This window comes from Amblyomma mixtum, chromosome 8 (genome assembly GCF_055824585.1).
Source record: "Amblyomma mixtum isolate Tamu chromosome 8, ASM5582458v1, whole genome shotgun sequence".
NCBI classification, from domain to species: domain Eukaryota; kingdom Metazoa; phylum Arthropoda; class Arachnida; order Ixodida; family Ixodidae; genus Amblyomma; species Amblyomma mixtum.
The window spans coordinates 104,420,902-104,565,080 of NC_143019.1; the positions used below are offsets into that span (position 1 = coordinate 104,420,902).

At 46.1% G+C, this 144,179-nt stretch overlaps 2 protein-coding genes across 4 annotated transcripts; both read left to right on the forward strand.

The window, feature by feature from the left end:
• Positions 1 to 571: 571 nt before the first annotated feature.
• LOC149333756 (BPTI/Kunitz domain-containing protein-like) lies at positions 572 to 18,465 on the forward strand. The gene is made up of 4 exons (XM_089557796.1): positions 572 to 611; positions 7,242 to 7,415; positions 9,632 to 9,805; positions 18,338 to 18,465. The coding sequence occupies exons 1-4, from the start codon at positions 572 to 574 to the stop codon at positions 18,463 to 18,465; spliced, it is 516 nt and encodes a 171-aa protein (XP_089413922.1).
• Positions 18,466 to 21,973: 3,508 nt separating this feature from the next.
• Positions 21,974 to 60,281, forward strand: LOC149333757 (actinia tenebrosa protease inhibitors-like). 3 transcript variants are annotated; one of them, XM_089558753.1, is made up of 6 exons: positions 21,974 to 22,116; positions 23,667 to 23,705; positions 35,464 to 35,637; positions 38,984 to 39,157; positions 58,565 to 58,616; positions 60,133 to 60,281. In XM_089558753.1, the coding sequence occupies exons 1-5, from the start codon at positions 22,077 to 22,079 to the stop codon at positions 58,582 to 58,584; spliced, it is 447 nt and encodes a 148-aa protein (XP_089414879.1). In that variant the 5' UTR covers positions 21,974 to 22,076; the 3' UTR covers positions 58,585 to 58,616; positions 60,133 to 60,281. The 3 variants fall into 3 exon arrangements, with proteins under 3 accessions (XP_089414879.1, XP_089414881.1, XP_089414880.1); XM_089558755.1 differs by lacking the exon at positions 58,565 to 58,616 and having other exon boundaries at positions 60,133 to 60,280; XM_089558754.1 differs by lacking the exons at positions 58,565 to 58,616; positions 60,133 to 60,281 and adding an exon at positions 40,288 to 40,536 and having other exon boundaries at positions 21,978 to 22,116.
• Positions 60,282 to 144,179: the final 83,898 nt, after the last annotated feature.

The window sequence follows — 144,179 nt, forward strand, 5'->3', positions numbered from 1 at the left end:
AGCGCATGTACCGCTTGTGGGAGCAACCATGGCGCGCATTTCACGTGTAGTGAACCTAGCTTTAAATTTCTCGATTCAGAGCTCGCGAATTCACCGCACAACGGCTTCAAGCTCCCTACGCGAGGAAGAAACGGAGATTCATTCATCAATGGTAGAATGCGTCTTCTGAGGGTAGGCACCTATGGTAAGGGGCCTTGATACAAGGAAGCTATAAGGGCAGGAAATAAAAAATTGTAGTTGCGCACAAATAGTGGTTTGGGATGTAGGTTAGGAGACCTATGTACGCTGGGAGAAAATTTTCCGTCATCAGCGGAGCCATCGTGGGCTCTTTAGAAGGTTTCATTGAGAGATGTCCTGCCAAGTGAGGCAAACTTCAGAGCTAAATATTGCCTAAATAGGCATCCTTGCCGCTTCATAGAGACTTCGAAAGCTTCATTTAAGTCCAATACGTATTGAAACGGTGAGCAGTTGCAGGTCTTTTGGTCTCTAATGTTGTAGGTCTAATGGTCTTTTTTTCGGTGTTACATTTACCGTATTTCCCTGGCTAAAAGACGCAGCTCGAAGGAGCATCATGAAGGCGCTCGTGCTCCTGATGGTAGGAACCGCATTCGGTAAGTCGGAGAAAATTACATACAGCCTGTAATTGTACGGCATGTACGGTTTAACATCCCATCGCTCTTCATCCGCTATGAGAGACGCCGCAGGGGATGGCTCAGAACTAAATTTGGCTACCTGGGGTTCTTTAACCTTGGGACATAGAGCTGTTTTGAAAGCGTGCCACTTATTAAGCATGACATAGTCATGCCTACTAATTTTTTTATTATTATTTTTTTATTTATTTACAAAATACTGTAGCCCGAAGTCCAAGCAGAGTGGGCAATATTACAAGAACAGCAAAGGAAATAACAATTGCCACCACGTCAAAATTCAACGAATAACACTCTCCAGAAGAATCTGACATGCGCGCGAAGAACATATAGGTGATGAGGGTTAAGAGGGATCGTTCGAAAAACAGCATTGTGCAAGAATAAAAGGCAAAAAAGTGAAAAGAAAAAACACCAGGCGCAAGCAGCCAAGCGCCAAGAAAAACGTTTTCGTGAACCAGCCGACTTTGAGAAGCACCAAAATGTGAAAAATGAATCGCCAAGAAATATGCGTGCCAGGAAAAAAATGCAAGAACAGGAGAACATTACTACATTTGACAGAAAACGCGCAACCTTAAAAATCGGCAAGGTTACGTGCAGAAAAAAAATGAGCTGCAATATATTCCACTGAGCGATAGTCCAGGCAAAGAAAGAGTTTCTAAAGAGGTTCGTGCAGGCGAAGTATGACGTATGACTGTGGTCGTGAATGTCCCGGTATGCAGGGTTAAGTGTGGGCGCTTGTCAAATGTAGGAAATTTGAGCTATGTAGTGTTAACGGTTCGCGAGAAAAAAAAAGTAGGACATATGAGTCCCACTGCCCTGTGAAAAGGATCTGAAGTTGGACATGTGTGTCTCACTGACCACTGAAAAACAACCACTTGACAGAAAAACGCATTTTTATCATTTGATTTGAACTTAGTGTAAGCCTACAAGCTACATATGAGATAAGATACGAAATCTATTTTCTGGGACAAAAAATTCAATAAAAAGCTCATAGTACAACAAATCGCTGCTAACTTTCCGACAACAAATGTGGCATGCCTCTAGCAGATGACTTTGCGTTTGAAAAATGAGAAAGCTGAGCAATTGCATAGACTTTTCATGGGAATCTTATTCTGACTTCTCTTGTTTCCGTCGATTACTACCTACTTATAAAAACAGCAAGAAAACAAAGAATACATCATCGAACGGTTGGGAATAACACGCTGTACAAATATTTGAGGAGCTAGTACGGGCAGGCCTATATAAAATTACTCAAAGAGGACATTTACGAACTCGTGAGTAAGAAATAAACTTGACACTTATCACTCATAGTCTACCAACTGTAGAGAGCTCAAAATTTTTTTTAAACAGTGCGTAGCGCGCAAAAGAGAAACGATTCCAGATACGGGCTTGTACTGCCAACAGGTGGAAACCTTTAAAACGCAAGGAAAAAAGCTTCTTCAAATATGCTCAAGCTGACACTGGAAATTTGAGAGCAATAGAACAGGTTTTAGGCTTACAACCCATATGATAGATATGAAAAAAGTGGGGGTATGCATCCCACTTTTCCACAAAGGGTGAAGGTGCACTCGCATCACACACAATACTGGGGCGTTTTAGGACTTCACGTCGATCGAAATGCCGCCAGCGCGAGCGGTTTACGGTTTAGTAGTTCAAAGTCCAAAGAGTCTCAGGCTATGGGAGATGTCGCGTCGGAGGACTGCGCATAATGTCGACCACCTGGGATTATTTAACATGCATTCATCACATAGCACACGGGTCTCAGCCATTTAGCCTTCATCAATATATGACCGCCGTGCCCGGGATCGGACCCGCATCTTTCAGGTCAGGAGCCCAGTACTCTATTCAAAAAGCCACTGCGGTGGCTAACAATGACGAGAATCGATACCGCGAAATTGGATGCAGTAGCCAAAAGCAATAACCACTAAGCCATCGCGGCTGATAAATACAGGCTGTGATCTCCAGAACCGGCGCTCTTATTATGCAAAATCATCAATATACGTAGACAAGAAAGAAAATGTGGGGATGCGGCTTATGATTGGATAAAAGAGAATGCAGTCAAACTTAACACTGTTTGCCTCAAGCAATAAACCCAGTTAGGATTGTAGACCTCGGCAGGCACTGAAAATATCATCGGCCTCAGAAGATCCGATTTAGGTCTTGGAAGAAGACAGTTTTCGTTATGTGTGAAAGAAAGTTTTGTGTCACATGAATCCTAAACTGAGGACTACCTGGGCAGGATGGACCGCGAACTTTAAAGCCAAACAGCATGCACTACAAGAACACTAGCAATAGTTCCGCAAACACTTTGCCAATCAGCTGAAACATACACTTTGTTAAAGGTAATTTTTATAAATATCAGCAAATCTTGGAAGAAAAGTTCCTCGGTCACGCTCTATGTGACGGATGCAGGCATCGTACAATGCGCAGATGCAGTAACCAAAGTAATATTCGCCTAATTTGACATAGAAACTGCAGGAACGCATCCTGTGTTAATCCGAGGCTTATAACGACAAATAATTGCTACCTCCTTTCTTCGAAACCTAGGCAACGCTACTGGCGTTGCAGCTTTCGCCACAGATGGTACCACTTAAGGCAGTGTGCCCCTTAAGCGTAAGCCAGTGGTATAGCTTACACTTGATTACATGCTACATGCATGTAATCAATCTACGTTATCAGTATCACGTCATCATTAATACATTCTTTTATTATAATTAATTGATCATGTAATCTACTACTTCCCATTCTATGTTGACAAAGGGTTTGGGATGTAAGGGAAGGGAGTGGGTTAGAGCAGGTTTATCGTTCATTTTGTTGCTTATACTACCTGCAGTCGAGTGAACAGAATATGGAGCAGAGGAGAATGATGACAGAAAGCGGGAAAGGCTACCTCACTTTAGTTGTAGAGCCTGGCTGCAGTTGAGGAAAGGGTACCAGGAACTGTTGAATACAAGACATGAAGAAAGAACAAAAATATATGGAAATTGAATTTGAGTGAATGCACGTCAAGGAGGTTTTAAATTCAGTGAAGAATTCCAAGAAGGTGGGCAGTAAAAAAATCGGGTGCACAGCGAATGCTCATAAGTAGACACGAAAGAAAGGTTTCAAGCTTCTCAATTAATCACGTACCATGAAGATAGTTGTAAAAACTTTAGTGCACAGCTTTGCTGCAAAGTGCCGGCCAAGAAACATAACAAATAGTTCATTGTCTGAGCAACCTGTGTGAGAGTAGGTATCTTGGAATAGTTGAAGACAGCTCTCGCAAGTCGTTATTTACCCTGATTTATGGTGTTTTCTCTTCTTTGTTCAGGTGTCTTGAGCGTCAGTGCAGTTGTGAATCCAACGCTATGTACGTACACAGTGAATGACAGCACAGTGTTCCGCTTGTCATATTTGTACAGGAGCTTTTGATTGCGCGGGTGTGGAGCCCGTTCTCTTAATAGGTATTACTGCCGCGTAATGGAAATGCGTTTGTGTCCGAGTGTTGCAGTTAAGACTGGAAGATTTTTAGAGCTTTATACAGGACCTTTTTTATGGATAATGCTTACACAACCCATGTAATCTGTGCAAGCGTTTCCCCCGTTAGAAGCAGAAGAATTATGCGAGTTCCTCAAGAGTCGCATGAAGGAGCTGCATCTTTTAGCGAAGGGCGTTGCGATGGGCGTCTTTAGCTACGTCAATGCGATGTACATTTTGTGCATTACGCACCTTTAAACTCTAGTGCTTTTCGGGACATGCTAGCATTAGGTTATTTCAGCTTCCATTACTCTCTCCTAGATAATTCTAGACAAAGCTGTCAACTATAATGGCCCTGTAATCCCTGTTGCGCTCTTAGCATATTCGACAACTGCACCCAGCAGAACCAGTTTCTTTTTTTTACTGAAGCTTGCTAATCAAATATATTTATCAAAAATAAATTTATAAACACATTATAGAATTTCTTGAAGCAACTAATTTTCTGTCTAGGGCTCAACACAGGTATCGTAAGGGGTTTATTAGAGTGACTCAGTTAACCGAACTTGCACATGACATTCTTAGCATAGATGCCGGTAACCAAATCGACGCCATATTCATCGACTTCTCAAAAGCTTTCGACACGGTCCTTCACTATAAACTGTTATGCAAACTAAAAGTAATTCTCAATAACTCTCAACTAACCTTAGTTGTAACCTCAGGTGTTCCTCAAGGCTCTGTCCTTGGCCCTTTGCTGTGTTTGCTCTACATTAATGAGGTTATACCTGACAGTATAACCTCAAAGATCCGTCTCTACGCCGATGGTTGCGTACTATACCGCACTATTAACTCTGTCAATGATCATCTTCTTCTGAATGAGTCCTTTGGTATGTTCCGTGACCGGTGCAATATGTGGCCGATGAACATCAATTTCAGCAAAACAGTTGTCATGTCTTTCACCAACCGCTTATCACCTTCTAATTACGACTATGCATCACTAAAAACGGGGGCACGAATATAAATATCTTAGCGTCGTCTTTTCTCACAATATGACATGGTCAAAACACATGTGATGTAATACATCAAAACTGAAGCTCTTAAACATGTCGGTTACTTGAGGCGCACAGTAAGGGATACTCCTAAAGAGGCCAAATTGCCCATGTACAAATCTCTAATTCGCCCTATTCTTGAATACGCTTGTGATGTTTGCAATCCATACAAGCAATGCGAAATTGATCAAATAGAATCTGTACAACGAAAAGCTGTAATATTTATTTTCCGCCGCTACCACCTTCATTTTTCACCCTCATCTGCGATATCTACCCTAACCTTAAGCCCGCTCGAATCCCGCATCCCGCCGAGTCCTTAAAACTTATTCACTCAATAGTACATTCTACTAATTGCTTTTCAGAAGGTAGGCAAATCTCGTTTTCAAAACCATCTGCAACCAGGAGCCATCATGATCTTAATATCCAACCTTTTTTTGCTCGCACTAACGTTTCAAATACAGCTTTTTTCCGCGCACTGTGGTGAGTTAGAATTCTTTGCATGGCAACATTCGTGCATTATCGATTTCTGATTTTGCGTCGACAATTGAGTCGTAGCAATGTATGGTGCTGTTTGCAGCATTTATATTTGTAATGCGTGTCATGTACCCTTGTATGCGTGGAATTGTTCCACATTTTATGTTCCCACTACTGCTATATCCCCTAGAATGGGGCTGCAGTATTTTCAAATAAATAAATAAAACGTTGTAGGCTCGCACTAGCTGTAGAACTTGCTAATATAAGCTTTAAGCTTAAGGGAGGAAAGAAATAAGCACAGCGGCACTAGTTTTGAGCTCTAAAACGCAAAGAAAAATGAAACATATGGCGAATTGAAAAAAACTGTTAACACACCACACAGCATTTCATAAGGAATCGCTAATGTCTTAAACACAGGGCTAATTTTTCTAAACATGGTATAGTTACTAAGTTCAAAGGTTGCTACTCACATCCATCCATCCACCCAACCGTCCATCAATCCATCCGGCCGTCCGTCCGTGTCCGTCCGTCCGCGTCCGTCCGTCCGTCCGTCCGTCCGTGCTTATGCATCTGGCAAACATTCATGCATCTGGCAAGCGTTCAGTCAACAAAAAAATTTGTAAATGATTAAATTATCACCACAGCAGTGGGCGAGGGAGGAAGCTTGCACTTGAGCCCATGTGGGTTGCATTTCCGCCGCCAGATAATCGGGGAACACTGTTCGCAAAAACTGAAAATCTTCGTCCAGTTGGTGCTCGTAGCAAGTTGCGGTGCTAGGAGCGCGCAAGGTTATCAAGTACTACATCAGTGAGCACATGCCTGGCATTTATACTCAAACGTTTTTTGTTGACGCATGTAGTGCGATAGGTATCGCGTATTTTCTAAGTGCGACTTTCACAATCTTCTGCGATTCACCCAATATGCAATATTCTAAATGCGCAGTAGGCTTATTGATCCAAATCAAAGCGCAATCATCACTGCAAACTTTTCATCTCCCTTGAAATAAAGAAGAAAACAAATTAACTTACGTATAAATTACACATTTCTACCGTATTGCACTGATTCGTTCGCGGGCGCGTTAAATAATTGTAAATAAGGACACTAAAAAAGCACTGAAAATACTTTCCACTTTGTAGAGTGCCCTAGATAAACTGTTTCCTACCAAAGTACCGAACCCGCGAGAATTGCGGATCAATTGGTCACAAAGACAAATCGAACTGTAAAATTCAGAGGTGCATCTAGTTGCATAATGTTTTGCCAATGCGACAGCATTGAAAACCGCTGATGCCCTTACGTGAAGTGACGTCACTTCCAATCTGGTGACGTCACTACCCTCTGGGTGAGGACAATTATCTGGCCTGATGACGTCACTTCCGTCTAGCCAATAGGCGAATTTTATGACGGACAACGCATTTTGGTCCCATGAAGCTTCTAATGCTATCTTTTAGACGCCCAAGTTAACTCAAATGAGCAGTAGCTGCAAGTCGTGCATACCATTAAGTTGCATATTTTGGCTGAGAGGAAGGATGACCTGCGGGCGGTCATTGCGGAATTCGTTTTCCGTTCATCACGTAGTTTCCACTGCCTATTTCGTCGCCAACGTTCTGCACGTTTCCAGCGCACGACCAGTTCACATGCGCGGATCCACCAGAGAAGGGACCATGCAACGAAACTTCCACTCGCTACTACTACGACACTGAAAACCCCACCTGTCAGGAGTTCGTCTACGGGGGATGCGAGGGCAATCCCAACAACTACGAGACCCTTGAAGAGTGCAGTGTCAGCTGCGAGCGTGAGTCCATACTATGTTTGACAGACTTGATACGGCGGGAACGTAGTACTCTGTCACACGCAGACAATTAAACCGACTGCGTAAAATAATGACCACGTTTTTCCCAATGTCGCGCCTGCGCATCTAGGCAGCAATGCTCACCGAAGCATCTGTTTCAAACTCTAATATAGGATTCTAATGTGGTTGACACGCAACACTGCTAAACTTTGTTTCTGTGATCCTGCATGAAGTGAGCGGCATTTGTTTTTGAACAAGTTCGTTTGAAACAAAAAGCACCTTTAGCTTCTACATTATATATTCGGCGCTCATTGTGTGTGCTGCAATGTCAAAGGCTAAACTCTGAGAGGAATGGTTTCGCAGTAGAATCAACCAGTGTCATTTAAATGTTCAGTGTCATCTTAAAACGGAACAGTGGTGGGATATGCTGTAGAGAGCAGACAGAATTTGTGTATTGCACAGCCCTCTTCGGTACTACTGCCCGGCAATTCTGCCCACCGGGCATTATAAAGCATGTCAAGATACACCTGTTATATTCCCACCTAGTATTCTACGGATTGTTTAGCTTAAAGGGACGTGACCTTACTCTGCACCCATTATAAGATAAACTGTAAGATTCACTGCAGGCTTGAGCGACTAAGCTTTTTCGTACTTGCTCTGGTTTGTCACAGGTTTTGGCTTCGCAATACGCACTCGTGTGGATTTGGTTTCGGAGTAAATTAAGTTCGAGTTCAACCTCAATTCAAGTTATTTCCGCGGGCAACGCTGCACTGGCTACTTAAAAAGCACCTCCTGTCATATCGATAGTACCTTCTTGTAATATAAAGTAGCTAAAAAAGGAATAAACTTACTTCTACACAGTACTTTCATGACTCTGGGTATCGACTGCAATTGTACGTTAAGCCTTTCCGATGGCGTGGAAGATTTTTTAGCATATTTGCGCTGTCATCACTACATGATGCGCAGAAATTCCTGCGTCGGCGCAGCCAGGGTCCCGATCAGATGTACAAAGTTTTGCTGTTTTAAAATTGGCCCCTTCATAATAAAAATAAAAAAGTCTGGAAAATGCAACTGACCGGAATCTCGACAGCGTTTATCATTGTAATTCAATGCGCTCCAAATGGAGTGAAGGCATGCTGATACATTTGTTCAGTAATATTTTTGGGATAATAAGCCAGATTGTTTAACTCGACGAGTTATAGAGGCGAAGTTAGCATGCATGCTACAGAGAATGACTGTAAAATTATGGGATTCCAATTTGACATTTTGACACAAGTAACGCGCTTATTTGACAGTAGGGTGACAAAATGATTAAAATAAAGGACCACCTCCAGGTGTAGCAGAAGAGTTTTTAAGGCCTCTAGTAACTGGATTTAGGTATTCGCGTTAGCGTCGTATTCTAATTGGACAATTATTTCACTCCCACCACCAGCAAACCTTCATGACGGCGTCGCATGTCCGCTGCGTGAAAAGTCGGTGCTACTCAGAATCATCCCGTTTCGAAATGCGTCGTTTTAAGTCACTTTTCTTGTCATGAAACATAAATTTTATTTTTCAGTGACCACACTCATTCCCACATAACAATCAACTCTGCAACATGGTTTCATTCTTATTCTAGCATTGCCCGAATGCTTGGAGCATCGCTTCATGTTATTCACTGCAGCTAATATTGCGCAAAGCACCAAAACTGCTACTTGAAATGAAGACCAAACATTCTTGGAAGGAAACCATGTCTCTTTCAAAGAAAAGTTTAGGCGGCGTAACAAAATTTTCTGCCTGTGTATTGGTGACCCAGTTCGGCAACTATACTTACTTTCATTGAAAAGCTTTCTGCTTCGCAGGATGGCAATAACTTTTGCTTTGCCATTTCTTGTGTGCAGAACATCTCCGGAGCCTCTTTTGTGTGCCATTGTATTTGTAGTTACTTATTTTGCCCTAATTATTACTCACTTGTTTGAACGTGTTGAATTTTGCTGTTTCAATGTGTTATACTGCACTTAACCAAATGTTACCAAACTCTGCCTTCTGTATATTGACCATCATTTGTTATGAGTTTGATTAGTTATGTGTGCTTTCTTTTAACCACTCCCCCCTATGTAATGCCCTCTTCTGGGTCTTTAGGGTAAATAAATAAATAAATAAACTGCCCTTTAGATGTGCAGCTAAATATTTGTGAACAAGAATATCTATCGTAGCACTACGTTTTCCTCTCTCCGCAGTCCGTCCGACGCTAATCTGCTTACTCCCCAAAAAGCCTCGTCCTTGCCGCATGAAGTTCCCGCGCTTTTTCTACAACATTTCCAGCAATACCTGCGAGGAATTCCTCTACGGTGGCTGCTTGAGGAATTCCAACAATTTCCGCATCATCGAGGAGTGTCAGCGCATATGCATCTGTAAGTGATCGACTTTCGTGGTATAAGCGCTATCGCGGCAAACACTATGATCTTCCTAGCAACCTAGAATATTACAAGCATCCTAGACTGCAGTGAAATCGCGACAAATTAGCTCCAGACTTTATGAAAATATCACTCCATCACCGCAATCAGTGCCCCACGCAAGGTGCGCATCAAGGTTTTGTGCCACCTCCCTCTCTGTCCCGTCCCTCCTGCCCAGCACATGACGCCCCCTCTCAAGCCCTCATCCTAGCTCGCCCTATTCTGCTTGGCTGTATGATCGCGGTCACGTGACTGGAGCATGCTGATGCTGGCAACGCCCACTGCTACGCAAATTGTCTAATAGCGCCACCAACAGCTTGCGCTGCGGACTTGGTGTTCACTCATGTGGCACGTTAGTGACAGCTGTACCGCACCCCCTTCTTCCAAAGGATTCCCACTGCTAGGCTTGCCTAGATCACTTGGTCTCATATACGGCATTCTTCACAGCGCTCATACTCGGACACATTACATCACTCTCGGAGGTAAAACTCGGACTCTCGGACATGAAAATGCCGTGGTCATGAATGAGAACGCCCGCCGTTTTTGTCCGCATGTGGATGACATCCTTAACGTCCAGAATATGAGTCTATACCGTTTACATTGCGATAAAAGGCGGCGGCAAGAATGACAGTTCATTCGCCCTCGAAGAACAGCTTATATGGTCATTGCTTATATGGTCTTCGTTGCAAAGTAAATAAATCCTCTTCCAGGCAATGAACCCACCACCACAGACTCAATATGCTAGTGACTGATTCCTCTACATCGATTGCCTACTTAACTCATGCGTCTTGGGCTCGTAAAACCTACTCGTATTGACATTAGATGGAGGTCTTGGTGAACCATCTGCCAGTGTTTTAATACTGCCACCTGTTCTAAACCGCTGGATTTTTTTTAAATTGTCGGTTCACAGCCTAAAGCGTTCGAGTGAAGTTCAAGCTGAGTGCACCATGCCTCCCAAAGCAGAAAGACTCGAAGCGTTTCCTGCCCCGTTAGACAGTATTTTCTTGCTCCAGTCGTTCAAGTGGCGTGCCCCTATGAATGGTTTATGTTAGCCATCATAGGTACAGAAGAGAAGGCGAGTAAGGCACAAGATCTCCGCATGGAGCAAGAAGGTTTGGTATAAAAGCCGATTTTAAGACGAAAGCCTTTATGCTCTCATGCTCGCGGCCATGACTCTGTCCGTCCGACCGTTACATCTGAAGTGAAAGTCAACTAGTCATTCCTAGTTACAAGTCATGACTAACTACTTATTAACCAGTCATGGCTAGTTAGTCATTAACCAATCGGGACTACTTTGTCATTAACTAATCATGACTAGTTAGTCATCAACTATTCAGTCATGACTTGTCATGATTGGTTACTCATGACTAGTTAGTAATTAACCTGTAATGAATAGTTGTTCATTGACCAATCATGAATAGTTAATCATCAGATAATTAGAGTTAAGTAGTCATTAACGAGTCACGAACTAGTTACTGGTGACTAGTCAGTCATTAGCCAATCATGACTAGTTGGTCATGGGTCATGACATGACTAGCCAATCCAAGCTGCCCCATAGCCGCCTCGTGTGTGCCTACGGCCGTCGTCTCGTTGGTGGCAAGGCTTTCGTTTCGCGCTCTTTAGATCGCCGAAGTGCCCCTGAATTTTGAGATTAATGTAAGTCAATTCTAAAACCGCGCTCTTCTGTTGCTTCTTTTCACGTATTTAAAAATGAATAAATTGATCAATTGATTAATACGAAGCAGAAGGCGTTATATAAAGTGAACTTCCTGTCAAATCAACTTAGAACAGAGTACACACTAGCTGAGCGACCACACGCAGCCGACAGAAAAGGAATAAAATTTAAAAACAAAACGGAAAGGGAAAGCGAAGGAAGAAGAGCCGATGGCAACCTTACGAGATATGAAAATCCAAATTGTGAGTGACGGTGCTGCTGAATAGCTGGTGTTCCAAGCCAAGTACGGAATGAGTTTGATGTAGTGTTGGGCTGGTCAGCTTTGCATCCTGAGCTCAGCAGCGCTCGTCCTCTTCCCTTACTCGTCCGTGTTGCTATTTTTGCGCTACAATGTCTTTCACAACTTTGCGTAAATGGGAGAAAAATTGCGTAGGAACAGGACTCGAAAATGTGGGTGTTCATCATTTTCAAGCCCGGACTTCACCCTGTTCACCATTCACACAACTGACAGCGCCAAGAGGATTTGCTCACATGCAAAGAGAGCAACGTTTTGTTTCGAAACATATGCCCAGCTCGATTTAACATGCGAGAACGGAGGCAGAATTAAGCGGTTGAAACGGCGTATCGTTATGTCATGCTCGTTCTTGGATTCAACCTTCTCTCTTCTATCCTGTTAACTTTACCATCATCTTTTACTTTTCATGGCTACCTGCTTTGTCCTGAATTTTATGCGGAGCCTTTTCGTTAGCCTCAAAGCTTTACCTTAAAGGTGATGTAGAATATAGACTGAAAAGTAATGTAACTAATTAGCTAAGCAACAGAACCCAGGCAACAAGGAGCGTTGCATTCTAAGCAGCCAGGCAGATATTCTAGACCACATGCTTCCCCAGAGAACGATTTACCCGCTTCTCTTTCTTAATAAACTTCTGACTGGGAAATGTCTCGACCGCTAAATTCAAGGTTATTCTGGGCATCAAGAGAACAAACGGCTCATCAAACGCTCAAACGGGGCATGGCTTCCGCCTGAACAGCTTTCTAGGTACTGGCAGTTACGGCTAGACTATGGGATGGCATTGACACTGATCTAAGAGATCATCAGTACACCCCTGATTGCGGAGATGCGATAAATTACGTTAACGTACTGTAAGCAGCGTATTCAGACAGATGTTTGGCGTAGCGTCCTTTAAATGTTACACGCGATCTCTATTACGTGAACGCAGAAGGCTCGTTTAAGATGAGCAAGGTGTGTTGCTGCGCGAGTTGGTTGGGGTACATCTTGAGAAAAACAGCGCTTGCAGACAAAGGACCAGAACAAGAAGGACAAAAGTTGTTAGTCAGCGCAGTTGTGTGTCCTTGTTGTTCTGGTCCTTTGTCTGCAAGCGCTGTCTTTCTCAAGTCGTTTAAGATGGTCGCCACAGGCACTAATTTGTCCAAATAGTATATATAATAGTCTTTTACGTGTTATTGATAGAGTAACGCTTATTTCCGCCGGTAATATGCCTGAGCAATGTTTCGACATTAAAAAGTATGTGAAAAAAGAAACGTAAACACTTTGACACCATCAGCAGAGGAAAATTCTGAGTAAAAACCGCTCAAGCAAGAATATTTTCCGTCACAGGAGATCCGGCGATTGAAATACTGATGCAAATTTAAAATTATTTCCCATCGGCATGCGGCATGCATGAAAGAGGGTAAAGCCACAGCCTTCGTTCTCGCCTTAACTGCGGAATGAGAGGGCTATACCGGCATCTTCTGCCACTCCAGTTCTATTAGCCGCTACTGCCAATCAGCTTTTGCTGAGTAATGCGCTAAGCCCCTACGCAGAACACTAATATTTTCATCCTTTCTTTCAGTTCGTGCGTTACAGCAAAATTCTCATAAAAATTTCGCAGCCTGTTTTTGTTATACGATGAGGTAACTTGCAAGAAAATGAAAATCGCTTGTTTACTTGTGTTGTAGTGCAAAAGGTAAAGACAGAAACACATTGAAAATAACTAATTCACTTTTTCAGTGCAATTGAATGAAAACTTAGCCTAATTCGCTTTGGTTCATTAAACCCCATAAAGAAATAAATGAAACAAACACGAATAAGTGAAACGAAGATATCAGAAAATGAAATTTGCAATACAGTACAAAATCAGTGGCCCCAAGATGAAGAACTGTTATATTGTATGATAACCTCATTTTATAACCTAAAGAACGAAACTTCTACAGAAACGCGAAATTAAGAGTTATTGGGATCTATGTCTTCCTGGCTTCCGTTATCGATTGTTGGTTCACTATATTCGCTCAGAATTTACACTGTGTTTACCTTGAAGTGCAGCCGCGGCTGGCATAGTGAACGGCCACACAGACAGGAATTACATTACACGAGCTATCCGCGGGTGGTCACGACGCAAGCTAGACCCTTTTCAGTGTCACAGAAGCCACTTTTAACCTTACCGCATGTATAATCTGAAGAACGACGGTTAGCTGTAAATGGTGTACTTCCGTTTTACTCGTCCCTTTCGCGTGAAACTTATTCCTCCTTCCGTGCAGCACCACCCGGTGACTCGGAAGCCGGTCATCAAACACCTGGGACGCCTGAATGATCTACACCTGTCTGGGGGACCAGCTGTTAAGGGCTTTCGAGAACACTTTTTGAAAAACAAACAGAACGTATTGATAATATGGAACGCACAATTCACGCCTTGCAGTCGAAACTGGTTTATATGGAACATTACAGTAGACGTTCCAATTTAGTCGTTTTTGGTGTAAGCGAGGAACCAGATGAGACAGAATCTGATCTAAAACAGAAGGTTCTGACTGAAATTTTCTCGGAAACACTTGATGTCCATTGTACTTCTGTCGGTAGAATTCATCGTTTAGGAAAGAACACTGTCAACAGGCCTGTGATCATATTTTTTCAGGATTACAATGAAAAGCAAAAAGTCCTTAAAAACGCTCACAAGCTCAAAGGAAAAAAAGTATCTATTCAGAATGACTACTCAAAGGAAACCCTCAGGAAACGAAAACTATTATGGGATAGTACTAAAACTGAGAGAGACAAGAAAATGAAGGTGACCTTAATCAATGATAAGTTGCTCGTTGCTGGTCAGATGTTTTCATGGGATGATACCACTAGCACAAGGGTGAAACTGCCATCGCGGAACACACGAAAAAGTGAATGACGTAGTGCGCGGATCAAGAAGGAATTAAGACTTATAAACATTAATGCGCGGAGTATAATCAACAAAACCGAACAGCTTGAGGCACTTCTTCTTGGGTACAATCCACATATCGTCATCATTACGGAGACATGGCTTCGCGATGAAATAGATAACAAAGACGTTTTCCCTCCAACTTATCAAATCTAACGGCGTGACAGATTATCAAGAGGTGGTGGAGTGGCGGTTTTGGTTAAAAACAATATTCATGCGACTTTAACTCGGCAAATTGATGACCATGAAAGCATTTCCCTAAAGCTATCTTTTAGGGGCCGTTCCATTTTACTATTTGCTGTTTACCGAGCTCCAGACTCCCCTCCTCAGTTTCTACGCGATTTGTCGGAACACATGTCATCATTCAAACATAAAAACGTAGTTCTTGTCGGTGATTTTAACTTACCTAACACTAATTGGGAGTTGGCCTCATCTAATTCACGACATTGCGCAAATGCTGAACACTTATTTGATATTATGCTGTGTCACAATTTGAAACAGGTAGTCGGACAACCTACACGTATTCATGGCTCATCTGCTTCCATTCTTGACTTGATTTTTGTGAACCGCTCTTTTGAAATGTTTTCTGTTTCGATCCATCAAGGACTATCTGATCATGAGTTGGTGTATTTCACTTGCGATTTCGTCGCTGATAAATGTGCCGTACCGTCCAAAACCGTACTTGTAAAAGATTTCTCGCGTGCCAGGGATGAGAGTGTATTAGATTGTTTAGAGCTGTGTCTCAGCACCTTTGTCGGAACTGACACATCTGATCTCTGGACCAAGTTTAAAGACATATGCACATATTGTATCAACCAATTTATTCCATCAAGAGCTAAAAAAAGTGGCAAATCTAATCCCTGGATTACGCGAGAAATCTTGCATCTCAAAAGGAAACTTAAACGCTTAAGAAGAGCCCGTGTCCCTCACAACATCATTCAAATGAAGCAGGCTTCTTTGACCAAAGCTGTTGCGGCTGCTAAGCGACATTACTTTCAAAACATTTTGCCGAATTTCATTCGTAACGCTCCTCAGAAATTTTGGAATTTTTTAAGCAAAGAAAAAAAATCCCTGCCTGCGATGATGCATGAGGGCACGTTGCTCACCAACAAAAAAGATATTGCTGACAAGTTCAATTCATATTTTCACAGTGTGTTTTCCCAACCTGCAAATAATTTCACAACTCGTGATTCTTGTTCCCAGCCTGTGCGCGATCTCGTATCTCAACCTGGTATTTTTGCAATGCTTTTGAATCTTAAAACAAAAGCAACTCCTGGGCCTGACGAAATACCTAATTCATTTTTACATCGTTATGCTGAGATGGTTTCGCACTTTCTTGCTATCATCTTTCGTGCTTCTCTTTTGTCTTCAAGTCTACCAGCCGATTGGAGGGTGGCCCGTGTCGTTCCCATACACAAAACAGGTGATGCCGCATTGTTTAATAATTACCGCCCCATATCGTTGACCTATTCATGCTGCAAACTTCTTGAACATATCGTAGCCAATTACATTAAAACATTTCTCGATGACAACAACAAATTATCGGCTTTCCAGCATGGTTTTCGCAAAGGCTTTTCTACGGTCACCCAACTTACATCCGTAATTCACAATTTCGCTCAAGTTCTGGACAATTCCGGCCAAATAGATGTCATATTTCTAGATTTTAAGAAAGCTTTTGATTTAGTTCCGCACAATAAACTTATCCATAAACTTGAAACTGTAGGTCTTCCTTCTTTTATTGTTAATTGGGTTGCGGCTTATTTATCTAACCGATTTCAATATGTTAGTGTCGATGGTCATTGTTCTAACAAACTTCCAGTCACTTCTGGTGTCCCGCAGGGCAGTGTCCTTGGGCCATTACTGTTTCTTATCTATATTAATGACATTACAGACATCATCTCTCATCCTGTTCAAATTAGGTTGTTTGCCGACGATTGTGTTTTGTTTAATGAAGTTAAAGTTCCAGGCGACCAGATTTTACTTAATCATAACCTACAGAATGTTAGTGAATGGTGCGTTAAATGGGGGATGGAACTAAACGCTGACAAGACAGTATTTATGCGGATCACTAATAAAAGAAACAGTCATTCCTTTTCATATAATCTTCCCACTCGGCACCTTTCAGAAGTCAGAGTACAAGTACCTAGGTGTAACACTAACGAATAATCTTAGTTGGAATAAACATATTGAAACCGTATGCTCTTCTTCGTTTCGCAATCTCTGTTTTCTTAGGCACAAGTTAAAACAAGCTCCCCCTAACGTTAAGCAATTGGCATATTACACCATGATCAGGCCAAAACTTGAGTATGCATGCACTGTTTGGGATCCTCACACAAAGACTAACATTAATGCCCTTGAAAGAATTCAGCGCAAAGCAGTTCGGTTTATATTTTCTAAATATCGCACCACTGACTCACCATCTGCTCTGTTGCTTCAACATAATATACAGTCCCTTGAAATTCGGCGTAGAATACTAAGGTTAAGATTTCTCTTTCTATTGAAAACTAACAAACTGTCAATGGCCCCCGATTTGTATCTCCAACCGATAACGTCCAGGTCATCCAGAAACAGGCACACTGAATCGTTAAAACCTTACTTTGCCAGAACTTACATATTCAAATTCTCTTTTTTTCCCCGCACCATTAACGAGTGGAATCAGTTGCCACCATCATCAACAGTTGACATGGATGCCATTGAACAGGCCGTTCATTGATTTTTTTTTACTTGCCTTGTACTTTTTTTTTGTGCTTTTTTTGTATTGTGTTTATTGTGCCCCTCCTGCAAGGGCCCTTCACTGGGCCTGCAGTATGTCCTAAATAAATAAATAAATAAACTACACCCGGCTGCGAAAGGCCCTCCGAAATCTCCGTCCTGGCAGTTACAGAATCACCGCGAACCTTAGCCGCCCGTTCTCAAGACCATCCTCTGTCTCACATTCTGCACGCCCTGAAGATCGTCCAGCAGTCATTAGCCCTATTTCGGTTCATTAAATAGGAGCAGTGCTCAGCAATTCCTCTTTTTTTCATGTGTCAAGTTGGAGTCAACAGGAATAAGCCGAGGCCCTGCCTGTAGCGCCGCAGGCACAAACAACTGCCCTTTCAGGCATAGGCAACAACGAGTGGTGAACTGCAAGATAGAATTGTAGGGGCACGATTCGAAGAAGGAGGTTGGACTGATTGCTGCTGGGTAAGTAGATACTGCCGTTTCTCTTACTTTGCCTTTGTGTGTGCAGTAAACTGCATTTGACGTCTGTCGCTGTCATAACTAACAATTCACGACAACCGCATTTTTTAGCGCCAAACCGTTTATGAACACAGTTTTTCCATATATTGTAAGATTTCACAGTAACAATCACCATATCTGCACACCACTCGACGGCAATCATATTTTTTTTTGTATTAACGTTCTTGCTATCGTCAAAAGCTTTTCCCATTGGTTTTCTATGATAGTCTTACTGTTCGATGCGATCGATGAAAGTGCTTTAAAAGAAATATTTTTCTAGATATCAGAAAAATGAACCATTACCTTCAATATTTGCATAACAGTGCTAGAATTTTCAAGACGTTTGTCCCAGAATGTTGTACACGGTATGCTGTTTTTTTTTTTTTTGCTCAGTTTACAAGGCGGCAGTGAGGCCCCTCTTAGACTTCGTCCCAATCCTGGCCCACTACCAGTATACAAAAGCAGATATCAATTCACAGCAGTTTGTTGATAGACATCACGCTGACGTTACGCCCTCATAACGGCCACCTCTACTAGATCACTGTCTCACTTCCTGGTGCCCGACCATGGAGGAATACCTGCCCGCAACCCCTTCGGCAGCAGATTGCGCGCATCCTCCACAAGGACCTGGCGATTACATGTTTACATTCACAGACAGCTTCATCCTCTACGGAAGCTGCTCATCAGCTGCGACTACCTACGTTTCCTGTTCGCCCTTTGAAACAGTCTTAATAGGTACTGCATGCAAAGCCGGCATCGCATCTTGCTGGAAGACACATTTGTAGTCGAATCAAAGATTTAGCTCAAGCGAGCAGGCGCTCCAAAACGTAAGCACGCCAAAGCATAGGTTCCGCCAAAATGCGAAAAAGTATACGGTTTATTTGATGTTTCTTCCAAATGGGAAGGTGCGAGAAAAAGCTGCTTAACAGCAGCTTCACAAGCTCCCACCCCTGCTTTACATAGGCAACAGCAGATCATAAAATCAACATATTGCCGTGAATCCTTGTAGTGCGTTCGTTCATGCTTCAAGGCTGTCGGCACGCCACTTTATCGCTTTCTTTGTCGTGCAACACGCGACGTGATTTATCTCGATTGATCGCATACACGCGGAGCGGATTCTACGTTGTTCCAGACTCGTCTGGTATCATTGCACACTTGATCTCGAAAGTTCGCTATCAGCTTTAAATTCAGCCCGGCCAAGAGCAGGGGGCATTCTGCTCGACGACCGGCGAGCACCCCTATTGCTACGCCGCAGCCCAGTCTTTTGGTGCTTTGTGGGCGCAAGTCAGCCCTGATAAAGTGGTTCGTTTAGAAGCCATTCCCGCTGCTTTCCTGCTCGCCGTAATGCAATCACCAATACCTGAGAGTATTCACAAAAAAAAAACAGAAAAACATGTTTTGATGAATATTTTTACATCGCTAAAGTAACAATTGTGAAGGACAACTTCCGTGAAATGTACGAGCACAAAATTAAGTGTAAATACGCCCGAAGGGAACAACCAGTTTGTACGAAAAGTTAATTTTTTTTTCATTTGTATACAAAATAATAAAAACCGCTTTATCATTGATAATTATGGAGCAATCATTAGTTGATTGCTCAACGTTTGTTCACGTTCGTATAGGAACGAGCTGTATATTTTCACTAACAGCCTCTGGCATTTCACACTCCTACATAACTCTTTAACTATACCAGCCTGAACTTCCGGGAATAGTGTCGTTAGCAGGTTTGACTAGTGTTCTGGATCAATATCCTGAGGAAGAAAAGTGAAATTTTCGCGTCACTAGCTCATTAAGGAGACTTTGATAGCACATTTGTCGTATGTATGGCTATAGGGCTGTGCTGCAGATACGTTTTCCTACTTTGGAATCGTGTGGTCGCAGCTTGAGCTGTACAGGGTATGTGCAGGTAAATAGGAGAGGCGTTTGTCCTGTAACAGGCCTACTTCAGGTGTCGGAAACGGTTACTGTCGGAAAGAAAGGTTGATGCTTTGCATTATGCCGCTAAGCTTGGAGCAGGCATGTCAGCTTGCGCTCGGTCATCTCATATCCATACTGAGTCAGCGCCAAGTGCAACTGAAGGATCAATAAAACACTCACTTTAATGAGGTCGGACTACTGATTAATCGCAGCTATCAAAGTTAGACTGCCCTTCAGTCGCCAGAGATTCATGGGGAAAGGAAGGGCGGCGCGAGCGATCACGAAGAAAGTTCCGGCTTGCCATAACGGCTAGAGGGCAGAGTACGCTGGCTTCGACAGCGAGAACACAGCTGGTCTCGAGCGGCGTGTGGTGACACCTGCCGGAAGCGGACAGCACTGACACACCGGGCAGGCGCGCGACATCAACAGGATGTAAATAAGCCTACATTCGAAGCTCTCACGTGATAAGTTGCCATGGTTACTGGCTCTCTCTTCCTCGCTGCTGGGTCACAGGTGAGGCCGTGATCATTTCCCTACCCCGCTGCGAAGGAGGGGAGAGGAGGGGATGCAGGTCGGCTGCACGGCCCGTAAAATTTGATCACTGGATATTTATAGTTTAGAAATACTATGAGTGTCCTTTGCAGGATTTTTGCAGCAAGGAAACACAACCCAATAATGGCCACAAAATATTACAATGAAACATTAAACAACAAGAAAGATTAGTTGTCAAAAATAAAAAAGGAATTGTATTTTAATATATTCAAGCAAAAAGTTCCTAATGCATAATTGGACAGGAAATTCTGCCCGATGCCAGAGAGAAATGACGCCTATAATTCTGTTATTAGCATGCCGAAAGAGACCGCATTTGAAGAGGCGAAAATTGATCTAACGCGCACTAATGTGCTGCAATGAAATGACGTCGTCGTTATATCATGACATTTATGTTCGTACATTGTTCGTCATGTTGCATGGATATATGTTTTCGGGAGTGTACATCAGTAACATCAGTTAGAAAAGTGGACGAATGCATATCATCGCCGCTTAAAAATTATATGCTCTTTCCGCTCAATGACATGCATTTTAGACTAAAATTGGCGAAGCGCTTCGCTTGAAGTGACGACGAATTGCTATTCGTCGGTTTTAATAAACAACGTCATCACGTGCATTTATGAAAATGTTCCCGATGTTCGCTTGCGCAACAACGTTCTTCACTTAAACGTTCCGTATGAAGGCTGATTGTTTCGCATATTTTCCTTACCTACCACACATATTTCAATAGGAATTCCGTTTGTTTTAGCATTGACTCACACGGGCTAGATGTCATCTCTGTGAGGTGCATAGACTAGGTGTTGTTCAACGTGGCATTGTAGTTGAGTAGAGTAGGTGTGATCGCGAAACACTGCGGCTTCCAGGCTGACAGTCAGACGCAACATTTGCTTTGTCGGATAAAAGCCGATGTCATCTCAGGCGGCGTTGACCGTGAGCGAACAATCCCAGAAGCATTGGTAAATAAAACCGGGAGGAAATTGGTACAGTTGAGGAATAGAATGAGGCCCTCCGGACTGCGAGACAAACGCGTTCACCAATCCGTGACGCCAACTATCTTTTTTTCTGTACATAACCATGCAAAATTTAAAAAAAAGCGCCGATAGACTAGTGGTCTCACTGAGCGGCCTTTAAACGAGATAACCTCGCGATGTCGCGGGTTCGACTCCCAGTCATGAACGTTCAGTTTCTTTTTCTCTTTTCAAAGGTTTGACCTCAAACTCATTTGAAGGTCAGAAGTAGGCATCCGGCGATCGAAGCACGAGGTCGCTTCAAAAGCAGCTGCCAATAATTATTGTTACGGTGTTCTGCATCTCTGCATATCAGTGGCACTAGGGTAGAGCTGAACAAGGCTTATGGAACATATGCGGTGCCCAAACCGCACAGCTACACGCTATTTTTAATACACTCCATAGCTTCTGGCCCCTCGCACTAAGTGGTGTGTCTGATAACAGTATGCTGATGGCTGTGTAAGCGTCGGCCCCGGCTGATAAAACGTTTTCCAGGATGTGTGCTACGCACCGATAGCGTAAGAAAAGGGCAACGACTAGTTGTTTTCCTTGTGCACGAGAGTGCTGAGTGAGTGAACGATGGATATTCTCTCCGCGCTTTCCTTTCTGGCTATGTACGCAATAATCGCCAGCTACAGCAGTCTGTTCGCAGGAGCACTATGAAGACGGTCGTGATACTAGTGATTGCAGCAGCATACGGTGAGTCGCATAGCATAAATACGGATTGTGCGATCCAAAGTTCCCCCTTTTTATACTAAACATAGCTTTATCACTTTGACAAAACTGAGGCTGTTGGTAAATAAGCTGTTAATTCGATTCCTAACACTTGCGACATGTTGAGCGAAATTGTGAAATTTAAGTTTAATCTTTTCTCAAATGCGGTAAGTGCCATTCAGGTTTGCAGAGCTTGTGAGACGCTGAAGGAGCCACGGCACTGAGAAGCAGTTAACTACGGTTTAGACGGATACAAATTTTCGTGATGTGTAGAAAAAAAAAGCCTTGTTTCAGAAGAATCTACAAGAGTGGGTTGGCTAGGAACGTGTAACTCAAACTCAAAAGCACATGAATGCAGGGTAAAAGAATACTGGTGAATATTTTTAGCACTTTGAACAAGCAATCTGGTCTTACTCTCCGCTAAAGGGCATTTATGGGTATAAGTAATCTGGCGCACAAGTTGATCGCTGTCGTACAGTGACAGGAACGCTCTTGGCACCATGCAGAAATGCTATGAGCAATGCAAACTTTTTAATATACAGCTCAAATTGCAGGAAAGCAACCAGATATCACCATAAAGTTTGAAATTAGGAATAATTGCTGGTATTTTGCGCGCGGACTAAGGAGACTCCACTTGAGCGACACCATTGGCATGGAAAAATTCGAACCGCTGCGGTGGCTAAGTGGTTATGGCGCTCAACTGCTAACCCAAAAGACGCGGGCTCAATCCAGGCCACGACGGTTGAATTTCGATGGAGGCGTAATTCTAGAGGCCCGTATACTTTGTGATGTTAGTGCACGTTAAAGAACCCCAGGTGGTCAAAATTTCTGGAGCCATTCACTACAGCGTCCCTCATACCCTTTAGCCCCTTTGGGACGTTAAACCCCCATTAACCAAGCCAAACATTTGTCACAGAAGTGGCCTTTATGAACATTTTAAATTTTAGCCACTCATGAAGTGCTTTCACGTCATGGATGTTCAAGAAAAAGATAAATAATTGCAATTTTTCGTTTAAAACATGTATGCCGCATAGATGCAGAAATAAGGTTGGTTGGTGGTTGGTTTATGGAGTTTAACATCCCAAAGCGACTAAGGCTATGAGAGACGCCGTAGTGGAGGGCTCCGGAAATTTCAACCACCTGGGGTTTTTTAACGTGCACTGACATCGCTCAGTACACGGGCCTCTGGAATTTCTCCTCCAAAGAAATTCAACCGCCGCGGCCGGGATCGAACCCGCGTCTTTCGGGTCAGCAGCCGAGCACCATAACCACTGAGCCACCGCGGCAGCAGATGCAGAAATAAGATACAGCTCTCAAAATCAAAAATCACAGAAGGATAATAGAGGCCAAAGTAAGGTCAGAAATTTCAACCTCTAAGTAGTGTTCTTACTCCAAAAGGAAAACTCTGCTTTTGACGTAACAAGCTAAATATGTAGCGCCGGCACCTGTTCGATATAAGCCGCAGGTGCGGTCGGAAGATGTTCTATTCAAGCCGAATTGTTTTTCTTTCATGCTATTTTCTGTTCCTTCTGCAGGCGTCTTGGTCGTCACTGCTGCTGTGAACCCCACGCTAGGTACGTAGACAAAGAATGGTAGCGTTGCTTTGCCCAGTATTATCATCGGCTCAGAAGCTTTTAACGCGAGAGCGTTAAGGCTTGCATTGTGCAGCAAATCCTGCACCGTCTTTGTCGTCAGTGGCGTTGTGAGTGAAAAAGCAAGAGGCCACCCAGCTACCACCGAGGTCACATGACCTTGTGACATCAGCACAACCTACTTATTAAGTAAGGTGACAACCTGCTCACCGAATTGTGAGCAAACTGCCCACCATGGCAAGTGGCAGATAAGATAAATATTAGTCGCAAAATATTGCTCAGGAAGAACAGTGGGGGTCTCGCTAGCCGCACCGGTAACTGTGTTTCAAACAAGCTACCTACCGGGGCACTGACGCATCGCTTAACAGCTGCATCTCTTCGGCCGAAGTTGCATGAAGGCTCATCACGATCTATGAATATAAGGTAACCAATCCCCAATTCCACGTATATGAGTACGTAGGCAAAACCTAGGCGATAGAGGAAGGGTACTGGCGCTGGAGAAATCTCAATGCTATCGTATTATACTCTTGAGGTTAGGTTAAGCGTTATGTGATAGTAAAGAAGGAACAGTACCCGTGTCTGTGAAGTGGACCGCAGGCAGTTGAAGGGACCAACTAAGGCTATCGCGCCATACTATCAAGGCGGAGAAGCGTAAGTGTCCTTTAAGTTTTTGAACGCTCGACTGTCGAGCCCGTTCTCTTATCACATGTGCCACGGTTAATGAGAATGTTTTTGCGACGACGTGTCAAATTGTGATTGCTAGGTTTACAATTCCTTCATTACACCATCGAAAAAAAAGTATTGTTGAAACAACCCCTGTAATTTGTGCTAAAGTGTCGAAGTTACTCGCTTGCGGATTATCTGACTGCCGCTATGTGCAAGAGCTCTATTGCAGGTGACGCACGTTCTAGAGGCCCCGCCTCAATCGGCGTTATTACTGACGTCAAAGCATATTGGCTTTACCTGTTATTAGTCCTCCCCGCAGGGAGGCGTCTGCCGCATGCAGACGTTGGTGAGTGGCGACACCACGGGGTTAACCCGAGCATCCGCAGGGACATCCCCGCAGGGGGATGATGGTGAGCATGCGTCACCACGGACCCGAGCATCCGCGCTTAGCCGTGCGTGCCATCGCCGTGTCCGGGGAAAAGGGGATCCTGGTGGTTGAGCCGATGCCGAGCGTTTGGACCCTTAAGGCCCCTCGGCGGAGGCAACACACCACTTTGGCCCCGGCTTCCTGTAGACGTCACCTCCGGCCTGACCTAACCGGGGGAAATCGGCAGTCGCCTTTTCCTGTCCGCCCCTCTATCTTTCACTTTCCTATTTCCTTTCTTACAACTTTCCTGTATCCTCCTCTCTTCTTCGTTTTTTTTCCTCATTTTCCTGGCAGCGAGGGTTAACCGTGTGTGACCAACTACCCTGAGTTGAGTCATATTAGGTTATAGCAGTGGTGTACAGCTGGCGTGGGCAGGGCTTGCTTGCAAGTTCCTGTCCCGTCCCCTTGTTGGGCTCCATGGTGGGTGGCTGGCACCATGGCCGAAGAACAGTATTTTTATGGCTTCCCTTACATCAACTAATGATCGCACCCCAAAAAGGGTGCGGACCGAGGACCTTACAGCCCAGTGCTTCCAAAAAACTAAACAAACTTTCCCCAAATACCACGTCATCCACGTGAAACTGAAAAAACTGCCAGAAAATTGTCCCCATTCATGGTTTCCAAATGTCTGACAGATGCCTTGGGTACGGGCTACAAATTGTCAAAAATGCCTAGCGGTGTCCTGCTCCTGGAAATTAAAGACAGCAACCAGCACTCCAAAGTGTCCAGCATTGTTTTAATAGGGGACATTCCTGTTACAACAACTGCACACCGATCCTTGAACACCGTTCGTGGTGTAATATCAGAGTTTGACTTCCTTGACCTGACCGAAGACGAAATGCTTGAGGGTCTCAAAGACCAAAATGTCACAAATGTACTTCGCATCAAATCAGAAAAGAAAACAAAGAAATACCAACCAAACATCTCGTCCTCACTTTCAACTCCAGCACACTCCCCGAGTACATTGAAGTAGGTTACCTGAAGATCAAAGTCCGACACTATATCCCTAACCCGAGAAGATGTTACAACTGCCAGCGATATGGCCATGGGTCGCTGAGTTGCCGTGGTCGACAAGCCTGCGCAAAATGCGCATCACATGAACATGTGTCTGAAAACTGTGAAGCCGCAGCTCTGTGCTGCGCAAACTGTGAAGGAGATCATCCTGGTTACTCAAGATCCTGCCCAAGATGGAAAACTGAAAAAGAAATAATCACTCTGAAAACAAAAGAAAACATTTCATTCAAAGAAGCTCGTAATCGACTGTCACATAACATTAACACATTCTCCTTCACTGCAGGAAGAAATTTTGCTGATGTGGTGCGCAGGGGCGGCACACCACACCGGTCTCCGGCCAATGCCCAGGCAAAGCTTGAGGCAGGGCCTTCCCCGTCCCCGGCAGGCGCAGCCAAGGCTGCCCTGCCACCTCTCAAAAAGGGCGTGCCAGCCCCTCAGTTGGCTGGCCGCAAGGCTTCCCCCAGTCGGGAGAGGCCTACAAACCGCACACCCGTGGGATCTCCGCGGGCCTCCAGAGCCTCTAGCGAGGCGATGGACACAACGGAGAGCTTGCCTCCGCTGCAGCGGCGGCACAGCTCTCTTGAAAGAAAAAGAAAAGAAAAGAGCCCAGTAATGGCACCCCCAAATCCACTATCGTAACTACTTCAATACCCCCCAAAAATTGTCCAACATGGCCTTCCTTGTACATTGGAACTGCCGTGGAGTATTAAATAATTATTCTGACATAAAATAACTTCTAAACACACTTTCCCCTGTGGCTTTATGCCTACAGGAGACAAACTTAGGTCCCAAACAGCAGAATATCCTAAAGAAGTACAAAGTGTTTCGGTGCGACCGAGAGCAGGCTAACAGGCTCTCGGGAGGTGTTGATATTGTTGTGCAGAGTGGAGTTGCAACACGTGAAATCAAGATTAAAAGCAAATATGAAGCTGTTGCAGTCACCATCCTTCATTTTAAAACCATCACCATATGCTCTCTATATCTACAGCCACATCTACCAGTAACACTTCATGACTTAGAAACACTTTTACAACAGCTGCCAGAGCCATATCTGGTGGTCGGTGATTTTAACGCTCACTGTAATTTTTGGAGAAGTACACAAACAGATCCAGGGGTCGTATTTTAGAAGATTTTATTCTGTCAAATAATCTCTGCCTGCTCAATACAGGCAAAAACACATACTGTTGTCCAAGCTCGGGGAAAATGAGCTGTATAGACTTGTCTTTTAGCTCACCATCTGTTTTTATGCATTTTAAATGGGATGTCCTTGACAACCCCTACGGAAGCGACCATCTGCCAGTAGTAATCACCTTGTCGTCATCACCATCAATTATCCCTAGCAAACGACGTCGATGGAAACTTCACATAGCGGATTGAGAGCTGTTTCGGAAAAAAGCCTCTCTAGAAAAAATATTTGCGGATCACCTTAATGTAGACGAACTAAATGAAATGATCACATCCTGCATAATTTCTGCGGCACACCTGGCTATCCCTCAGTCTTCTGGGGTGGTTCGACACAACCAGAAGGTGTGGTATGGCAGAGAATGTAGAGAAGCTAAGAAGGTGCAAAATAAAGCCTGGGGAATTTTTAGAAGATACCCCACACACGAGAACCTTATAAACTTTAAAAAGGCGAGAGCAAATGCACGTCGTATTCTTCAAAATGCCGAGAAGACCTCCTGGAAAAACTATGTATCATCTATCAATAGTTCAATTACATCAAAAAAGATGTGGGAACAGGTGCATAAATTAGACGGCAAATTCTCTCCCTTTACAGTACCATTTCTAAGAGCCTCTGGAACACAAACAAGTATAGATGAACAGGCTGACATACTAGGACAACATTTCTCTGACGTTTCAAGCCCTTCACACTACACACAGTCATTCTTAAAACACAAAAACACAACTGAAAAACAGAAACTTCCAACGGCTGGCAGTACAAACGAAACATACAATACATTGTTTACAATTCAGGAGATCCAAAACGTACTTTCTTCCGGTAAACAGACAGCCCCTGGCCCGGATGGTGTACATTATGAAATGCTTGCCCACCTATCCGAAGCTGCTGTAGGGGCACTTTCGCAATTTTTTAACAAAATATGGGTGCCTGGAAAGATGCCGGAGGCTTGGAAGAAAGCATTTATAGTACCATTCTTAAAAACTGGAAAGCCGCCCACCTCCCCTAATAGTTATAGGCCCATAGCTCTTACAAGATGTATCGCAAAATCATTTGAAAGTGTGCTCAACGTTAGGCTGATGTTCAATCTTGAATCACGTGAACTTCTTGACATCCTCCAGTGCGGATTTAAAAAAGGATGTTCGACAACTGACCATTTCGTCCGATTAGAAAACACAGTCCGAGAGGCGTTCATACACCACCAACACTGTCTGGCAGTCTTCTTTGACATGGAGAAGGCGTACGATACCACATGGAGATATGGGATTCTACGCGACTTAGCAGATCTTGGCATCCGGGGTAGGATGTTGAACTGCCTGAAGGATTTCCTGTCAGACCGGTCTTTTCAAGTGCGCCTGGGTGCAACCCTTTCGAAGAGCTTTGTCCAGGAAAATGGGGTACCGCAGGGCTGTATCCTAAGTACCACACTTTTTGTGGTGAAAATGAATTCCATAGCGAAAATAATTCCCAACTCCATTATGTATTCCGTATATGTCGACGACCTTCAGATTGCTTGCACGTCCTCCAGCCTGTCAACGTGTAAGAGGCAGGTACAACTCACATTAAACAAGCTAGCAATCTGGGCAGACAAAAATGGGTTCAAGTTCTCTCCACAGAAAACACTGGCTGTTGCTTTCTCGCTTAAAAGAGGCTTGCAGATCGATCCGCACTTGCACCTAAATGGAGCCACACTACCGGTAAAACAAGAACATAAATTTTTAGGAATAACATTTGATAAAAAACTTACATTTCTGCCGCACATAAACAACTTTAAAGTAAAGGCCTCCCGTGCAATGAATATCCTTAAAGTACTCTCAAGGAAACGCTGGGGATCTGACAGAGCATGCCTCCTTCACATCTACCGTTCTCTAGTGCGCTCATGTCTAGATTATGGGAGTATAGTGTACGGCTCGGCAAGGCCTTCATATCTAAAAAGATTAGATCCAGTTCATAATCTAGGCATCCGCCTTTCTTGTGGAGCATACAGAACGTCTCCGGTAATGAGCCTTCATGTTGAAGCAAATGAGCCATCACTTGAAGATAGAAGAAAAGCACTTACATGTTCATACATTCCTAGAATTAGGTCGCGAACAAAACACGTGTGTTATTCAATGGTCACAACATGCCCGTCTCGAATAATATTTACAAATAAGCCCCAAGCAACCAGGCCTTTGCTAATGCGGTTTGAGGAGATCTGCCGAGAACTTGACTTATCAGAAACATTACCAAATGTCGCTGAACGTTGCGACGCATTTGCCCCTTGGTACAGTTTTCCGTCGGTCTGTGATATAAGTCTTACACAGTTCAACAAGAAACAAACTCCAACAGAACACATCATACAAGAGTTCCTTACACTAAAGGAAAAATATGATATCTACACCGAGTTCTACACAGACGGATCGAAAACTACAGGTTATGTTGGAAGTGCAGTAGTGGAAGGGAACTGGGAAAAAATAGTAAGACTTCCTCAGTGTGCATCAGTTTTTACAGCCGAGTGTTATGCTGTGTTTCTTGCTACGGAGAAAATAGTAAGCAAGAACATCGAAAACAGTATTATATACACAGACTCCCTCAGTATACTGAAAGCACTACAGTCCAGAAATGCAATCATGCCATCAATAGGTAAGGTCTTACATAACATAACAAGGATCGTAACACAAGGGCATAAGATAAAATTATGTTGGGTTCCAAGCCATGTTGGAATCGATGGTAACGAAGAGCGGACGCATGCGCTGCTGAAGCCCACAACAAGGAAATACAGAAAATAACACATAATGATTGCATGAAGCTAGTTCAGAGCAGACTGAGAAACAAATGGCAGAGCACATGGAATAGTCAGATAAATAACAAGCTGCACTTAATAAAACCAATATTAGGAGAATGGAAATCATGCACACATCAGGAACGCTTTTTTGAAGTTATTTTATGTCGTTTACGTATTGGACACACGCACCTTGCCCACAACTTCCTACTAACAAAACAAGACAAACCTACCTGTGAAAAATGCGGAGATGAACTCACAGTAACTCATATTTTAATCTCATGCATAGAACTTGAAACACTCAGACACAAGTTTTTTACCCCGTTTTACAACCAACACATCCCTTTTCATCCGTCATTGATTTTAGGTGAAGAAGCTCTTATTGATAAGTCAAGCGTTTTTAACTTTTTAAAAGAAGCCAACGTACTCTCGAAACTCTGAATAATGGTCAGTTTTTTACAACTTGCGAATTTTTTTTTGAACCACACCTCAGCCACCCCCTCGTCGTGAGAAGACGGCTGAGGTCACTATTCTATCGGTTGGGGACCTCGAGATCCTTGCACAGCCAAGGATGGCTGCTGAGGTTGCCAACCCTTTTTAAAGCTTTTACCATAAGTCTCTTTTAAAATTTTGTCTTATATTTTTACTACGTCGCACGAATTAACTTTTTAGGCCCTTTACACCGCCGTTCATTTTGACTTTAGTATAACAGCTATTTAAAAAAATTTTCCATACCCTGAGCTTGGCGCATGATAGCCTTAGTTGCTTATGCGCCATTAAACCCAACTCAACTCAACTCAACTGTTATTAGTCCTTGCTGTGGTCTGAGGGCACCGGTCGCCGGCTCATAAACAGACTGCAACTTTATGGCAGCTTCCCAAGTCACCCTTCTATGTAAGGTCCACGAAGCGGATGCACATTAAGCAGACAGTAGTCGAGCTATTGTGAGCGCTCCGATGTTGTAAACCGTAGCTGCTGCATGTGGCTAGGCCAAGACGGCTTGGCTATGCGCTCGCGTGATGCTCGCTGGGCTTGTCTCGTGGCCGGAGCTCACACCGATGTTCGCTCCAGCTGCGTGTTAGTAAACCATTCATTTCTGCTTAAACCCAATACTTGAACCAGGTGCCCTCCGCCGGAACCTGCCTCAATCCCTCTGCCACGCAAAAATCGGCATTGTGTCTGGATACATTGCCATCCTTCGCGTCTACAAAAACAAGGAATTAGTCAAAGACATCGAACACGTAAGCACACACCTGCGGTCTCACAAGGCCGTCATGGTGCTACCTCACAGCCCTCATCTGCCCACGACGTAAAGCGGCTTTCTGAAACACCAGTTAAATCTTCCGAAACGCCAGTTAAATCTGGGAATTTGCGCTACGGACATGTGCTCTGAGTTTTTCAGCCCGTGAATTGCGCAATTTAGAGATCCACGCTGTTCATCTGTAGATGTCGGTTTCTGCAGCGACTATAACTTGCTCATACACAGCTCTCTGTACACATATGCGATACAGTACAGCAGCAGACATGACGGGAAGGAAGCAGGATTGCTGCCCGCCAGGAGCGACGTGTTGCGGTCGGTTACTCAGATTGTAACTTATCTGAGTCATAAATATCTGCGGGAGACCAATTCGTTGCAATTTCGTTATTAGCCTATTATGAGGAATTACACCAAAAGCTTTTCTAAAGTCGAAAAAGAGTGCGTCAATCTGGCCGTTATTGTCGAGTACTATGGCGAAGGACTGGGCCCTTTCCGGAATCCATGTTGACAGTTTGATAGAATTGAATTTTGCTCTAAAAACTCGTGATTGCGAGTGGCGATAACATGCTCCATTGGTTTACACCTTCTCTTATATGAATCTACTGGGGGCATGGTACGCAGGCTCCCATTTTCTAAAGTGTTAATAAAAAGACCAACTTAAAATATGTAATGAAAAAAACATTTTACGCTTGGAATGAATTCGAAGTTCAGCTTTACTTTCTGATGCAGAGACCAACGATCGCCATCAATGTCCTAGTATAATCTGTGTTAATGGTTTTAGTTGGTTCAGGGCGTTGAACCCCTCGTGTTGAAAGGTTCCTCGAATGCGAGGAACCTCTCAACACATTTGCTCGGTGGAGATTAAAGGTTTATTGCAGTAGAGAGAGAGGGAGGGGGAGTGTAAGAGAAAGCACTTCCGGTGCTGTGGGACTGCAGATGGTTACTGTAGGGAATGAGGAATGCGTCAGTCGACGGAGCAGTAGGGATCACGTGTCCTCGGGGGAGACGCCTGCTAGCTTTTGTGGAAGCGGCCGGCCCATGCTAGTTTTTTGGAAGCGGCCGGCTTGCATGCGCAGAGGACGCAAGGGCTATTGGAGCGGCCTTGCGTCACTTAGTCAACGAACACGACAATCTGCACACGCTGTTGCCTACAACTCACGCAGGACATTTTCGACCCCCTACTTCCGGGTCACACAAAAGCTGTCCCAGGCTTGGATCTCTCCAAGGCCTTTGATCGCCTGGACCATCAAGCGATCATGGCGGCTCTCTCCCCCTTGAACATAGGTGGACGTATGTACACCTATATTCAAACATTCCTTACTAACCGCACGGCCGAAATTCACTTCGGTCCCCACATCTCCCCCCCATACACCCTTAGTGGGGTCGGAACACCCCAGGGGTCCATCCTCTCCCCTTTCCTCTTCAATGTCACTCTCATTCCCCTGGCCCGCAAGCTACAAACCATCCCTCACCTTCGGCATACACTCTATGCCGATGATATCACGCTATGGCCCACCCATGGCAGTGATGGAGACATAGAGAACACCCTACAGTCCGCAGCTACCCTCACCCAAACGCATGCGCGGAGTATCGGACTCTCCTGCTCACCGAAGAAGTCGGAGCTCCTCCTAATCCGCCCCACAACACGAAACTGCCCCACAGCCCCCCTCACCGTGACACTGGAAAACCGGCCCATCCCGGAGGTAAACACTCTCCGGGTACTTGGCCTCCACATCCAGAACAACGGGAAAAACACAGTCACCATACGGAAACTCAAGCAGACAACTGTGTCGATATCCCACCTAATCCGCCGCGTTTCTGCACACCACCGGGGCATGAAGGAGCATGACCTATGTCGTCTCATTCATGCCTTCGTACTCAGCTGCTTTATTTTCACGCTCCCCTGCCTGAACCTCCAGGCCGGGGAAATCTCCACCCTGGATGCCATGATTCGAACAGCATTTAAGACAGCACTATACCTACCCCTAAATACCTCAACCGAACAACTCCTTCAACTAGGCCTGCACAATACGATAGGGGAGCTTATCGAGGCCCACCGACAGACACAATACATACGTCTCGCGAGAACCACCACCGGGAGACACATCCTACACACCATCGGTATACGCCTATCAGTCACGGATCCCACAGAGCTCCAGGTCCCCCGCGATATTCACCGCGAGCTACTTATCAAACCTCTCCCCAAAACCATGCACCCCACCTACCACGAACCCCGACGCAGAGCTCGCGCTCGGGCGCTCCACAAACACTATGGCGCGGAACCGTTTGCCGTTTGGGTGGATGCTGCATGCACAGGCGAAGACGCTGTTGTAGCCATCACAAACCCCTTCCTCCAACCGATTGCCACCCTTCACATATCCCCCGCTGCCACTTCCGAGGAGGCCGAAGAGGACGCCATTTCCCTGGCCATCACACGCACGGAGGCTCGATATATACTGTCAGATTCTAAAACTGCCATACTAAATTTTGCTCGCGGGAGAGTTCGCGTCCTTGCATTTCGCATACTGGAATCCCTCGCCGCGCACCCGCCCCGCCATGTGGAGCTGATATGGGTGCCTGCCCACTCCGGGAATCCCGGAAACGAGGCCGCCAACGCTTTAGCCCGAGCTCCTCTCAACCGGAAACCGGCGGCCTCCGACCTGGGGTTCTCGCGGGAGCGCATGCACTCATACAGTGAAATGACGCAGGCCTGCAAAGCCGAGCGTCGGCTCTACCCCCCACCTCATCCCTCCCTCGACAATTACAATCAGATACTTTGGACGCGGCTCCAAACACACACTTTGCCCTCCCCTTATATACGCTCGCGATATCACCCAGTCCACACGAACCCTTCCTGTTCCCTCTGCCACCACCCCAAAGCCACTCTCGACCATATTCTTTTCCTCTGCCCGGCGGATCCTTCCCCGCGGGGCTTGGAGCACCTTACCACTTGGGAGGCTTGGGAGACGCTACTGCGCTCCGAGGACGCGGCCAAGCAAACCATCGCCACATGCCGGGCTGCCAGCGTCATCAGCCTCCGGGACATGAACGTTTGAGTGCAGTGGGGCCGTGCGGGTGTCCAAGGACCGACGTGTCCAAAACTGCCTTGTTTCAAATAAAGTTTTCATCATTATTATCATCTGTTGCCTCTAGTAAATACTTGGTCACATATTCAACCGTAGGCAGTAAGCCGAATATTTACAAAGTAAGCAAATCAATGCTAGATGGTGATAATAATCCCCAGGATCTAAACTAAATGACACTGCACGCCCAGGGAAGAGGGTGTATGAGTATGGTGCCGCGAATTTCGACCTTTGAGACGGAAAAAACAAATTGGTGTGTGGTCAGTTAAAAGACGAACGTTAAGCATTAGGAACGACATTCGAGCTGCTGCACCCACTGTAAAAGACACGGTGCTAATAAACAGGATAGCCCCTGTTGAAATCTCCAAGGTGTACGGTTGTGTCTACGGCTGTGTTTAGTCTTCAAACATCGTAATTACTCCACTCAAAGGCACTTAGACGCACTACAGCACTCCAGCAGTTCCCCTAGCAGAAAAGTAATCATTATTTCCACCCGCTGGTATCGGTAGTAAGTGGCATGCTTGTACTGCGCCTGGTTTGCAAGCACTGTGTCTATGAGCGCGTGACCGGTGGTTTAATATGAGAAATTCTGTGTTAACATAACTTAGTGCTTCGTGCCAATTGTTTTCCGCGCAAAGGTTGTGCTGCCGGCTAATATTTGTTTAATAATCATCATTGCAAGTACGCATTGAGGTTATTAATCTAAATCAATGATTAAACATCCTTTGAAACTCTCTAAAATTAATGCAAGAGAAAAACTAAACCCTCTTTTATTACTGAAATTCAAGTGAATTGCTGTCCTGCGTGCGTTAGCTCTATGATTACTGCTTATCATAGAGCCGCAGAAAACTGCTATATATTGCTCCGCTTTCGCATGTGGTATAAAGGAACACTGAGGGAATAGATGTTCAGCGGCGTTCACATACTACCGCGTTGTAAGTGCGGTGACTCTAATTTAAACATAAAGGTAGGTTTTAAAAGTCAAAGATAAAACAATTGCGCAGGGGCATCGCTACCATCGACTGTTTTCGCATGCTGATCTCATTAGAGTGGTACAGGCGCATACATGTATCTAGGTGCCTAAGCAACATTGTCGTTCACTTCTAGGTGGTGATGACGAAGTCTTTCTGTCTCTGGGCTCCATGTTTTTTGATTGAGCGGCGGAAAAAGATATTCATTTTTAAATCTAATTTTCTCAGGAATAATGGGTATTTCGTCACCGGATGAACAACAATGCAGACAAAAAGAGCTCTATACTCAACCTTTATCTTAAAACGAAAATAGGCTGAAGAGCCCCTTCGTGTCCGTTCAATTTTCTTTCCTGAATGACTGCTGTTATTCCCGCTGTTGCCAGCGCACGACCAGTTCACGTGCGCGGATCCACCAGAGAAGGGACCATGCAACGAAACTTCCACTCGCTACTACTACGACACAGAAAGCGGCACCTGTAAGGAGTTCGTCTACGGAGGATGCGAGGGCAACCCCAACAACTACGAGACCCTTGAAGAGTGCAGAGTCAGCTGCGAGCGTGAGTTATCACTATGCTGCGTGTACTTACGGAGCAGAATTCTTAGAAGTGGGCCCAGAGATATAGAAACGAACGCAGCAAATGCCCAACAGCTATGACTACGTTTTACTAAGTGAACCTTTATCCCTTTAGGCAACGTTGCTACCAAGGCACTTCTACGAGGTAGACCATATTATTCTGGTGTGAACAGTGAGCGTCGCTGAATTTCACTTTTTACTATCTTGATTGAAATGAGTGTCATTCATGTTCGTGCAAGATCGTTTGAAAACAACATCCCTTCACATGTTACCAAAACACCCTAGGCGCTCTTACCGGGAACTATATTATCTGAGGCGAAACCAAGAGTGCAGTGGCCTGCAACTAACAAACTGTGTAATTTCAGCATTTAATTACGTCAAAAAATTGCTGTGTATTTTGCTTTCTTAATGCAAGCTACAGCCATTCCTTTCTACTGCCCTTGCGTCTTCAGTTCCACCACCCTGCTGCTTTGCACATTAGGCACGACACTGTTTACGACATAATACGGCAGATAGATCCCTCACAGTTATTCAACAGATACTATTCCCTAAAAGCCCCGTTACCAACTTTCGTGTTTCTTTGAAAGTGAGTGGAGATGTTTTTTATGTTTACGTATTTTAGCAAAGCTTTCCCAATTGCTGTATTTCTTTCCCAAGTTTTTTGCGTCAAATACGTACACTAGTCGCGTTTTATTTTTAGTAAATAGAAGTTCAATGCTCGTCGAGTTGATGACCGCATCTCAGGCGATTTTATGGGCTGCGCTGCGTTTACTCGCAAATAAACACCTGCTGCAGGTTGTCCTCTCTCACGTCTCGCTGTAAACAAAGTCCAGACAAGCAACTGGCCTGTAAAGCTTGGGTATAACGTTACCAGTGTCATCGTTCTTTCTTACGAAGCACCGTCTTGTGTGGCCGTATCCATGTTTCGCTTCAATTTGCGCGTTTCTTCAGTTATGATATTATTTCTGAAATATATTGCCACACGCGGAACACCGACGGAAGAAATAGAAGATAACGTTCGGTCGGTGCGGTAGAAGAAAAGGAAGAGAAAGGGCAGAAGGACGCTTGTCGGCTTCCTCGCCGTCCTCATTTTATCGATCCCCTCTGTAAATAAACCTCCGTGCGTGCTAAGCACGTAACAATATTGAGGAACATCTTAAGGCGACGAAGAGATGTGCCTCTCAGATCTACGTGTGATTACCAATTCAATATGCTCCAGATGCACACATTCTTTATTATTTATTTCTGTTCAGTGATGTCCCAGAGAAGATATGCAAAAATTCTCAAATCGGCGAGGCTTTGCGAAATCATTCTTTTGTCCTCTGCACAACCATTCAGCATATATTGGGCATTGTTCTTAAGATCTTTGCGACAATTTATACTTTGATGTGACAGGAAATTCCTAAAAGTGCTCCTAAAAAGTCGCACTGACAGCCACAACCGCGAAGCTTATGAACCATATGCTAACTACTTTGATGTATTCGGGTGTACGTCTTTTAAAATGGCAACATTATTTTGTGCACAACCCCAGCCCTTCCCGCACAACACTACTGTATGTCTGCCGGATCAAGCTCGCAAGCTACTCTCTACCACTCCTACTTCACATGCGTAACTACCATGTAGAAGTGTGGAGTTCCTGGTAATACGTAAAAGTTTGTTACCTTGGGCTGACTTTAAGCTTTCTTACTGAACAGCAAAAACTAGCATCTCGTTTATCACTATTTCAGCAGCGGTCAAAACATTTACAGCAATATTTTGCCTTATCGTGTCTACCCCTCAGCCCCTCCTTTAGTATATTAAGGCGAAAGCTTTTAATGCCTCATCGTTGTAAGCAGGAGTTGTCGACAGAAATGTCACGCTTTTCAATTGGTCGAAATGGTCGTAACGTCACAGTGCGCGAATTTCCAATGGGGCCAGCTGTATTTTGGCTAGTAACCATGCAACCATAAAGGGATGGTATAGTGATGCTCCAAGTACAATAAATGAATAAATAAATAAAAGCGAGTAGCAAATCAGTCGAGTTGTGGAATCGAACCAGTGTCTCCGGAGTGCGAGTCGAGCACGCTAACCACTCCGTCATGCCAGCTCTTTTCTTTTTCTTTATTGCCTGGGTTCTACACATAACATTCAACAAAACAAGCAATCAACAAAACACACTAAACGCTATGTACATACACACGGCACTGTCGTGGTCAGCCAGCATGAATCTGGCTTCGTCGGATTAAAATTCACGCAAACTGTACAGCGGCTCTAGTCTCGAGAGCCAGTCCGGAGGCTCCGCAGCGGCTTTCTGGATGGCCAGAAACCAGTCCATGTTTTCACGAAAGTAAGGTTGGGCAGGTCTTGTGTCTTTGTCACAATGGTAGCCTGCCATTCTGGAGCGCCATATACAGTGGAGGCCTATCAGCATTATTAAGTCAAACGGTACCCCATCCTCATTTTCTACAGATAAGTACTGGATGCCATACGAGTCTAGTGGTAATTATTTCTTTAGGGTTCGCTGCAATACATCCGAAAAATAAACCCCTTTCCAACAGTGTAAAAAACGTTGTCTACTGCTTCCGGCTTTTTTGCAAATAAAACAGTGAGATCCCCAGGCTAAAAAAAATTCCTTCCCTTCTAAAAACCTTTTAACGGGTAAGGTTCCAGTGTGCAGCTTAAAAAAGAAGGTTTTTGTTCCTGATGGGAGTGAACGAAGACACCGTATTTACTAGACGCGCCTTTGTTCATTCTAAACCATCGTGCTTGCGTGGCGGACCAGTGTGTCTTGGTCCGCCATGCCAGCTCGATGGTTTGGAATGAACAAAGGCGCGTCGAGTAAATACGGTGTCTTCGTTCACTCCCATATTGCGCCCTTCCCTGACGGTAAAATTTTTTTTAAAAACAACAAAATTTAAAAAAGAAATACAAAAATAATTTAAAAGCTTAGAAAAAAGAAAGAAAAAGATTTAAAATAATAAAAAAATAACAAAAAAGAATAAAGAAATCAATGAAAACCTCTGCGCAGGAAAGGCTTTCGCCTTGCAGCACTTTAGAGAGCAAAAGTGCCGTCTGAATTTTTTGGGGGGCTCTCTGTCCACGAAGATCAGCATTTTTGCCCATCCTAAGAATCAGAAGTGGTGGTAGAAAAATTAAGTTTTGAAATTGAATTCACTATGTGCATTATATGTTTTCGGCTATCCATTCGTTGCCAAATAAGACAACTATAATTGCTTACACTAAACAGACTCTCTGCTAGCAAACACGTCTTTAGTCCGCCTTGAGTGGAGTGTTAAAATAATAATTGAGAGGATCCACAGCATTTTAATTCTATCGTCTACTTCATACAGTGCGTCCGAGGCCCATCTGCTACCTCCCCAAAAAGCGTGGTCCTTGCCAAAGGGACTTTCCGCGCTTCTTCTACAACGCCGAAAGCCAGACTTGCGAGCAGTTCCTCTACGGTGGCTGTGGGGCCAATTCCAATAATTTCCGCACGATCGAGGATTGCCAGCGCATTTGTTCTGGTAAGTGACCCACTCTGACAGCATGTTTTCTGTCATAGTCCATATTGCGCGTAACATAGGCATCAGACATTGGCACGCCTAGAAAGGAGAGTTTCAAACATATTGGCAAAACCAGTGTTAGAAAGCAGTACGCACGCGTCGACTTTAAGCCACGCCGAACATGATGCACGTATGCAGCTCTAAATTCACCCGACATCCCCAACTGTCCGCCGCTCCCTGTGGCGTGCGCATGATGACGCCGTGCCGTGTCCCAAGTGGCGCCCCCAATTCCGCACCGCATTGTGCTCTCTCCCTCACGCTCTCCCATTTTATCCTCCTCTCGTGCGTACTCCTGTGATGATGGTCACGTGATTTACGACACGCTGGTGTGATACCGTGAAAACCGCGTAAATCGCTTAGCCACGTCGCTAACAGAAAGCGCTCCTAGACATATCGTCCTTCTCCCTTGCGAAGCTGGGAGAGCTGTAGTGGAGTCGTTATCCCCAAATATATATATATATATATATATATATATATATATATATATATATATATATATATATATATATATATATATATATATATATATATATATATATATATATATATATATATATATATATATATATATATATATGCGCTATGCCTGTCTATATCACTTGGTCATATATTTCCCGCTCTCAAGAACGTGCAATTTTCGACCTCCTTACTCCCTTCCAATTGGCGCATGTGGCATGGACGAGGGGTACCTGCCTAATATGACCACATGGTGGTCTTTAACGAGTGCGCCAGCAAAAGTTCTGGTTTTAGCTACGTCCTCAACATGGAAAGCGCCAGTAAAACTTTTATTTCCCGATATACCTCGAAGCGGCCATATATCTTCTTCTGTTTACTTTCGCGAAGGTCATACACAGAGCTATCTTTCGGAAAATAACTTTTTCTTGGTCGGGGAAACTAACTTAACCACAGCTTGACGACGATAGCGAGACAGCACTTGCAACGTTTCCGAAGCTACTCGTGCCCCTTTTCCTCTTCGAGCCTGTGGTAAAATTTTGATGTTAAATTGATGCCTTATTAAACAGGTTGCCTCAGTTCCCAATAAGCCGCTTGATTTAAATATCATTTGCTTCTTTCTTGCTTCTGTTCCTTAGCCTAAGGCCCTCGCCTGAAGTTCCACTTCACTGCACCGGGCCTTCGAAGGCTGGCAGCGTCGACGCATTTACAGCTTCAGAAAACAGCGCCCTTCCCCTTTCTTTCACTTAGTAGATTGGAACTGTAGAGCAGATGACACGAGTCACGAAATGAGCACAGCTGGCGAATAGCCCACACGTCTGCAGCGAACAGGAAGCAATGAAGTCAATGCCACTTTTGAGGTGAAATAAAATTTTCCTTGGAAACCCTAGGCTGGTTTGCTGCACCTTTTCTTCCTAGCATTACCTAGACCTAGCGCTAACTTTTAAAAGAAATGCAGCGTGGATCCATGACACCTTCATCTTTTTCTGCAGTAGCTTCAGGAGCTTCTGGCGACTTCCTCGTTCTTATCTAGAGGCCCGTGTACTGTGCGATGTCAGTGCACGTTAAAGAACCCCAGGTGGTCGACATTTCCGGAGTCTTTCACTACGGCGTCTCTCATTTCCTGAGTCGCTTTGAGACGTTAAACCCTCATAAACCTAAACCCAAAATAGAATTAAAAGCAGTTTATACATACATATATTGTTTGACTGCATAATTGCTTCATTGACTGATTCTAAGTTTATTTACAAATAAAGGGCGCGACTGTGCCCCACAAGAAACACAATTCCGAACACATGAAATACCAGCAGATATAGCTCTCTGTACTATCTTCTCCTTGTCCTTCCTGTGTTGTGTTCGCGCTGCTGATACATACAGATATAGCAGCAGAAATACCAGCAGCGCCTTGGGAACGAATCTAAAAGAGGACACGGTAGCGCGAGGGCTGAATTCCGAACCAAGGGCTGCCTTTTGCTCTGACGGTTCTCCTCTTCTTCAGTGAAATCAGAGGGCATGCCCTTAAGATGGTGTGTGAGCATCTTCACATGTATGCTACCGAGATAGAGAGATTTCTGCGCCAACTCTTCTGTCCCTTTTTTCTCTCAAAATTTATTCATTTTGATTATTACTTTTTAGTAATTTAGTTTAAACTTCACATCTTTGTTTGCTCGATTTTCATTCCAATTCCTCACAGTATCTCAAAATTCTCTATTCAGTTTCCCAGATTCCTCAATTTTTATTGATGAGCGCCTTCCCATAAGATTTCTCTCCGGTTTGAATCAGCACCAAACCCTGACCAAAACCCCACCGTGCGTATTTTACATCGCTTCAGATGCAACAACAACAACAAGCAAGGGAAGAGATTCAGATTAGGGCTTGCCTGCTGTCATAAATGGCCGAAAAGAAACGCGAGACGACAATATCAGGGCATGCGTCATTCCATTTACTATTTCCAAACTCTTCCTTCACCCTCATTTTCGGGCAATAACCTGGCAGCATCGAGAAAATGGGGCACTCATTTGCAGAAAGCAAGTAGCAGTTTCCATGAGTCGCGATCTGTTCGCGCTTGAGCATAGCGAACAACATTATTAAAGCGAACTTCTCCGAATGTAAGATACGTGCTCGAATGCAAGTTTTCATTGCGGGCTACATGGTAAAATTAGTTTGAAAACACATTTGCCCCAATTTACTACACGAAAAAAATTGTCGACGTGCAGTGTTCTACAAATGAATAGTGTTTTATGAATAAAAATATTCATTGCAATTGAGAATCTTCTTTCGAGCACATACCACTATAGTCAGTTTCTTCCTTTCGCTGATTCCTGCCTTGTACAGTACATTCAAAAAGTCTAGAGATTTTCCCAATGCAATTGCATTAATGGCCGATAAAAAAATTCCTAGCAAAATTTTTCCTACCATTTTATAAACTCGAACATTCTGTTTAACTGACAATTTCGCTCAAATGCTTCTGCGAAACTCAGTCAACCTTTTATAAACAGAAAAAAAATTTCTGTATGTCTGATAGTTTCGAGAGGTTCACTCCTTTTTTTTATTTTGGGCACAAACCTATGCATTATCGATACGGCGATGAAGGATAATAAATGACATATCTATACTTTTTGACCACGAATGAAGTATCCTACACCGTGTAAAAGCGAAATTTTAATTTTGACTGCCCGATCGTTTGATATTGATGCAAGAAAAACTTAAAAACTGCAGATATGTACCCTAAGGGGAGTTTCAACTTCAGGTGGATTTAAAAGTACCATCATTCTGCCGTAATGCGTAAAAACACAACCACCACGAAGCTGCTTTCGAAGCAAGACAAGTCAGCAGAGGGACTAAAGTCTGCTTACGCGTGAGAAGGCGTAAGCCCACCCGCTCTCTTTGTGAACGCAGTTTCTGCGCGGCGTGATGTAACCCGATGTCACGCGGATGGCAATTCTACCTCTGCATGGCTCTACGTAGCCGGGATGCCGCGACGCCGCCACACCCCTTCTGACCTGCGCGCTGAATGCCTGTCCCTCGCTCCGCCTACGCGATAGCAGAAATATGCAGAAATGGTCTTTCTCTACATGATATTCACAGATCTCATTGTCCTCACAATGCTCCTGGCGCAGTGGTTCAGAGGGTTAATCGATGCCTCACTGCCCTACGATGCAGGTGCAGCCTCCTGTGGGAGTGATGCGACCCAGGTTGCAATTCCCGAGCGGCCTCGCGCGACCAATCAGTAATTTAACCGACACCTGCCAGCGTGCATAAGGACGCCATCTTTTATGCATACTATCGGGTGTGGACGCACACTCTCACACAAAAGGGTTTTCACTCAACCAGTCAAATAAGGCTTGCGCCTTAAAAGCGCTGTCCTTATATACATGCTTCTCCTGCGCACGATTTCGCCTCTCCTGCTCGTTAATGGACCTCAGGGTGAAAAATGAGCCCATCGCATAATGAAAGCTTCTTCAGAACGTCATGAGCCTAGACAACTAATGGACCTAGCACCCATCCGCTGGGCATGGCCTCTGAATGAACGGCGTTTCATGATCTGACAATGGCGTCCACCTGTGGTAGGCTATGAAGATCACAATTACTATGGTATTTCAGCCCCAGCGAAGAAATAATTGAAGCATTCAAGACCTAAGCAAAATGCTCCTTGCCTTTCTAGGCATCTTAGGCAATCTTCATCTGACCCGATGCCTGTGATGGACCAGGGAACTATAGTTGCTTGTTGTTTGTTTAAATAGTTGATATGCGTCGGCGGGGGTACAACAAAAGAAGAGGTAAATCAGAAACTGCATTCCTGGTTCTTACAAACGATGCTTTCTGTTTTCATGTTCTCTTTCCTCTTGGGCGAAACCGCATAATGCGGCATTTTGAATTGAAGGATATACGTAAGATTATTTTCGTTTTTCTTTGCATAAATATAGTTTTGAGCAGGCAGGCAGGCAGGCAGTCAGGCGGGCTTACCTGCCCGCTTGCTGGGCATCAGAGACAATGAAAAAGATTAAACGTACAGTCGGGGACAAACGTCAACGCACCACGTGTTCCTGTAACCAAGCCGATAGCTCTGCTATTAGTCGGCGGCTGGAGACCACACTTGTGGAGGTAAAATTTAAATTTTTGTTCTTTCATCTCTTCAAGTGCGGTCTCCAGCCGCTTTCTGATCTATAAGCTTTGAGGAACACGTGATCCGGAGACTTTTGTCCTCAACTGTTTCGTAAGCAAAATGGCACATCTCAACATGCCATTATATGTTGTTTTTAAGTACATGGCAAAGCGAAGCCAAAATATGACCCTAAAACGCCATGCTCACGCAAATTTTCAATCTAGTCTTTACGAGGGACTGCACATGAGGTTAACTTTGAAATTTCCACTAAAGAACATAATTATTCCCCCAGATACAGTACTGCGCCATCAAACAATAACTAATTGTACATCTCACGTAAATTAAAAATATTTTCCTTCCAATACTTACCAACTGGTCTTGCTTTGCCGGTTCTGGTACCTATGCGGGAGTACCATTTCCTATGCGTGAAAAAAAGGCGCGCTTGCATTCATCGGGCCCGTCCGCTTAGAAACGAAAGCTCTCATAGCCGTAAGCAATACAAATTGTTAATCTTTTCCGGAGCATATTTCAGGACATTAACGTGTGACAAAACTCGATGAAAATATCCCCTGTCGACTATAGCTTTCACAAAACTGGGCAGCTGTCACCAGTTGTTGCGTTGCAGCGCCATCTGCTGCTCTCATTTGATACCTCGATTTAGTAGCATACATCTTCCAAACGAGAGGGAGCTACATTCTAGGGTTCACTTGGAATTCTTAAACTTATTGAATCCTTTTATTAGATATAGGATAGCGCGGTGGCCAATTTTATTGATAAGAAGAGTAGGGAGAATGAACTATTCGGCAGTCGACGGGGGTGGTGCGCGCAAAATCTTACAAGAATAGAACCATGGGCTTCGCGCTAGAAGAGCTTCGAAGCAGAATCCAGTACTCTAGGGATCCAAAGCTCGGCCAGGAGGCGCTTCGGAGGTGAATGAAGCTACAGAAGGAAGAGAGCAATCAACGCGCTTTTTGGCGATAATTTCGTACAGGGGCAGCAGGGTTTGTTGGGTTCATGTAGAAAAAAAAACCCGGGGGGGTTTGCAGAGAGACGCGATATGTGCGGTGATCACTATTACCGCTGCTCCACACAAGTGCGCAGACCAGCGTAGCAAACTAACTGCAGATCAACCGTTTTGCAATAGACGCCCGCGCCATATAAAATTCCTTGATTAGCGCCATGGGCCGCGCAGGTGCGCGCACTAGAACATACTAGCATCAAAACATTAGCGACTGACTCGGAGAGCGGAAAACGTGGGACGGAGCGGCTTCATGAGCACTTTGCTTGCGAAGGCTAGCCGCACGGCGTCACGCTCTCTCCTCAGATTTTTTCCTCCTTGTTGGGTCTCTTCCCTGCAATGCGGTGCTCGCACAAGAATAAAGGATTGTTGCGCGATTTGGATGCTCTTGCTTCGATTTAACGTTTGTTGTGCTCGTTCAAGAGCTGCATTGTTTTACTGCGTTTCCTAACGTCAAACCAGTGCTTGGCTGCGTTATTGAGAATAAAAAGGAAATCGGAGTGCACAGGAAGCATTTATTCGACGCTAAAGACAACACACTCCACTAATTTACAAGGTCATTCAGCGTCCCCTTGAAATGCAGGATGCTCTCTTCCACGGATAATGTATGCATGATGGCATAGTAAAGCAGCAGACGAGAGTTACAAAGCTTAAAAGCCGCGCACCTGCTACGGCTGGCAACACTGAAAAGAAACGTAGCGTGTCCAGAAGAACTAATGAACAATGATATTGTTACGAAGAAGACGACGCTGGCAGTGGCGCGGGACGCAGCGCTCGCGCTAGGCCAGCGGCCATTTAACCTATTTCAATTACACATCTGAGATCCTTTCATTTATTTCCTAATTGCTATTATTATCATGATTATTTTATTTTTCCTCACCATTATTTTCTTGTTTAACATTTTGTACACCTATCAGTTGCCGCCTGTGTCTTGGCCAATCCCCCGCAGTGGGTATGCGCCATTTTCTAGAGGACAACAACAACAACAACAGCGGCCATTAAAATCATCTCTTATCCATCGTTCACCACGCCTCATTCTTCGGCTGGCCGCCACGTTACATTTGATGTGAGGTGCTGGGGTCCCTTCATCGCCATCCTGGACCCGCAGCTTCGGTGTCCTGCGCCTGCCGTGGACGTCGGCCGTGAGTGCCTAGTCCGCGCCGCCCGGCCGTGCTCCAGCCCGCCCGACCTGAACCGACCTCGCCGCTCACCCCAGCCCCGTCCCCCGCCCGGACCACAGGACACGATGAACTGACGACAGCGACCTTAAAGACCCGACCGCCCCAAGACCGACCCAAGACCCAAGACTCACACGTGAAGACACCGGCCCCCTGCCCCTGCCGTCCGGTGCGTCCAAGGACCTCGGACGTCAGCTCCTGGCACCCTACGGCCCGGATGCTTCGTCGACCGGGACTCATCTGCCTATCATTTCATCCACCGTGGCGGCCAGCACTTCACCACCTTGCCACTTTCTAGCCTGGAAGCCCATAACCGTTTCGCCCATCCCTTCATCGACGTCTTCTTCAGTTTACGATCGGGACGATCGCTCAGGGGCCCCGGGTAATGTTACGCAGAAGGCGACGCTGGCAGTGGCGCGGGACGGAGCGCTCGCGCTAGGCCAGCGGCCATTAAAATCATCTCTTATCCATCGTTCACCACGCCTTATTCTTCGGCTGGCCGCCACGTTACAATATAATGGCCTGCTGGTTTACATAACTTTATCAATACACACTTCAAAAGCGGCCAATCGTGTATAGGCACGCTCTTAAATAAGGTAATGCCACTTTGCTGATCGCGCCGTAATTGCTACGTAAAGCCAGGAATCCCTATCTGTGCTAATGATCTCGCTTTAACTGAAACCTAAACAATAACTGCCGTCAAGTTCACTTAGTGTTCAGTTCAAATTGGAATGCACCGCGAAAAGCGCGAAGCACAAAGACTTGGAAAAGCAGCACTTACCCAATGTTCAAAGCGTGTCGCTTCTTTCCCTGTGTTTCGCGTTTTTGCCCTCCTAATTCGAAACAAATCAAAACAAAATAGCCAAACTCTCCATCCTGTTAACATCTGCGATACTGTGACACCAATGTAAATCCGTCCACTAATCACGCGCACTTCCTTCGCGTTACCTCACTGGAGCTTTCGGCGAGCGAGTTCGTCGTGGGCAATGTCAGCATTCGTGTTAGTCTAAGAAGCACTCCTACGATTACTAATACTGCTATGTGACGCCAACTAAGCAGATGCTTCTACAAAACAAACGCTAGTATCTGCGCACTGCAGCGATCCAAGCTTCGCTTCACTGCCTCTGAAGCGGTGATGTTTCACGGGCGGTTCCTGGGTCTCGTGAATTTTTACACTGTTCTGGCGTTCGACATCACAACAGCGACGACTTCCTGCTTTGTGCGGATACGCAGAAGTCGATGCCATGGTGTCGCGAATCGGGGTGACGCGTCCCCGATTGCTGGAGGGGAATGCTTTCGCGTGCAGTTTCGAAGAAGAGAACAAAATAATCAAACAAAACAAAACAAAGCTGTGTTTAGTGTTTATATTTTAAAGAAAAGGAGCCAATAAAAGAAGCGAAAACACCAAGGAAAACACACACGAGGCACGCGTAAAACACAACAGATAAAAAGGAGAGAGTTCACCGGATACAAAGCGTCCCAGGTGGAGCCGGACTGCCTTGCAGACAGCACAGACGCGGGTTGTCGACTTGCGATGCGTCGCTGGCGTTGCGTCCAAGGAGGCGGTGGTAGAGAGCCAGGAAATGAGGAACGGAGATGGACACGGGAGACGCTGACGAACTCCTGTCAGTCGCCCCCAAGAACTGGGCAGCTGCAGTAGGAAAACCGTACCCAGGCCCCGTCGACAGCGTCCCGATACACCGTAGGCCTACGCAGCCCATCCAAGGAAGCCATGGCAGCAAAGTGGCGATCGCAGTAGCCCTGCATCGTTGATTCAATGGAAGTCCACGGCAGCGCAGACCCCAAGTCTGACGACTGCCACCTCCACGCTTGAATGAGGCTCAATGGCTTTGCGTCGATGATCCAAGGGAAGTCACTGGCACCTCGGATCCAACGCCCGACAGCTGCCACTTCCACGATTGAACGACCAGTCTTGTGCCAAGGGAGTGACACTCTCATAGAGCCAATGGGGACGTTTTTTTTCGAAGGCGATGGTGGCGGCACCTGGGAGAGGCGGTAAACGCATCAAAAATCCAATATGGCGGCGCGCGTTTAGGCGGCTGGTTGTGGCCGGTTGCTCGCGCTACAGTGCACTGTACTCGCGCGTTACTGGTGCTGGCGGCCGCTAGCTCGATCCAAGCTTTGTAAATACTGGCGATTAACTGCTCCCGCGCTGCATTCAAGCTTGATTTCCTAAGTACTTACGGAATCTGCTCACTCGCTTTTGTATTTCGATGTGTCTGTTGATGTAGCATGGTGCATGTTGGCGAGCGGCGCGACTGCTTAGCAGCTGCGCTCGCTTGAGAACGAGAAGCGTAAATGGTTTTGTACAAAGAACAATTTATTAAAAGAACATCAGCAGTGACAATCGATGTTTAAAAAGTGATTTTAGGCATCAGTGCCATTGCAGTATCAGTAACAGGCATCCTAAAAATCAAACTTTATTTTGATTTTATAACGCCATTATGTAAACCTAAAAGACATGAGCGCACAGAGAATATATAGGGGATAAAAAAAAGATATCAAGGTAGGTACTGTGTACATAATAAAATGCTACATGACTGAATATAGGTTTGTACGCGACTTTGTAAGAGATTCAGGTAAATAGCAGGGAAGTAAAACATCTGACATGTATTGAAACGCATCAGTCTATGGCTATGAACAAACACACCCAGAGAAAGGCAGCGAAAATTTTCAACTTTTGACTCGTGCAGAAGAAATCACAGTGCGTTGGGTTAGGGACAACATAATATGCTGCAGTGCTAGTGCTTCGTATAAAAACTCCAAGAAAAGCTCACTGTGTGACCCGACATGACGCCAATGACGCTGCTGCAGTGCGAATGTCGCCGACGTCGCCGTTTTCGCTTGCGCGGCTGTCCGGCCGTCGTCTGCTTGTCGTCTGCTGCTGCGTTACCCGCGTCGTCATCTGCGCAACTAATTTCTTTGATATCTTATGTTTAATACCTATGGCTGGTTGTAATTTAGTTCATAAGCATGTTTTTATGATTGATAGTGGTCGAGAAATTTCACTTTTATTAGGCTTAACTGCAACCGCGTTTACCGCCGATACCAGGATCGCTGCAATCGTTTCAACCGTGGCGCCACCCTCGGCGCGGACGCGCAACTTGCAACATGCCACAGCCCTGCTTGTGCTGCGGTGTCCTCCTTTACACCTCGGTTTGCTGACACGTCAGCTATCCGCTCCTCGTGCCTGCCTCGAGCACACCATACGCACGCGCACACGCGCAACGCGGGGCTGGCACGCACGGCGCTCCGCTGTCCGCCGCATCACTGCCGACACGCCGAGTTCCGAAAATTCCTCCACAGTGTGGTGTGCACATCACACATGGCGACGCGTCAAAGAATACTGTAACTTGGCGGCCAGCCGAAGAATGAGGCGTGATGAACCATGAACAGGAGATGATTTTTAATGGCCGCTGGCCTAGCGCGAGCGCTCCGTCCCGCGCCACTGCCAGCTTCGTCTTCGTCACACTACCCGGGCCCTCCGAGCGATCGTCCCGATCGGTGACGAACAGACGGTGAAATGGCGATGGTCTTGAGTGAAGGATCGGACAATATGTAGAAGATGGTGCAGTGCTGGCCGCCACGATGAGAAAGATGAGAGAATGAGTCCCGGTCCACGAAGCATCCGGGCCGTAGGGTGCCAGGAGCTGACGGCCGAGGTCTCTGGACGCACCGAACGGCGGGGGCAGGGGGGCGGTGTCTTCACGTTTGGGTCTTGGGTCAGTGGAGTTTTGGGTCGGTGGGGCCTTGGGTCGGTGGGGTCTTGGGTCGGTGGGGTCTTGGGTCGGCGGGGTCTTGGGTCAGTGGGGTCTTGGGTCCGTCGGGTCTTGAGTCGTCGTGTCGTGTCGTGTGGTCCGGGCGGGGGACGGGGCTGGGGTGAGCGTCGAGGTCGGTTCAGGTCGGGCGGGCTGGGGCACGGCCGTGCGGCGCTGACCAGGTACTCACGGCCGACGTCTACGGCAGGCCCAGGACGCCGGAGCTCCGTGACCAGGATGGCGATGAAGGTACCCCAGCACCTCACACCAAATGTAACGTGGCGACCAGCCGAAGAATGAGGCGTGATGAACCATGAACAGGAGATGAATTTTAATGGCCGCTGGCCTAGCGCGAGCGCTCCGTCCCGCGCCACTGCCAGCTTCGTCTTCGTCACAATACCATAAGCTAAGCTCGTTTCGCCCAGCTAAACGCGTCTCCGCTTGCTCCCAACAATTCTGCCTCTCGCCGCCAGGGAAGCTGCGCTGCGCTGCTGCCGCTCCGGCAAACTAGGTTGGCTTACTTCTAAGCAGCAAAACGCTGCTAACATTAGTGATGAGATGTAGGGCGTGGCTTTGAGCCGCCAAACGCACTTCCACAGAATGTGATTACAATCCGGCTGGCGCTTTTATTGCACGGGGAACAAGGTAGTTGTAGGCGTAGTCTAATCGACGTCTGTGTTGCATGGGGCCGGGCTGCTCTTAAAAGCAAGACGTCTTAGTTAAAAGACAGTAAGTTTCAAAAAATATACCCAAAGCGTTCTTGCGAATTCAAAGTAACTGAATGTTGCTGGTTATTATTTAAGGTACCGGTAAGACTGTAGGGCCACATTCATAATTAGTTACTAATAATTATTGAACTTTTTAAATATGGCATTAATCACTCAGCTGTTAGGTGCTTACAACGAGGTAGTTTTAGCGTATAACCTTAGCATTCGACAAAAATGCGTCAGTGAAATTTATAGCATACAAAGTTATTCTTTCCACCATGCAATAGAATGCGCCGCGATCACAGGGCTTTATTCCGCGAATTGGCAAAGCTCTGTCTACTTCGCGAGTACTGCCTACTCAGTTTACTCTGTCTACTTATCATATGTAGAACTGAACTTTTGCACATCAAATAATGAGTCGGAACTGATGTATAGCCAATGCGAAATCTGTTGTTTTGTTCTTTTTCTATGACAGTAGCGTCATGTTCTTTACCACAGCAATGCCTCTTTGGGGTGCAGCGGCTTCGTAAAGCCTCTTCACTGGCTTTTGCTCAGCGCGAACAGCATCGCCATGATGTTAAATAAAAATTATTTTGATTCCAAAGCCCCTCTCGCCACACACACTTACGAACATAGTACTTGAGCGAGAGCCGCGCAGCCCACATAACCTAACTTCATTTCTGTGACGTAGACGCCGCATCAGTATTTCCTCCGCCCTCCACAAGGCGCCTTCCCTTCCCCATTCACGCTGCCCTCTCCTCCTCTACGCGTTCAGCCCTCTCTGGAAACGGTTTACTCAACCATGAAATCGGGGAACGAGCGTATAGAAGCTGTGGCTTTTAAATACAGAAGTGTTAATTGTTAATTTTGCACGAGAGAATGTTGGATTGAGCATCTAAACCATTATACTAATCGCAATATTCCCTACTGCAGCGCGCATCGAACTTTCGTCTTAAATCCTCGTTTACACGTCCCCCGTGCACTCCTCCCCTCATTAACAACACTTCTACCTGCAGTCCAGTGGGAATGTACCTGAGGTGCAAATGTGAGCAGTATGGAAACCAACAAACTTTTTGGACAAATTTGTGAGTTTTCAGGTTATTTTTTCACTGTATTTCACATTTCTTTTGGATATTATACGCAGAGAAGATGGCGAGAAAACAGAACTGTGCTTGTCACGCATAATTATGGAGTAATCAATAAATGGATGCTCGAAATTTCTTCCTTCTCATATTGCTGACCTTTGTACATCAGTAGGAATGTGCCTGAGGCACTCTTAATAACGAGTTATCTGTAGCCATGCACCAAAGTTGGGCTGCGTGCAGGGAAAGCCGGGCGCTCGAAAAGAATCCACGATATAGTCAAGGAAACTGCGCAGAATAACACAAGACGGGAGCGAAAGAGGCCCACAAGTGCTTGTGTGTGTGTGTGTGTGTGTGTGTGTGTGTGTGTGTGTGTGTGTGTGTGTGTGTGTGTGTGTGTGTGTGCGTGTGCGTGTGCGTGTGCGTGTGCGTGTGTGTGTGTGTGTGTGTGTGTGTGTGTGTGTGTGCGTGCGTGCGTGCGTGCGTGCGTGTGTGTGTGTGTGTGTGTCCCTCTCGTCTTGTGTTATTCTCCGGAGTTTTCTTGAATATGTCGCTACACCGACTGGCCCAACGTTCTGCTCTACCGCGATATAGCTATCGGTGTCCTCTTAATACCATCAAGTTAGAGAACTTTACAAGATGTTAGCCGGCGATGCATAACATTTACATATGAGTGCAGTTGGAATTGATTTGCCTTTACAAGTATCAAACAGGAGTAACGTTAAAAAGTCCGATATTTTCAATTTATTGCAGGCATAAGCCCATTATGCACCCTAGTCCTATGAAGTCACTGTGCACGTGTGCAGTCGTCCACAGACTTGCCTCGAGCGCTCAAATGACAAAGCATACTGGCGAGATTAACCAGTGCCCTAGAGCTCGAAACAAGACACTGTACGCATGGGCGTGGGTCGTGTTTAACTTCTCATCTTTAAACGCTATATAGGGCCCGCCAGGGAGCGACGTGTGTCCAAAATGTGCAAAATCGAGTGCGCCGCCGGAGCACTTTATACAGACGGACTACTACGAGGTCTGTTAGAAAAGTATCCGACCTTTGGCCGTAGAAAAAAAAATTGCATAACTGGAGCGTTGCAAACCTATTCACCTTCAAAGTAGTCTACTTGGGACTCCACACACTTCTCCCAGTGGTGCTGCCATTGTGCGAAGTATTTCGAAACGGCCCCTTTCGGAATGGAGTTTAGCTCAGCTGTCGTTGCAGCCATAATGTTCCTCCTTGTCTGAAATCCGCTCCTTTCAATGGCCTTTTAATTTTGGGAACCAGCCAGAAGTCGCAGGGGCCATATCAGGACAGTAAGGAGTCCGTTGAACTACAGGAGTCTGGTTTTTCGCCAAAAAATCTGAATCGAGTGCGAGGAATGTGCAGGAGCATTGTCGCGATGGGTGCGCCAATTTCCTGTTGACCTCAGCTCCGGGTTCTTGCGCCGCACAGCATCACGTAGGCAACGGAGGACATCCCTGTAGTACTCTTTGGTCATTGTTTGACCCTGTGGAGTGCGTACTCGTGGTCTGCCACACAGAGGGTGTCAAAGAAAGCAGTCAGCATCACTTTCACATTGCTGCGCACTTGGCGGGACTTCTTAAGTCTTGGTGACGTGGAATGTTTCCACTGTGACGACTGGGCTCTGGTTTCCGGGTCGTACCTGTACACCCAAGACTCGTCACCAGTGATTATGATGTTGATGAAGTCGGGGTCACTGTTTGCGGAATCCAGCATGTCCTGTGAGACTTCAACACGAAGCTGATTTTGCTCTACTGTGAGCAGCTTCGGCACGAATTTCGCCGCAACTCTCTCCATGGCCAAATCTTCGGTGATAATGGAATGTGCGGAGAAATTGCTCATGTCCACCTCTTCCTCAATTTCTCGGATAGTCACGCGACGGTCCCGCATCACCATAGCGTTCACTTCGGCAATGACCTGGTCATTTTGGCATGTTGATGGCCGATTGGAGCCTGGCTCGTTCTCCACCGATGTGCGGCCATATTTAAATCAATTGTACCACTGCTTAATCTGTGTGCTGCTCATAGAATCGTCACCGAAAGCCGTCTAAATATTTCGTATAGTTTCCACTTGGCTGTCGCCCAGTTTATGGCAAAATTTGATGCAGTAGCGCCGCTCCTTTCACTCCGCCATTTTCCTTACAATAAAAAAACCAACGAGAGCACTGCGCACTGCCTCACTGATATGCTGCGTCCCAGCGACTGACGCTATCGGCAGGCGGGAAAAAATTCGTGCATGCGCATGAAGGTTCAAGGTCGCCTGATGCAAGCGCGCTTGTTTCATATCCATCAGGTGTTCGCAAAAAAAAAAATAAAGTCGGATACTTTTCTAACAGACCTCGTATACTAGGATGCCATAACGAAAAGTGCACTTTCCCCTCACTATTATTAACCAAACCATCTGTTCCAAAGGGCATCTCCTCCAGGATAGTAGTTGCTTTTCAACAGAAGAAGCCTGCAAGATTTTGACGTTTCTAAGGGCTGTACTGCCACTTCAAGGAATGATGTCTGATACAAAACGTGTAATGCAACTGTCATCGCAGAAGTTAAAGTGGTAGAGACGACAAGTTTTTAGTGTGCGTTTTTTTTCCTTGAAATAGCCGTACGAAAATAGTAGTCATAAAATTGACCTCAAAACACCAATTGTAAAGCCAAAAAACCATCAATGCAGACAAACAGTATGATTTGTAACGTGGGCGTAAAGGAATGCCTTTAAGCAAGCTTCAGTCGCTGGCGTTGAGTTTTGACATGAACTAATCAGCATTATTGCGCGAGAAGTAACACTACCTATGTAAGATCTCGCCTATGTTTGCCTGACCGAAGCATCCCGTGACATTGGCTTTGCTCGGAAAGAGGAATCTGGGTCTCACAAGCCTCACTAGCAACAGCACCTCGCATCGAAGGGCAGTGGCGAATCAACCACTGCACCACTGGGCCAGGAGTGGTATCAGCACTGCCAGCGACCTATGAATGAAGAGAATGACCAATTGCGCACACATGGTCGTTAAGCCATTAGTGCTATTGCGTGTAGCCGTAAGGCGGAGCTTAACATCTATTTTGCCTATATTTGTCTGTAGCTTGCTCCAGCATAAAAACCGAGCATCGGACCGCATCCCAAATGAAGGAAACTGACAGCTGATTTGCATAGTTTGGCCTAATGTGAATTTGACGCCTTACCACTTCGGTTTATACTTCAGTTCCGATGTGCGGATCCATTGTTCGCGGATGGAATTTGCTGGAACAGCGATAACGAGCTAATGTTCGTATATGCAAATTCATAATTCTCTACTTTAGATTTATTGACACCTGATAGTGCTCATACAGTTCTGGTGCACTGGTGCAGCCGTTAAGCGGTGCGCTATTGCCCTGCGACTGTATATGCTGCCATTGGTGGGCCTTGTGAGACCGAGGTTGCTCTTCCCAAGCAGCCTCTTCTGTCCAATCCTTAACTGAACTGCCACCTGCAACGGTAGGCAGTATACAGGGTGTGTCACCTAAGACTTTACAGAATTGTTAAAAGTAGGCGTATTGAGTTAGAAGAGCGCTTTTTCAGGCATAGAATTGTCAGTAGTGTAGTGCGTCAGAATGCAGCTAAGACATGCTAACTAGCAAGGTGTTTAACTAATATTGAAAAGTTAACTTTTTAACTATTAATATTAGGATCATTAATTGTGCAGAAGCGTATAGCCATTCGCAAGTAATAGCCATATCACTTTCTAAAATTTCAAAAATCTGATTATCCTATGTGCTCTCGCCCAACAAATTTGGGCTATTTCCACGAGTAATGTGCACTGGGCAGGTCGCTCTGAGTACAAGCTCGCATGCATTTTGGCCCGATGTAGCAAAAATTTGTTGGGCCACCGCGACGAGGACAACCGCGATTTAGAAATTCTGAAAATTGATATGGATATTACTTACGGTGGGCTACAGGCCTCTTAGAAATTAAGGAGCCCAACAGTAAGAGAAGTTAACTTTTGAATATTATTTAATAACCCTCCTAGTTAGCACGCATTACCTGTTTTCTGGTGAACTGCACCATTGACAATGGTATGCCAAAAAAATCTCTCTTCTAACTCAAGAAGGCTTTTATTTTAATTGTGAAAAATCTTAAGGGAAACATACTGCATTCCAAATACATACTTTGCTGGTTGCCCCCAACCCGGTGGGCAGGTAGGTAGCCTGCAATATAGTGGGCTTCAGACGCTTTTTTTTTTTGCTAGATTGGCGGTAGTGGTGCTACTGCACTAAAAACTGAAGTTCTAGCACACCTAATACGCAATTAGCCCAGACCTCGCTAAACCGACTGTCAATTTTTTTAATGTTGGCCGAGGGTCGCTCGGCATTTTCACCATCATTGAAAGACGTCAAGCTACACTTGCCTAGTCATTGTGACACCACCTAACCCAGTGCTAGTTCACAGGAACAACCAGTGCTTGCTGGTAAATCGACGTCATGAGGAGTGTGGTAGTCCTGTTTGGAGCGGTCGACCGTGATGTAAAGGACAGCGCTGACGCTGACCAATACCACAAACTGCCGGCACGTTTCCGTTCCTAATTATTAACAGAGCGCACTGAAAATTTGCGCTCATTTTCATCTTTACGAGAACCGTGGGTATCTTTCAAGGAAAAAAAACTGTTACCCAAAACCTTAGCGCATGTGCCCTATTAATAATCAATTACAAACGTTTTCTTACTTTGAAGTTGTTGTCTCCGTCGGCGCCTGCGCTAAAGTGTACTTTGACATCACAGTCGACCGGCAAACCTGGACGACCACACCCCTAATGAAGTCGGGGTCACCGCCAACCAGTGGTTCTTGCTTTGAACACCCACTGGGTTCAGTGACGTCAAACTCTTTGAGGCAAGTGCGCCTTGACATCACTCGATGCAGGAGAAACTACCGATTGGCTCCTCGCGCATGATTGAAAAACAAATTAAATTGTGTTCTACTAAACGCCTCCGACTAAAGCGTTCTAAATGCATCTCTTTACGCCCATAAAGCAACCCATATTGTTTGTATACGTTTACAATTTTGTGTCTGTACCTTTTAAAAAGTTAAGGTCGCTTCTTGACATTTGTGTGACCATATATGTGTGCTGAATGAAAGAGAGGCCCTTTGTCTAGCTGCTTTAATTCTTTGACATTTTTGAGCGTCTTTTATGCTGAAGATTTCTTCGAACAAACTATATGCTTGCGCAGGAATGTATTAACTGTTCCTCTAGCTGAAATGTTTGATTCCAATATACATATAATAATTTTCCCTCTGCACTGACGTGGTAACTTCAGGCACGCTCATTTGCCTCCTTACTTCTTGGCTTATAGAAGATGAAAACTGCGGTAGCTATAATAATATTTACGTTCGTACTCATGGCAACAGTGCAGTAAGTACAATATTTTTTATTTGCTATGAAGTTAGACTTGATTCGTTGCACGTTTTTTTAGTGCGCTATAGCACTTAATGTGGCCATTCCCCACATTTAGCCATAGTCTGTCTGTCTGTCTGTCTGTCTGTCTGTCTGTCTGTCTGTCTGTCTGTCTGTCTGTCTGTCTGTCTGTCTGTCTGTCTGTCTGTCTGTCTGTCTGTCTGTCTGTCTGTCCGCCCGTCTGTCTGTCTGTCCGCCCGTCTGTCTGTCTGTCCGCCCGTCTGTCTGTCTGTCCGCCCGTCTGTCTGTCTGTCCGTCTGTCTGTCTGTCCGTCTGTCTGTCCGTCTGTCTGTCCGTCTGTCTGCCCGTCTGTCTGCCCGTCTGCCCGTCTGCCCGTCTGCCCGTCCGCCCGTCCGCCCGTCCGCCTGTCTGTCCGTCCGTCCGTCCGTCCGTCCGTCCGTCCGTCCGTCCGTCCGCCCGCCCGCCCGCCCGTCCGTCCGTCCGCCTGTCTGTCTTGTCTGTCTGTCTGTCTGTCTGTCTGTCTGTCTGTCTGTCTGTCTGTCTGTCTGTCTGTCTGTCTGTCTGTCTGTCTGTCTGTCTGTCTGTCTGTCTGTCTGTCTGTCTGTCTGTCTGTCTGTCTGTCTGTCTGTCTGTCTGTCTGTCTGTCTGTCTGTCTGTCCGTCTGTCTGTCTGTCTGTCTGTCTCTGTTTGAAGCCAGTTTTTGTGGAAGTCTGTTCACCTGCCCATCATGTCAGGTGGTGGCTCAATGAATCGTGAGAGTCTGCTCGGGAAGAGCAACCTGGGTGGCATACCAACCCAGGCAATCCAAGTTCCACCTACGGCGGCAACTGCATACAAGGGCAGTGGAGCATCACTTGATTGCTGCACCACAGCGCCAGGAATGGCAGGAAGACTGCCAGGGATCTGTGAATGCAGAGAATGACCAATTACGCATATGTGGACTTCAGACCATTATCGCTCTCCGAACAACTGAAATTCGTGAACACCTGATCTCAACACCAGAACCCAAGTGAAAACCGGACTGCTAGCGCACCTAACCAGCGTCTGGCCTAAGTGCTCAAATCGACCATCATCTTTTTACAGTTAGGGTGCTTTTGTATAGACTTAGACTTTTAATGAGGTATTGCAACTTTGTTATTGGCATCACAAAATACAAACACCACAGCAATTTGACAGAATATTAAAGGTAGGAAGGATGAACGAATAAAACTATGTAAGAAGTGATTCTAGTAAACCGCACAATCCTAGTGCTTTACAGTTTAAATAGCGCTCGTTCTGCTGGGCACCAATCCTAGGTATATTCACCGCAATAATTTCCGTGATGACGGGTACACCAGATTTCCTTAATTGTGCATAAAATGCCAGGAAGATTTGGAAAGAAACTTGTTGATTTCCATTGCTCTCCTTTCGTTCATTTTGCTAAGCATAGAAGCGTGTCTATTTTTTCTGAAAGTAAACGCTAGCCAGCACAATTTTACATTATCCCCATCTTGCGAAACGCTGTCAAGAAAATCAGTAAAAAGGTTCCGCATGCACAGGTAAGAAACAAAGGTTTTAGTTGTTTCCAGAGATATGCATTTCAAGCAGAAGACACATTGCCAGTTCGACATGCCTTCCATATGTTAACTTCGATACTCGGATTTTTTTTAAGGGCTGGAAATTACGGCTTAGACTACCAACCACATGGTCGATGCATCGGTGCGGTGAGTATTCGCAATGACAATCAACGCTGTGTGCTGTCATTGCCTTTCTACATAGAATGCCATACGAAAGCTCAGTTGATATAAACACAGTGCTCAAATCCGCCCGCTACATTTCTTTTGGTTGCCCATCTTTACAAAGCAAATTATTTGAATGGCAGAGTATTTTCTCTGGGCTGGGTTTGGTGCTATTAGAGAAAAATGGAGTCGGAAAAAGATGCAAGCCGTATCTGGTTAAAGCAGTAGAAGCTGTTAATAATATTGTGCACCACTTTCTTTCGCCATATTCGCATCACTAGCAAGGGAACAGCAGTTCGCCATATGTAGGAAGGTGCTGGAAGTAGTAAGAGAATATGTCTACTTAGGGCAGGTAGTGACCGCAGATCCGGATCATGAGAGGGAAATAACTAGAAGAATAAGAATGGGGTGGATCGCATATGGCAGGTCCTCTCAGATCATGAATGGTAGCTTACCAATATCCCTGAAGAGAGAAGTATACAACAGCTGTATCCTACCGGCATTCACCTATGGGGCAGAAACGTGGAGGCTAACAAAGAGGGTTCAGCTTAAGTTAAGAACAACGCAGCGAGCTATGGAAAGGAAAATGATAGGTGTAACGTTAAGAGATCGAAAGCGGACGGAGTGGGTGAGGGAACAAACGCGGGTTAATGACATCTTAGTTCAAATCAAGAGGAAGAAATGGGCTTGGGCAGGGCATGTAATGCGAAGGCAAGATAACCGCTGGTCCTTAAGGGTAACGGAGTGGATTCCAAGAGAAAGCAAACGTAGCAGGGGACGGCAGAAAGTTAGGTGGGCGGATGAGATTAAGAAGTTTGCGGGGATACAGTGGCGGCAACTGACAAAGGACAGGGTTAATTGGAGAGACATAGGAGAGGCCTTTGCCCTGCAGTGGGTGTAGTCAGGCTGATGATGATGAGTTATGTATGAGTCCTCATGTGCCTTATATAATTCTGGCGCATATTTTAGTGGCAGTCTTGATGACGATGCATTTACAGCGTATGCCTGCGAAGATTGTTTACTCTAGCCGGCATACTGCATTTCAGGGTTAAGACTCCGTTGAAACTCTGTCGCTGCGGTGCCAATGCTTCATTTGCCGAAAAAGGATGACTATATATTTGCTGTCTTCCGTTTCTAAAACACAAGAATAGTTCTTCTCAGCTCCGCTATATTATATTCGGTTGTCATAAATAAGGGAGCGGCTTGTGTAAGCGTATAGGCGACAAATGCACACGCTGTTGAATTTGAGAATGCTTAGACTGTCTTGACACATGCTCCAATGCACCCGTTCTCCGCCACTGTACAAAGCTGCGCAAACTTTAGCCTAATAAGGTGAGCACACAATTGTACACAAATGTACTGCCGCAGTATCATGTGCAGTAGGACAATAGAAAAAAATGCGCTGCCTACGTCTTCACGCCAATAATGTGTTTTCATGCATAAATTCGCTTGTCTGCTTCTCTCAGCGCATAATAATTTTTATACCTTTTATCTCATGCAGTGTGATCCTAGAGGACTTCCACCGTTGTGCGCACAGGGTTGCAGTTGTCACCGACACGGATATAGCAGATTTGCGGCGCTTTGCATGAGAAACGGGGTCAGGCCGCCTCCCGGGTGGCGCCCTGTAGCACCTCGGCCTCAAATTCGAGTATAACGTTCTATGCTCCTCATCTCAATGCAATGAAGTATTTTGTTTTTGTCATTATTTTGTCAATAAAGTGTAAAGTATCATGATAAATTCTGCAATGAATAACCAGAGAGAAAGCACACATTGAAGCTAGCTGACATAATTGCTTCAAAGATCTCTCAATGTCTTTATGCATGCTTCAACGGGGGGCCACTGTGAACGCATAAAGAAAAATCACACAGGACACATCTTGTGCGTAAGCAAAATGGCCAAACATTTATCGTTGTTGAATGTTTTGGTTAAACCGAAAACAAAGGTGCAATTACAACGAAACCAATTTACAAACTTCGGTAGTAAACAAAAAAGATAAGTAGGATTAGGCTGCGCATCGCAGCTAATTAGCTATGCAGTGCGATTTGTAGTCCGTCCAATGAAGGAAATAACAGTGTGCGGAAACTGGGGCCGGGGTGAGATGATATAGCAGTCAACTACGCAGCCGAACTGTGCAATTGCAGGTATCACTCCGCTGCCTTACACGTCTCTGCAGGTTAGGGGCTTCACTTCGTCGCCGAACGGCGTCTGTTAGCGTAGCGCTGATAACAAGCATCACCTACTCACGGCGGTTACTTAGTTATTAAAATATTATCGCCTAAAGAAAAATCGAAAACTGCCTTCTTAAGCAAACAGCAAAAAAAAATCCACCGAGTTTTCAAAAACTAAAAACGAAATTTCAACCCTTGCGCATACGCGGCTACCAAATAACGCGAGACCTGGTAGGACCGACATAAATGTGTCGGCTCGGCGTACCCTTCTCTAGAGCCCACCTGCTTTCGAGACCGCAGTGTTCAAGACATTGCCAATCCATGAAGAACTCGCTGCTGAAGCTCTCATGTCGCACGTGGGCGAGGTTCATTAGTGCAGGGTGGAGAACAAGATTCGCGCTGCTTCGCTCTCGGTAACAGTCGGATCTCATATCGTTCATGCGCCATCTTTGAAGTAGAGCAGCACTAGTTCTAGTTTATTTCGTCTCTTATTTTGTCAGTGGTGGCGAACACGTCACAAACGCGCTTAGCCATGCAAAGCCGTTTGCTATATCTTCCTCCATATTCACGAAAAATTTTGAGTGGCCTCATCTAAACGAGCGCTTAGACGGTCGGCTCGGCATTCCCTTGAGAAATAATGTCTGCTAAGGAATGTAAAGATTCCCTTGAGAAATAATGTCTGCTAAGGAATGTAAAGTCCTATTATTATAGGACTTTACATTCCTTAGCAGACATTATTTCTCAAGGAAATGCCGACCGTCTAAGCGCTCGTTTAGATGAGGCCACTCAGAATTTTCCGCGAACATGGAGGAAAATATAGCAAACGGCTTTGCATGGGTAAGCGCGAAATGTCCTGCAGTAACACCAGTTAATGCACTTAAAGCCTGGCTTAAAGCACTTAAAGTAGTTACGCGCTTTAAGTGCGAGAGCTTTCTTTAACCCACAGACCTTGCACTAAAGACCTTAACCATAAAACCTTTGACCTAAAACAATTTACCATAAAGGGTTTTGGCGTAAGGGACTTATATCTAGAGGCTTTAGCCCGGAAGGCATTTACAATCAAGGCTTCCATCCTAAAAGCATTTACCTTAAGGCTTTTTCCTAAAAGTGTGTACCATAATGGCATTTGTACTAAAGCCCTTTGCCCTTAATGCATTTACCTTCAGGGCTTTCACCGAGGTGAGGTCTTGCTAGGTGTACACATCTGGTGTGCGGACCTGGGAGGTTTCCCACAACCCAGATAGCATGTAGGTGGGCCGCTTGCCACAAAGCAGGCTTCAGGGACGAAGTATCTACTGTACGTACTACATACCCTCGAAATCATAGAATGCGGCTAGCAGTGCTACTGGACTAAAACCTGTACAGAACACGCTTGCCCTTTTGCCCAAGGCGAAGCTCTGGCACGCTAACGACGTCTGTCTGGCTCTGCTCCTTTGAAAATTGCCAACACCTAGCAATTCTTTTCGCTGCCATCGACGACCCCTCGTCAGGTTCCAAGACTTCGACCATGACCTCCTAGCCCTTGGCGCCGACCGAATTCCCGGCCGTTAAGATTTTTGTGGAAGTCTTCCGGGCCACGTGGTCAGGCTCTGACCGTAGCGTGTTGACTACACCCTGGACGTTGCTTGCATATTCCACTGCGATTCGGCAATCCGCTCTGAACAGCAGCAATAGCCGATTCGACTGACAGCCGCCCCTATGCAACGTGCCTATCACGTTCGTATTGTCGATGTTCTCTTGCTGCTGTGATCTGTGAAGTCATGCCATTTCCAGAGCACAGTGGCTTCCTCGAAATATGCAACTCCTCTGTGTCCCTATGTGAGATTTATTGTCGTGCAGGTGCAAGGCATCGCAGTTTCTATGACTTCGGACACAAACTGCATCGTCGGTTTTAAGCGAAGCGCGTTGTCGTAAACTCTGAAAGATCAGGACCCCCCTCTGTAATATTTCTCGGCGCACTGCACCTCGCACCACATTCACCTCTTAGCAGTGTGCACTGCTCGAGCGACCATGCAAGATATTTTGTACATCACTTAATTTGTTCATGCAGAAATTAGTTGTTCCCAAAATCACCTGTAAATTGCGCTTTCTACGAATAAAGTCCCAGAAGATGGCGACATTATCCGTAATGTAGAGCTCTTGGGCACTTCTCTTGTGACTCGGATCCAAATAGCACTTTTCTGTTCACTCCCATTGAACATGGTCGCTGACGTACATAACCGGCTAATCCTTCCGACTGACGTTCTGTAGGCACATGATGGTCGCACTGGAATTTACGTTAAACCTTTCATCGAGCCTTGTCCTTCGTGACGACTACCCGGCCAGTAAAATCTTTACACTTCCGCATTCACTTATGACGCTTCCAACGAAAGCATTCTTTCATTTCATTCCATTTTGTAGCCTCAAAGACGCCAATTATGTATTGCATAAGCGGTGGGATAAAAATAAAATAGCTTTTTGATAGGTTTCGCGGCTACACTTTCGGAGAATCGCAATGATAGGTGCTGAATGCGATGTAGTATGGAACGTCGTTCAAGTAAGATGTGCTCTGTACATACTACCAGTCGTGATGCTTCAGGGTCCGACCTAGCCTGCACTGACTCTCTCTTCTAGCCCATCTCAACGTGTTTTTCTACGCGCCTAGAGACCCCCCGCCTAAGTCGCCGTCTTTACCTCCCGCCGCGTAAGCAACTTTCGCCGGCAGAATCCTGCTGCCTAAAGCGCATTCAGCATTACAGGCAGATACATATTCCTGGTGTGATGATATTCTTACATTCAGGCACATTACACGGAGGAGTAGGAAGAAGATTACTTTAAGAAAACAAAATGTCCCCAGGGGTAGGTTCCTATTCTACAAAAGTCCACTGGCCTGGGTTTCACCAAGAGCTCTGTCCGCTAGCCATGTTTTGCCAGCTGGTTGAGCAGCTCGCACAGCAGCCTCCCATGAGGAGGCGGATGGATTAGGTGTGGGGGAACTGCCATGGATTGGGGGCATTGTAACAGGGAGTGACCCATATGTTGAGGAAAGTGGGAGGGTCAAGGTAGGGTGGTAGCGATGAAGGCGGTAAGATGAAATGTAGCAGTTTCCCAGCCGTTGCCGCCAGACCGCACTGTCTTGAATATAGTGTATGGGGACGTGTTGGGAGGGTGAAGCGGCTGTTTTTGTAATGAGTGGCGATTTGGCGATAGTGAGCGGTGAGAATAGCCCGCGAGGTTTCCTGCGTGGGTTTGGGTGTCCGTTCTTACTCTGCCCGGAGGAATAGTTTTCCAGCCAGCGCATGGACGTGCTAGTTACTGGACATGGAGGCATGGCCAGGAACCCACGTGAGGGCTACCTCTTCGGAAAGTGCGTGTCCTGATGCGACAATTCGTCGGGCGGTTGTTGTGGTAGTATTTGGCTGATGCCGACGAAACGCAGCTACGGAGTCGGTCAAGATTTCAGTGACATCGGGATCTTGTGCAGCGTGTATGAGCGCGGAGGCGATGACCGCGCCCTAAGCCTTCGTAGGGTTGCTGGCGTGGAGGGTGGCTGCGGCCCCAATAGTGTCTTCCTCGTAGGCGGTGACAGTGGTATAATAGCCTGGTCGGATGTGTTGAGCCACCTCCACGTAGATGATGTCGGATGTTCCTGTGTAGTGTTTGGTGTAATTTTCTGCTCGGGCCTGGTGTCTGCCCCTGTGTAGTTCGGGGTTCATATTTATGGGTAGAGGTTTGATGCGCATTTGGCCCTGGATGCCAGAGGGGATGATCGGGTAGTTGTGTGCAGCTGCGCATGTGGTGGAGGTCAGGTGTAGATGTCGTAGAAGGTGTCAGCCGGTCTCTGTGCGGGTTAGTTGACGTGTCTGGTTGCTTCGTTGGGCTTCGAGAAATTCCAAGATCGCATTGCAACTGCCCGTTGAGATTAAACGGTTTGTGCTTACGGATTGTGGTAGCGGGAGCCCTGAAATGGTAACCTTTCTAATGAGCACATCAGCTTTGTCGTGATAAGTCAAGCGCTGGTGATGAGGGTGTCTGTCATACCTTCACTTAGTAAATAAAAGGGGCGTGAAGAATGAACAAACAAACACTACAAATATTCGAGGCAATCTTAACGTCTTCCCTCTCCGTAAGGCCGTGATTGCCTGTGATCACTCTGAGAATAAGGCCCACGACTTCTTTGTTTGCTTCCAGTGGAGTTGTAGAGTGAAGGTTGCATCCAAAGTGTCAAGTATACAAAGTCCCAGAACTTTGAGTCTATTCACCAGTGGTATGTAGTCGGCGTGCATTCGGAGATGTATGCGTGGACCTCGGAGAAGTGGTACGATCATCAGAAGTTTCGATTTTAGCGCAAGGCATTTAAAGCACATATTGATCAGGTTCGAGGTGATGATACTGTGACAGATTCGAAGACGATGGCGCGGGCAGGAGCGCTCGTGCTGGGCCGCAGCCATAATACTTATCATCGCCATCTGTCATCATGTCTAGTTCATCGGCTTGCCATCCCGTAACTTCCGGTTGAAGTGCAGGCTAATCATCGGCACCTTATCCTTAAGCTTCGGCGTCCAGTGGCAGCCATGGTCTCCAGTAGTGAGTCCTTCGCCTACACCTCCCGGCTTACCTCAGCCTTTCAGACCCGAACCGACCTCGCCGTTGCTCTCCGCCAGTGACCACACGGCACAACAAACCGGAAACGACGCCCTGACTGACCTGGCCTACCGACCCCACCGACCCGAGACGCCGCTCACATCTTAAAGCACCGTCCCCCTGCCCATGCCGTTCGGTGCGTCCAAGGTCCTAGGCAGTCAGCTCCTGAGGACTAGCAGTTCGGAGGCTACGTGGACCAGGACTCATTCTGTCCGCTCTTTCATTGTGACGGCAAACCCTTCACCTTCTCCTCTCTGTTCATCTCTTTTTCCACGCCCATCGTCCCGTCCTGCGTTTCATCGTCCCTACCTTTCTTTTAGTTGTGTGATCGGGGCGATCGCTCGATTGCCCTTTGGGAGTGTTGGAAGGGTAACCCCATAAAATATGGTGGGCGTTAAAGTCTCAAGTGACGAGAAGCTTCTTGGTGTAGAATAAGGGTTCCTTAAGGGATAGTAGTGCGTCTCGTGCACCGAAATTGGGACGAAAGCCTAATTGGTCGTTGTATACGAATCCCGAGGCTTCTAGAAACGGTTGCAGTATGTTTAAGACGACATGTTCGATTAGCTTTCCCACGCTATTTGTGAGGGAGATAGGGCGAAGGTTTTAGAGGAGTACTTGTCTAGCCGGGTTTGGGAATGAACATGATATGTTCAAGCTATCAGGTGGAAACACCGTGTCGTTGCGCCAGGATTCATTAAAGAGATGTGCCAATTCACGAAGTGAGATGTAGTCAATGTTGCGGAGGACCTTTTATGTGATGCGGTCTGGTCCGGGTGCTGTAGGGCGGCGTTCGGTAATCAGTAATCGCTTGTCGAGTCCTTGTCGAGGTCTGGGTTAGATGGAAAGGGGATAAGTGGTTCCGTCCCAGTCGATGGGAATTATGTCGGGATGTATAAGCCTTGCAGAGTTTGAGTGATCTCGGTCCCTTTGGCCGCTCTCGGTAAATGAGACATTGGGAGTTGCGAGTTCGGGTTTTTCTTGTGGTAGGGTAAAAGTCACGGTCAAAGTGCGCTTTGTATCTAATGTGCCCTAGAAGCTACAGCCGAAGAAGGCTCAGTTTTTTCGAGTCAGGGTAGTTGCATATGCTTCCGTGGCTTGTGTGAGGGCGGAGATGCGGAAGCTGGGTTTGCGGATGAGGCGTTGCCGACACCAGCTTCTAAGGAGGCCCTGGCAGGCGTCCCAGAGATGCAAAAGGTGTGGGTCTGGTGCCATGGGTGTGTTCTTGGTGTGTTTCCGGTGGGTATGAATAGCTTGCACAATCCTGCTGGTCCAGTCAGCTATTGGGGAGGGGTGGGGGGAGGCGTGGCTTCCTGCTATGCCGCAAGATAAGTGCGTAGTTTTTCCCAGTCTGGGAGGAGCTGAGTGTGGAGAGCAAAGATTTTTGATTCGCATGTAAGAGTGGTGCTAATGATAAAGTGGTCGCCGCAGAGGTTATCTGCTAGGACTCCGAGTGACTTGACAAAGAGGTGTGGGCTCGCCCATGTAAGGCCCGGAGTGGTGCGCTTGGTAACACTTGAGCGGATTCGTTTGGGTGTGGTTGGGTATGGCACAGTCATAACCATAATCAGTCATGATGGTAGATACCTCATTGCCTTTAGATGTGTTGGAAGGGTAACCCCGTAAAATATGGTGGGCGTTAAACTCTCAAGTGACGAGAAGCTGCGAAAGGAGCCCCAGATACCTGGGATAGTTTACCATTGTCTTGGGAACGCTGTAAAAGTTGATTACAATGAGGCCGTGTGCTTGTGCTCGGTAGGTAAGTTCAATAGCCGTGAACTCCATACCCGTAGTCAGGGAATGGGTAGGTTTGCGGTCGTTGACCGATGAAGTTTTGAGTGTAAGGATCGCTGTGCGTGGTGCAGATTCTGTCACTTGATAACCTTTGAGGTTTATGTTGGTGGTCGCTATTTCTTGAAGGCCAATTACACATCATTACATGGACATGCACAGCTGAACCCAATCACTCAAAGCCGCTCAACGCGGAACTAGAGCAGAGGGATATGACGCTGGCCAGCGGCACCGTGACAGACCAGGTGGCGGTAGTCGTCATCGCTAAAGCGTCGACATAATCCACTGTAGTCCTGGACAGAGAACACCACCCACAATCTGCTACGGTCTCCTTTAAGAATAAAAGTTTATTCCCTCTCATAGACACATGCCATCGCTGCCAACATTTCACAGGGAATTGTTCAGCTCCTCACGCTGCTTAAGTTTCGACACTTTTGCATTCTCAAAGATCTTAATGGGCCACACGTCGGTTGTCCTTCATCAATTTTAATCCAAACCCCTACCTTATTTCCCAGCGAACGCATCCTATATTGATAATTGTGAGCCGCACACGTGCTCGACATGTTGCGGCGCGACAAAATAGAGGCTTCCTACAACTAATAGGCTGTGGAAGCATCCCTTACTTCACTGGTGCTGCACTAGAATTGTAATTGACGAGTGATTCACCATCAAGAGTACGACAACCCCAAACCATACACAATGAAAGAACTCCACTACTTCGTAAGCCTCTGCTTCTATTTCCGCCGCTGTATTCGAAACTTCGCTTTTGCCATCACCGTTTTAACTCGATTTCTCAATACCAGGGCCGGTCGCTACGCCCGGCCACACGTTAATGAAGAAGCATTCGGCAACTTACATCGCCTTCTTGAATCCCTCTTGAGTCTATGTTTTGCGACCTGACCGCGTCGCCTCAAGTCCACACTGGCGAGACTGGTGCGGAACTAGGCGTTGCAGGACTAGGGTATTCCTATATTTTACCAATCAGGCCTGAACCACTTAAACGGCGGCGATTTTTTGTACTCCCCTGGAAAGCTAGCCTACTCCTCCTCCATCTGCCGACGCTTTCGAATGCTCGTTTCTTGATGTCAACCACGTGCCTCTCGAACAGCGCAAATCCCTACAGTTGCCCCACTCCTCGACGTGCTCTCCATTCCCACTCCGCATTCTGTATCCTCGGGTCTCCAAACCGAAGCTCGCCAACTCGCCATTCGTAATCTGCTCTGCCACGGGAACTTGCTGTCCGATGGCCTGAAATGTCTGCTTGTTAATCGCCACAACCTTTGATCTGACACGTGCACTGGTTTCTATGCTTAGCGCTTATGGTAGTGTGTTGAAAACATACGCGCGCCTACGTCTACGCTGCTACTGGCGGGGCATATGCTACTATTTGCCTCTGGGCGTTAGATCTCGTCCAGCCTACCAACGCTAGTAGATTGATATTTACAGCCCCCTTCTAATGACCTCGCAATGCCACCCTTCGGTAATTGTGACCGGCGATCACCTCATTCGTTATGAGAAACTTCGGCGTTGTCGTCTGATTCGGCATTCTAATATAGGCCTCTTCAAGCTACATACCCTCATTCTTCGACAAGGGGCAGTAGACAAACCTCTCCGTGAGTTCTTGTGAAACAGCGCAACGGCACAAGACCAGAGGACAAGAAAGGACGATACACAGCGCTGACTAACAACAGAATGTTTATTCAGCAAGCCATGCTTATAAAGGCGCCAGCGACACTGAACAACAGAAAAATGCACAAAACCGTGACAGATATCCCTCCGACCAGGCACGTATTTGATAACGCAAGGCTAACACGTGTGCAAAAATTCATGTTATTTCTGCAAGATAGCGACAGAAGGGGTGCTTACACACCTCTGACTCAGCTCAAGATCTCAGAGGCTTCGATAACTTCTCTAGTCAGCTGATCTTTGTGTCTATCAATTATCCTGCTTTTGTCATACAGAGGCTGGCACGAGCAATCACGACAGTGAACACCAATATGGCGGGCAGCATTCTTGACATCATTTTTGTGCTCCCTCAGCCTATCGTTCAAACAACGACCAGTTTGTCCAACATATGAACCACCACAACTCAGGGGGATCGAATAAACCAGATTCTCTACGCACTTCGCAAATTTTGCCTCATGCTTTTTTGTGCAGACGGGTTCACCTTCATTTGACTTTTTGGGGCCATTTACACGCGCGCACAAACTACTCAATTTCACAGGAGCTGAAAACACAACATCTACTCCGGCTTTCTTACCTATTCTTGAGCCCGTGATGCTAGCGGACATCGTCGACGCCCTGCTTAAGAATTTTCACGTTATTCCTCACACCTCCAGTGCATATCACCCCTAGAGCAATGGTTTAGTCTAACGTTTAACCGCATTTTGACTAACATGCTCACTATGTTCGTTGACAACGGTCCCTCAACTTGGGAGAAAAGTCCCTCTTTAGTGACTCACGCCTATGATACTACCATGCAAAAGCACTATGATGTTATCTTCCTTCTGAAGTCTACACAGCTGCGACCATAGTTGTACCTGGATACCATCCTTCGAAACCACCCTAACGAATCCAAGAGAGAGAAACATGACACATACCAGATAACCTCACGTGGGGTTGAAAGCCTTTCGTCTCGCATGTTTAAGGCCAAGATGCCTAACACTATTTAACGTGCCTAAACTGGCATTGTCTACTTAACCTGGTGCCCTTTACGCTCTTCTGTCCCCATCTCTCTCCTGCTGCGACAGCTCTCATAGGCGCTACCGCGGTGGCTCTGTAGTTATGGCGCTCGGCTGCTGACCCGAAAAGCGCGGGTTCGATCCCTGCCGCGGCGGTCCCATTTCAATGGAGGCGAATTGCTAGAGCCCCGTGTTCTGTGCGATATTAGCGCACGTTAAAGAACCCCAAGTGGTCAAATTTATCCGGCGCCCTCCTCTGCGGCGCCCCAAGCTTGGGCCGCTTTAGGACGTTAAACCACATAGAACCAAAACCAAGCCTCTCATTGGGTGAAAGCACGTAGAGGAGTAGCTTTCGATTATTAGACAGGAAGGAAAACGCATTGCAATCGCTTTATCACTGTTCCGATGTATACACGTGAGGTGAAATATTTATTGAATTTAGTTCCTCTTTCCTTTAGAGGTATTTTTGCCTTACTTTATCCTTGTAGATTTCACGGTTTGGAAAATCAAGCTTTCATTTGGGGGCCAACTCAGAATTTTATGATTACTATTTTTGGCAAGCAAGGAATTCCTATTTAAAGGGTCGCCGAGAGCAAGTCAAGCAGATTTTTGCTTGACAACGAAATAGCAGAACGGTACTATTCGCGCACGTGCAAAAAAAATGAAAAAAAAATGAACTAAACGAAAATTCAGCAACATTAATTTGCTCCCTTTTATGCCTTTATTAGAAAGAAATAGAAGGCAGGCTCTGTGCTTTGCAAGCGCCGTCACTCCGGCCTTCCTAAAGGACATGGCGTTGGAAGCGTAGTGTCACGATATTTCAGATGTCTATGACGCGGCTTAGATTAAGCATATTTATCATGCACTTTCTTCATGACATTTTTCATTGACCGAATAATAAATGTCACCATTCGAGAGCCGAATAATGACGCGTCTTTTATACGCGAGAAAACACATTACTTGTTTTGGAAAGCAGCTGCGGTCTGTCGCTGATATAGCACTTGATGTGAATTTAATCGCTCATTTTCTCTTGCAGTGGCCCTAAAACCCACCAGTTTCGCATCCCTACTTTCGCCCTGTGCTGGAATATGACGTAAGTCAGAATAAAGGGCAAACTGTGTTTCGTTTTCTCTTAAAAATCTATTCTTGAATCCGGAACTCCTCTCTGAGCTCCCTAATGTATTTCTGATGCACAACTCAGCGTTTTCTTCTACTGGTTCTTCTATCTTCATGTAAAACTTTGATGCTTTATTTTTTTTTTGTGCGAGACTGTAGGGAGCAGTTTTTGTAGTCATTAAGTTTCTCCTTCAAAAAATTATGGGCATTAATACTGGACTGAATCCTTCCGAGAAGACGGCGAACTTTAATGGGCTGTGTATTTGATGTCAATCCACCCAACAACTCGTCTTAAATCCTCACTAAAGATCCTCTAAACGATATCCATTTAGACTAGAAAAAAATAGATTGGCAGATATTCAATCACCTATCATCAACTTAAGTAGGGCCTGTAATATCTGTCATTAAAAAGAACTCTCTTCCTTTTCTTTCTGAACGCATGCATTGAAGACAGAAAGGAAAACATGAAGAATAGCGAACGAAATGCCGTTCTGCCCGCAAACGTCTTCCGGTTCGCTCGTTTTTTATAAATTAGCCGAACAGCGGGAGCGTGATGTTTTAGGACTAGCCAATGAGAGCCCTTCACTACGGAAGTGTCGCGAGCAATACGACTTCATAAAACAATTCGAGTGAGAAACTAGCATTATAGGTTCTCTTGAGCGAGGGAGACCACAATGATAAAATGTTTGTAAGTATCGGCTACCTTTTAAGGACTTGTGCGTGGCTATGAATGACTAACACCTTTCACTGTACATAATGTATGCATTTTACAGTAACTGCTAAAACCGCGTCATGGGCCCTGCAAAGGGCGCATCGTAAGGTGACTGTGAGGTTTTGCGGATGCAGAGTAACCAAATTAATACATGGCGTGACGCCACGCCATGAATATACGCATGGGACAGGAACACTGGCAAGGGGCCGAGGTTTTCAGAGTCGAAAGTCCATAGAAGCCAAAGGCGCTACAAAATCGAGTGGTGCATTGCGCAGCCTGACAGAAGCGGTGTTTGCAACATTAATAAGTTTTCAGCAAAACGTAGTGCTCTATTGACAAGCTGAGCCGAAAATCTGCAAATGCTAGCGTCCATCTTAAGTGCACCCCGGATGCTGAAGAGAACCATCTGAGTTGCATCTACAGATAAGGAACAGACGACTTCATATAGCTGCCGGTTACATCTCATAGGCAAAAAGCAAGGGGGGGGGGGGGGGGGGGGAGTCTGCGAGATTCTCCCGCTTTTATGCTGCTAGCTCACGTCATCTATCGATAGCTGAGATAACCGAGATAACAATCTGGGTACTATGCCCTGACGTTTCACAATGATCAGGCCTTCTTATTCCGGGCCTATATGTCCGTTAAGGTGAATACCACCACGACAAGAATATATTTAATCATAATCATAGTTGTTACAGCTATGACTTCAAGGGGAGGTGTCTGCCAAGCAGAAGGAAATTTACTTAGCTCCAGACCGCCGGGGCACGAACAAAAGCGAAAACAAAAATCACCTGACGTCGTTTAAGCCCTCTGTATTAAAAGAATGCAGCGGTTTCAAACACGTTATATATCAACGCAAACACTCGTATAGGAAAGTACTGTTAAGCTTGTACCTTTTTTAGCGCATATATAAGATCGCTTGGAGCACGGGCCGAGAAAGAGCCGACAAGTTCGGGACACCACCTGGCCAGATGGTGCCAAGAACCTTTAATTCTGAGGAAGAATTCCAGAAGCAGACCATAGACGCGCTCCTGCAATTGTGGTGGACCTATGCTGGATGTATATAGGTGGCCTAGGATTCAGGTCAATCAACTGTGGTAAGTGCACTTAATAAGCTTTTTCTTGGCAAGGGGACGATAAACAGGACCGAACAAATATTTCGCATGACCATACGCTTGCTTCGCCTGAAGCTGCCACTAACTGAGATATAGAAATTAGCTTAAAAATCGGTGCTGACATGCCATGGGCAAAGCTGATAACAATATAATATGCCAAAAAATATGGAATTGGCGGTAGAAATGTTTACAAATTCCCCATGCTTTGCTCTGTTACTCTCAAGATAAGAGGACAAGTACGTGCCTGAAAGAATATCGAGTGACTTTTTTGTACCTTCGGGTGTGTGCCTTGAGAAAGCGCCTCAACTCAAGACAGCCCCAGAGATTATGGAAGTAGAAATGATAAGACATTTCGCTGAGAATTCTGTGAGCAAGTGATAGTTATTGTTGCTGCACGCAGAGTTTAACTACCTGAAAGAAAATGCCACGAAACAACACTTCAACACTTCCCCCTCCTTTCGCAGTTCTATGGTGACTTATGAGGCGAAGCGCCGCCACGGTCCACCCTTCAGAAGCGCCACCCACCAGCCACCTCCCTGATTCCCTCCTGTCTATCCACCCACCACCCCACTCTCTTCAGCCCAGCTTTACTTTCGCGAAGAACTTTCCCCTACCCGCCCACCAAATCCTCCCCTCCATGGCTGCATAATTTTTCTCAATAACACATAGGAGCTTGCTCGGGCACTACTTGCCATTTATTAGCTTAGCATGCGTTTTTTATTGAGCACCAGCCCTTTTCAAGCGAACCAAATCGTGGAGACTGCCATCGCTGTAAAACTGTTTTACTATTCCGTTCTCAAAGCTTGCCATTAACAGATGTGTCATGTATATTTTCTCCCGGCCAAGTTCAGGATTTCAGGCTCAGTGTTTAAATTTTCCTATAGCATTTCTTCTCAGTTGAACTATTTGCATAAAGGTCTGTTATGCAAAGCTGGAATATAAGCTCAACTTGCGTGTCGAACTACGACCACATGCAAAATAACTCCTCTGAACATCGGAGAGACGACATTGTTTTTATCAATATACAGCACTTGCTTTTGAATAACTTTGGCTTCGAGTGCGAGAATGCTTCCTAGTAGCTGGGAAGTTACATTTTAACGGTAAAATAACTGTTTCAATCCCTTCAGTAAACTATTTCTGCCAATTGCGCGTATTATTAAGTTCCTGACATTGTCGGGGAACTCCAGTTTCTTGCGTGGGTTCTCAAATTGGTTATGGGGAATATTTCTCGTAGAAGTGTCAAATTTGGCGGCGCATAAGAATAGCCGATATAAAAAATCAGTGTACGCATGCACTGGCTGTGTTCCACTTTCAAAGCTAGCAGTTTTCTTTATAACTCCAGCATTCTTCAAAATAACTCTGCCTGCATCAACAACATGAATAATCAATATGATCAGAAAAAGAGAGAAATGGTGAATGGTGCCCTTTAAACCTGAAAGCTGTGCACTTCGACAAAATCTGCTGTCTAGTTTCTAATAACTTGTAGCAATTCGTGACATTTACTCAAACAAGAACCTTTTATTTTAGAAAGGCGCGACGTTTCGAAGCCGGCTCGGCTCCTTCTTCAATCGAGATATTAAGCAGTTTGGTTTCCAGATTTAAATTCAAGGACACGTTGGGGAGGAGAGGAAAGCTGCTACAGAACTCGTTTAAAAAGACTCCTAGCGTAGTACTGACATATTCAAAACAATCCTAGAAATATAGACCGGTCACGAGGCATCCTCGCCTTTTTATAGGCTATGTATGTCGAAAAAGAAAAAAAAGGGCTCCAGCCACCATCTTCACCTCGCCCTATGGAACCTGCGCCCTGACTCACAGCCTAGATGTGAAGTAGCCCCTTCCTTGTTGTTGTTGTTGTCCTCTAGATAATGGCGCGTACTCACTGCGGGGGATTGGCGAAGACACAGGCGGCAACTGGTAGGTGCACAAAATGTTAAACAAGAAAATAATGATGAGGAAAAATAAAATAATTATGATAATAATAGCAATTAGGAAATAAATGAAAGAAACTCAGATGTGTAATTGAAATAGGCTAAATAAATGATGTGAGATCGGTGACTGAAATAGAGAACGGGGCTAAATATTCCATGTTTCAGAAAGCTTTCGTTCCAGAGAAATATTGATCATGAGAAAGAGCAGAGCTTAAGACGGCAGCCGTTTAGTGTCTGTAAGGAAGTTTTGCATGGCGGAGAGCACATTCCAGTTGCTGTGCCCAAGGGAGGAAGCCCCAAGAGACAGAGCAACCCCAGCTGACAGACTTAGACCTAGCGGTCGTAGCGGAAGCTCCAGCAGGCGGCTCCGTAAAGAGGAGAAACGGCGGCAGGTCCACAAGAAATGATCTAACGTTTCGGGTTCTCCGCAGAACGGGCACAATGGGGAGACCGCCAGACCAGATCTATAAAGGTAGAAGTTTAAGCGAGGTACGCGACAACGTAGACGCGTGAAGGAAACCTCAAGCTTGCGTGATCGCCATCCTTTACTGCACCACGGGTAAAGGAGATGCCGGAATTCGGGAGAGGAGGTCAGAGCTGATGCTGCAAATTCTTTCAAGAGCAGATACCTGCGAAACCTGGCCGCCGTAATATATGCGCTGAGTGGAAGCACAGATACGACTGGGCCTTGAAGAGATGCCTTCGCCAGGGTATCGGCAACCTCATTCAAATGGATTCCTCTGTGCCCAGGCACGCAGACCAACCGTAATGAACACAGGTGGGGTGGAACCAAGCATTTGAGTAACCGAAGTGCCTGAGATGTTGTAGGTGCGGTGAGAGAGGAACATAACGATAATGAATCCGTCATAATTATGACAGAAGACAAGGAGCTGTTTACTTTGCGCAACGCTAAGACTACTGCTAGAAATTCGGCCAAATAAATAGGGGTGTAATCGGGAAGGCGGAGTGAGAATGACCAGTCAAGGGAGATGGAGAAAATGCCAACACCGGCCTTTTCTTCACAGTGTGAGGTGTCTGTCGCTATGAGCACATGAGATTTAAAGCACAGCAGGTAACCCTGCAATAAACCGCTGAGCAAATGAAAAGGCATTAACTTTGAATGTTTTGGAAAGATGTCATCGAAGACAATCTGAATCGATGAAGAGTTGGCGCATACCGGACGGATGTCCGAAATGCGGACGTTTAAGGGGTCAAGGAGGGATTGCACAAAACATATCTGAGGGGTACGGAAACGAGACCAGGTTTCGTTGAAAAATGGCCGAGGCTGACGAAGGAAGATCAACTTAGAGGCATGAAGTGAAGAATCGCACATTCTTACGAACGTTTTCACCGTTAAGAGCCGAAAACTAGAAGCCAATGATGGAATACGTGCTTCCAGGTACAAAACGGAATTCGCCACAAACTTTGGAAGGCCCAAACAAAGGCGCACCCTCTTCCTGCACTTCTTACTCAAACGCAAGCATCTTCTTACTCCCATCGTGCGCGTCAACTTACAGCTGCAAACCATACTGTGTCCTCTCACCTTTAAAGAAGGAACCGAACCCGCTTCCGAAAGTGGGGGAGTTTTAAATTAATGAGTTTCAGTTGTAGAAAATGTCTCCCAAATTCTCTAAATTATTAAATCTTCTTGTTATTCAATCGTGCTGTGTTGTTTTGTTATGTGTTACCAGCGTTCAACCGCTTGGGTCGTTTTTGTGCCCTATAACTCCCTGGGACGCAAACAAAATTGAATGTGGAATAAATGTAAACTGTACCGAAACGAAGACAGCTTTCGCGCCAGCAAGTGAAGTCAACATGTGTCAGTAGATGCCTTTGGACTCTATGAGCTTATCTCTGTAATATGCTGTTTTCTCGTTTTCTTCTATCCGCTCTTAAATCCGCTGTTCACCAACGCCGAATACTCAATGAGCATAAGTATGGCGATTGGTCGGCATTAATGCTTGGTCATATGTGTCTTCAGCTAGCCCTTCATTTTCCAGATCACTATAATGAATGATGCCTTAGTTAGCAACAAAAATACTGTATTCGACTGACGCGATGAAGTCATAATGCATTTTATACTCTTAATTGACTGCGAACCCAGACACGTTTCCAACCAGACGGCGGTGCTATTCCAAGTTTCATGCATAGCCCCACATAAGGACCGTAACTATAGCACCTGCAGCCCGGCTGGCACTTTGGTGGAAATCCCTTGGGGTCACACTGCGTGGAAGAAAAAAAGCAACATTTATGCAGTTTCTACTACCGCAAAGTCGCTCTAAAAAACGCCGCCTTCATCAAAACATTCGTTTTGGCGCGAAATGAATGATGGTGCAGTCTGCTTCCTAATATGGGTTGTATGATGAAACAGGTTAGCTTGTATGCGCAAACTACTGGCGGAACACGTTGAGATCGCCTGTGTGGCACTGTAAGTGGCAATGCGTACGTGTTCTGTTCTGAGCTCGGTGCTTCGGTGCCACGATTTCGGCCTAAACAACTGAAATATTATGAGGAGCTTTCTTTGAGAGACAAAGCCGACGTTAACAGTAGTAAAAGACCAGTGACTTCAGAGCGTAGAGGTTAAGCTCACTGATCAAACAGGTTCTTCTCATTCAAAGCAGGGGAAAACGTGGGAAGGTACTGACGCGATTACGGGTTTATAGAAAGACATTGCCTTGGTAAACACTCAGGTACCGAACAGCAGACCATTTTTATGGACTTTACTCATAGAAGAAGTGGTACTCGCTTTCAGTGGCCTGAAGAGGTACTAAGTGTTTGCATTGCACAAGAAATATTGCAGGTGGTAAAAGAATTTCTTAGTCTACTGCAGGTACTGATGCCACATCCTCCACGAAATTAAAATGGCTGGATTTATTAAAAATAGGGGTGTGCGAATATCAAATTTTTCGAATACGAATCGAATACGAATACTTAGTTCCGAATATCGAATCGAATATCGAATAATCAAGGACAGACGCATTTAATCACTACAAAATATTTATTTGGGCACCCAAGAACATCACGGTTCAACTATCGATGATTAAATGAACACAAAAGGTATGTGTGGCTGCACAAAAAGTATCAAAGTCTCGAACATTATTCTTAGAAGAGTGGAAATATCAGAGAAGATGGCTAGTACACAGGATTGATTAAGGCTAGCTTGCCATCAGCACAAAAGCGCGTTGCTGGGATGACGTAAAAGGTTGTCGTGAAGGAAAACCAGCTGCACCACATAGTCAGACAGAAGTAGTTCCCTTCTAACTGAAACGACTCCTCCAGCCACAGAAAATGCCCTCTCACTTGGCACTGACCTGGCACGTATTGCGAGGTCCTTCGTGCACTTCTCTGACTATACCAGCTTCGCAGGTATAGCCACAAAAAAAGCTCACCAGCGCAGTCAGCTACGGCATGGCCATTGGAGGAAGGAAGAATTTTCATTCCGTGTAGGCGCCGCCATGTTGTTATATATCTGTCGATAGGGCTTGCGGACCGAAATTCACGCCGGTGCTCACAATGAATGTTCGGCTAGATATGAATATTCGCGTCGGTCGAATATTCGAAACAACACGAATACTTGGATTTCGAATCGAATTCGAATAATAAAAATAAAATATTCGAAAGATATTCGGAAATTTCGAATATTCGCACACCCCTAATTAAAAATAAAGTGGGGGTATTTGCGAGGCATTCACCGTTCATGGATAACAGCTTACAAGTATTCGTGAAAAAATGGTGTACAATAGCTGTACAATGCAACAACTCAAATCTTGGGCCGGAAAACAGGGGCGAACGAAAGTCTTCAGGAGCAACATTGAGGTCAGCGCTGCCAGCTACCCGAAGAAAATACTCGGAGCAACACTAAGAAATCCCATCAGAGCGGAGTGGCTTAGAGAAGAAATGGTAGGTAATATTTTAGGGAACATCAACAAGGAAAGCCCAAGGGTTGGGCATGTAAAGTGGAGAAAAGCAAATCTATGGTAACTTGGATTAACAAAAACTATTGCAAGCGATGGGAAAGGTATACGGGGACGACAAATTCAGCTGCTGCCGCTCGACCGGCTGAATCGGAAAAGAATGAGAAGAGAGACGTTTGTCTTGCAATGAACACAGTTGTGCTGATGATGTTGAAGTTGATGATGATGTCTAGAGAAAGACCCGATATGGATATTGAAGCGCATATGCTGAAAGTTTTACGGGATCTAGTCGAAAAAGGGATTTTCCCTTTATTGAGAGGCCAGTAGCGAATTATTCCGTCAGCATTTCCTCGTTAATTCCTACATATAAACTGCGAAACTCTGCAAACAAAAATTTCAAGCCACCTTTAAAGGTAATAGGAGCATCAGCGGTAGCTGATTTTTTATTTCCGCTTTCTTAAGTGCCTATTGAATCGTGCCGGTGCGGCTAAAATCCGCAGTATTCTTTGGTTTTCTGCCATGAGGAGTCACAAAATGAAACGCATTCTCTTTGAATTCGCGCTCAAACGCATCGAATGGGTCATCGTTACACACCTGTATCCGGCGCTGATGTGTTCGGCTGGACGGTCACCTACTTCCTGATTTTAGTTCACCTGCTTCTCCAGGATATCCCAAGATAAACAGTAAAGAGTCTCTCGCCGCTAAAGCTTTTTGTCCGGTTCATCGGTGTGCAACTGCGGATCTTAACGCTTCTTGGTGGGAACAGCCGAAATAACAAAACGCAGACACAGAAAGGAACACACAGAACGTAGACGAAGCTGTCTACGTTCTGTGTGTTCCTTTCTGTGTCTGCGTTTTGTTATTTCGGCTGTTCCCACCAAGAAGTATGAACCAACTAGCTCAGTTTTCTACTCTTTTAACGATGTTAACGCAGTCATTGATTGAGTTCAAGTTCGCATCGGCGAATATCTTCCGCACAACGCCGGGTAGAGAAAGTAGAACAAAACGCGTACAGAAGAGAAGGAATTCACACGGACGAAATCCAGCGTTGTTCCTGTGAATTCCTTGCCTTGTGTACGTGTCCTGCTCTGCTGGTTTGTCTACTCGGTACCATGCACCAACTGGCCCAACAAGCTACGCTTCTACAATTCTGCGCCGCGCTTCAGGTGACCCATCTGTCCCAGAGTGGGAACTGACTGAATGATGAGGCATTCAAGAGCTACACAGTCCTAGCACAGCAAGCCCGCAGCCAGGCTCCCGCTCAAGGTCAATCTGCAGGTCGTAGAGTGTGCGCTTCACGGGATGATGGCGTCACTGCGTTGTCGGCATCATTGTTCTTGGGTGAAGGTCAACTTCATCTTACAGAGAGAGAGACAAAGAGGAAAGGGGAAGGCAGAGATGTTAACAAGAAAGACGTTCCGGTTGGCTACCCTGCAGTGTGGAAGAGGGATGAGGGGAATGAAAGGAAAAGAGAGAAGGGGCGAGGAGCAGAGTCAAAAATTTGTACCTCAAGCCAGTCATTCATTCTCAGGTAGGAAAACAGTGCGGTTCCCTTTAATACCGCATTGTCCATTCATGTGGAGGTCTTGGCTAATGAACTGAACTGCAGCCCACCAGGATGCAGTTGAGTTGAGCCGCAGGAACTAGAGAGAAAGAAATGACTTTATAGCCACAGAATGTTGAGGTTTAGGGCAGGTGGGCCGTTTGTGGCGCCCAGCTGGGGGCGACTTCATTAGCCTACGAAACGAGTGCCAGTTCGGCGGTCTTGTCTGATCTTCTGAGGAGTTGGTTCCATTCCTTGTAGCGCATCCAGTAGTTGTAGTGCGTTGTGCACCTGCTGGCATGCGCAGTCTGGGAAGCAAAGCACGCAGGACATTCATAAATAATATGAGCACCAAAATCACTTGGAGATCTTGGCCGCGGTCCGGATCGTGACTTTTGTCTCGGTCGATCAAGGGCGTTCGACATTGGGAGCGCGGCAAAGTTCCTGACCCAGTCGGCGTGCAAGACTTCGGTAGTGGTGGCCAATCAGAAGCAGTAGGTGGGAAATCACCACACGCCTTGCTACCTTGATTTAGTGCGGTTGTTTGAGGAGACGGACAAGCTGCAGTGGCGCTTGAGGTCTTCCGTTCAAATGTGATTACCCTTTTTGAGGATCTTCGAGGGCGCGAACGACATCGTCTAACATTTCCAGCGGCCTCTCTGTGCGTGGGATGGTCTCGTAGCATTTGTTTCAGGACCGCGGGCTCAGTATCTTGGCGGGCAGAGGCTTTCAAGACAAACGTGCACATACCCAGCTGGCTAATCTTGGATGTCGCTTTGTAGTAATTTCATTCAGGCGACTGTAATTAACCTCCAGAAATATAAAGCAATTAGCTGTCCAAATTGCCCTGCACCAACTGGTGGCTCGAGCTGTAAGTATTCGATGGTTTTCGATCCGAAACAGAATTCGAAGGACGGCCTTCCAGCATATTATAGCTACCATTAACGTCCCTTATTAGCTCTTCATATTCTGTTGCACTCCAGAACTGAAGGGCAGACTATAATGTTATTTTGCATGGCGTGCACTTACCGGTCCGATGCACCGCCCATGCCTTTTGAAGTCATATTCATCGTTGCCTGCTCTGGAATAAATGTGCGACGTTCAGCGTTAGCGTACGAAAGCGAAGTAATATGTTGAAAGAAGGGCATTGTGAACTATGAATGAAATTGTACCAAGGAGCATATCTAAGATCTTGCTTTCACAGAGAGAGCTGTAGTAGCTTGGTCGAAAAGAAAACTCGTTTTAAAGAAAGACAGCAGCGAAGTAACTGTCTCACTTCTCGGTGGACACCTCAACCACGCAGTAAACGAAGAGAGGAAGGTGGGAGTAAAAGAAGAAAGAAAGAGATGCCGCGGTGTACAGCTCCACGTCACTTACGATAATCTACGGATCTTTTATGGGAACAGACATGGCACTCCAAATGAGCGCCGTTTGCGTCTAGCCTCTATCGAAACGCAGTGGACGCCGCAGCCGGGTTTTAGTCAGAGGCAAGCCAGGGAACACACCGATGGAGTAAATGAAAATTGAAAATTGCCTTCGAGGAAATGAAAGGCGCAGTAACTGCCTCACATCTCGGTGGACACTTAAAGGTGCACTGAAGAGGAATCTGAACTCGTCTTTTTGCCGCGGGAACTCGATCTACACGTTCCAAGCATTCTTAGAAACTTCGACTTATTGCCCTGTGTGGCCGAGTTTCCTAATTAAATCGAATTAACGTCCGGCTCCCGCCTTTTTTTTTTAATTATCCCTCGTACGGTGGGCGGAGCCGACCAACGCGTGCGGTGCCTTGCAGCCAGCTCCGTGGAGGCTTTGCTTTCGCTTTATTTTGTTTTTTAGGTTTCCGTGAATAAATATTTTCATTCGCTGATAATATAGCCGCAAAATAAGCCCGCAGAAATAAAAATACGCGCTGACTATTTGCTTCTACGGACTACTACGTATTACTCCGCCGATGGCAGAGCGGCAAGCCGCCGCGGGACTGGCTGAAAGGCACTCCACGCGTTGGTCGACTCCGCCCACCGCACGAGGGAGAATTAAAAAAAAAAAGGCGGGAGCCGGACGTTAATTCGATTTAATTACGAAAATCAGACAGACAGGGCAATAAATCGAAGTTTCTAAGAATGCTCGGAACGTGCAGATCGAGTTCCCGCGGCAATAAGACGAGTTCAGATTCCTCTTCAGTGCACCTTTAAGAGCTCCTCAAGGGAAGGTAGAGTGAAACACGAAAGACAGGAAATAGTGCGGAAACGTAGAGCTGGGAAATATTTTCTAGCACCGGGCAATCTTTTTCACTGACATCGCACAGCACACGAGTTACCCGCCGCTGTGGCTCAGTGGTTAGAGCGCCCGTCTACGGAGCCGTCGTACCAGGGTCAGAAACCGGCCGCGGCGGTCGCGTTTCGATACAAGCGAAACGCTAAAGGCGCCCGTGCGCTGTGCGATGTCAGTGCATATAAAGATCCCCACGAAGGTATAAATTATTCCGGGGCACCCTCCCCTCCTTAACTACGACACCTCTTTATCTCTTTCTTTTTTTCACTCCCACCTTCTTTCCTTCTCTCACAGAATGGATGAGGTGCCCACGCAGAAGCCAGATAGTTACTGCGCCACTAGCTTTCCTCAGAAAACCCCTGCGTTTTTTTTTGTTTCGCCTCCAACCGAAACGCGTCCAACGCATGAAAAGGTTTAAGCATAGGAAGCACAACGGTGGAGTCAATGCAAACTAAAGTTAGTTTTGAGGAAATGAAATGGCGGAGTAGCTGTATCAGTTCTCAATCGACTCGTCAAAGACACTCTGAGGAGAAGGGATGAAGGTGGGAGTGAGACATGGGAGGAAGAGGTGCCGTAGTGGAGGTCTCCGGAATAATTTATACGACCTGGGGTAATTGACGTGCACTGACATCGCGCAACACGTGGGCTACTTTTGGGTGTCGCCTCTATGGAAATGCGGCCACCGCGGCCTGATTCGAACCCGGGTACTCCGGCTTAGTAGGCGCACCCAGCAGCATCACGGGTTACGCTGTGCAATGAAGGAAAGCCTCGTGCGGCGAGAGAGGAGAGTGTTTTCGATGAAATAAAAAGTGGTAGGGCTTTAACGCAGTTAAATCAAGTAGACGTGCGAAAGCATGTGTGCAGCCCGGTTGGCGCATGGTTTTTATTGGCTGGGTCATCGCCACATCTGGCACAGATATTAGTATGAGGTTGAGCTGATCTAATCAGCTCGCTCAGCAGAGTAAGTTTATGAAGATGACGATAGACAATGCACAGCGCGAGAGAATTGCAGTTGAACAAAAGGCGTGATTGGCTGCGGCAATAGTATGCTGCTCTCGCTCAGTGGCCAGCGAAGCTTATTTGTTTACGCCGGCACGTGTTCGAAAGTCAGTCACCGCAATATTTATTTTATACCTGCACCCTGAAAGGTCAAGTACGCCACAAGATTCTTTCTTGGGTCGGGCACCGTGATGTTGCGCTTTCGCACTAAAAACGATCCTGTAGCACTACTTCCTCTTTCCGTGATTAAAGTACCTACCTACGAAAGCCAGTTATACACATTTCCTTTTCTCGAAGCGAGAAAAAGAGATAAGACATCTATTGTAATTCAAGAAGGTTGGACCACTTCATCACCTACCTACTGTACTCAGAGGGGTGTTCCTTACGGCTCTATCCCTGAAACCATACTGCTTAAATTCGCCTTGTGCCGCGTGGCGCGCAACCTTAAACGTGACACCCCTGGAAGTTTTGCTATATGTGCCGATGGGGTAACCGTTCGAACTCATGAACAACTCCTCAGAGGATTTAGAAGAACGCCAATTTGGGCTAGATGGTGCATTATTTGAGAAAGAAATGGCAATAGCGCTCAAGCAAGACGTACACAAGAAATACTGTGTAAGTTTTTCTTGTGTACGTCTGGCTGTAGCGCTATTGCCATTTCTGTCTACTGAGAGGACATGCAAACTAAACTACGAGGTGCGCTCAGTTAACCTCGAACTCTACCTTGCAAGCGTGGGACTCAAGCTTGCACCTCAGAAACAGAGTCTATGATGATTGGAGGCCTTAACAGACCACAATATCAGCTCTCTTTGTTTCTATCCGACAATAAGTTGACGTATAAACAAGGCCCTGTCCGGCGTCTAGGGTACGGTGCCTTGATGTCCGCGCGCCTCTGCTTCCAGGCTGAACACACTCTTTGTACCACCCGCTCCGCTGTTTCCCCCTCGCAGCGGCATGTTGGGTCCCGCGCGCCGGTCGGGTACAGTGCACTATGCGTGTGGCGTGGTTTGTATGCGGTTGCGTGACGACGGCAATAATGCGACTGAACTGGAAAAGTTCAGTACATAGTTGTTTCGCTCGCGGAGGATGACCTGCCAAATATAACTATTTTTGTGCGTAGTTAACACCCGCTTTTTCAGCATTCTTTGAGACCCCTTCGTCTCCTTACTGCACCAGAATTCCACGCATTAATCGCCAATTTTTCATCCAAGCGGTCTGTCGCCAACCTGCTCTGAGGAGTACAGGTGTGACTTGTCTGAAACCTATTGGTCATGCTTCCTCAACTGCTTGTTTCGCAAAGGAATAATGCTGACCGTTGAGTTTGCCTCTGAACGGTGTTGACTGCATGCAGATTGATGATACGAGGAGACGACGCTTTGCTGATTCCTAATTCCTAAGTAGCCTTATTTCACGTTAACTTTAACTGACACGTTTATTTTTCCTCTTCAAAACTTCAAGTAAAAATCAAAAGCGATCGATTGAAAAAAATATCCTCACGGAATCAGCCTCTGATAACCTCTTCGTTTGAATTACATTATGCCTGCCAAGCTAAACTAAAAAAGGAGAGTCGGAGCAACGCGGGCCGCCTCCCTCGCTTCCGCGGAACCGTAGGCTCCCGTTTCCAAAATACGCTGGCTTGTCGCCTCACACGGTAGCAGTCGAGCAAGGCGATAGATCTCTTATTACGGTATGGGTCTGGGCTAGTTTCAAAACCGCGTTTGACGAAAAGCGCGCAGAAAGACACGGACGCGTCAGCAAGACAGACATGCTCTCATCTCCGCAACTGTCATCAAGAGCGACAAAAAAAAAGCGTAAGCTCTAGGAATGCCTTCCCAGAAACACGCGTGACGAATTGTACTGCTGTGGCTGCGTGACGCAAACGAAACGAGCCTTTTTGCTTTGTAGTGGGGGAGAAAGGCCCCTTTCGTTGCGTCACGCAGTTGCAACTTCCTTGCTTATTGACACACAGAATGTAGACACGCCGCCAGGATATTCATAGTGAGCTGGCGCAAAGAAGTAGAGGGATTCGGGGGTAGGGGTTTGGAATGCCTTCGTGACATAAAGATAAATAAATCGAACAAATGTTTGACGAGTGTTCACATACAGTGGCCTAAATAATATGGGTGGCCTAAATAATAATATTATGGCCAAAATATTTAATCAAAGTAGCTTCCTGCATAGGTTGAACCCTCACTTCAAATACATGCGCCTTCCAAAAGCTCGAAGAAAAAGCAATTTCTCCAGTGCACGTAACTCATCGGGATAGCGGAAATATGTTGGGCAACATCGGCGAAGATAACCGCATTTTCGAAATTCTATAAACTGACATGGATATTGATCGCGGTGGGCTATGCATACCTAGATAATTAAGGGGCCTAACAGTAATAGTTAAAAAGTTAGCTGCTCTATATTACCTAAACAACCTGCTGCTTAGCACGTCTTCAATCAATTCTGATGTACTTCACTGCTGACAATGCTATGCCGAAAAAAACGCTCTTCTAACTCAAGAAGCAAATTTTTAAAGACTGCGCAAAATCTTAGGTAAAACACCGTGTATGTATACACCTCTACAAAAACAGCACGCTAGCGACCGCCGTTGTCGTACTCCTTATGCTCCATGGGTTACTCCGACAGACGCTGAGCTTCTGGGACTGCAAAAATGGTTTGCCTTTGCGTGGAATACAAACTGTTGTACTTACCGTATGGTTGCAGTTAATACTAGCAGAAACGTGAGATACAACAAAAACATTTCTATTCTTGCCAGGTGCACAAGTCGGGTGGCAACAGGAGCGAGCTGTAGGCTACCGCGTAAGCGAAGCGTGGGTTTTTAGACTGATTTATTCAACACACAGATGCCAGTATTAGATCCAACGGAGCGCTATATCAGGAAGTAGCTAGAAAAACCGGAACTTCCCAGATCAAGAGCAGCAACTCCGCAGCTGTCCGTTTAACTGTTTCTTACGTCGAACAGTTCTTATCATACATCGAAAATAGAAACGCAATGTACTTGTGCATTGAAATATGAATAATTGGAACTTTTTTTCACAAACTTGGCTTGATCATTGCTGCATTTTCTCTGAATCACGACGTTAACATCTTTGCGAACTGACTGCTGCATATAATTTTAAAAGCTTTATCTCTAAATTTCGTACGCGCTGAGAAAGTGTTTCGTACTGTTCTCTGGCTCGTATACTGAGCGCGCTGGATGGGTACAAGTAGGATGAACGCGATTAATGTGCACTGAATATTGATCTGAATATAAAATTCGCTTAATTACTTCCAGAACTGACGCATTCACTGGGAAGTTAATATTCAGATTTCCATATTTGACATTAATCGACACCGTTGTCCTTCAGCCGTGAGATATTGATCGTTATATCCAACTTTATCCTTATCATGTCTTCTCTAAGTGCTCAAAATTGCGCGTTTGCACGAGTCTACGTTTTATGTAGGAAAAGTAAAGCTATTTCAACATACGATTTTATTATTCTGGCCTAAAATTACGGTATTCGCCATAGTAATCAGCCTGTTCTGAGATATGTAATCACTAATATCAGTGAACGCTCCTGGTCAGGACTAGTTCGTTGGTACTGCCCGTTTACTTACACCCTACCACACCGCTCCGATGTACTCTAAATAACAAGCAATATGTGCTTGAAAAGCAAATTTAGTATTAGCATCGAAGCCTATGCACATCCGAATATTGCAGCACGAAGGTTATTTCAGCGCCATCATCCTTAAATTATATTATATTTCCCTTACGTTAGCTCATAACTGAACTCGGATATACAGATTGAGGTCCAGAACGACTGATGTGAAGAGTTGAGCCTGTTTCTTTGTAAGCGCACGTGAAAAATTGCGAACGAAATTCGTCGTCCTTTTTTTTTTGAAACATAACACGGTTGGCGTCAGTAATCTTTCCCCTAAATTGTACATTGATTGGAAGGCACAAAATACGAGATAAAAGAGAGGTCTCCTCAATATCCAGTTTCCGACCATTTTCAGTTTGGGAGGGGGGGGGGGGGATATGGCGTTCGCGTATGAAAACTCAGACCACTGCACACTTCTACGAGTCAGCTTCCTTAAGTCACACTCCACTCCCTCCTCTGTAATCGGCCTCCCCTTCGCTATTAACTGGAGAGATATGTCTCACACAACACGCGTAATGAATTTCCCGGTTGACTCTGTGGATACCATCACATCAAATATTGTTTCTTTAAGGAATGAAACAGCGCAACTAAAGACCAGGAAAAAGAGAGACAGGAACACGCGCTGTTAGTTGCGCTGTTTCGTTCCTTAAAGATGCAATACCAACTCGCTCACTATGCTATGTTGCTACAAATATTGTTCCTTGCGTAGCCAAATACAGCCTTATAGGAGATCTGCTTAACCGCATATTTAATCACACATGCTTCAATGTTTCCTTGAAACCTTTGTACTCTCTGGTCAATGTGCTATGAATGACAGTACCTGTAGGATGACCGTGCAGGATGAAATGCAACCATGGTCCCTGTCTTGAAAAAGAGTACACTCTCTTTTGCTAAAACTCAAAAGCGATCTTAAGAACGCTCTTCTGATCGCAAAAAAAAGTATTCACTTTTAGATTTACCGCTGTCATAAAACGCTGGAGACCACTGCGTACACAGTAGCGTATACACGGCTCCTGAGAGGTGCTGAGAATAATTTCCCAAATACTCCTCCCCTTTCCAGTGCCCCCCATATTTCAGTGGGGAGCGGTTAGTTATGAAGTCCTGCAAGCCTGAAGGAATGTTGACCAAAACTTACACGGACGCCAGCCAAAACAGGTAAAAAATCCAGTATGTGTCCTCCTCAGCAAAATTCAATAGCATGCCACAAATCGCGGGGTGGTCTTAATTTTAAATACGCCTAGTGTGTGGCTGAAAGTAAGAGCGCCTATTACAAAGCGAACGTTAGAAGAAACTTAAATTGCATGCATTGGAATTCAGACGTAATGTGTGCTCTCAAGTGTTCTTTTCAGAATTGCACTTCAGTAACCTGGGCCCCACAGGGTCCACCGCTGAGAGCACCTGCCTTCTCAGAGTAGTGGCGCATCGCTTAACCTCAGCACCACTGCGGCAGCAAGGGTATGAGGACTTATAGTGATCTATGAATGTAAACTAGATAATGACCTCTGTATATATGGTAACTAGCCCATTACGCTATCGCATCCGACACTTAAGGTGGAGATTAAGTGTCGCCTCCATTTTTCAACTGTAGGCTGTTGGGGTTGTCTTGAATGGAAGTACTAAGCATCGAGGAGAGCCTGTGTCAGTGTTACCAATACCAGTTTGTCCGCCGATTCGCCTCAGACGAGCGACACTCGCTACGACGGGGCGGACAGATATAGACAGGGGAATAAGTAGCAACAAGGCCGGCGAGAAAGGAAAGCTCTATGTGAGCATTCGATTCGAGGACCACGCTGCATGTGCGGGAGGGACGGAGTGTCTGGAGGCGGTTACGGTGAGGAACGCCTGACTGAGGGGTGGTGAGATATTATTCAACAAGGGAGGGGTGTTTTTGTTTCAACATGTTATGCGAAATTGTTCTGGTGTTTCTCCGGAGGCTTGCCATGTGTGTTGCATAATTCTATTCTCCATATTTTCATGCAAAGTATTATTATGATTATTGTATTTGTTTTATTATTATTCAGGTACGCAGTAGAAAATATGAAACATTAGGCACTTCTTCAGAAAGCTAGGCTGATATTGATTCCAAGACACCTTGTTCTTTGGGCTATTGTTTTCGAAAAACACTTATTCCTTACCACTTATTTCTTATCCCATATTTAATTTAAATTGTGTCGTTTTGACCGGAAAGTGGCGTTGCTCGTATCACACTGGCGCATAGCAGTAACACTTCTTTGGTTATTGGTTCTAGGCACTGTTTAATGTACTACATTTAGCATTTTCGCATGGCTTAAGCAATCGACTTCTCACCAGAGTCCACAAGCGGACGCCGAAGCTGTTTCCTGCCAAAAGTCTTCGTAGCCGTCCTTTAGGTCACAATGCTATTAGTTGACAACAAACAACATATATGTTGTATGGTAGCACAAGAATATTTTCCAAAGGGCGTGTGCGCGGTTTGCTAATCCAGCGTGTGCAATGCTAACACAAAAGTAAGGCGCAATACCCTGGACGCGTGTAAGGATGGGTATAGCACTATTATATGACTTCGCACTCGGGCGAGCATTTAGACCCAGAACCCATATTTGAAAGAAATAAATCTTGGGCATTGTATTACTGCAATATTCTGTACGCTTTAGAGTCCACTGTCCAGATAAAAATCGTTAAGAAAATGTAAATGACACGAATTAGAATTAAACCTCGATGAGCATTCTCAAGATGCCTTCTCAGAAAGACATTTCGTTTCCCGTAAACTGCTGCTTCGTCGCCACTGTCAGCAGCTATTCTTCCGTTAAAGCATACTTGCTTCATTTTCTTGGCTCTTTTGCCTATAGCAGCGAACCGATTCCTGACCTTTGTGCGAGCGAGGATGCCGCAGGAGGAGGGCACGTCGCAGCTCTTATTATACAGACGGTGTGAATAATTCACTTGGGATTTCCAGAAACTTATAAAGTTTGGTTCATCTCGCCACGTCCCAGCAGTTTATGATCCTCTTCTGCAGAATTACTGCGTCAGCACGAACAAACGACCTCAAGGACGCCCACAAAAACAGTAGCTCTACTGATGTATCTTTAAAAATACTACTGTCGTCAATTCCGTACTTCATCGCTTTTGCGCAAATACAAGTGCAAAGAACGTCAGCCATATATTCTGTAGAATTTTATTTCGATATAAATTATCCATAAATTGTAACGACGAAGAAGTTCTTATTCAGGCGAAGACGACGACGAACTTCTGACCGTTCTATTGAGCGGCATTGCCATCGCTTTGTGTGTGTGCTCTCGGTGCTCGACCTCAGTGTCTAATTCAAATTCAAATTTTCAAATTCAAATTTATTTCGCATCAACAATGATGTTACAGAACTCGTGATGCAACGGGGTGCTAGCAAAAAGCCTGTAACGGCTTGACAAAGGCTAGCACCCCGTTCACAAAGCAATACAGCAGGGGACAAAAAAGTGATAGCGATATAAAGAAAAGCAATATATATATGGCGACGGCTTTACATAATCATAAAAACATGTTAAGTGATAGGGCTAACATTGCGGGTTCATAATTGTAAGTGTTAATGTCTTGAATAATGAATAATGGAACCCAGTAGTCCAGTATAATATTACCATTTGCTGCACCATGTGAACTACTTAGCAAAGGAAATGATTTCCTTTTTAGGCTGAGAAATTGGTCAAAAGAAAATCGTCTAAAACTTAGTGCAAACAAAACAAAAGCTCTCATTTTCCGCACTATAGGTGTCCATTAGCTTAAGTTTGAACTTTACATGCATGAAATTTCCAATAGCTTCAAGTCCCTAGAAATTTATATTTCTGACATGCTTCAATTGCGTGACCATGTAAATTTCGTTCTTCAAAAAATAACACAGACTGTAGACTCATTACTAGAGACCGCTAGTTTTCATTCTGCAGTAAAATTATTACTTTACAGAACACTTTTTCCTCCCCCACATTGATTAGTGACATTTGTTGTATAGAGCAACTCAGCCGAACATCAATAAAACAACGATACTGGAAAAGACGACAACGTTCGTTCCTGAAAATGCATCACACACAGAACATACCAATAAATTCTTTTATAAACACAGTCATTAGAATCTAACAGATGTACAGGGCTTGCTGTAGCAATTTTATCGCGGAAATAGAAAGAAGAAGAGAAAACTAGTAGGAATTTAAAAAGTGCACCAAGCAGTCCTTTGCCTTGCACACGACACACGGAATTTCGGCAGATAAGCCGAACAAGAAGAAATTATCGGCTTGAAATGCTTCGCCATAGCTTGCCTACATTCCTTAACTCTTTCGAAATTCTGCGCATAAACATTCGTTGCGTAACAGCCATAGACTTCAAATACTTCTTACACTCTAATTTCTAACTTTTTTTTAAACAAGGTGGTATTACGCTTCAGCTTTCTGTATTAATTTCACTGTTATCTGCGCTTGCCTCTCCTGAAGTATTCATGTGAACACCAATGCTATCAAATAGTTTGTTTTTCTGTGAAAACACGGCAGATTGACCACTAAACATTTATTTTACTGCCGTCTCAGTGTGTTTTGTAAAGCTGTCTTGTAAAAAAGAAAGAAGAAAGTGAGACGAAAAACACAAAAATTGCATCACCGCAGCGATAGTGCGTTCATCGCTCCTGTGCTATATTTAGTAAAGGGGGTCGAGATCTGCTGCTCGCATGCAGATTTTACCTCGGCCTTCTTTATATACTGTGTGAAAATAAAACAATCCAACTGAAAAAAATTGCTCACGGAGTACAGCCAGGTTTATGTCAGATATTAGGCTAGGATATAATTTACCTTTGCTTACGCACAAATAGGCATAAAGAAATGCACAGTTGTTTTCTTGTGCCAGGACAGAAGCACCAACACACATGTGTTGGTGTTTACTTTCTCTTAAGCTTACCTTCTCTCATGAACGTGTGTGTTGGTGTTTCTGCCCCCGCGCAAGAAAACGACGATTACCGCATGATTCCGCACACTCTAAAACCACTAAAAGGGCTATTGCTAGATTCTTGAGAAGGCTTTAAAAAAGGCACTGTAGGCATGTCATGCAAACCAGCTTCGACATGCAGATTCAAGGTTGCAAGAGGCTGGTTTTCCACAAGTTATCGTCCTGGCAGTAGTTAAAACGTTCGTAAAGTTAAAATCTGCTCAGAATATAAACAGTGGTGTAGCTATCAAAACAACAGGCCAGTCGTAATTTCATATGTACACAGGACTGCACACAATCTTAAAAAAGTACCAAACAAGCATAGTGTCCCACTGGTTTTCTTGGTCCACCGCAAGCTGAGTCACTTTTGGGCCCGCATTAGAAGACACATCACAGAAAAAAACAAACGTGGCTGTGGCGTTATGCACAAGAACCCCTATATAGCCTGCCAAGTCGGGGTTGTTTGTCTGATTCTCCTCACGTGTGGCGAAGTCTACATAGAACAGAAAGGCCGCTGCATCAATATTCTCACTCGTGAACATGAAGGGTATATTGAAAACAAGGAGCAGCGTCCCCTAGCGATGCATTGTCTTGATCACATATGAATGCTTCTGCTTAAACAAGATAAGATTCTATAAGTAAAAAATTAGAATGCACGGAAACTTCTAGAAGCGTTTTTCATCAAACACAACGAACAAGAATGCATGACTGACACATCAATCAAACTATATAAGAAAGTGGCATGCTTCCTTGTAAGCATGATAATGTGAACATGGGATTTTTTACACTCCCTGTGCTTGTGACAGCCTTGTGTGCCTGCGCTGACGTGCATATATTTAAAGGTCTATTCTTTTAATAAATCATTAGTTAGTTTGCGCTTATCCCGTCTTGTTTCATGCGACTGCCCCTTTTGCGCAGCCCATCTTTACGCTACAATTACCCAACTTCCCAACAACTCATCTTGCTGATCACCCTTAAGGGTATGACGCGATAGCGTAATAGGTAATTGCTGATGTATACAGAATTCCTCATTCAGTACTTAACATTCTTACATCCTTCGGAGTCCTCATATCAGTGCTGGTGCAGTGATTAAGCGGTTACCCGATGCGCCACTCCACAGGGATGGCAGGTGCTGCCTGCCACCGCTATGCCTTCAGCGACCCACTACCCCCCAGCTAACTGTCGCGATCACTCTTTAACTGGCAACTTTCAGGGCGCACAGTTTGACCACAATCCGATGGGCAGGACGGTGACGCCGGGTTTTATTCTACACGGGTTCCTTAAAGCTATAGCACTCAAACTTAGCATGGGACCTTTCTGCTATGTAACTCGAGATTCTCGACACCTGTTCGTGGAGGTGAATGTAGTAATGTTTATTCATCTTGATTTTTCTTCTCTTCTAAAGTGAGCGTGATGTCACTACATTCACACTGGCGACGTCAATGAATGCGAACCACTCTGCGTGTTGCATCGCCTTGCACGCAGCAGTGACGTCATGCATGGCGTCCCTGTATGCTGACCAATCAACTTTACTTGCTATCGCGCCAATACCGATGGCATAGCGACAAGAAATGTGCCCTTAACGGCAATCACGGTATAATAATTTCCTAGGCAGACCTTCCGCTGACAAGCGCAGGCTTCTTCATCTTGATGCCTCCTGAGGAATGCTGGTTCCTTGCGCAACAGTGGAGACGGGTTTAACCTGATACTGTAATTTGTTGAGGAAGCTCCTCAAGTCTGCAAATTTTGTTACCTACAACTAAAAACGTTTAGCACACTATTTCAGGCAGCACGTCCAAGCCAGTTGCTACTCCGAAAGCAGTGCTACTGTAGCCTCCCTTTTCATGAATCTGATGTCGGTTGATGTCAATCTTCAAGCCCAAAGGACGCTTCACCCACAAGCCGCCCACTCATCGTTGCTCTCGATTTACCTCATCCCACCCATGTCCACCTTCACCCTACAGAGGCGCCATGCACCATCTACCCAATGCTACCCTTCAGAAACGCCACCCACTAACAACTCATCTACACTCACTTTCCACAAACCCGCTGCAAACTACAAAATCAGGCAGCAGGGGAAAGGAAAGTCTTCGGCAAAATCGAATTCTACATGGCGGGGTGTTAGGCAGCTGCCCTACAGAACCATCACACCACCTCTAGCTCAGGGCTGCCAGCCTCGAACGACATCCCCGCCCCTTCTCTCACCTCTACAAACGCCTCGTTCACTCCCCCTAGAAAAATCATTTCGCGTGCGTTAAGCCTGGGCTAAGAGTAAAAGCGTCAAAGAAATCACCTAGGGTAAATCTGAAGCTTTTCTCGGAATTGTAGCATCAAATGTCTGGTCGCTATGAAAACCTTTTTCGATGATGATTGAAAACAATGGCAGCGTTTTCTTTGACAGAGCTCATAACCTTGGTGTCAATGCAGCATAAAAAGAATATATGATGTTTTCATTAGTGGCAGGGCTTGATCTTTCTGATTCCGCTGCAACAAAGAGGAAAATTATAACATAGGCATGCCCCTCTTGCTCTTTAAGCGACTTGGCAGTTTCAGCATTTTGAATTAGGATATTTCTCCCATCGGTCTTATTCAATACATCTCCATGAACTTATACACCTAATTTTCAAATCTGCGTATATATGACGTGGATACTTTCCTCTGGTTTAGGCAGCGTGTTAGCCTACATCTTGAATCTGATGTTGCCTCACTGTCTTCCTTCGCAGGATGAAATTTCTTTTCTTGTTTATTTCACTGGTGTCGGTAATATTTGCCGTGGTGAAGTAAGTACCATTGTTTTTAAGATCTTTGAAGATTAGCATATGGTTTTGTTTTATAGCTGTATTAAGTTCATACATACTAAGAATGACAATCTAGCTTACGCGTCTAAGCTGCACCTTTATACCATGTGGCAAAATATCCAGTCATCATTGCAAAACAGCAAGGCTGTTTTCCACACATATATATATATATATATATATATATATATATATATATATATATATATATGTGTGTGGAATAAAGTGGTCGACACTTTCCGATTACCTTCGTTTATTACCAACAGTTTCGTGCGGAGCACCGTCCTTCATCAGAGTATATCGTGTAGACGCGCACACTTATATACATATATTAGTGTGTGTCTGTCTACACGATGAAAGACTTCCGAAAAATATTTGCAAGATTTTATAACAAAATATGCGCTATATAAAAACGCTCTTCGCACGCACATTATGCTACCAGGAGTATGGCAGTTGTCGTCAACAACCTGCTATATATCTGATTTACGACACTATTGTTGCGTTATAATACACTGCGACACTATTGTTGCGTTATATTGCGTGCGTTATAATACAGATTTGACGTTTTCGATATTCTTAAAAAAACTTGTCTCTTCTGCAGCCTGAGTGCCTTTGGAAATAAGAGAATAATAAATCTGCACCGACGTCGAGATTTTCAAGAAATGCGCAATTTCAGGGCTCTCTGAACAGTCTTTCAATTGTGCTGAATTGTCTAAAAGCGATTTCTGCTCCATGCGGCTAAACAGCTCAAGTGTCCCGTGCTTTTCCATGCGATTTCTTGTCGTTCTGAAAGAAATAAGCATTTTGTCGTGGGTGTATTCAACTAAATATAGTCTAGAAAACTGATGCAATTTTATGTAGCTCCAGAGGGTCCTAACAGAGAGCATGAACAAAACTGATAAGGGAAGGACACTTTGACCTACGGCTGCGAACGGTTCTCTGTACGTTCACGGAACAGCCGAAGCTTGATAGCTCTGTTTATATTGAAGCCAGTCAACATCATCATCACCATCATCAGCCTGACTACACCCACTGCAGGGCAAAGGCCTCTCCCATGTCTCTCCAATAAACACGGTCCTTCGCCAGTTGTGGCCAACGCATTCCCGCAAATTTTTTAATCTCATCCGCCCATCTAACTTTCTGCCGCCTCCTGCTCCGCTTGACTTCTCTTGGAGTCCACTTCGTTACCCTTCAGGACCAGCGGTTATCTTGCCTTCGCATTACATGCCCTGCCCAAGGTAAATTCTTCCTCTTGATTTCAACCACGATGTCATTAACCCCCGCCGCCACGAGGGGGACTCCACAAGGGGCCGTGCCGTCCCCTCTGCTATTCAACATTGCCATGATGCGCCTACCCGCCCTGCTTGGTGCGGTCGAAGGGGTCCAGCACGCGCTGTACGCCGACGACATCACCATCTGGGCTACGCAAGGACGCCTGGGGGATATGGAGACCAGCCTGCAAACGGCCGCCAGCATAGTGGACCGCTATGCTCCAGGCTGTGGTCTGCAATGCTCCCCGCAGAAATCGGAATTCGTGCATTTACGTCCCTCGAGCACATGCTCGACCCAAATCAATCTCTCGTTGCAAAGCGGTCCCATTCGCGAATCCAAGGAAATCATAGTCCTTGGACTCTTCATACACAACCAGCGACGCTGCGACACAACACTCGCCAAGCTCCGGCAGGTGGGGGACCAGGTGGGCCGCATGGTTCGCCGGGTTTCCAACAAGCGCGGTGGGTTACGATGCAAAGACGCCTTGCGGCTGGCGAACGCATTCGTGACCAGTCGAATCTTGCATTCGACTCCCTACCTCCACCTGCGGATACAGGAGGAGAATTCCGTCGAGGTCATCCTCCGCAAAATCATGAAACGAGCGCTGGACCTCCCAGTTTCTACCTCTACCAGCCGCCTTATGGCACTGGGGATGGTGAACACTTTTAGGGAGCTTCGGGAGGCCCACCTCAACAACCAATACACTCGTCTCACAAAGACAGGGTCGGGTCGCCGCCTTTTAGCCCGACTACACATCCAGCACACTCAATTCACAGAGGAGAGATGCCGCCTTCCCGTACACTGGAGACGCGCCCTCCACGTGCGGCCTCTCCCCACTAATATGTCCAAAGAGGATCATAATGGCAGGCGCCTGGCGCGGGCGGAAGCCTTGGACCGCCATTTTCGGAGCAAACCAGGAGTCTTCTACGTGGACGCGTCCGGCCCGGACTCCAGGGGATGGTACACGGCCGCGGTCGTCCACGAGGGTAAAACAGTAGACGCCCTTACTTTCAAGGCCGAGTCAGCAATTCACGCAGAAGAGGTTGCCATCGCTTTGGCAACCTCTGACACCTCCTCCAAATACATAATCACCGACTCACGAGGGGCTTGTCGAAACGTCACGCAAAGGTGGGTTACTCCCCTGGCTATCGTATTTACCAAAATTGTATCCGAGACTCGGATCCCGCGCACCGATCTATCGTTTGGGCTCCAGGTCACCAAGGTGTCCACGGAAATGAGGCAGCCGACGCCGCCGCCCGCGCGCTCTCTCTCCGGGCATTTCCCACGGGACCCGACGCCGACCAGGACTTCCATTTCAATCCGATTTACACTTTTAAGGAAATATGCGATTATTACAAATCCACGCACCAAACTCTTCCCACCCCATGCAAAGGGCTGGGGAAGGTCAACGAGCGGGTACTCCTGCGCTTGCTCACCAACACGATGTTGTGCCCGGCAATGCTACAGCATTTCGATCCTAAATTCGACGGGCGGTGCTCACACTGTGGGGAGTTGTCTGACACCTACCACATGGTGTGGGCTTGCCAGCGGAACCCATCCCTACCCCCTATCCCGAACCCCACCCGAGAGGACTGGGAGGCGACCCTGTCTGGTTGCTGCACCCTCGAGGCCCAAAGGGCCTTAACGCAGCGCGCCCGGGCTGCGGCAAACGCCAATGGTGTGCCTGACTAGGCATCCCACCTAGTGGTTCTAAGGGCGTGACACTTCAGGTCACGACCCCCAACACCTCTCTCTATGATTAATAAATGTTTTCACCACCACCACCACCCCCTCTTGATTTCGAATAGGATATCATCAACGCGTGTTTGTTCTCTCACCCACTCCGCCCGCTTCTGATCTCTTAACGTTACACTTACCACTTTTCTTTCCATAGCTCGCTGCGTTTTTTTTTTAACTTAAGCTGAAACCTCTTTGTTAGCCACCACGTTTCTGCCCCATACGTGAGTACCGGTAAGATACAGCGATTGTATACTTTTCTCTTGAGGGGTATTGGCAAACTGCCATTCATGATCTGAGAGAACCTGTCATATGCGCTCCAACCCATTCTTATTCTTCTAGTAATTTCCCTCTCATGTTCCCGATCAGCTGTCACTACCTGCCCTAAATAGACATATTCGCTTACTACTTCCAGTAGCTGGCTACCAATTGCGAACTGCTGCTCCCTTGGCAGGCTGTTGAACATTACTTTGGTTTTCTGCATGTTAATTTTTAGCCCCACCGTTCTGCTCTGCCTGTCTAATCCATTGATCATGCTTTGCAGTTCATGTCCTGAGTGACTAAGCAAGGCAATGCCATCACCGAATCGCAAATTTCTTAGGTATTCTCTGTTAACTCTTATCCCTAACTGTTCCCATGTCAGGCCCCGGAATACCTGCTGTAAACAGGCAGTGAATAGCATAGGCGAGAACGTGTCTCCCTCCCGGACACCTTTCCTTATTAGAATTGTATTGCTCACTTCATTTATTGCCTGCACAAGAGAGGAGTACGAGGGCAGCAGAAAACGGAGGAATTTCGGTATCAGTCGCGACTACACGTTTGACAGACTGGGTAGGTACATCGCAAAAGACAGCGTCACACAGCGGAGAAAAGGCAATTTCTGCTCGGGCACAGTCAATAACGGCACGATGAGTCGAAAGGAAGTCACATCCCAGGATGATGTCGTGTGAGCAGTGAGACAGCACAATAAACTCGATGGTGTACAAAACCTCTGGAATGAGGACACGGGCCGTACGTGCGTCTGAGAGATGAATGCGCTTTGATGAGGCGGTGCGAAGCGAAAAGTCAGAAAGTGGGGTGGTCACTTTGCGGAGTCGGCGGCAGAGAGCTTCACTTATGACGGATACTGCAGCGCCCGTGTCGACGAGGGCGAGAACCTCGGCGCCTTCCACGTACACTGCGATTACATTAGCGGGGCTAGATGGAGGACATGAGTTCGAAACAAGCGCAGTTCTTGCCTCCGAAACTGCGACTGTTAGTTTCCTTCAAGTGCGGAGCTAGAACGTCGCAGCATCGCAGAAGGGGAACGGCGTCGAGGGGAAGGCGGTCGACGAGTGGTGTAAATTTGGCGATCAGGGAAAACAAAGGGGGGGCCGGGAGGAGCGGACTAATCCACTCATCTAACTTTCTGCCGTCCCCTGCCACGCTTGCCTTCTCTTGTAATCCATCGTTACCCTTAAGGACCAGTGGTTATCTTGCCTTCGCATTGCATGCCCTGCCCAAGACCACTTCTTCCTCTTGATATCGACCAGGATGTCATTAACCCGCGTTTGTTCCCTCACCCACTCCGCCCTCTTCCGAACTCTTAATGTTACACCTATCATTTTCCTTTCCATAGCTCGCGGCATGGTCCTTGACTTAAGCTGAACCCTCTTTGTTAGCCTCCAGGTTTCTGCGCCCTAAGTGAATACCGGTAAGGTGCATCTATTGTATACTTTTCTCTTGAGGGATATTTGGAAACTGCCATTACTGATCAATCAATGTTGAGGACAAATGCACATGACAATAACTTCCGCAACGAACGACTACCTGAAATTTCGGTGTAACATTCGCTCTAAATTTCTAAATCCATTCAGAAAACCGAGAATGAAACTTGCGTTGTGAGCACACGAAATCCTTTTCCCCGCACTGATCTCTACACGTTGTACGCATTCACATTCCTTAAACGAACGATTCATTGTCGTTGGACGCTTTCTTCCAGGGAAGGAAATGGATACAATGAATTCATAGCACACCGTCCTTGCCTCCAAATAGTGAGTATGCACCATGAGTCTCTATAAAATTGATTCCCCTGCTAGGCATAACCACAACAATGCTGTTAAGAATTATTGTACGTTTTCTCAGCACTGTCGCACTGATTTCCACATTCAAGTAATTCAATTACGCAGTATTAAGAACGCGAAGACAAGCATTTTTGCTGCTAATTTTGTTTCTGTAGTCATCAATGACAGGGCTGTTCTTTGTATGGTGTACCGAGCCTGCCAAGAATTCCAGTGGTTGTTGGGAATAAAAAGCCAGGGGATTTATAGGGCCAAAGCAGCTGGCTAATTAGCGGTTTTATGACTAAGAGTGTAAATAAAAGCAATTGTTTTGTAAAAAGACATGCTCTGTTATTAGTAATCTATTGGTGGGTCAAGGCAATTCAACCGTTTAACTAATGCTCGATTTGTATAGTAGGAGTAATGAGAATGCCACACACGATAAAGCAGACATCTTTCTGGAAGGACCCACGTAACGGTTACTGTTAATAAATCATTAGATAAGATGTAACGAACATCACACAGCGACTTCTGAAAATTTGGTGACTCTGGCCTCTGCACTGTAGCGCGACAGTTCACAAAAGATAGTAGTCTGTGAGGTGAAAACTGTAAGCACGTTCACCACAAGAAAATTTGTTTCTCAATTAGTGAATACACCTTGCACTGTTAATCGCAGAGCGCGCAGGATATGAAGATTTTTAGTCAAACCTGTAGAATGCATTGCTTAATTCGCGAGGTCTTAATTCTCCTAACACGCACTTTACTTGATCTGGGCTACCTCCGGATACTGCTCTGCTTCCTTGGACATGACGCATTAAATACCGCCGAGTCCTCCCATACAGAGGTAGCAACAAAAGGACACAAATTAAAATACACATGCAAAAAAACAGCAAATGAAAAAGGGGTATCTATGGTTAGGCTTTGTTTATATCTGCTTTCTGTAAATACAATCTCTTCGGCTTTTTCAGCGTTATTGGCATCAATGGTAAAAAACTGCGGCCTAAAAGCAAGCGCCTACTGCAGTTACCTGGTGCCCATTGCTGTTGTGCAGACCTGCACCAAATATTAATGGCTAGAAATCGCTAATGACAAAATTATATGCTACAAAAGGCATAGTTTATGGAGTTCTATTGGCCTAAAGATTCCTGTTCTAATTCCTTGAGTCTACAGCCAGCCCGGGTGCGCGGAAGGTTCCTTGTGCTGTGCAATAGGGTCCAAGATGTTCCATGAATACAGGACTGCGTCGAATGGACACCTATGCATTCGTGTATCCATAAGGACCACGGCTAAAGTACTTTTGCGATACAGAAACATGTTCAATTTTTATGAGAAATTGGACGTACAGTCTGTACCACGGTGGATACCTCAACGCGACAGTGGCTCTTCAACTAGCTGTTCCTGCGATGCCGACACAGTCAGCACCGCAACTTTTGACTGCATGTCGCCAGTATAAATTCCCATCCTCCCGTCGTCCTTTCACCTCGCCCTAACCGGCAGCATAGCGGTGGATGAAAGTATGGATACAGCGAAGAGAACGCGAGGATGAAAGCGAAGCAGGAAAGCAGAGTCGAACCGTTATTACGAAAGCGGAGGACGAGGGTAGGGCGATACGGGAGGAGCAAAGAGCAAAAGCGCTCAGGAGGGTCACCGCAGTGGCGACCAGCTAAGACAACGCGCCGTCCTTTTTTTCGCCAATGAAGTCGTCGGTATGGTATGCAGCAAGGGCGTCACTAAGTGTACTAGATTCTGGGCCGTGGGCTGACTGAGCCTCGTCCTCTTTCGCAGTTTGTCTCACCCGCGAGATGGCGCCACCGCCGTCTTCAATATCAGTATCGTCTTCAATAGCAATTGCACTGAATAGTAATTGATGTGTGGCCCTACCATCAATACCATAATTTTATGGGAATTTAGGCAACCTTCGACCGTCACATTGCCCTTAAAGCTGCAAATTCATGCTCTTGATGTACGCCAGGTGGAAGAAAAAGAGGAGAATGTGCAGGAAAGGCTAAGTCGCAGTTTTAGGGTGTTTTAACTACGCTAAATAAAACTTGAATCTGGAAGTAAAATAAAGAGTAGAGTCACCTTACATGCTGTAACTTTCCACATGTGTGCCAGATATGAGCCTGTAGATAAATGGTGTCTGCGCAGTCACTAATTTTTTTAATGGTTATTTTACTGAACTGAAAGTATGAAGAAAAATGGGGGAAACAAATGTTAGCTGGCTGTCATTCTTTATGAAAGTAATAGTGGTTATTGAACGGCAAACAACAGAATTGACAATGACGTTTTTCGATGTCAATGATGATTATGTCAGTAATTAAGCTGGAAGGAAAAAGTTATTACAACGGAAAGCAAACGTAATGCCTACATTGGTTGTTCTCATGGTAAACACACGCTCGATGTGGGATTTTAGCACTGGATAGGGTGTGCCTCCAGTAAAATGCCAATGTAGCCACCGCAGTGGCTCAGTGGTTATGGTGCTCGGCTGCTGATCCAGAAGACGCGGGTTCCATCCCGGCTGCGGTGGTTGAATTTCGATGAAGGCGAAATTCTGGAGCCCGTGTACTGTGCGATGTCAGTGCACGTTAAAGATCCCCAGGTGGTCGAAATTTCCGGAGCCCTTCACTACGGCGTCCCTCATAGCCTGAGTCGCTTTGAGATGCTAAAGCTCAATAAACTAAACTAAATTGTAATATAGACTCGTGCTCGCTCCATGTTTGGCGAGGCTTGGCACAACGCTGATATAATGTTGGCTTCCTCACTGGGCCTATCTGGCGAAAGTGCTTGGAGCGGTCATTTGCGCGCATTGTTACACATAGGCAACAGACAACATACTTTCCTGTGCAGAAGCACCGTACGGATGAAACGAGCCACCCATGACATTGTAATTTACCGTCAATAACATGGGAAACGGAAGTGGGGCGCAGTAGCGAACATACAGGTCAAGGCGCTGATCTCACTGCCACATGAACTCACACCGAGATGTGCACGGGTACCCCAAAACGATGACATGTCCTAAATAAATGGATATACGTTTCAGCTCATTATTTAGGCATTCTTCTACACGCAGTGTGATCCGAGAGGACTGCCACCTAGGTGCCCATCCATGTGCAGCTGCTATCGCTTCGGAAAGACCTCTACGGCAATGTGCTTGAAAAACGGAGTCGAGATCCCTTGGGGGTGGCACCCCGTCAGTTTCAGGGGCCCAATACGAGTGTAACTTTCTGTGTTGCTTGTTAATGGCAAATAAATGCTTTTCCCACTAATATAGGCTCATACGGCTCCCTGAAATCTCCAAATAAAATGACAAAATTCGGCGATCTGAAAGCCCGACAGGTGGCGCGTAAGGCACAATTTCCGCCACGTGCGAAGCCTAAAACCGGCCCTTGAGGAGTGTCGACTTCCTGGACTATGAAGAAGGTCGTTGCCTCTGTGCGCCTTTTATAACCAAGGCATTCTTTTTGCATGTTCCCATCAAAAAGTGGTATCACGTCAAGCTGCCTAAGTCTGCCAGCACGTAACGTGTCAGAGTTCAATCCGACAACAGGTTAAGCGAGCGTTTTCTCTCATACGCAACTTCCGGAAACCGTTTTAATAGCATTCTGAAAGACCGGTATTTTAGGGTGTGGCAGTGCGGTTAAAGATACTGGTTCACAACCAGATACATCTTTGACCAAATAGCACAATGACACAAGGTGTCTTTTGTTTACAGACAGTGCGGTCAAGGACCATTCAAGCATTTATTCCCGGATAAGCCGAACACCAGGAAAGGGCAAAGCTTGTAATCATTTTGTCACCCGTGAATACCTTGCACCGCAGGCGCTTGATCCCCGCACCTCCCACTTACGAGGGAGATGATCAAACCAGTTGACCCCCGCTGTGGTACAAGCCCTAGTGCCTAAAGGCACGCTCACACTGGCGGGAAAACGCGCAACGCAGGACGTTTTCCGCGCGCCGCTTCCCGCACAAGCCGGTTTTTCTCCCGCGGACAGGCTGCTGTGCCGTCCCGCAGAGCGATGGGTCCGGGAGCTATTTTTCCCGTGCCGCTGACCAGAACAGCCAATGGGGTCCGAACGTGAACCGTGACGTCGGTCCCAGTTCAGCAGATAAGTATACTCACACCTTTGCCGGCATATGTTTTACCCTTTCAGTGTCAATCTTTTTCTGACTTGGTGCACAGCCACAGTGCTCCAAAAGTGCCTCCGCTACCTTTTTCGCAATGGGAAGCACTAGCAGTGGTGCAGTTTCCTTCTTTGCTTGCTCTACTCGAACTTTTTCAGTGCCATAATTCTTTCTCAATGACCCGTACCGCTTCTTTCCATGCACACATTTCCGTCTGCACTTTCGCAACGCGTGCTTAGCCCCAATATTATAGAAAAGCTAGCTAGAATTGGTCACGATTGGGCACCGCCTCGGGTCCCTTTGTGCTTGCGGCACTTTGCTTAGATACGCGGCCGCGCACGGCGGTATACGAGGTCTGTTAGAAAAGTATCGGACCTTTTTTTTTGCGAACACCCGATGGATATGAAACGAGCGCGCTGGCACCAGCAGACCTTGAACCGTCGTGCGCATGCACGAATTTTTTCCAGCCTGCCGATAGCGTCAGCCGCTGGGAGGCAGCGTTTGAGTGAGGTAGTGCGCAGTGCTCTCGTCGGTTTTTTGGTGCAAGCAAAATGGCGGTGCAAAAGGAGCAGCGCTAATGCATCAAATTTTGCCAGAAACGGGGTGACAGCCAAGTGGAAACCATTCGGAATATTCAGACGGTTTTCGGTGAGGATGCTTAGAGCAGCACACAAATTAAGCAATAATACAACTGGTTTAAAGATGGCCGCACATCTTTGGAGAGCGAGCCACGCTCCGGTCGGCCATTAACATGCCGAAATGGCCAGGTCATTACCGATGTGAACGCTTTAGTGATGAGGGACCGTCGTGTGACTTTCGAGAAATTGCGGAAGAGGTGGACAACAGTGGTTTTTCTGCACATTCCATTATCACCGAAAATTTGACCGTGAAGAGAGTTGCGGCGAAATTCGCGCCGAAGCTGCTCACGATGGAGCAAAAGCAGCTTCGTGTTGAAGTCTCACAGGACATGCTGGATTCCACAAACAGTGACCCGGACTTCATCAACACCATAATCACTGGTGACGAGTCTTGGGTGTACGGGTACGACCCGGAAACCAAATCCCAGTCGTCACAGTAGAAGCATTCCACGTCCCCAAGACCAAAGAAGGCCTGCCAAATGCTCAGCAACGTCATAGTGATGCTGACTGCTTTCTTGGACTCTCGCTGCGTGGCACACCACGAGTACGCACGCCCCAGTGTCAAACAATGGCCAAAGATTACAACAAGGATGTCCTCCGTCGCCTACGTGATGCTGTGCGGCGCAAGAGACGGGAGTTGTGGTCAACAGGAAATTGGCGCATCCGTCTCGACAATGCTGCTGAACATTCTTCGCACTTGATTACTTTTTTTGGCGAAAAACCAGACCCCTGTAGTTCAACAGGCTTCTTACTCTCTTGATATGGCCCCCTGCGACTTCTGGTTGATTCCCAAAATCAAGAGGCCATCGAAAGGAGCGCGATTTCAGACAAGAGAGGGCATTAAGGCTTCAACGACAGCTGAGCTAAACTCCATTCCGAAAAAGGCATTTTTGGAATACTTCCAACAGTGGCAGCACGTCTGGGAGAAGTGTGTGGAGTCCAAAGGAGCCTGCTTTGAAGGTAATTAGGTTTCCAACGCTCCAGTTATGCTATTTTTTTTTCTTCGGCCAAAGGTCGGACACTTTTCTAACAGACCTCGTATATGCATGCACCATGGTTCAGAACACAAAGCGGGGTGCGATTTTGAAACATTTTTTGATATCTCCCGCGGAAAATTGCAAATCTCATGTTCTCAGTTGGCGTAATCTGAAAATTTACGTCTGGGAGAGTTAGAAGCCCTAAGCATGTTCCCTCACTGACAGTGCTGTAAACACTTGTTTTTTTTTGCACCTCAGGATGACGACAAACATACCAAGGAAAACCGGGTATGTATGGTTATGAACTGCAGCTGTGATCTGCATGCATGCTTGAGCACCAAAATGTTCTAGTCTGGCATCTGTTATGCAGACAAGCACAAGGGCCGAGTCAGGCAAGTTGCAGCAGATTTGCTACCCCAGAAAGGTAGGCAATATTATCTGTTCGGCTGGCAAACATATACAATTATGTCAAGCTTCTGACTGTATTTTAGGCAGGATTGAGGCAAGGTGTGAGGGCATTTTATTCTTCAGTGAAATCGTTTCATGTAGTACTGACACAAGCCGGAGCTCTCCAGGCATGGAGCTTCTGGGAATGTGAGTACACACTCAATAAGCAAGTGTGTATTGTGTTTAGAGCACTGCACGGGCCTGAATTTGAGGCCCGAGCCCGGCCCGGGCCCGGGCTTTTCAATATCAAAACTTTTTGTTCAATATCAAGTATTAAGTGTGCGGCTAGCATGCAGTTCCAATTCCCATGCACTCTTAATCCTTCGGCCATAAAGTACCACCCACAAACAGGGCTTTCTTGTAGCATGCGTGGTGCGCCAGTTTATCAACAATTTACCGCTGTGGGCTTACCTGAGTCGCAGCGCCAACAAAAAACAAAATTTGTCATGGTTTATGTAACCTGGTGCATAAAAACGTACTTTTGCTCAAATTATCAAAGCTTGAATAGATATTAGCAGTGGATCCAGCTTTCACGAATTCTGAGGTCCGAAGTCGCGTTCATTTTATTCGGTAGCTCTCGCCGCGTGTGACAGCGTTGCGTAGGCGTTTGACTAAGTGTGAATGAATGTATTAAAATCGCGTATATTTTCCTATGATTAAGGTAGATAGCAAAAGCAGAAAGACACTACAGTAAACCCTTTACCCCCCCTTGATCTCTATCACATGCATGCGGAAAGAGCAACTGAAATCGGTAGTGGTCGTGCTTACAATCCTGCGCATGAAATGTGTTTAATGGGAACTAGAGTAAGCTCAGCGCAAGGAGGTAATCAAAAACACGCGCTTCGTCGGGACAACCTGCAGTCTGCAGCTCGCCTATCCAGTTACTACACCACTGAATCAAATCAATAAATCCACATTCCTGTGCCTAAAATTATCATAGATGATAGCGCACGTAAAAGAAGGCAACAAACGACACGCCAGCGCAGAAATCTGCTTATAAGCGCCGATTTCCAGTCCGTACGCTACCTGGCCGACTACTCCGCGGGAAAAATCCTTGCTGTTTGCAATACTATTCCAGAATTTCCCTGAGCAGCGCCGCCGCACCAGCGGCTCGGTGGAGCAGCGTCGCCGCTGCGGTGCCAGCGTTTAGAATCCTGAGCCAACAGAATATCATCGTTGAAAAACGTAGCGCGAAAAACGAGACACAGAAAAGGTGAAGACAGGACACAAGCGCTAATCATCAATATCAATATAATAATGGTGGGCACAAACAACGAGACAGACGCGCACTGCCTCGCCGCACTTACTCACGTCCAAATGAACGGAAAAAAACTCGGAGATGTCACGTTAACGACTAACTGCGCGCAAGATAACCGCAGTACTGTCTGGTAGAGGGAAAATGTGAGTAGTGAAGCACAGCACACACCCTCATACGTTATGATGAATCACTACAACGACAGAAGCGAACACGTAAACATACATTCTACGCGCGGCGCCGGCGCGACCCGCAGTCCATCGGGCCGCGCGCGCCGGTAGATGGCGTCTGGTGTCGAGAGTAGGGGCGCGCCAGCAGCCTGCGTGTGAGGGTAAAAGAATCTGGTCTATAAACTTCATTGAATAGCGCCATGGGCCGCACAGGTGCGCGCACCACAACATACCAGCCCATGATGTAAAAATAGCGCGCAAGGAACACAAGGGACGGAAAGGAAACGACGCAGACAAGCGCTAACTCGCAACTTTCGGCTTTGCTTAACATACCAGCATCAAAACATTAGGGACTGACTTGGAGAGCGGCAAACATGGGAGGGAGCGGGTTCATGAGCACTTGGCTTGCGAAGGCTAACCGCACGGCGTCACGCTCTGTCCTGAGATTTTTTCCTCCTTGTTGGGTCTCTTCCTTGCAAGGGGGTGCTCGCACGAGAATGAAGGATTGTTACCCGATTTGGACGCTCTTGCTTCGATCTAACGTTTGTTGTGCTGGTTCAAGAGCTGCATTGTTTCACTCCATTTCCTAACGTCAAACCAGTGCTTAGCAACATTATTGAGAACAAAAAGGAAATCGAAGGGCACAGGAAGCATTTATTCGACGCTATAGACAACACACCGCGCTAATTGACAAGATCATTCAGCGCCCACTTGAAATTCAGTGTGCTCTCTGCCAAGAATAATGTATGCATAATGGCGTGGTAAAGCAGCACACGAGCGTTATAAAGCTTAAAAGCCGCGCACCTGCTACGGCTGGCAACACTGAAAACAAACATAGCGTGTCCAGAAGAGACAATGAGCAATACCATACCGGCCTGCTGGTTTACAGAGCTTTATCAACGCACACTTGAAAAGCGGCCACTCGCGTATAGGCACGCTCTTAAATAAGGTAATGCCGCTTTGCTGATCGCGCCGTAATTGCTACGTAAATCCGGGAATCGCTATCTGTGCTAATGATCTCGCATTAAGTGAAACCTAAACAATAACTACCGTCAAGTTCACTTAGTGGTCAGTTCAAATTGGAAAGCACCGCGAAAAGCGCGAAGCACAAACACGTAGAAAAGCAGCACTCACCCAACGTTCAAAGCGTGTCGCTTCTTTCACTGTGTTTCGCGTTTTTTCCCTCCTAATTCGAAACAAATCAAAACAAAACAGCCAAACTCTCCGTCCTTATAACATCTGCGATACTGTGCCAGTAATGTAAATCTGTCTACTAATCACGCGCACTTCCTTCACATTACCTCATTGATGCTTTCGGCGAGCGAGTTCGTCGTGGGCAATGTCAGCATTTGTGTTAGTCTAAGAGGCACGCTTACGATTACTATTACTGCTACGTGACGCGAACTAAGCAGATGCTTCTACAAAACAAACACTAGTATCTGCGCATTGCTGTGATCCAAGCTTCGCTTCACTGCCTCTGAAGCGGTGATATTTCACGGGCGGTTCCTGGGTCTTCGTGAATTTTGCTCACTGTTCTGGCGTTCCACATCACAACAGTGACGACTTCCAGCTTCGTGCGGGTACGCAGAAGTCGATGCCATTGCGACGCGTCGAAGAATACCATAAGCTAAGCGCGTTTCGCACAGCTAAACACGTCTCTGGTTGCTGCCAACAATTCTGCCCCTCGCCGCCAGCAGCAGCGCTGCGCTGCTACCGCGCCGGCAAACTAGGTTCGCTTACTTTGAAGCTGAAAAACACTGCTTACATTGGTGGTGAGATGTAGGGCGTGGCTTGGAGCCGCCAAACACACTTCCACAGATTGTGATCACAGTCCGACTGGCGCTTTTATTGCACTGAGAACAAGATAGTTGTAGGCGTAGCCTAATCGACGTCCGTGTTGCATGGGGCCGGGCTGTTCTTAAAAACAAGACGTCTTAGCTAAAGGACAGTAAGTTTCAAGAAATATACCCAAAGCGTTCGTGCGAATTCAAATTAACTGAATGTTGCAGGCAATTATGTAAGGCACCGAGTAGTCGTTCTGGCCACTTTCATAATTGGTTACAAATAATTAGTAAACTTTTTAAATATGGCGTTAATCACTCAGCGGTTAGGTGCTTACAATGAGGTAGCTTTAGCGTATAACCTTTGCATTCGGCAAAAATGCGTCAGCGAAATTTATAGCATACAAAGTAATTGCTTCCACCGTGCAACTGAATGCGCCCCGATCACAGGGCTTTATTCCCCGAATGGGCAAAGCTCTGTCTACTTCACGCATTCTACGCTGCCGACATAGTTTCCGGTTGCTCTTCGTTGCGAGCTGAGCGCCAGCGGCTGCTGACTGCGCACATCTTTGATGCGCCATGTAGCTTTCTTTGCGAGATAATACCTATTGCCTATGAGTTTTTTCCGTGGTGTGAGAATAAATTCTTTCACCGTGGTCTTGTGACTTCAGTCATTAAGTATCCAATGATAATTATACTGAATTCTGGCGTTTATGCACTGATTCCGGAGATTTACGAGGGGTAAACGACCATCATGAGAATTCCAGGAAGTAAAATTAGGCCTATCGATCAAACAGTACTCAAGACATGTTTGACATGTTTCATGGTGTCGATACTCACTCATTATCTCTTTCTAACCCTCTTTGTGGACACAGGCGGGAGCCGCATATATACAGCGGCATATGATTGCGATCACATTCAAATCAAACCCAAAGCACACTTAGATTTCATGCAACATATTGTGACGCCCTACCCTTGGACCATGAAGGAAGAGCGGAGAAGTGCGCACGCAGAAAAAATAAGGAAGTTCGGTATCTTGCCACTGGCGCACCAGGCTCGGTTTGACCTGCCTATGTAAATACCCTTTTGTAAATAGAACCTGTAGCAGTGTGGTGCAGGTGCTGGGTGGATCATCACGAACCCCTCTCGGCATCGCTTGAGCCGAAGCCTTCCAGGATTGCTCCCATTGCCCGGGCAAATGACCACGGAAACCGGCGCACTTTCAACCGGAGCAGCAGCGGCCGCTTGGCAGCACTACTACGAGACGCGGGCGTTTTCCGGCAAGGCTGGCGAAGACGTGGATGATTGGCGCACAAATTACCAGTGGGTGAGCAAATATAACCGCTGGGATGCCACTCTTAAGCTGGCCAATGCTTTTTCCTTTCTGGACGGTACCACCTTAACATGGTTTGAAAATCATGAAGCGTCCTTAACGAGTGGGGACCGCTTCCTGGATTAGATCCGGAACTGTTTTGGGGATACCTTTGCCAAACGGAAATGCGCCCAGCAGTTTTTACTTCACAGAGCGCAAGTGCCTGGTGAGACGTGCACGACGTACAGAGAAGAGGTACTGATGCTCTGCAAAGTCGTCAATCCACGAATGTCCGACGAAGATCGCGTTTCCCATCTCCTCAAGGGTATCGCAGAGGACGGCTACAGTTTTCTTATTACTAAAGACAATTTAGACTCTCCCAACGACATTATCAAGCACTGCAGTGCCTTCGAAATTCTTAAGCCGCGTCGAAATACTCCCAAGTTCGGCCGCCTACCTAACGTCACCACTGTCGCTATAGCATCGATTTTCATGAGCCTGTGAATGCTGTAAATCTTCCTGACGTCATTCGTCAAATCGTCCGAGGCAAGCTTTTCTGGCATCAAGATATTGGGCACCGTAGTGAAGTTCGGTATGAGAGCGGTTTTCTGCAGGCAGCTAAGGCCCACCGCTCTTACCTTTAGAATCTGCCCAGTCACGCCCCTGCCAGTGAAACTCGCGTAGATTACACTGACGCGCCCCGGATCCCCCGTCACTGCCCCAGTTCGCCAGCTCGTCCACAACGCCATCAGCGGCGGGTGGTAGCGTTGAGCTTCGACACTGGCTCCGAGAATTATTCCGAGTGCCCTCGCGACCGACCAGTTTGTTACCGATGTGGTCTGGTCGGTCACATCTCCATAATTTGCCACCACCGGGGACAGATTTACCGCTACCAGCCCCAATTGTCATTCTCTCGCCGGAGTTCCAATGTGCCTGTTCGTGACCTTGCCTTTATGTATTCTCAGTGCCAATCCAGTTACGCGCCACTAAGGAACGGCTCCCCTGGCTCTGACCGCAGCGACTACACCACCGCACCGCTCTCGCCGCTCGCCGCTCGCCTCCCCAACGTCGTTCCCCACCGTCAGCGGGAAACTAGCGTGTGCCGCCAGCCAATTCATCTGCCAATCGTTATGTTAAAAAACCGCCTTGAAAATTTGGTGGAAGGTATTTGCGTCATGGCCTTAGAGGACACTTGTGCCAGTGTCGACGATGAGTTCAGCTTTCAAGAGCCGCCTACGTCGTAAAATCATGTTCACTTGGGACAGTACTCCGATAGTCCGTGGCGTAGGACTGAATGATTGGTTCCGATCGGCATTTATTTTGTAAATGTGGGGATCGCTGACCAGGTGTTCCGAACGGAATCCACGGTGCTCCCTCGTTCTACGCACGACGTCATCCTAGGTATTGACTTTCTACACCACTGCGGCGTCTCTCTCGACGATATCATTAAGTCATGGTCTTCGGCCACCTCTCATAGTAGACTCGCTGATGGATGCCAAAGCGTTCTCTGTCGCCGCAGACAGCGGCGTTCCAGCGATGTCTGCCATATTCTTTACCGTTGTCTCCTCGACCACGGTTTCTGATGCCTTCGATGCTGTGGTGGAACCTGGTTCCCTTAACTGTGCAAAGAAAAGTGTGCTGGCACCCCGCAGCCTCATCCGTGTGAGGAAGGGCCATGTCACTCTTCAGACTGTCAATCACTCCAATGAACCTGCCGTATTGCCACATCGTTTAAAACTTGCCGACTTTGAAGAACGGCTTTAGGTGCCAGTTGCCGCGCTCACTGATAACGTTTCTCGTCCAAATAGACGCCGCGACTTCACTGCATCTCACCTCTTAGCCATGGTCAACAAATTCCTACCCACTAGCGACCGCCGTTTATTGGTGGCCGTTCTTCTGAAGAATGCGGACGTGGTTGAGTTCAGTCGCGATTAACCACCGCCGATTCCAGCTTCCCGTACCCATCACATGATCAATACTGGATCTGCCCAACGATTCAACGCAAGCCATACCGCGTCTCGCCTTCATAACGTTAGATAATCGATGAACAAGTCCGTTACATGTTGCAACGAGACATTATTCAGGAATCTGAGGAGATCCTAGTCAAAAGAAAGACCCTACATGACGGTTTTTCTGGTTGACAAGGATGTAGTCAAGACTGATCCGCGGAAGATTGAAGCGGTAAGCAGTGTCAAAGAACCCAAATCGGTAGAAGAGCTCAGGAGTTTCTTAGAACTATGCTAATACTTTCGGCGCTTCGTTCCCAAGTTTTCTGACTGAGCTTGCCCACTTACAAGTCTATTGCAGAAAAACACTACTTTTTAAAGGACTCCCGAATGCTACTCCGCGTTTCGACAGCTCACGTTTCTCCTTACCTCGCGGTTTCGTTCGTACCTTTATGGACGTGCTTTTACAATCGTCACAGACCATCACTCTCTGTTCTGGGTTATGAATCTACGCGAACCCCTTGAGGTCGGTTTGCCCGCTGGGCATTACGCCTGCAGGAGTTCAACTTCAAAGTGTGTTGCAAAAGTGGCAGCCAACACGCTGACGTAGACTGCCTCTCGCGGCTGCCGCTCGTGGCTAGCTCTTTCTGATGATGAAAACTTTGACGGGTATCTCGCCACCGTTGCCTCAGAGTTTGTGGACCCTGGAACTTTCCAGACCGAATAACGCAAGGATGACCACTTGGAATCTGTAACAATATAAAGCACTATATCCTCCCTTCCACCACCCCCTTTTTTGTCCTTGAGCCACTCTCACTAGCGCTTCCATGTCAGCGGATGTTTGTCTTATAATGTGACTTCTGGGTGTTTCTTGACGCAAGAAAGGAAGACAAAGTAATGAAGGCTATCCTTGATAGTAACGTAAGACTAGCACTTAAGACGTGGACGTAGAAAAAGATTCAGACAGGAAGAGCTCTCTTCCTGTATGATCCTGTTCCTGCTTTGGCTATCCTTGACCCTCCTTCAGAGAATGAGAATGCGAAATATATAGACTGAATATTTTAAGAAAAATCCCCGATCCTGTTGTGTTGCCAAACTTGCAGCGGGCGGCTGTCTTACGCACAGCAGTAGGAAGAACACAGGACACAATGAGCTAGGTTAAAAGTACATTCATAAGCGCATGTCCTACAAGTCATACATGAGACTTGTTCGCGAAGCTCACAAAGCATATGTGGCGCAATCAAGGGCTCGCACTCCTCGACCCACATTGACCACCTGAATAATATCTGCTTTGTCAGATGACTGAAACTTTTACACAAATACTTTGGTAAAGAGAGAAAGAAAGAACCCGATTTATAGATAACTATTTTGAGTTCTTCTTATATCAGGCATCCAGACGGAGGGAAGGAATAGGCACAGACCTCACCTAGGAGTGTGGGTTCTGAATGATAGAGCAAAATTCTGATTGCTCTAGTAGAAGGCTAGGGAAATCGAAACTGAAAGTCTTATTTAAGTTCTCTACCGCAACAAGTAAAAATAAACAATGATTTATCTCCCATTAGGCATATCGTTTCAGGTGTTTCGCAAGGACCATTGCTGCTTCTTCTTCATGTTGACGACATCGCCTGTGTCAGAAATATTCCAACTTTTGTCATTGACTCTGACGACACCAATCTATGTTTTAGAGCTGCACAGTTGCCAGATCTTAAGAAACGAGCCAGAAAACGTTTATACCCCCTCCTAAAATGGTGTCAAAATTATTTATGAAATATAAACACTGCATAAACGAAGGCCGTGCTTTTCAGGACTCGTAACCACCAATCTGTTTCGAGAACGATACGTCACTTATCCAAATAGTTCCTGCGGTAAAAGCCTCGATGTTGTTTTTCGTGACGATATGGGTTCGAAAGCTCACGTCTAATTGATGGTGAACAAGCTGTCAAAGGTTGTCGGTAATTTGTGCCGACTGAGATACTTCATGCCGAAGCCTATTAAGTAAATTTTGTATAATGCGCTGTTTTCTTCTATGATGAATTAGTTCTTTTCGGTGTGCGGTACCACGTTTTTACTTATATCAACTGCTTGTATATCCTTCCAAAGAATGTTGTTCGAAATTTCATGAACGCTGCTCGACTACTGCACACCGAACCAATTTTCAATGAACTTACAATTGTCAGCTTGCCACAACTTTACTCCTACGGTGATATAAAGCAAGTGTTAATACAAACAATTGCCCTATGATAAATCTTTCACGATTACAATACAAAGAGCCAAAGTACTCTCCTTGTACAATATTCAAATGATTTGTACCTATTATGCGAACACGCTGTTTATCATATGTTGAACTAAACTCTTGCGCATCAAATAAGGAGTTGGAACTGATGTGTAGCTGATGCGAAATTTGTTTTTTTTTGTTCTCTTCCTATGAAAGTGGCATCAAGTTCTGTACCACAGCAAAGCCTCTGTGGGGTTCAGCGGCCTCGTAAAGCCTTTTGACTGGCTTTTTCTCAGCGCACCCATCATCGGCGTGATTTGAAACAAACATGATTCTGATTCTAAAGCCCTTCTCACCACACACACGAACATTGTACTTAAGAACATAGAACATAGTACATACCCGCGGAGCCGACTAACCTAATTTCTTTTCTTTGACGTCGACGCCGCATCAGTATTTCCTCCTCCTTCCACAAGCCGCCTTCCCTTCCCCATTTACGCCTGCCCTCTCCTCCACTACGCGTTCAGCCCTCTCTGGAAACAGTTTACTCAACCATGAAATCGGAAAACGGACCTGTAGAAGCTGTGGCTGTTAAAAACAGAAGTGTTAATTTTAAACGAGATGAGAAAGCAATGTTACATTGAGCATCTAAACCATTATACTAATCGCAATATTCCCTACTGCAACGCGCACCGAACTGTCGTCTTAAATCCTCCTGTTTGTACATCCCCTCTACTCTCCTCCTCTCATTAACAGCACTTCTACCTGGTGTCCGGTGGGAATGTACCTGAGGTGTAGTCGTGAGCAATATGGGAAATAACAAACTTTTTGGACAGATTTGCGAGTTTTCTGGTTCTTTCTCCACTAAATTTGACAATTACATTTGCTTATTATACGCCGAGAAGATGGCGTGCTAGAAAACACAAGAAACTGTGCTTGTCACGCATAATTATGGAGTAATCAATAAATGTATGCTCGAAATTTCTTCCTTCTCATATTGCTGACCATTGTATTTGTATATCAGTAGGAATGTGCTTGAGGCACTCTTAATAACCAGTCATACGTAGCCATGCACCAAAGTTGGCCTGAGTGCAGCGAGAAAGCCGTGCGCTCGAAAGGAATCCGCGAGAAATTCAAGAAAAATTTCCGCAGAATAACACAAGACGGGGAGAGAGACACGCACACACAAACACGAGTGCTCGTATGTGTGTGCTTGTCTCTCCCTCCCGTTTTGTGTTATTCTGCGCAAAGTTTTCTTGAATATGTCGCTACACCAACTGGCCCAACGTTCTGCTCTACCGCGATATAGCTATCGGTGTCCTCTTAGTGCCATAAACTTAACTGAGAACTTTACAAGATATTAGCCGACGATGCATTACATTTACGTATGAATGCAGTTGGAATTACTTTGCCTTCAGAAGTAACAAACAGGAGTAATGTTAAAAAGTTCGATATTTTCAATGTATTGCTGGCAGAATAACTGTATTAGCCTTAGGTAGAGAGAGGGTGTGGTAGATGGTCCTTGGCGATCACAAAATGAACAAGGGAGGGGAAAACCTCAGGTTGCTTGAGCCAACGTTTCGACAAGGGGACTTGTCTTCGTCTGGGCAAAGCGTTCATCATTGGCAGGGATTAAATAGGGCCTTCACTCCGAGGAGGAAGGCCCCAGGGGTGGGGAAGGAAAGTGGTGTGAGAGGGGATGCGTGTCAGGAAGGGGAGGGAGGTGAACCTTGATTCGTTAAGCTGCAATAGTGGAAAAACTAATATCCGGTGGGTGTGTAATGAACAAAGGCTTTGAAGGGGCTGCGACGAGGGGGAGGCGCTGGGTGGACCTGTAAAACTCAGATAAGAGGGTTAGTCAGCGTGGTACAGGGAAATGTGAAGAAGGCAAACAAAATAGGCTGGCGCTGGAAGAAGGGGCATTTCCAAGGAAGGGGGGGGGGGCATTTCCAAGGAAGGACAAGGCAAGTCTTAGTCCATTATGCACCCTAGTCCTATGAAGTCACTCTGCACGTGTGCAGTCGTCCACTGACCTGCCTGTAGCGCTCAAACGACAAAAGTATACTGGCGAGACTTACCAGTGCTCTAGAGCTCGAAACAAGACCATATCGCGCATGCCCATGGCAGTGCGTCGTGTTTAACTTCTGATCTTTAAACGCCATGTAGGGCTAGCCATGGAGCGGCGTTTGTCCAAAATGCAAAATCGAGTACGCCGCCGGAGCGCTTTATACAGACGGACGACTATACTAGGATGGCATAACGGAAAGGGCACTTTCCCCTCACTATTATTAACCGAACCATCTGTTCCAGAGGACACCTTCTCCTGGATAGTAGTTGTTTTCGAACAGAAGGAGCCTGCAAGAGTTTGACGTTTGTAGGGGCTGTACTGCCACTTCAAGGAATGATGTCTCATACAAAACATTTAATGCAACTATCCTCGCAAAAGTTAAAGGAGTGGAGACGAAAAGTTTTGAGTGTGCGTTTTTTTTCGTGAAAGAGCCCTACGAGAATAGTAGTCTTAAAATTCATCTCAAAACACCAATTGTAAAGCCAAAAAACTAACAACGCAGAGAAACGGTATGATTAGTAGCGTGGGCGTAAAGGAATACCTTTTAGCAAGCTTCAGTCGCTGGCGTTGAGTGGGGCATGATTTAATAAGTTTTATTGTGCGAGAAGTAACACTACCTATTAAAGATCTCGCCTATGTTTGCCTGACCGAACAATCCCGTATCATTCACCTTGCTCGAAAAGAGGAATCTGGGTCTCACAAGCCTCACAAGCAACAGCCCCAGCCATCGAAGGGCAGTGGCGAATCTCCGAACCACTGCACCAGTGGGCCAGGAGTGGTATCAACACGGCCAGCGATCTGTGAATGACCAATTCCGCACTTATGGGCGTTAAGCCATAACGCTATAGCGTCTAGCCGTAGGGCGTAGCTTAACTCCTATTTGCCTATATTTGTCTGTAGCTTGCTTCAGCTTAAAAACCGAGCCTAGGACAGTGTCTCAAACGAAGGAAACTGACAATTCATTTACATAGTTAGTCCAAATACGAATGTGAAACCGTACCACTTCGGTTTCCACTTCGGTTCCGCTGTGCGGATCCATTCATTGTTCACGGATGGAATTTGCTGGAACAGCGATAGCGAGCTAATGTCCGTATATGCGAATTCCTAATTCTCTGCTCTGCATTTATTGATACCTGGTAGTGCTCATACAGTTCTGGCGCACTGGTGCAGCCGTTATGCGGTGCTCTACTGCCTTGCGACAGTAGGAGCTGCCATCCGTGGGGCTTGTGAGACCGAGGTTGAACTTCCCAAGAAGCCTATTCCGTCTAATCCTTAACTGAACTGCCACCTGCAACGGTACGCAGTATACAAGGTGTTTCACCTAAGACTTTACACAATTTTTAAACGTAGGCGTATTAAATTAGAAGAGCGCTTTTTCCGGCAAAACATTGCCAGTAGTTTAATGCGTCAGAATACAGCTAAGATGTGCTAACTAGCAGGATGCTTAACTAATATTGAAAAGTTAACTTTTTAACTATCACTATTAGGCTCATTAATTTTAGAGTAGCGTGCAGCCAACCACAAGTAATAGCCATATCACTTTTTACAATTTCAAAAATGTGATTATCCTCGGTACTCTGGCCCAAGAAATTTGGGCTATTTCAACGAGTAATGTGCACTGGGCACGTCGCTCTGAGTGCAAGCTTGTCCAAAGCGCATGTATTTTGGCCCGATGTAGGAAAAATTTGTTGGGCCACCGCGACGAGGAAAACGGCGATTTAGAAATTCTCAAAACTGATGTGGATATTACTTATGGTGTGCTACCGGCCTCTCAGAAATTAAGAAGCCTAACCGTAATAGAACTTAACTATTCAATCTTATTTAATAACCCTTCTATTTAGCACCCATTACTTGTTTTCAGGTGTACTACACCACTCACTATGCTATGCCGAAAAAATCTCTCTTCTTACTGAAAAAGCCTTTTTTTTAAATTGTGTAAAATCTTAGGTGAAACATACTGTATACCAAACACATACCTTGCAGGTTACCCCTAACCTGGTGGGCAGGCAGGTAGTCAGCAATATAGTAAGCTTCAGCCGGTGTTTTTGTGCTACATTGGCGGTAGTGGTGCTACTGCACTAAACACCGAAGTTCTAGCACACCTAATACCCAATTAGATCAGATCTCGCTAAGTCGATTGTCATTTTTTTTAATGTCTGCCGTTGGTAACTCAGCATTTACACCCACATTGAAAGAAGTCAAGTTGCACTTGCCCAGTTACTGTGACATCACAGAAGCCAGTGCTGGTTCACAAGAACAACCAGTGCTTGCTGGCGAATCGACGTCATCAGGAGTGTGATAGCCCTGGTTGGAGCGATCGACCGTGCAGGCCAGCGCTGGCGCTGACCAATACCACAAACTGCCGGTACGTTTCCGTTTCTAATTATTAAGAGAGCGCAGTGGAATTCTGCGCTCATTTTCAACTTCACGAGAACCGTGTGCCTGTTTGAAGCAAAAAAAATTGTTACCCTATACCGCAGCGCATGTGCCCTATTAATAATTAATTACAAGCGTTTCTTACCTTAAAGTTTCGGTCTCTGTCAGCGCCTGCGCTGAAGTGTACTTTGACATCACAGACGACCGGCAAACCTGGTCTACCACAGTCGTAATGAAGTCGGGGTGACCGCCAAGCAGTGGTTTTTGCTTTGAACACCCACTGGGTTCAGTCTCGTCAAACTATTTGGGGTAAGTGCGCTTTGACGTCACTCAATGGAGGCGAAAATACCGACTGGCTCCTCGGACATGATTGATAAACACATTAAATTGTGTTCCACTAAACGCCTACGACTAAAGCGTTCAAGAATGCATCTTTTTACGCACATAAAGCAACCCGTATTCTTTGTCTACGTTTACAATTTTGTGCCTTTATCTCTTAGAGTGAAGGTCGCTTCTTGACATTTGTGTGACCATATATGTGGGCTGAATGAAATAGAGACTCTTTGTCTAGCTGCTTTAATGCTTTGACATTTTCGAGCGTCTTTTATGCTGAAGATTTCTTCCAACAAAGAACTATATGCTTGCGCAGGAATGTATTAACTGTCCCGCTAGCTGAAATGTGTGATTCCAATATACATATAATAATTTACCCTCGGCACTGACGTGGTAGCTACAGGCAGTCATATGATACCTCCTTACTTCTTGGCTTATAGGAGATGAAAACTGCTGTAGCTATAACAATATTTACGTTCGTACTCATGGCAACAGTGCAGTAAGTACAATATCTTTTATTGGCTATGAAGTTAAAGACAATGTGGCCATTCCCCACATTTAGCCGTAGTCTGTCTGTCTGTCTGTCTGTCTGTCTCTGCCTGCCTGCCTGCCTGTCTGTCTGTCTGTCTGTCTGTCTGTCTGTCTGTCTGTCTGTCTGCCTGTCTGTCTGTCTGTCTGTCTGTCTGTCTGTCTGTCTGTCTGTCTGTCTGTCTGTCTCTCTGTCTGTCTGTCTGTCTCTCTGTCTGTCTGTCTGTCTGTCTGTCTGTCTGTCTGTCTGTCTGTCTGTCTGTCTGTCTGTCTGTCTGTCTGTCTGTCTGTCTGTCTGTCTGTCTGTCTGTCTGTCTGTCTGTCTGTCTGTCTCTGTCTGTCTGTCTGTCTGTCTGTCTGTCTGTCTGTCTGTCTGTCTGTCTGTCTGTCTGTCTGTCTGTCTGTCTGTCTGTCTGTAGTCAGTTTTTGTGGAAGTCACCTGCCCATCATGTAAGGTGGCGGCTCAATGAATCGTGAGAGGCTGCTCGGGAAGAGCGATCTCGGTGGCAACCCAACACAGGCAATCCAAGAGCCGCCGCGGTGCCTCAGGGGTTATGGTGCTCGGCTGCTGACCCAAAAGACGCGGGTTCGATCCCGGCCGCGGCGGCTGAATTTCTTTGGAGGAGAAATTCTAGAGGCCCGTGTACTGCGCGATGTCAGTGCCCGTTAAAGAACCCCAGGTGGTCGAAATTTCCGGAGCCCTCCACTACGGCGTCTCTCATAGCCTGAGTCGCTTTGGGACGTTAAACCCCATAAACCAAACCAAACCAAAGCAAACCAGGCAATCCAAGTTCCACCGATGGCAGCAACTGCATACAAGGGCAGTGGCGCATCGCTTGACCACTGCACCCCAGCGCCAGAAATGGCAGGAAGGCTCCCAGGGATCTATGAATGCAGAGAATGACCAATTACGCATATGTGGACTTCAGCCCATTATTGCTATCCGAACAACTGCCATTCGTGTACACCTGATCTTAACACCAGAACCGAAGTGAAAACCGGACTGCTAGCGCACCTAATCAGCATCTGGCCTAAGTACTCAAATCGACCATCATCATTTTACAGTTGGGGTGCTTTTGTATAGACTTAGATTTTTAATGAGGTATTGTAACTTTGTTATTGACATCACAAAATAAAAACACCACAGTAATTTCACAGAATATGAAAGGAAAGAATTATAAACGAATAAAACTATGCAAGAAGTCATTGTAGTAAACCGCAAAATCCTAGTGCTTTACAGTTGGAATAGCGCTCGTTCTGCGGGGCACCAATCCTAGGTATATTCACCGCAATAATTTCCGTGATGACGGGTACACCAGATTTCCTTAATTGTGCATAAAATTCCAGGAAGATTTGGAAGGAAAATTCTTGATTTCCATTGCTCTCCTTTCGTTCATTTTGCTAAGCATAGAAGCGTGTCTATTTTTTGCTGAAAGTAAACGCTAGTCAGCCCGATTTTACATTATCCCCACCTTGCGAAACGCTGTCAAGAAAAGCACTAAACAGGCTCCGCATGCACAGGTACGAAACAAAGGTTTTAGATGTTTCCAGGGATATGCATTTCAAGTAAAGGCACATTGCCAGTTCGACATGCCTTCCATATGCTAACTTCGATACTGTGATTTTTTTAAGGGGCAGGAAATTATGGCTTAGACTACCAACCACATGGTCGATGCATCGGTGCGGTGAGTATCCACAATGTCAATCAACGCTGTGTGCTGTCATTGCCTTTCTACATAGGATGCCAAACGAAAGCTCAGTTGATATAAACACAGTGCTCAAGTCCGCCCGCTACATTTCTTTTGGTTGCCCATCTTTACAAAGCAAATTATTTGAATGGCAGAGTATTTGCTCTGGGCTGGGTTTGGTGCTATTGGAGAAAAATGGAGTCGGAAAAAGATGCAAGCCGTATCTGGTTAAAGCAGTAGAAGCTGTTAATAATATTGTGCACCACTTTCTTTCGCCATATTCGCATCACTAGTTATGTATGAGTCCTGATGTGCCTTATATAATTCTGGCGCATATTTTAGTGGCAGTCTTGATGACGATGCATTTACAGCGTATGCCTGCGAAGATTTTTTACTCTAGCCGGCATACTGCATTTCAGGGTTAAGACTCCGTTGAAACTCTGTCGCTGCGGTGCCAATGCTTCATTTGCCGAAAAAGGATGACTATATATTTGCTGTCTTCCGTTTTTAAAACACAAGAATAGTTCTTCTCAGCTCCGCTATATTACATTCGGTTGTCATAAATAAGGGAGCGGCTTGTGTAAGCGTATAGGCGACAAATGCACACGCTGTTGAATTTGAGAATGCTTAGACTTTCTTGACGTATGCTCCAATGCACCCGTTCTCCGCCACTGTACAAAGCTGCGCAAACTTTAGCCTAATAAGGTGAGCACACAATTGTACACAAATGTACTGCCGCAGTATCATGTGCAGTAGGACAATAGAAAAAAATGCGCTGCCTACGTCTTCACGCCAATAATGTGTTTTCATGCATAAATTCGCTTGTCTGCTTCTCTCAGCGCATAATAATTTTTATACCTTTTCTCTCATGCAGTGTGATCCTAGAGGACTTCCACCGTTGTGCGCACAGGGTTGCAGTTGTCACCGACACGGATATAGCAGATTTGCGGCGCTTTGCATGAGAAACGGGGTCAGGCCGCCTCCCGGGTGGCGCCCTGTAGCACCTCGGCCTCAAATTCGAGTATAACTTTCTATGCTCCTCATCTCAATGCAATGAAGTATTTTGTTTTTGTCATTATTTTGACAATAAAGTGTAAAGTGTCATGATGAATTCTGCAATGAATAAGCAGAGAGAAAGCACACATTGAAGCTAGCTGACATAATTGCTTCAAAGATCTCTCAATGTCTTTATGCATGCTTCAACGGGGGGCCACTGTGAACGCATAAAGAAAAATCACACAGGACACATCTTGTGCGTAAGCAAAATGGCCAAACATTTATCGTTGTTGAATGTTTTGGTTAAACCGAAAACAAAGGTGCAATTACAACGAAACCAATTTACAAACTTCGGTAGTAAACAAAAAAGATAAGTAGTATTAGGCTGCGCATCGCAGCTAATTAGCTATGCAGTGCGATTTGTAGTCCGTCCAATGAAGGAAATAACAGTGTGCGGAAACTGGGGCCGGGGTGAGATGATATAGCAGTCAACTACGCAGCCGAACTGTGCAATTGCAGGTATCACTCCGCTGCCTTACACGTCTCTGCAGGTTACGGGCTTCACTTCGTAGCCAAACGCCGTCTGTTAGCGTAGCGCTGATAGCCAGCGTCCCCTACTCACGGCGGTTACTTAGTTATCAAAATATTATCGCCTAAAGGAAAATCGAAAACTGCCTTCTTTAACAAAGAGCAAAAAAAATACACCGAGTTTTCAAAAACTAAAAACAAAATTTGCAACCCTTACGCGTACGCGGCCACCAAATAACGCGAGACCTGGTAGGACCGACATAAATGTGTCGGCTCGGCGTACCCTTCTCTAGAGCCCACCTGCTTTCGAGACCGCAGTGTTCAAGACGTTGTCAATCCATGAAGAACTCGCTGCTGAAGCTCTCATGTCGCACGTGGGCGAGGTTCATTAGTGCAGGGTGGAGAACAAGATTCGCGCTGCTTCGCTCTCGGTAACAGTCGGATCTCATATCGTTCATGCGCCATCTTTGAAGTAGAGCAGCACTAGTTCTAGTTTATTTCGTCTCTTATTTTGTCAGTGGTGGCGAACACGTCACAAACGCGCTTAGCCATGCAAAGCCGTTTGCTATATCTTCCTCCATATTCACGGAAAATTCTGAGTGGCCTCATCTAAACGAGCGCTTAGACGGTCGGCATTCCCTTGAGAAATAATGTCTGCTAAGGAATGTAAAGTCCTATTATTATAGGACTTTACATTCCTTAGCAGACATTATTTCTCAAGGGAATGCCGACCGTCTAAGCGCTCGTTTAGATGAGGCCACTCAGAATTTTCCGCGAACATGGAGGAAAATATAGCAAACGGCTTTGCATGGGTAAGGGCGAAATATCCTGCAGTAACACAAGTTAATGCACTTAAAGCCTGGCTTAAAGCACTTAAAGTAGTTACGCGCTGGAAGTGCGAGAGCTTTCTTTAACCCACAGACCTTGCACTAAAGACCTTAACCATAAAGCCTTTGACCTAAAACAATTTACCACAAAGGGTTTTGGCGTAAGGGCCTTATATCTAGAGGCTTTAGCCCGGAAGGCATTTACAATCATGGCTTTCATCCTAAAAGCATTTACCTTAAGGCTTTTTCCTAAAAGTGTCTACCATAACGGCATCTGTGCTAAAGCCCTTTGCCCTTAATGCATTTACCTTCAGGGCTTTCACCGAAGTGAGGTCTTGCTAGGTGTACACATCTGGTGTGCGGACCTGGGAGGTTTCCCACAACCCAGATAGCATGTAGGTGGGCCGCTTGCCACAAAGCAGGCTTCAGGGACGAAGTATCTACTGTACATACTACATACCCTCGAAATCATAGAATGTGGCTAGCAGTGCTACTGGACTAAAACCTGTACAGAACACGCTTGCCCTTTTGCCCAAGGCGAAGCTCTGGCACGCTAACCACGTCTGTCTGGCTCTGCTCCTTTGAAAATTCTCAACACCTAGCAATTCTTTTCGCTGCCATCGACGACCCCTCGTCAGGTTCCAAGACTTCGACCATGACCTCCTAGCCCTTGGCGCCGACCGAATTCCCGGCCGTTAAGATGTTTGTGGAAGTCTTCCGGGCCACGTGGTCAGGCTCTGACCCTAGCGTGTTGACTACACCCTGAACGTTGCTTGCATATTCCACTGCGATTCGGCAATCCGCTCTGAACAGCAGCAATAGCCGATTCGACTGACAGCCGTCCCTATGCAACGTGCCTATCACGTTCGTATTGTCGATGTTCTCTTGCTGCTGTGATCTGTGAAGTCATGCCATTTCCAGAGCACAGTGGCTTCCTTGAAATATGCAACTCCTCTGTGTCCCTATGTGAGATTTATTGTCGTGCAGGTGCATGGCATCGCAGTTTCTGTGCCTTCGGACACAAACTGCATCGTCGGTTTTAAGCGAAGCGCGTTGTCGTAAACTCTGAAAGATCAGGACCCCCCTCTGTAATATTTCTCGGCGCACTGCACCTCGCACCACATTCACCTCTCAGCAGTGTGCACTGCTCGAGCGACCATGCAAGATATTTTGTACATCACTTAATTTGTCCATGCAGAAATTAGTTTTTCCCAAATTCACCTGTAAATTGCGCTTTCTACGAATAAAGTCCCAGAAGATGGCGACATTATCCGTTATGTAGAGCTCTTGGGCACTTCTCTTGTGACTCGGATCCAAATAGCACTTTTCTGTTCACTCCCATTGAACATGGTCGCTGACGTACATAACCGGCTAATCCTTCCGACTGACGTTCTGTAGGCACATGATGGTCGCACTGGAATTTACGTTAAACCTTTCATCGAGCCTTGTCCTTCGTGACGACTACCCGGCCAGTAAAATCTTTACACTTCGGCATTCACTTATGAGGCTTGCAACGAAAGCATTCTTTCATTTCATTCCATTTTGTAGCCTCAAAGACGCCAATTATGTATTGCATAAGCGGTGGGATAAAACTAAAATAGCTTTTTGATACGTTTCGCGGCTACACTTTCGGAGAATCGCAATGATAGGTGCTGAATGCGATGTAGTATGGAACGTCGTTAAAGTAAGATGAGCTCTATACATACTACCAGTTGTGATGCATCAGCGCCCGACCTAGTCTGCGCTGACTCTCTCCTCTAGCCCCCCTCATTGTGCTTTTCTACGCGCCTAGAGACCCTCCGCCTAAGTCGCCGTCTTTACCTCCCGCCACATAAGCAACCTTCGCCGGCAGACTCCTGCTACCTAAGGCGCATCCAGCATTACAGGCAGATACATGTTCCTGGAGTGATGATATTCTTAGATTCACACACATTACACGGAGGAGTAGGAGGAACATTACTTTAAGAAAATAACGAAACTTTCCAAGGGTAGGCTCCTATTCTCCAAGGGTCCCCATGCCTGGGTTTCACGAAGAGCTCGGTCCACTAGCCACGTTTTGCCAGCTGGCTGAGCAGCTCGCAGAGCAGCCTCCCATGGATGGATGGAAACAACTTTATTACACACAAAAAAAAAATCTTCCAGGGTGGCTCCCTACTGGTCCAGGAGTCCACGGGCTTGTGCTTCACGTAAAGCCCGATCCACCAGCCATTTATGGCCGGCGGGCTGAGCGGTCCGTAAAGCAGCCTCCCAGGAAGAATTAGTGGGATTGGGGATGGGGGGTACTGCCTTGAGGAGGCGGATGGATTGGGTATGGAGGGAACTGTCATGGATTGGGGGCATTGTAACAGGGAGTGCCCCATATGTTGAGGAAAGTGGTAGGGTCAAGGTAGGGTAGTAGCGATGAAGGCGGTAAGGTGAAATGTAGCAGTTTGCCAGCAGTTGCCGCCAGACCGCACTATATCTTGAATCTAGTGTATGGTGACGGGTTGGGAGGGTGAAGCGGCTGTTTTTGTTATGGGTGGTAATTTGGCGACAGTGAGCGGTGAGAATAGCCCGCGAGGTTTCTTGCGTGGGTTTGGGTGTCCGTTCTTACTCTGCCCGGAGGAATAGTTTTCCAGCCAGCGCATGGACGTGCTAGTTACTGGACATGGAGGCATGGCCAGGAACCCACGTGAGGGCTACCTCTTCGGAAAGTGCGTGTCCTGATGCGACAATTCGTCGGGCGGTTGTTGTGATAGTATTTGGCTGATGCCGACGAAACGCAGCTACGGAGTCGGTCAAGATTTCAGTGACATCGGGATCTTGTGCAGCGTGTATGAGCGCGGAGGCGATGACCGCGCCCTAAGCCTTCGTAGGCTTGCTGGCGTGGAGGGTGGCTGCGGCCCCAATAGTGTCTTCCTCGTAGGCGGTGACAGTGGTATAATAGCCTGGTCGGATGTGTTGAGCCACCTCCACGTAGATGATGTCGGATGTTCCTGTGTAGTGTTTGGTGTAATTTTCTGCTCGGGCCTGGTGTCTGCCCCTGTGTAGTTCGGGGTTCATATTTATGGGTAGAGGTTTGATGCGCATTTGGCCCTGGATGCCAGAGGGGATGATCGGGTAGTTGTGTGCAGCTGCGCATGTGGTGGAGGTCAGGTGTAGATGTCGTAGAAGGTGTCAGCCGGTCTCTGTGCGGGTTAGTTGACGTGTCTGGTTGCTTCGTTGGGCTTCGAGAAATTCCAAGATCGCATTGCAACTGCCCGTTGAGATTAAACGGTTTGTGCTTACGGATTGTGGTAGCGGGAGCCCTGAAATGGTAACCTTTCTAATGAGCACATCAGCTTTGTCGTGATAAGTCAAGCGCTGGTGATGAGGGTGTCTGTCATACCTTCACTTAGTAAATAAAAGGGGCGTGAAGAATGAACAAACAAACACTACAAATATTCGAGGCAATCTTAACGTCTTCCATCTCCGTCAGGCCGTGGTTGTCTGTGATCACTCTGAGGATAAGGCCCACGACTTCTTTGTTTGCTTCCAGTGGAGTTGTAGAGCGAAGGTTGCATCCAAAGTGTCAAGTATACAAAGTCCAAGAACTTTGGTCTATTCTCCAGTGGTATGTAGTCGGCGTGCATTCGGAGATGTATGCGTGGACTTCGGAGAAGTGGTACGATCATCAGAAGTTTCGATTTTAGCGCAAGGCATTTAAAGCACATATTGATCAGGTTCGAGGTGATGATACTGTGACAGATTCGAAGACGATGGCGCGGGCAGGAGCGCTCGTGCTGGGCCGCAGCCATAATACATATCATCGCCATCTGTCATCATGTCTAGTTCATCGGCTTGCCATCCCGTAACTTCCGGTTGAAGTGCAGGCTAATCATCGGCACCTTATCCTTAAGCTTCGGCATCAAGTGGCAGCCATGATCTCCAGTAGTGAGTCCTTCGCCTACACCTCCCGGCTTACCTCAGCCTTTCAGACCCGAACCGACCTCGCCGTTGCTCTCCGCCAGTGACCACACGGCACAACAAACCGGAAACGACGCCCTGACCGACCTGACCTACCGACCCCACCGACCCGAGACGCCGCTCACATCTTAAAGCACCGTCCCCCTGCCCATGCCGTTCGGTGTGTCCAAGGTCCTAGGCAGTCAGCTCCTGAGGACTAGCAGTTCGGAAGCTACGTGGACCAGGACTCATTCTGTCCGCTCTTTCATTGTGACGGCAAACCCTTCACCTTCTCCTCTCTGTTCATCTCTTTTTCCACGCCCATCGTCCCGTCCTGCGTTTCATCGTCCCTACCTTTCTTTTAGTTGTGTGATCGGGGCGATCGCTCGATTGCCCTTTGGGAGTGTTGGAAGGGTAACCCCATAAAATATGGTGGGCGTTAAAGTCTCAAGTGACGAGAAGCTTCTTGGTGCAGAATAATGGTTCCTTAAGGGATAGTAGTGCGTCTCGTGCACCGAAATTGGGACGAAAGCCTAATTGGTCGTTGGATACGAATCCCGAGGCTTCTAGAAACGGTTGCAGTATGTTTAAGACGACATGTTCGATTAGCTTTCCCACGCTATTTGTGAGGGAGATAGGGCGAAGGTTTTAGAGGAGTGTCTAGCCGGGTTTGGGAATGAATGTATTATGTTCAAGCTATCAGGTGGGAACACCGTGTCGTTGCGCCAGGATTCATTAAAGAGATGTGCCAGTTCACGAAGTGAGATGTAGTCAATGTTGCGGAGGACCTTTTATGTGATGCGGTCGGGTCCGGGTGCTGTAGGGCGGCGTTCGGTAATCAGTAATCGCTTGTCGAGTCCTTGTCGAGGTCTGGGTTAGATGGAAAGGGGATAAGTGGTTCCGTCCCAGTCGATGGAAATTATGTCGGGATGTATAAGCCTTGCAGAGTTTCAGTGATCTCGGTCCCTTTGGCCGCTCTCGGTAAATGAGACATTGGGAGTTGCGAGTTCGGGTTTTTCTTGTGGTAGGGTAAAAGTCACGGTCAAAGTGCGCTTTGTATCTAATGTGCCCTAGAAGCTACAGCCGAAGAAGGCTCAGTTTTTTCGAGTCAGGGTAGTTGCATATGCTTCCGTGGCTTGTGTGAGGGCGGAGATGCGGAAGCTGGGTTTGCGGATGAGGCGTTGCCGACACCAGCTTCTAAGGAGGCCCTGGCAGGCGTCCCAGAGATGCAAAAGGTGTGGGTCTGGTGCCATGGGTGTGTTCTTGGTGTGTTTCCGGTGGGTATGAATAGCTTGCACAATCCTGCTGGTCCAGTCAGCTATTGGGGAGGGGGGGGGGGGGGGGAGGCGTGGCTTCCTGCTATGCCGCAAGATAAGTGCGTAGTTTTTCCCAGTCTGGGAGGAGCTGAGTGCGGAGAGCAAAGATTTTTGATTCGCATGTAAGAGTGGTGCTAATGATAAAGTGGTCGCCGCAGAGGTTATCTGCTAGGACTCCGAGTGACTTGACAAAGAGGTGTGGGCTCGCCCATGTAAGGCCCGGAGTGGTGCGCTTGGTAACACTTGAGCGGATTCGTTTGGGTGTGGTTGGGTCTGGCACAGTCATAACCATAATCAGTCATGATGGTAGATACCTCATTGCCTTTAGATGTGTTGGAAGGGTAACCCCGTAAAATATGGTGGGCGTTAAACTCTCAAGTGACGAGAAGCTGCGAAAGGAACCCCAGATACCTGGGATAGTTTACCATTGTCTTGGGAACGCTGTAAAAGTTGATTACAATGAGGCCGTGTGCTTGTGCTCGGTAGGTAAGTTCGATAGCCGTGAACTCCATACCCGTAGTCAGGGAATGGGTGGGTTTGCGGTCGTTGACCGATGAAGTTTTGAGTGTAAGGATCGCTGTGCGCGGTGCATATTCTGTCACTTGATAACCTTTGAGGTTTATGTTGGTGGTCGCTATTTCTTGAAGGCCAATTACACATCATTACATGGACATGCACAGCTGAACCCAATCACTCAAAGCCGCTCAACGCGGAACTAGAGCAGAGGGATATGACGCTGGCCAGCGGCACCGTGACAGACCAGGTGGCGGTAGTCGTCATCGCTAAAGCGTCGACATAATCCACTGTAGTCCTGGACAGAGAACACCACCCACAATCTGCTACGGTCTCCTTTAAGAATAAAAGTTTATTCCCTCTCATAGACACATGCCATCGCTGCCAACATTTCACAGGGAATTGTACAGCTCCTCACGCTGCTTAAGTTTCGACACTTTTGCATTCTCAAAGATCTTAATGGGCCACACGTCGGTTGTCCTTCATCAATTTTAATCCAAACCCCTATCTTATTTCCCAGCGAACGCATCCTATATTGATAATTGTGAGCCGCCCACGTGCTCGACATGTTGCAGCGCGACAAAATAGAGGCTTCCTACAACTAATAGGCTGTGGAAGCATCCCTTACTTCACTGGTGCTGCACTAGAATTGTAATTGACGAGTGATTCACCATCAAGAGTACGACAACCCCAAACCGTACACAATGAAAGAACTCCACTACTTCGTAAGCCTCTGCTTCTATTTCCGCCGCTGTATTCGAAACTTCGCTTTTGCCATCACCGTTTTAACTCGATTTCTCAATACCAGGGCCGGTCGCTACGCCCGGCCACACGTTAATGAAGAAGCATTCGGCAACTTACATCGCCTTCTTGAATCCCTCTTGAGTCTATGTTTTGCGACCTGACCGCGTCGCCTCAAGTCCACACTGACGAGACTGGTGCGGAACTAGGCGTTGCAGGACTAGGGTATTCCTATATTTTACCAATCAGGCCTGAACCACTTAAACGGCGGCGATTTTTTGTACTCCCCTGGAAAGCTAGCCTACTCCTCCTCCATCTGCCGACGCTTTCGAATGCTCGTTTCTTGATGTCAACCACGTGCTTCTCGAACAGCGCAAATCCCTACAGTTGCCTCACTCCTCGACGTGCTCTCCATTCCCACTCCGCATTCTGTATCCTCGGGTCTCCAAACCGAAGCTCGCCAACTCGCCATTCGTAATCTGCTCTGCCACGGGAACTTGCTGTCCGATGGCCTGAAATGTCTGCTTGTTAATCGCCACAACCTTTGATCTGACACGTGCGCTGGTTTCTATGCTTAGCGCTTATGGTAGTGTGTTGAAAACATACGCGCGCCTACGTCTACGCTGCTACTGGCGGGGCATATGCTACTATTTGCCTCTGGGCGTTAGATCTCGCCCAGCCTACCAAAGCTAGTAGATTGATATTTACAGCCCCCTTCTAATGACCTCGCAATGCCACCCTTCGGTAATTGTGACCGGCGATCACCTCATTCGTTATGAGAAACTTCGGCGTTGTCGTCTGATTCGGCATTCTAATATAGGCCTCTTCAAGCTACATACCCTCATTCTTCGACAAGGGGCAGTAGACAAACCTCTCCGTGAGTTCTTGTGAAACAGCGCAACGGCACAAGACCAGAGGACAAGAAAGGACGATACACAGTGCTGACTAACAACAGAATGTTTATTCAGCAAGCCATGCTTATAAAGGCGCCAGCGACACTGAACAACAGAAAAATGCACAAAACCGTGACAGATATCCCTCCGACCAGGCACGTATTTGATAACGCAAGGCTAACACGTGTGCAAAAATTCATGTTCTTTCTGCAAGATAGCGACAGAAGGGGTGCTTACACACCTCTGACTCAGCTCAAGATCTCAGAGGCTTCGATAACTTCTCTAGTCAGCTGATCTTTGTGTCTATCAATTATCCTGCTTTTGTCATACAGAGGCTGGCACGAACAATCACGACAGTGAACACCAATATGCCGGGCAGCATTCTTGACATCATTTTTGTGCTCCCTCAGCCTATCTTTCAAACAACGACCAGTTTGTCCAACATATGAACCACCACAACTCAGGGGGATCGAATAAACCAGATTCTCTACGCACTTCGCAAATTTTGCCTCATGCTTTTTTGCGCAGACGGGTTCACCTTCATTTGACTTTTTGGGGCCATTTACACGCGCGCACAAACTACTCAATTTCACAGGAGCTGAAAACACAACATCTACTCCGGCTTTCTTACCTATTCTTGAGCCCGTGATGCTAGCGGACATCGTCGACGCCCTGCTTAAGAATTTTCACGTTATTCCTCACACCTCCAGTGCATATCACCCCTAGAGCAATGGTTTAGTCTAACGTTTAACCGCATTTTGACTAACATGCTCACTATGTTCGTTGACAACGGTCCCTCAACTTGGGAGAAAAGTCCCTCTTTAGTGACTCACGCCTATGATACTACCATGCAAAAGCACGATGATGTTATCTTCCTTCTGAAGTCTACACAGCTGCGACCATAGTTGTACCTGGATACCATCCTTCGAAACCACCCTAACGAATCCAAGAGAGAGAAACATGACACATACCAGATAACCTCACGTGGGGTTGAAAGCCTTTCGTCTCGCATGTTTAAGGCCAAGATGCCTAACATTATTTAACGTGCCTAAACTGGCATTGTCTACTTAACCTGGTGCCCTTTACGCTCTTCTGTCCCCATCTCTCTCCTGCTGCGACAGCTCTCATAGGCGCTACCGCGGTGGCTCAGTAGTTATGGGGCTCGGCTGCTGACCCGAAAAGCGCGGGTTCGATCCCTGCCGCGGCGGTCCCATTTCAATGGAGGCGAATTGCTAGAGCCCCGTGTTCTGTGCGATATTAGCGCACGTTAAAGAACCCCAAGTGGTCAAATTTATCCGGCGCCCTCCTCTGCGGCGCCCCAAGCTTGGGCCGCTTTAGGACGTTAAACCACATAGAACCAAAACCAAGCCTCTCATTGGGTGAAAGCACGTAGAGGAGTAGCTTTCGATTATTAGACAGGAAGGAAAACGCATTGCAATCGCTTTATCACTGTTCCGATGTATACACGTGAGGTGAAATATTTATTGAATTTAGTTCCTCTTTCCTTTAGAGGTATTTTTGCCTTACTTTATCCTTGTAGATTTCACGGTCTGGAAAATCAAGCTTTCATTTGGGGCCCAACTCAGAATTTTATGATTACTATTTTTGGCAAGCAAGGAATTCCTATTTAAAGGGTCGCCGAGAGCAAGTCAAGCAGATTTTTGCTTGACAACGAAATAGCAGAACGGTACTATTCGGGCACGTGCAAAAAAATGAAAAAAAAATGAACTAAACGAAAATTCAGCAACATTAATTTGCTCCCTTTTATGCCTTTATTAGAAAGAAATAGAAGGCAGACTCTGTGCTTTGCAAGCGCCGTCACTCCGGCCTTCCTAAAGGACATGGCGTTGGAAGCGTAGTGTCACGATATTTCAGATGTCTATGACGCGGCTTAGATTAAGCATATTTATCATGCACTTTCTTCATGACATTTTTCATTGACCGAATAATAAATGTCACCATTCGAGAGCCGAATAATGACGCGTCTTTTATACGCGAGAAAACACATTACTTGTTTTGGAAAGCAGCTGCGGTCTGTCGCTCATATAGCACTTGAGGTGAATTTAATCGCTCATTTTCTCTTGCAGTGTCCCTAACACCCACCAGTTTCGCATCCCTACTTTCGCCCTGTGCTGGAATATGACGTAAGTCAGAATAAAGGGCAAACCGTGTTTCGTTTTCTCTTAAAAATCTATTCTTGAATCCGGAACTCCTCTCTGAGCTCCCTAATGTATTTCTGATGCACAACTCAGCGTTTTCTTCTACTGGTTCTTCTATCTTCATGTAAAACTTTGATGCTTTATTTTTTTTTTTGTGCGAGACTGTAGGGAGCAGTTTTTGTAGTCATTAAGTTTCTCCTTCAAAAAATTATGGGCATTAATACTGGACTGAATCCTTCCGAGAAGACGGCGAACTTTAATGGGCTGTGTATTTGATGTCAATCCACCCAACAACTCGTCTTAAATCCTCACTAAAGATCCTCTAAACGATATCCATTTAGACTAGAAAAAAATAGATTGGCAGATATTCAATCACCTATCGTCAACTTAAGTAGGGCCTGTAATATCTGTCATTAAAAAGAACTCTCTTCCTTTTCTTTCTGACCGCATGCATTGAAGACAGAAAGGAAAACATGCAGAATAGCGAACGAAATGCCGTTCTGCCCGCAAACGTCTTCCGGTTCGCTCGTTTTTTATAAATTAGCCGAACAGCGGGAGCGTGATGTTATAGGACTAGCCAATGAGAGCCCTTCACTACGGAAGTGTCGCGAGCAATACGACTTCATAAAACAATTCGAGTGAGACACTAGCATCATAGGTTCTCTTGAGCGAGGGAGACCACAATGATAAAATGTTTGTAAGTATCGGCTACCTTTTAAGGACTTGTGCGTGGCTATGAATGACTAACACCTTTCACTGTACATAATGTATGCATTTTACAGTAACTGCTAAAACCGCGTCATGGGCCCTGCAAAGGGCGCATCGTAAGGTGACTGTGAGGTTTTGCGGATGCAGAGTAACCGAATTAATACATGGCGTGACGCCACGCCATGAATATACGCATGGGACAGGAACACTGGCAAGGGGCCGAGGTTTTCAGAGGCGAAAGTCCATAGAAGCCAAAGGCGCTGCAAAATCGAGTGGTGCATTGCGCAGCCTGACAGAAGCGGTGTTTGCAACATTAATAAGTTTTCAGCGAAACGTTGTGCTCTATTGACAAGCTCAGCCGAAAATCTGCAAATGCTAGCGTCCATCTTAAGTGCACCCCGGATGCTGAAGAGAACCATCTGAGTTGCATCTACAGATAAGGAACAGACGACTTCATATAGCTGCCGGTTACATCTCATAGGCAAAAAGCAAGGGGGGGGGGGGGGGGGAGTCTGCGAGATTCTCCCGCTTTTATGCTGCTAGCTCACGTCATCTATCGATAGCTGAGATAACTGAGAGAACAATCTGGGTACTATGCCCTGACGTTTCACAATGATCAGGCCTTCTTATTCCGGGCCTATATGTCCGTTAAGGTGAATACCACCACGACAAGAATATATTTAATCATAATCATAGTTGTTACAGCTATGACTTCAAGGGGAGGTGTCTGCCAAGCAGAAGGAAATTTACTTAGCTCCAGACCGCCGGGGCACGAACAAAAGCGAAAACAAAAATCACCTGACGTCGTTTAAGCCCTCTGTATTAAAAGAATGCAGCGGTTTCAAACACGTTATATATCAACGCAAACACTCGTATAGGAAAGTACTGTTAAGCTTGTACCTTTTTTAGCGCATATATAAGATCGCTTGGAGCACGGGCCGAGAAAGAGCCGACAAGTTCGGGACACCACCTGGCCAGATGGTGCCAAGAACCTTTAATTCTGAGGAAGAATTCCAGAAGCAGACCATAGACGCGCTCCTGCAATTGTGGTGGACCTATGCTGGATGTATATAGGTGGCCTAGGATTCAGGTCAATCAACTGTGGTAAGTGCACTTAATAAGCTTTTTCTTGGCAAGGGGACGATAAACAGGACCGAACAAATGTTTCGCATGACCATACGCTTGCTTCGCCTGAAGCTGCCACTAACTGAGATATAGAAATTAGCTTAAAAATCGGTGCTGACATGCCATGGGCAAAGCTGATAACAATATAATATGCCAAAAAATATGGAATTGGCGGTAGAAATGTTTACAAATTCCCCATGCTTTGCTCTGTTACTCTCAAGATAAGAGGACAAGTACGTGCCTGAAAGAATATCGAGTGACTTTTTGTACCTTCGGGTGTGCGCCTTGAGAAAGCGCCTCAACTCAAGACAGCCCCAGAGATTATGGAAGTAGAAATGATAAGACATTTCGCTGAGAATTCTGTAAGCAAGTGATAGTTATTGTTGCTGCACGCAGAGTTTAACTACCTGAAAGAAAATGCCACGAAACAACACTTCAACACTTCCCCCTCCTTTCGCAGTTCTATGGTGACTTATGAGGCGAAGCGCCGCCACGGTCCACCCTTCAGAAGCGCCACCCACCAGCCACCTCCCTGATTCCCTCCTGTCTATCCACCCACCACCCCACTCTCTTCAGCCCAGCTTTACTTTCGCGAAGAACTTTCCCCTACCCGCCCACCAAATCCTCCCCTCCATGGCTGCATAATTTTTCTCAATAACACATAGGAGCTTGCTCGGGCACTACTTGCCATTTATTAGCTTAGCATGCGTTTTTTATTGAGCACCAGCCCTTTTCAAGCGAACCAAATCGTGGAGACTGCCATCGCTGTAAAACTGTTTTACTATTCCGTTCTCAAAGCTTGCCATTAACAGATGTGTCATGTATATTTTCTCCCGGCCAAGTTCAGGATTTCAGGCTTAGTGTTTAAATTTTCCTATAGCATTTCTTCTCAGTTGAACTATTTGCATAAAGGTCTGTTATGCAAAGCTGGAATATAAGCTCAACTTGCGTGTCGAACTACGACCACATGCAAAAGAACTCCTCTGAACATCGGAGAGACGACATTGTTTTTATCAATATACAGCACTTGCTTTTGAATAACTTTGGCTTCGAGTGCGAGAATGCTTCCTAGTAGCTGGGAAGTTACATTTTAACGGTAAAATAACTGTTTCAATCCCTTCAGTAAACTATTTCTGCCAATTGCGCGTATTATTAAGTTCCTGACATTGTCGGGGAACTCCATTTTCTTGCGTGGGTTCTCAAATTGGTTATGGGGAATATTTCTCGTAGAAGTGTCAAATTTGGCGGCGCATAAGAATAGCCGATATAAAAAATCAGTGTACGCATGCACTGGCTGTGTTCCACTTTCAAAGCTAGCAGTTTTCTTTATAACTCCAGCATTCTTCAAAATAACTCTGCCTGCATCAACAACATGAATAATCAATATGATCAGAAAAAGAGAGAAATGGTGAATGGTGCCCTTTAAACCTGAAAGCTGTGCACTTCGACAAAATCTGCTGTCTAGTTTCTAATAACTTGTAGCAATTCGTGACATTTACTCAAACAAGAACCTTTTATTTTAGAAAGGCGCGACGTTTCGAAGCCGGCTCGGCTCCTTCTTCAATCGAGATATTAAGCAGTTTGGTTTCCAGATTTAAATTCAAGGACACGTTGGGGAGGAGAGGAAAGCTGCTACAGAACTCGTTTAAAAAGACTCCTAGCGTAGTACTGACATATTCAAAACAATCCTAGAAATATAGACCGGTCACGAGGCATCCTCGCCTTTTTATAGGCTATGTATGTCGAAAAAGAAAAAAAAAAGGGCTCCAGCCACCATCTTCACCTCGCCCTATGGAACCTGCGCCCTGACTCACAGCCTAGATGTGAAGTAGTCCCTTCCTTGTTGTTGTTGTTGTCCTCTAGATAATGGCGCGTACTCACTGCGGGGGATTGGCGAAGACACAGGCGGCAACTGGTAGGTGCACAAAATGTTAAACAAGAAAATAATGATGGGGAAAAATAAAATAATTATGATAATAATAGCAATTAGGAAATAAATGAAAGAAACTCAGATGTGTAATTGAAATAGGCTAAATAAATGATGTGAGATCGGTGACTGAAATAGAGAACGGGGCTAAATATTCCATGTTTCAGAAAGCTTTCGTTCCAGAGAAATATTGATCATGAGAAAGAGCAGAGCTAGACGGCAGCCGTTTAGTGTCTGTAAGGAAGTTTTGCATGGCGGAGAGCACATTCCAGTTGCTGTGCCCAAGGGAGGAAGCCCCAAGAGACAGAGCAACCCCAGCTGACAGACTTAGACCTAGCGGTCCTAGCGGAAGCTCCAGCAGGCGGCTCCGTAAAGAGGAAAAACGGCGGCAGGTCCACAAGAAATGATCTAACGTTTCGGGTTCTCCGCAGAACGGGCACAATGGGGAGACCGCCAGACCAGATCTATAAAGGTAGAAGCTTAAGCGAGGTACGCGACAACGTAGACGCGTGAAGGAAACCTCAAGCTTGCGTGATCGCCATCCTTTACTGCACCACGGATAAAGGAGATGCCGGAATTCGGGAGAGGAGGTCAGAGCTGATGCTGCGAATTCTTTCAAGAGCAGATACCTGCGAAACCTGGCTGCCGTAATATATGCGCTGGGTGGAAGCACAGATACGACTGGGCCTTGAAGAGATGCCTTCGCCAGGGTATCGGCAACCTCATTCAAATGGATTCCTCTGTGCCCAGGCACGCAGACCAACCGTAATGAACACACGTGGGGTGGAACCAAGCATTTGAGTAACTGAAGTGCCTGAGATGTTGTAGGTGCGGTGAGAGAGGAACATAACGATAATGAATCCGTCATAATTATGACAGAAGACAAGGAGCTGTTTACTTTGCGCAGCGCTAAGACTACTGCTAGAAATTCGGCCAAATAAATAGGGGTGTAATCGGGAAGGCGGAGTGAGAATGACCAGTCAAGGGAGATGGAGAAAATGCCAACACCGGCCTTTTCTTCACAGTGTGAGGTGTCTGTCGCTATGAGCACATGAGATTTAAAGCACAGCAGGTAACCCTGCAATAAACCGCTGAGCAAATGAAAAGGCATTAACTTTGAATGTTTTGGAAAGATGTCATCGAAGACAATCTGAATCGATGAAGAGCTGGCGCATACCGGACGGATGTCCGAAATGCCGACGTTTAAGGGGTCAAGGAGGGATTGCACAATACATATCTGAGGGGTACGGAAACGAGACCAGGTTTCGTTGAAAAATGGCCGAGGCTGACGAAGGAAGATCAACTTAGAGGCATGAAGTGAAGAATCGCACATTCTTACGAACGTTTTCACCGTTAAGAGCCGAAAACTAGAAGCCAGTGATGGAATACGTGCTTCCAGGTACAAAACGGAATTCGCCACAAACTTTGGAAGGCCCAAACAAAGGCGCACCCTCTTCCTGCACTTCTTACTCAAACGCAAGCATCTTCTTACTCCCATCGTGCGCGTCAACTTAAAGCTGCAAACCACACTGTGTCCTCTCACCTTTAAAGAAGGAACCGAACCCGCTCCCGAAAGTGGGGGAGTTTTAAATTAATGAGTTTCAGTTGTAGAAAATGCCTCCCAAATTCTCTAAATTATTAAATCTTCTCCTTGTTATTCAATCGTGCTTTGTTGTTTTGTTATCTGTTACCAGCGTTCAACCGCTTGGGTCGTTTTTGTGCCCTATAACTCCCTGGGACGCAAACAAAATTGAATGTGGAATAAATGTAAACTGTACCGAAACGAAGACAGCTTTCGCGCCAGCAAGTGAAGTCAACATGTGTCAGTAGATGCCTTTGGACTCTATGAGCTTATCTCTGTAATATGCTGTTTTCTCGTTTTCTTCTATCCGCTCCTAAATCCGCTGTTCACCAACGCCGAATACTCAATGAGCATAAGTATGGCGATTGGTCGGCATTAATGCTTGGTCATATGTGTCTTCAGCTAGCCCTTCATTTTCCAGATCACTATAATGAATGATGCCTTTGTTAGCAACAAAAATACTGTATTCGACTGACACGATGAAGTCATAATGCATTTTATACTCTTAATTGACTCCGAAGCCAGACACGTTTCCAACCAGACGGCGGTGCTATTCCAAGTTTCATGCATAGCCCCACATAAGGACCGTAACTATAGCACCTGCAGCCCGGCTGGCACTTTGGTGGAAATCCCTTGGGGTCACACTGCGTGGAAGAAAAAAAGCAACATTTATGCAGTTTCTACTACCGCAAAGTCGGTCTAAAAAACGCCGCCTTTATCAAAACATTCGTTTTGGCGCGAAATGAATGATGGTGCAGTCTGCTTCCTAATATGGATTTTATGATGAAACAGGTTATCTTGTATGCGCAAACTACTGGCGGAACACGTTGAGATCGCCTGTGTGGCACTGTAAGTGGCAATGCGTACGTGTTCTGTTCTGAGCTCGGTGCTTCGGTGCCACGATTTCGGCCTAAACAACTGAAATATTATGAGGAGCTTTCTTTGAGACACAAAGCCGACGTTAATAGTAATAAAAGACCAGTGACTTCAGAGCGTAGAGGTTAAGCTCACAGATCAAAGAGATTCTTCTCATTCAAAGCAGGGGAAAACGTGGGAAGGTACTGACGCGATTACGGGTTTATAGAAAGACATTGCCTTGGTAAACACTCAGGTACCGAACAGCAGGCCATTTTTATGGACTTTACTCATAGAAGAAGTGGTACTCACTTTCAGTAGCCTAAAGAGGTACTAAGTGTTTGCATTGCACAAGAAATATTGCAGGTGGTAAAAGAACTTCTCAGTCTACTGCAAGTACTGATGCCACATCCTCCACGAAATTAAAATGGCTGGATTTATGAAACATGAAGTGGGGGTATTTGCGAGGCATTCACCGTTCATGGATAACTTCTTACAAGCATTCGTGAAAAAATGGTGTTCAATAGCTGTACAATGCAACAACTCAAATCTTGGGCCGGAAAACTGGGGCGAACGAAAGTCTTCAGGAGCAACATTGAGGTCAGCGCTGCCAGCTACCCGAAGAAAATACTCGGAGCAACACTAAGAAATCCCATCAGAGCGGAGTGGCTTAGAGAAGAAATGGTAGGTAATATTTTAGGGAACATCAACAAGGAAAGCCCAAGGGTTGGGCATGTAAAGTGGAGAGAAGCAAATCTATGGTAACTTGGATTAACAAAACTATTGCAAGCGATGGGAAAGGTATACGGGGACGACAAATTCAGCTGCTGCCGCTCGACCGGCTGAATCGGAAAAGAATGAGAAGAGAGACGTTTGTCTTGCAATGAACACAATTGTGCTGGTGATGTTGAAGTTGATGATGATGTCTAGAGAAAGACCCGATATGGATATTGAAGCGCATATGCTGAAAGTTTTACGGGATCTAGTCGAAAAAGAGCTTGTCCCTTTATTGAGGGGCCAGTAGCGAATTATTCCGTCAGCATTTCCTCGTTAATTCCTACATATAAACTGCGAAACTCTGCAAACAAAAATTCCAAGCCACCTTTAAAGGTAATAGGAGCATCAGCGGTAGCTGATTTTTTATTTCCGCTTTCTTAAGTGCCTATTGAATCGTGCCGGTGCGGCTAAAATCCGCAGTATTCTTTGGTTTCTTGCCATGAGGAGTCACAAAATGAAACGCATCCTCTTTGAATTCGCGCTCAAACGCATCGAATGGGTCATCGTTACACGCCTGTATCCGGCACGGATGTGTTCGGCTGGACGGTCACCTACTTCCTGATTTTAGTTCACCTGCTTCTCCAGGATATCCCAAGATAAACAGTAAAGAGTCTCTCGCCGCTAAAGCTTTTTGTCCGGTACATCGGTGTGCAACTGCGGATCTTAACGCAGTCATTGATTCAGTTCAAGTTCGCATCGGCGAATATCTTCCGCACAACGCCGGGTAGAGAAAGTAGAACGGAACGCGTACAGAAGAGAAGGAATTCACACGGACGAAATCCAGCGTTGTTCCTGTGAATTCCTTGTCTTCCTGTGAATTCCTGTGAATTCCATGCACCAACTGGCCCAACAAGCTACGCGTCTACAATTCTGCGCCGCGCTTCAGGTGACCCATCTGTCCCAGAGTGGGAAATGACTGAATGATGAGGCATTCAAGAGCTACACAGCCCTAGCACAGTAAACCCACAGCCAGGCTCCCGTTCAAGGTCAGTCTGCAGGTCCTAGAGTGTGCGCTTCACGGGATGATGGCGTCACTGCGTTGTCGGCATCATTGTTCTTGGGTGAAGGTCAACTTTCATCTTACAGAGAGGGAGACAAAGAGGAAGGGGGAAGGCAGGGATGTTAACAAGAAAGACGTTCCGGTTGGCTACCCTGCAGTGTGGAAGAGGGATGAGGGGAATGAAAGGAAAAGAGAGAAGGGGCGAGGAGCTGAGTCAAAAATTTGTACCTCAAGCCAGTCATTCATTCTCAGGTAGGAAAACAGTGCGGTTCCCTTTAATACCGCATTGTCCATTCATGTGGAGGTATTGGCTAATTAACTGAACTGCAGCCCACCAGGATGCAGTTGAGTTGAGCCGCAGGAACTAGAGAGAAAGAAATGACTTTATAGCCACAGAATGTTGAGGTATAGGGCAGGTGGGCCGTTTGTGGCGCCCAGCTGAGGGCGACTTCATTAGCCTACGAAACGAGTGCCAGTTCGGCGGTCTTGTCTGATCTTCTGAGGAGTTGGTTTCATTCCTTGTAGCGCATCCAGTAGTTGTAGTGCGTTGTGCACCTGCTGGCATGCGCAGTCTGGGAAGCAGAGCACGCAGGACATTCATAAATAATATGAGCACCGAAATCACTTGGAGATCTTGGCCGCGGTCCGGATCGTGACTTTTGTCTCGGTCGATCAAGGGCGTTCGACATTGGGAGCGCGGCAAAGTTCCTGACCCAGTCGGCGTGCAAGACTTCGGTAGTGGTGGCCAATCAGAAGCAGTAGGTGGGAAGTCACCACACGCCTTGCTGCCTTGATTTAGTGCGGTTGTTTGAGGAGACGGACAAGCTGCAGTGGCGCTTGAGGTCTTCCGTTCAAATGTGATTACCCTTTTTGAGGATCTTCGAGGGCGCGAACGACATCGTCTAACATTTGCAGCGGCCTCTCTGTGCGTGGGATGGTCTCGTAGCATTTGTTTCAGGACCGCGGGCTCAGTATCTTGGCGGGCAGAGGCTTTCAAGACAAACGTGCACATACCCAGCTTGGATGTCGCTTTGTAGTAATTTCATTCAGGCGACTGTAATTAACCTCCAGAAATATAAAGCAATTAGCTGTCCAAATTGCCCTGCACCAACTGGTGGCTCGAGCTGTAAGTATTCGATGGTTTTCGATCCGAAACAGAATTCGAAGGACGGCCTTCCAGCATATTATAGCTACCCTTAACGTCCCTTATTAGCTCTTCATATTCTGTTGCACTTCAGAACTGAAGGGCAGACTATAATGTTATTTTGCATGGCGTGCACTTACCGGTCCGATGCACCGCCCATGCCTTTTGAAGTCATATTCATCGTTGCCTGCTCTGGAATAAATGTGCGACGTTCAGCGTTAGCGTACGAAAGCGAAGTAATATGTTGAAAGAAGGGCATTGTGAACTATGAATGAAATTGTACCAAGGAGCATATCTAAGATCTTGCTTTCACAGAGAGAGCTGTAGTAGCTTGGTCGAAAAGAAAACTCGTTTTAAAGAAACACAGCAGCGAAGTAACTGTCTCACTTCTCGGTGGACACCTCAACCACGCAGTAAACGAAGAGAGGAAGGTGGGAGTAAAAGAAGAAAGAAAGAGATGCCGCGGTGCACAGCTCCACGTCACTTACGATAATCTACGGATCTTTTATGTGAACAGACATGGCACTCCAAATGAGCGCCGTTTGCGTCTAGCCTCTATCGAAACGCAGTGGACGCCGCAGCCGGGTTTTAGTCAGAGGCAAGCTAGGGAACACACCGATGGAGTAAATGAAAATTGAAAATTGGCTTTGAGGAAATGAAAGGCGCAGTAACTGCCTCACATCTCGGTGGACACTTAAAGGTGCACTGAAGAGGAATCTGAACTCGTCTTTTTGCCGCGGGAACTCGATCTACACGTTCCAAGCATTCTTATAAACTTCGACTTATTGTCCTGTGTGGCCGAGTTTCCTAATTAAATCTAATTAACGTCCGGCTCCCGCCTTTTTTTTTAATTCTCCCTCGTACGGTGGGCGGAGTCGACCAACGCGTGCGGTGCCTTGCAGCCAGCTCCGTGGAGGCTTTGCTTTCGCTTTATTTTGTGTTTTAGGTTTCCGTGAATAAATATTTTCATTCGCTGATAATATAGCCGAAAAATAAGCCCGCAGAAATAAAAATACGCGCGGACTATTTGCTTCTACGGACTACTACGTATTACTCCGCCGATGGCAGAGCGGCAAGCCGCCGCGGGACTGGCTGAAAGGCACTCCACGCGTTGGTCGACTCCGCTAACCGTACGAGGGAGAATTAAAAAAAAAAGGCGGGAGCCGGACGTTAATTCGATTTAATTAGGAAAATCAGCCACACAGGGCAATAAATCGAAGTTTCTAAGAATGCTCGGAACGTGCAGATCGAGTTCCCGCGGCAATAAGACGAGTTCAGATTCCTCTTCAGTGCACCTTTAAGAGCTCCTCAAGGGAAGGTAGAGTGAAACACGAAAGACAGGAAATAGTGCGGAAATGTCGAGCTGGGAAATATTTTCTACCACCGGGCA

Excerpts from the sequence above, each read along its gene's own strand:
- LOC149333757 (XM_089558753.1), top strand. The coding sequence starts at position 22,077 with ATGAAGACGGTCGTGATACTAGTGATTGCAGCAGCATACG. Across the intron at positions 35,638-38,983 it reads GTGCAGAGTCAGCTGCGAGC|TGCGTCCGAGGCCCATCTGC; the intron begins GTGAGTTATCAC and ends TACTTCATACAG. Across the intron at positions 39,158-58,564 it reads TTGCCAGCGCATTTGTTCTG|GGCTGGAAATTACGGCTTAG; the intron begins GTAAGTGACCCA and ends ATTTTTTTTAAG.
- LOC149333756 (XM_089557796.1), top strand. The coding sequence starts at position 572 with ATGAAGGCGCTCGTGCTCCTGATGGTAGGAACCGCATTCG. Across the intron at positions 612-7,241 it reads GATGGTAGGAACCGCATTCG|CGCACGACCAGTTCACATGC; the intron begins GTAAGTCGGAGA and ends GCACGTTTCCAG. Across the intron at positions 7,416-9,631 it reads GTGCAGTGTCAGCTGCGAGC|TCCGTCCGACGCTAATCTGC; the intron begins GTGAGTCCATAC and ends CTCTCTCCGCAG.